General features: G+C 36.5%; 1 protein-coding gene and 1 long non-coding RNA gene across 2 annotated transcripts in view; both read left to right on the top strand.

Annotated features, from left to right (window-relative positions):
- The window catches only part of LOC122329540, a 24,251-nt gene extending 10,408 nt beyond the window's left edge, over positions 1-13,843 (top strand). The window contains exon 3 of the long non-coding RNA XR_006247920.1: positions 13,560-13,843. This is a non-coding gene — a long non-coding RNA (uncharacterized LOC122329540). The remainder of the gene's footprint in view (positions 1-13,559) is intronic.
- A 28,697-nt stretch (positions 13,844-42,540) lies between these two features.
- On the top strand, positions 42,541-125,176 carry ofcc1 (orofacial cleft 1 candidate 1). Its single transcript, XM_043226847.1, has 22 exons — positions 42,541-42,670; positions 47,457-47,515; positions 53,682-53,748; positions 54,102-54,242; positions 57,153-57,257; positions 57,967-58,053; positions 59,674-59,852; positions 61,349-61,435; positions 62,155-62,216; positions 63,277-63,403; positions 65,408-65,647; positions 69,863-70,126; positions 71,002-71,143; positions 77,335-77,429; positions 81,248-81,339; positions 94,550-94,777; positions 97,411-97,663; positions 98,361-98,524; positions 104,302-104,461; positions 118,632-118,805; positions 123,692-123,806; positions 123,928-125,176. The coding sequence occupies exons 2-22, from the start codon at positions 47,510-47,512 to the stop codon at positions 123,999-124,001; spliced, it is 2,862 nt and encodes a 953-aa protein (XP_043082782.1). The 5' UTR covers positions 42,541-42,670; positions 47,457-47,509; the 3' UTR covers positions 124,002-125,176.
- Positions 125,177-144,179: the final 19,003 nt, after the last annotated feature.

Below are 144,179 nucleotides of genomic sequence, written 5' to 3'. Positions count from 1 at the left end.
GACAGCGTGTGCTCAATATGACAGCGAGTTTGGCGCATGATTTATTCTGTCCCTGTCCGTGCGGGAAAATCTGCATCTGTCACGCATGCAGAGCACACGTGGGGATCCGATACTACAAGATCTCCCGAGTGAGGAGTTCAAATCAGTAATGCAGTTAAAATCATTAGAAACAATTTTGACATCTGGGTAACACTTTACTTAAAGGACCAGTTCTTACTTTTAACATATTGCTTATTGCTCATTCATATTGCTAACATATTGTCAGTTTATTAGTCTTTATTAAGCATATATTAATGTCTAGTACTGCATGATCGTATTCTGGATCCCTTATCACTACCCAAAATCTAAACTTCCAGTCTGATCTCTTGGAAATTCATACATATTTTACAAGGTGGCTAATTCAGCAAATCTGTATGACCTCAATTGTACAATTTCATACAAAAGTTGTATGTATTTTATGAGTTGCCAATTCATATGAATGTGCGCAAAGGATCTATACGTAACCCTGTCTCTAAATCAACCCGTTATTGCGTTTAGACAAATCATACAAAATCGAGGGAGGTCTTACAAATTTGTACAAATCAGCAGCCTCGAATAATACGTACAAATTGGTCGTGAGTCAGTGTTGAAACTTCACAACTAGATACTAATAATTAATAAGCATCAAATTATTGGTTGTAAATCTCTTAAAAGCAAATATGTTAATTGACGACTGTGTAATTTATAAATCAAAGGGGATTTATGGGAAATGTAGTTTGGTTTGTTAAAGTCTTTCTCTTGACAAATCAAATGAGTAGCGTTTTCAAGCAAGCATTGTCACTACTATTATGAAATACAAACAATATTTATTTATTTTGTAATGATAAATAGCTGTAAATCACCTAGTTATAGCACCAAATAAACATGAATGAACATCAGAAGGTATGCTGAAAGAAAAAGCACTTTCAGTGTTCATAAACATTAGTCATAATAGAAAGAAGCTTTTTGATAAGTATGTGCACCATTTTGCATGATTTTCTAAACCTAAACCTAAACATAACTCTTACAGAACACCTGTATTTTTACACTTTCAGCTAAATATGATTTACTACAGAATGGTTCCCATGTAGCACAAATAAACACACATGCACAAAAGAGCTATGAGAAACCTTTCACCTCCTTTTTTTCTTTTGTTTAATGAAAGATTGAAATCAATATACATGAGATAAAATTGTCTGAACATTTCTATTTTTTATATTGTCAAAACGGTCTTATTTTTCGTTCTTTTTTTCAGTGTGTTTGAGATCGATGGGTCTAGGAAAAAAATCAATTCTGGGTTTGGAGATTGCATTGATCCTATCCAAATTCAAAGTCCTGTGTGGGAAAACAGGTACAACTAAAAATAAAGAAAAGAAAACAAATCGAAACATATTTGAACATTGAATACAGATATGTTCAAAATAACTAGTACCTTCGGCATTTATAATTACAAAGGTCAAAACAATTTGCCTTTGCTCTAATTCCTTAATTTCTTAGAGCTGCAGGAATATTGTCACTGCAGTGATGACTGACTGATGGCACTACAAGAACACACACATATACAAGTCCTTCATTAAGGAACAACTTGCCATACACAGCAGATGAAATAGCACATAAAGAGTCACCGGCAAACATATCACAGCTGTATAACATGTTACTATTCACACACACACACACACACACACATTGGATGTATTTGTGGTTTATGAGGACTCTCCATAGGCTTAATGGTTTTTATACTGTATTCAATGAAAAAAAACAAATAGTTAAAAAACATATTTTTATAAAGATGGCTATATGCAGATTTACATCAACCTAAAAACACTGTTCACAATGTGATGTTTTATTAACAAGGTTCGGGAGTTATCTGAGTTCGGGTATATTCAGCTATATATATCCGTCCTTCAAGACAGCATGTCAAATATGATTTATGCCCTTCAAATCTGCACATTTTGTATGTCTCCCTTATCTGACACACCCATTTCAGATCCTGGGCTGTGTTCAACTCCACTTTTAGACACTCATGAACTTCCCAAAGCACTTCCCTTCGGGGGAATCCCCGCTGCCATTTTAAAGTGCATTCCACTTTGCAATGTGAACAAGAGAAGTTTATATGGACAGACCCTCGATCTCTCGATTTTGACAGAGGGAGCGAGTCTGCTTCATTTGAACACTTCACACCACTCCATAGACCACAATGCAACATGATTATGACGTCATCACAGATCGCATTTAATTTATTCCCTAAACAATTTATATATATTTTTACTTTTTAATAGCCTAATCATACCTATATACACATAGAATGCTACACCAAACAAATTTGTTAGGGGATAAATGTAAACAACAAACCAACTGTATAGCTCATTCTAAGTGATCAAGGGCTTAGGACATCCCATTGCATCCCATTCCATCCAGTTCAGCCCATTGCAAGGGTTCTGCAAGTAATGTGCATTCATGCAACATGATCAATGACGAACATCCGAGTGAACAAGACGGAGGGACGTTAGGGAGACAGACAAAATGTGCAGTACTTGGGGCGGATATCCCAGGACCAGGGTTGAGAAACACTGCTATAGCCCAACACCGCTCCACCGCATGCAACTGCAGGTAGCTTGGCCTGGGTCAAAGGTCAAAGATCAGATTGTAGGACACACCCAAAAATGTATGGGGGTGTGTCAGGGTAATTAGGTATGCAGCTAAATGTGCCTTTAGGGTGCTCTGGGTCTATGTGAGTATATGTAGCATGTAGTATATGCATATTGGTCCTTTAATGTGACTGTAAGTCCATGTGCAATGAAGTGTCATGCTTGACTTGATTTAAAATGCCACTAGTTTTGTAAAAATGACTTTGTGTACATTGAATGAGCATTCAGATTCAGCCACCTAAAGAATGTGTGTGTTGTAATGCACACACGCACACACAAATAAAATTAATAAGTAAACAGCCAAACAAACAAACAAACAAACAGTTCTGGCTATAAAATCTAAGCGGATAAGATAATTTGAAGTTACTGGACAAAAAACTGCAGTCATGACATCTAGACATGATTCAACAATGGCAGCCAGTTGCACACCAAGCACATTATTACTCTGATGTTGATAATACAATTAGTACATACCTGCGTACATACACTGCTTACATTTAAGTGCTATAATCGGGTTCCCGGTGCATCTACCAACCAAGGAAACATGAAAAAGACCCAGTAATTTTTTTGCTCTTAAAACACGCCAGCATTGAAAGTGAGGTCATTATGAAGCCCCTTATGCACCAGTTCCAGTTTCTTCTAATTGGGTTGTGACAATAGTCAAGGCATCATCGTGGTGTGGGTTCAGGTGTCACATACAGAGACAGGCTATCATATCGCTCAGGTGCAAAATCCCGGCATCCAGTTGTCAGTCTCTCTGGCATCAGCGCACTGCTGACTGCTCCATAAATATGACACCTTGTTTTGTCCTGCTGGTGTCTGGAGGTGCAGCGTGGCCTTTGAGGGGGAGACAAGTAAACTAATAGGCTCTCTCTGATGCATGGGAACACAGGCTCGCGGCTCAACGATTGCCCGGCGGCGACTCCTGACAGCCACATAATGACTGTATACCTGTCAACTGGAGGATATCTTTCGAGCCATAAATACAGAGTTGCCTTTTTGACATCATTTTTTTTTTTAACTCAGTGATCAACAGAACACAGGCCGCTTGTACCCAGCCTTTTTTCACAAACAAACTCACAAACTCAGACATGCACAGCCACACATGGAAAACAGCTTCTAAGAAAAAATGTGTGCTAGCATAATTGTGATTTTCTGCACTGCACTGCATTTGTTTGTGTATGAGTTGTCGGCAGAAAGCACAATGCAGTCACGATTTCTACCGTGGGGAGACCACCAGAACCCGATTTGTACAGCCTTGGTGAAAGGGGCCCAAGTGGACATGCTGTCCAGGGGCCCAGAAACCATAGCGGTGCCCCTTGGTATACTGCCTAAGGGTTACAGGGGAACACTATCATTCCATTTTCAGGCACAGCAATATCTCTTTCACATCAATTGTTTCTCTTATGCAGCACTGATGCTATTCCTATATTCTTAGAGGAAGATACAGAGAGAGAGAGAGAGAGAGAGAGAGAGAGAGAGAGAGCGTAAAAAAAAACCTTCTTAACCCTCCTGGTTAACAACCACTATTTTGGAGACTTCAAAATGACCTAAAATAAATAGCGAAATGTGCTATACAACATTTCTTGAGTTAATTCATCCTCTTAATTGTCATTTTGTAGAAATTACAAGTGAAGAAGTGAAAGGAGGGGGGTCTTGTGAACTTTTAAGATGGTCTTTACTCTGTATACAAACAACTGGGAAAATTATGCACACTTGTTGTTTAAAAAGAGTGGGATAACCGCAAAAACACATCTCGAATACTGAAATGTATAACTATATTAATATTTAATTATTACTATCTTAGTGAAATGCTGAAACAAAAAACTAGGAGTAACCATAAATAAAAATACCTAAAGACAAAACTAATCATATGGATCCTTTAAATATTTATTTATTGATTTATTATGATTATTGATTATTATTTTTGTGTACAGCGAAGGGTCTTGTGATCACAAAGGATGATGTGTAATAATGTGTAAATGTACAATATGATTATTTCTCATTAAATGCTACCAAAGCTAAATAATTAGATATATGCTAGTAAAATTCATAAGTGAAAATACTTTTTTTGTGTGTGTGTGTATACAGTGGGCCTTGGAATCCCAAAGGTTGAGAACAACAGTTACTTAATGTGTAATAATTTAATATGAAATTTTCTCATTAAATCTTTCCAGAGCTAAATAACTTGGTCTACGCTAGTCACATTCATTTTAGAACTCTATATACCAAAATATCTCATTTATGTCTGTAGAGATGTAAAGTTGCTGAAGCATAACTGAGAGTTTCATTAAGCTACCTGGCATATAAAAGAGCTACTTCTGAGCGATAAATTGTTAGGAAAGCATGTATATTGCACACTAGACCCTGGACACACTCTTTGGCAAACAATGCATCCTTTAAATAGAACAAACAGCATTGTTGTGCGGAAATTCAAAGCAAATGCAATTGCACATTAAAAATGCGAAGCACCGGGCAGCCCTCCATGAATGGAAATTATTTATTCTGAATGCACAATAAAGGTCCTTTTATTTATATGGAGGGTTATTTACAACTCACTAGCTGCTTACTGCCCCTGTAATGCCTGTGATATCCCAAAAGCAGCCACTAAATGAATGCATCTTTTCAAGATCAAGCTGGGTGTTTTTCTTCATGAGATATGTGTGGTCTGCTGCCAAGGTCGTGTTCAGTGTATTCTGCTTTAATATCTTGCAGTGCCTGTACACATTTCTATACTGAATATGTTCTCAATGCGATGTCTTATAATATTCACATAACTGGCGAGAGAGAGAGAGAGAGAGAGAGAGAGAGAGAGAGAGAAATCCGTATCTTTCCTCTACTCTGCACACACACATGAACACTTTCTCACATTTCAATATGGACTACATTTGTGTAAATTTGGAGAGAGAATTATTGAGCCCAATGAAATAAGTGTATGACAGGAAGAGGAAATGAGCAGCCGTGCAAATTAATCACTTCTTTATTAGCGGCTATGCTAATAATACCTACGTTCATGTGACACTCAAATTAATTGATTTAATTGTATAAAAATGGATGAAGCATGGTGAAAGACTCTCATCCTACATTCAACTATTTTGAATATTCTTGAAAAAGATCTAGAATGAATGCTAAATTAAAATAAACTGTTTAAATATACTGAAGCTTTTAGACAGCTCTCACACATCTGTTATTGTGTTGACACACTTTGCTTATACGCACGTTTTCATAATGACAGAGAAAGAGACTTAAGAAACCTACAGGGACACTCTCACACCTGCGTCCAAACTGGCATCTACTAAAGGAGTTAACTGAGCTAAAAACAGGAACAGATGCTACAAACACACCTAACACAGACAGGTGACATTATGTCACAGCAGTGTAATAGTGACAAACACTCACCATATGCATATGTTTATTTGTGCAACCATGAGAACTGTGGCAGAGGACAAATATATTATTAAACTGTTGGAGAGTTCAGAAGAGATGTTATATCACTTGTAAAATTGTGGGAGAATAAACAGACACAATTGAGCTCACTGGGGTAGCATATTAATTCGTCAGAAACATACCCAACACACATATGCAAATGTGAACGTGAATGCTTGGCCTGTTGTATACAATGAAGGCTTTTTCATTAATGTATCAATTAACTGTGCAATACAGTTGCCCTGAACAAACCTGGATGAGTAGCTATACATGCATCAACAGTTCTAGCTTTAAAACATACTTGATTCAGACTGCTGCTCTGCCATAAAATTAATAATTGAGGAGAAAAAAGACTGTCAAAAAAATTGTTTATACAAATACCTTTTATAGTTCACATTGTAGGCCATGCTAAGAATGGTCTCTTGCACTTTTTAATATAAAGTCACTCCTACATGTTCCTTTTAATAACTAAAATGTTTCTTGGGAAACGCAAAATGTTTATTCTATGGCATTATCTTTATTTTGTAGGAATGCATATGTTATTTTTAAAGAGTGTTTAAGTATCAGTAAAGTATGTTGGAGTTAGGGTATATTTAGTATACTGTGCACCTGTAGTAAATTGAGTGGAGTAGAATGATTAAGTGTTAAAATTAATTTTACATTGATATAAAGTATATTGAAATTCCAAAACAAGGCCATGTTATTGAATTAATCAAATGATGTATAAATTGAGTATTACAGCAAGTACATTTTTCCTCCCATAACTTCACCCAGTTTGAGATCATCCAGTCTGTGGATGGTCTCTGGCTTACATCCCCACTCTCTTTGCGTTCTGTTATCCAAACTGGGGCCTGGATGCGTTTGGCTGTGCTCTCACTCTCTGTGGCAGTGCATTGTGGGCCAATGCAAAGCTTGTAGCCCCAGGCATCCTCTGTTTCAGGTCCACGCGGCCCAGCGCTCACAGATGTTCTCCGTTTGATACCGCTCTCCCTGCGCTCTTGGAAGCGTGGGTGGCCAACCATCACGCCTGTTGCACCCATTGCTGACACACTATTGGCTGTGATAGGGTGACGAGTGTTGAGCAGAGGGGCGATAGGCGGTCGACTTTTAATCCTGAGAGCATGAATAATCCCGGTGAAGACCCCTGAAGAGCCAGAGGTGATCCTCCTCCAAAAAACTCAAAGAGAGTGACACAATTTTGCTTTTCATTTTTATAACTGCATCGTGTTTTTAAATATCGAACAATGAAATGCAAGGAGTCTTTTGCTTTCTAAGAATAATTAAAAAAACTAACATGACTGTCATTAGTATTTTGTTGAAAGATCTACAAAAAGTGAGGTGAATTTTGCTTTCATATCAAGTCTGTTCTGATAGGATTGTGGAGAACAAAGAAAATACAAATAATAAACTGCAACTAGCCATATAATTCAGTATAGCAGGGATAGAGAAATATAAAGGCTTACAGATATTGATACTGTTAATTGTTAATTGTTAATTGTAGCAGACTGGAAACAATGAAATAATGTTATACACACACACACACACACACACACACACACACATATATATCACTCTATCACGCTGGTTAAATTTTTTGCATTTGTACTTTGACTTTGAAAGTCCTATGATGTAACAACAGGAATGTTGCTGAGCTGCTTTCATTTGAATGCAGGTTGGATTAGCAGTGACAGGTTCTGTTTAGAGCTATTTCCTCATCCCTCTTCTCCCCCAATGGCCCGTTTACAATGTCTCTCACCTGATGAGAATGAAATCTAGTGACCCCTCATCAACTACTGCTGGAAATACCTCAGTTTCTCTCTCACACACCTTCTCTTTGAACTCTAATCATTCAGACATGATAAATGGAGCAGATACATCAGTTGATCCACTCTCAGGTCAACATATTACTTTTTATTTTTCTCTGACAGAAATAGCTGAGATCAGGCAGAAGAGCTGAGAAAACTACAGAGACAGACAGCAGTTGAGGAAGAATGGCAGAAAACAAACAGGCAGAAACAAACAAAGAGAGAGGGTGGCAGGAGTTTTAATAGAACAAAAGCAGTCAGGAAGAACATGAGAGTGTTAATGACAGATGAAGGGGTGTATATTAATAATGGAGAGTGGAGTGGAATAGAGTTTTACTAATTCAGTACTGCTCGCTCCCCTCTTTATCTCTCTCACACCTTCATACTAGAGTAACAGGGCCTGAACAAGTTATTCAGAACTGGATTTTTCAGATATTCTAAAGAATTTCTGCTTGCTGCTATTATTTGAAGATGATTTGAGTTTTTGGCAAACTGATGTCAAATCAAGCCGAAATGTATTCGTTTAGCACTTTTTACAAGTGGTATAGCATATCCAAGTATTGTCAGTAAGAAATAATATAATTTAGACCATACAAGCAATCAAGCAATAAATGAATCAAATGAATATATTTGGTCCCAAACTAATTCACAACGAATCATCTCCCACAGCCAGTTTCACTGATCAACCAATTACATTTTTTCAATTGGCTAAGGTTTGTGATTAACTGGTTTGGTGTAAAAAAAAAAATCATGCATATGTATGCATATTAGACCAAACTTTATTACATAAAGTACTTGATGATCTAAAAACAGTTAGCTAAATACTATATATCGCTTTGCATGAGTGTACTGTATTTATGTGAATTAAATTATGTGATATTTTGCTTAAATAAGTAACAGCACACATTTCGTCATGATTTTAGGTCTCCTTCATTTACCAAAGAAACAATTTTAAAGTTTAACTCAAGCATGAGTAACTGCGTTCCTGCAGCTTAACTTGTAGAGCATCAAGCCAAGGTCATGAGTTTGATTATGTGATAGTAATAGTGATGTTTGACTTCCATCTTGACCTCCAGTTGCTGCAGGTATTCTGTGTTAATTTAACAGCTAGTTAGTCCTTTGTTCTGTTTATTGTAATGTGCTCCACTGACCTGCAATGCTGTGTCTGGCTGTTGTTTAACTCTAGTGCGCTGGTTCATGAAACCACTGGTGCCCAAGCAATCATGTTATTCTCATAGTCTTGATTGGTGAAACAAATTGAATGCAAATGAAACTCAAAAAGAAAGAAAGGGTGTTTGAAATGGAATCAAAGGTGCAAAAGAGAGCCCATCTGTGAGTGATTGATAGCAAAGAGTTTAAGCGTGTTTCTACAGAGCCACGTTCTCATACAGCTGCCTTTGCTCATTACAGTCGAGCATAACTCACATTGTGATGTCGGCCGTATATGTCAGAGAGTCATCTCAACCCATCCACCGCCCGCTTTTTTTCTGCTGCTTTCTGTCAATCCATCACGGGTCCAGCCACACACACCTGCCACCCTCCGGCATGCTGTAGCTGCAGGCCACAACTGCCTCACCGGTGACTGCTAGTGCACTATGAAGGAGCCTCATTTCCCTGTCAGATGTTGAGTGGGTGCTGCAGCAGCATTTGCCATGTAGAGTCTCAGGCGGCATTGTTTGTGTGAACATAAGTTGGATCATTGCACTTAAAAGCAACGTCTGTGCGCAGTGTGCAAATTCTACTCTGCAGGTTCACAGCAACTATAAGAAGCAATTTGTCTCTATGGCTCCTCACACTTCCTGCTAATAAAAAAAAGAGCTCAGCAAGCCATTTTAGACACGTTGTCGTTATAATTAAAGGTTCAGACAGACGTCACAAATACAGCTGTCCGTTTGAAATGTCACGCTTTTCAGTAACTGGGTTAACGGCACATTTTCCTCAGAGGTGAGACATGTTTTTGTCCCAACGCTTCCAGGAAGACCCGACTAAAGTCTTCATGAATAAAAACAAGGGTTTTAACCCTGCCAGCTTAGCTCGCCTTTAGACAGAGATTCCTCCACCAAAATAAAAGAAGTGCACATTGTAGACGTCTCCAGTCTGTTCGAGGACTGAGTCTGGTCATGGTACTCATGCAGTCCTGGAAAACAGAATACACAGGCGTTACATAGGATTATTGAAGCCACCGTACAAAGACAATGGTGGGAGTTGATACATCGAGAGAGATATGCGTGGAGTGACAGCCATGGCAGGCGCATGGAGCGCAGAGATAGGAGGAATTAGCTCCGTTACAAGGCCGCAACAACAGCTATTGTCTGCGTAAACATCAACAAGAGCTCAGCGTTCCCCAACTTGTGGATTTGACGGCCGAGATTGAGATGATGCGCCGTGCTCATTGTTTGTTAAATGCTATTAACCGCCGCGCCACTGACGCATAAAAGTACGAGCTGATGTAAATGACAATTCCGCTGTCATAATCCACACGCTGATGGGAAACCTTACAGCAGCCTTGTGTCTTAACAACAGATTACTTCCTGAGCCTGGCTCTTCACCTCTTCCCAAAGACTGATGCCACAGGATTTCTGCTTCTTTATACATCTGCTGATGTTCATTCTCCCTCTTTCATTCTTCCATTGATCCTTCCACAGCATTCAGGTTCTGCCAACGGTTCATGCCTGCAGGGGTCCACAAAACCCATTATCAGGTAGAGCACCCACCTCCATGCTCTTTAACTCAAAGATATTTGATTTTTTTAGGGTGTGTATTAGTGAGCGCGTGTGTGCGTGCATACATGTGTCTTTCTTTAACCTTCGATGGGGATTTTAAACCTTTTTTTTAAATAATACAAATTGCTATAGCAATAATAACAATAAAAGTTTACATTTCACGTTGAGTAAGTTTGTATCACAGTCAAATTAATATGTGAAAAAAAAATATTTTAGACACATAATTGCTACATTAAATTATCGATCATTTACTATAACAGAGACCCCCGTAACAAAGCAGGTTAATCAGTACACCACTTTGGGAATTCACATTGCAGTCATTTGCAACTGGGGCTTTATTCAATCAAACAAACCTTAAGTAGTTCAGTCCAAATGAATCTGCTAGCTAAATGATAACCAAAGGAAAGACACTCTGAAATATGCACACATGCCAATTAAGTGAGTAAAACACAACAAGACAACATGCGTCCAGTGCATTGGACATGCTGTGGTTTTGGTAAGCTGTACATTCTGTTTGTTTGAGGGCATGTGTGTAGTGCGGTACCTTTCACCAGGCTGTGCAAGTACAGTGTGTGTATGTGGCTGGCGGCAAGGTTTGTGTTGGATATCTGCCACCCCAGATAATTCACTCTATTGGGCTTTTCAGCAGACACTGGATGGGCCATGGGGAATCAAGCCAGAACATCAAAACTGAGTTGCACTGGCTTACATTCCAGTATTTCAGGAACTCTCATTCATATTGAGATAAAGTAGTCCCCTGATTTAAAGTGACTATTTATACTTTATCAGACAAACGCATTATGGCTTATATTTCAATATATCAATAAAAAAGTAAGAACAGATTCCTTGTATAGGGAGGTGGAGCAGAAGTATATGATCATTACAATGTTTATGTGGCATGCTGGGTCTTGCCTCCTCTTTTGGCTTTGAAACCCAAAGTAGCAGTTCCTGTGACCCAGCCTGAGGGGCAGCAATGCATTGTGGGAGTCAGGTACTTATAATAGCATATCTGTTTTTCAGTAGAACAGACATAACATTGAAATATTTAATATTCAGAAATGTGCACCGTTCAAAATGGCCTTTAAATTTCTATTTATTTAATGAATTTGAAGTGTGGCAGAAGACTTAATGCAGAACTATCAATTTTAATTGAAATAGAATGACTTTTTTTTTTTAATTTAATTATCTGTGTTGTCATATAAACAGCATATGATGGATTTTCTTTTATAACAGCGATGAATCGTGTTTAAAATATTTTTAACTCACTTTCAAAAATTCAAACGTGTATATTAATTATATTACACTGTTTTTATAAGTTATTATTTTTATGCCCTGTGATAAAAAGAATGCTTAATTTCACACAATATTTTTGCCAAGAAAATTAAGTTATTAGAAGTCAAGAAAATTCATTATTATTTATTTTTGTCATGAGACATTTATGTTTTAACTTTAATTGAATACCCTGTGAAGCATGTGGCCAATTCAAGTTGATTTGAACTTATGAGCTGAAATTCTAAAGTTAATGCACATAAAATACCCATTATTATCAAAAACCAAAAAGAGAACTAAAACATCTCCAACTTAAGTGCAAATAAGAAAAAGAAAAAGATATTTTCTGTTAAAAAGATTACAAAAAAGAGGTGAATGTGCGCAAGCAAGCGTATACACGTTATGGTGCGGTTGTGTGTATGTGGATTTACTATGCATGAGCATGTGTCCCTCATGACATCAAAAGACAGAGACAGAGATGAAGAATGTGTCGCTATGTGTGTATGTGTGCGTTTGATGGCACTTGAAGTCGGGTTCTGTCCCCACGTTGCCGTTTCCTGAGGGCTCGGACTCAGAGTGTTGTCACCTTGGAGTATTCCGGGGCCTGTGAAGCGCTCCAGTCCTCTGTGAGAATGTCACGTCCCGCCCAGGGCAGTTTTGACAAACAGAGTATATATTGATACATGATAAAGTATGCTAGAAATCACCCCACTGCTAAAGGCTACTATAGTTTTAATATCATCATTTGAATTAACAAGCATTCTGTGCAGGAATAATGAGTCTTCATTATTCAAAACATCATCCTTAGCCGCAGAGCTCTCGGGCTATTACGGCATGAGAACTTAATGAAGAGAAGATAAAGAAGGGTTGAGATAAAAGTTTCAATGGCCTCACTCAGTAACCAGAATTAAATTTTAATGCAGGGTGGGAGGTGATGGATGGGCACACTAGAGCTAAAGCCTGCTGAGGTGGAGGCCATCTGATGACCAAGTACAGGAGCTGACATATAGATCCTGTCTATGCCAGCCTTTAGATTTGGGTTTTACAATGGAACGTTATCAATCTGCGATGAGATTAACAAAACATACTATGCTTAGCGATTCTACCCCAAATAAATAAATACAATTAATATAATAATAATTTGTATGTACTTTATTTGAAACGCATATAAAATGTCCATCTGTTTGGATTGCACAGTTTTACCATACACAAAGCAATAAACGGCAGCAAATGCGATAAGCATTCGTTTACAAATTTAACAAACATGATTTCTGTACTCCGAACAAAAAAAGGAATAGTGTGACTATTTGAATCTATTAGATTCTATTTCAGAAAATAATAAATCTTGAATTATACATGGGTGGAACACAGAAGCACACATTTTCAAGATTGTATTGGTTACTGTTTAATGGAAGTCAATTAGGGACTTGGTCTGTTAAGCTCCAAAATGACAAAAAGCGCCATACAAGTAGCCTATAATCTGAAATGTAAGTCATTATTCACAGATAATATTCCCCTGTGCCGTAGCTCTGAGAAGAAGTCACGCAGAGTACAAAATTGTCGAGCTGACATACTTTGCAATAACAGCATACAGGTCTGGAACAACATGACGTGACTGCATTTAAAAAAGCATTTGTGTGTGCATGTTTGAATGTGTTTTTTTTTCTCAGGGGTTTCAGACTTGAGTGTGTTTGCCCGTTCAAGCATTGTGAAGCCCGCTGGAGGACATCTTTGTGAATGGAGACATCTGATGAATGAACGGGTCTGGTGAACAATCTGCACTCTGCAAGCATAAAGCATTGGGTCTTGTTGAGAGAGATTCACAAATCTACACATCTCTGACTCTTAAGTCACCATAGAAACCCTCTAGCCTGCAGATGCAGACTTGGACGAGTGTGACACTTCCTGTGTGTGTTTCAATGCTTGAGGAGAACTGTGAGTTCAATGTATCCAACCGCAATCATGTGGAGTAGGCTGTTTACATGACTTTACTAGCCTCCAGGGATACAATCACTGTGTAAACTAACAAGAGAGAGTCTGTGGATAGTAAATTAAAGCAATAAGCCACGGGAGGTTGTGCGTTACAGTGGTTTTACCACGGTTAAGGGATGTTGTTAGGCACAACTTGAAGCGGAACCAACGCTCAATAAATAATTAGATTTGTTAATTTGTTAAACACCCACGATAAACAATTCTTTTGTCAAATTATTTACATCATTAACTGTAGGCTATTTACAAAAAAAAAAAAAAAAAAAGGCAAAAAACAAAACAAAAAAACCCCTCAACTGATCTGGAGACACAAGTGTGTATATTACCTATAGTTTCAGTGAACGAGGAATCATTTATTTTGGGCAGACTTAAGAGCAGGGGAAAAATAATGCTAATTGTCATATAACTTGTAAGTTTATATTGGGGATATAAGGAGATGTTTTTAGCGAATCAGTGTGCTGTATTCAGGTCACATGACAAAGCTGCTTTTATTTTGAAAGACATATTTTGAGGAGTTTGCTTGCTGACTAAAAGTGATCAAGTATGAATAATTGTGACAAACTTTATGAACCTGCGATATTTTTTATAGGACATACAAGGAAAATAAAAGCTGAATTGTTTTCACTTGCAAAAAGCAGCACGTCACAATGATGAGGGAAAAGCACTGTGTATTCCGTGTAATCACATGCATACAGTCTATGATCCCAACAACAAAACTTGTCAGGTCATTTGTCTTTTGAGGAGATTACAAAGATTAAATGAGGGTTTTTTTTTTTTTAACTCTAACATGAAATGTGGGATGATTTGCTTTTGCCAAAAAATTACCGTTGGAGTGATCTGCTTTTGCTATTAAACAAACTATTAATATGTAAAAAATACTTTTTTGTAAATTTAGTAAATTTTATGTATTTGTTATTATTAGTAATCATTACTTAATGAAAACAGCCCAAGTGTAGTTTTATTTATATTATTTATAAAAAAATTAAGTTTTAGCATTTTTTTAAATGAACTCTTGTCTGTGTGTGTATATATTATTATTATTATTATTATTATTATTATTATTATTATTAGCCTTTATACTGGCAATAAAACATTAACCAGACAACATTGTTTGACTTTCTTTTATGACTTCTTTCACACGAACACAGTCTGAGTTTTTTAAAAATGTAAGAATTTATTTTTCCAAGCAAAACTTCCGGCAATTAGATTATTATTTCAAAACTAGAAATACTTTTTTACAAAAACCCATCGATCTGCTTCAGAGGGCATGTGATAACCCCCTGGAGGCATATAGGTTAGTTAAACGACAAAGTACTAGCAGATATATACAATTTACGGAGTTTCAAAATCATGGCCACCATTCATCAGCATTACCAAGCTTGGAAAGATACATTTAAAAAAAAACAAAAAACGGACTGTGCTTGTCTGAAAGAAAAAAAGCATATACACATAGGATGGCTTGGGGGTGAGTAAAGTATGGCTCAAATGTCATTTTTGAATTAGTAAAGAAATACTTTACCCAAAAGTTCTGTCATCATGTAGTCACCCTCAAGTAGTTTTAAACCTGTATGATTTTTTTCTTTGTTCTGCCAAACACAAAGGAAGATATTTTGAAAATTTTTTTTCTTCTTCTATGGAAGTCAATGGTGACCCAAAATGGTGGCCTGGTTACAAACTTTTTCTCAAAAACCTTTTTCTTCCCTTGTGTTCGGCAGAACAAAGAAATTCATACAGGTTTGGAACTACTTTAGGGTGACTATATGATGATAGAATTTTCATTTTTGTTCCTTTAACATTTACACTCTTGCTAAAAAAACCCTTTCCATTCTTAAGTTGCCAGGTATACATTTCTAGTACAATGCACATTAGCAAAAGGTTCTATTTTAATTTTTATTTGTTTATACACACTTTGGGCAGCCACGGGACATTATAAAAATAACCCAAAAAGACGCAACCCATGCACTCTAATTTTTCCTGCGACTTCATTTTCAAAATACCCAAACTATGTGGGAAAACCGTGACCCTGGTAAATACTGGTATGACACAAATAACCTTCCGTTAGGGCATCCATACAATATATATGAATTTATCCTTGGTTAGTAGTAAATACCTGTTTTCAAAAGGAGCAGCAGTAAATACAAGAGCCGTAAATCAAGCTACTCAATATTGCATTCAGCTTCGCAAATGTATCGCCTGTGTTACTGAACACAATGTTGCGTAGCTTGTCAGTGATCTAAGGCTCTCTGTATTAACTGTCACTCCATTTGAAAACAGGTGATTTACCACTAATCAAGGAACTGGCTTTAATGACCAGACGTGCATGAATATATTGTAAAATTTGCTATATATATATATATATATATATATATAAGACAAGAGCCAGGAGCAGGATCAACCAAATACTCTAGGTAATGTCTGGTTTTCCTAATATGAAAGAACAAAATTCTGCAGAGCTAGGCTATGGAGATTTGCTCTGTGTACATGAGATGATTTGTTTATTGTTTTTTTTTTTGTGATAATTCTTGGTGTAATAAACAAGATGTTTGTTGACAGGAGAAAGCATCAGCGGTCTCAGGTTTTACAAGTGCTTCCCTGTTGTTCAGGTAATCGGCCCAGTAAAGCCACCGCGTCTGTGTTTGCTTTAGAAAATGACTTACACCTTGTCACCATACATCAAGCCGCCATACATGTGCTGCCAATGTGCATTTCAGTATATAAAATGCTTATGTTGGGCTGTATAATCTTTTTAAAATAACCAATTAATGCCTCTACTAGCACAATAAAGTTGGACATCAAACTCAGGTGCTCCATGGAAAAAGTAAATATCATTTGAGTGTGTTTAGCTCAGCGGTTTTATGGCTCTAAGCAGAGTGAATTTCACACTTCAAAGAGTGAGTTTGGTTTTCTACACTCCCATAAAGGATCTCCCTTCATAACACCAGTCTGTTTATGATGGTCATATAACCATAATTAAACAGAGACATGTGTTTCCTTGCGTTGCCTGGAACAGTGATGACTATGCAAACAGGAAAGGTGCTCTCTCTCTTGATTTCTTGCACTCTCTGACATTTTTAAAATGTTTTTTTCAGAGTGAGCTGTCTTCAGTAAAGAGCATATTTCACTTTTTTATTTTCACCAAAATTTTCACGTTCATTCATGATGGCCCGCAGAGAGATATAGAGAGATAAAGACAGGATGCCCCCTGTGATTCATGTGTATTCGCTGCTTGACCCTGTTAGTAAGACAAACTATACTTTAGATTATGAAAAGTTGCAGGGATTTTGATTCCTAAAATTTATGATAGTTGAAGAAACACCAATTCATAATGTAAAGCCAAAACATGTACCTAGTAACAAGCTTATTGAGTTATTACTGGTCAACATCAGCATATGGTAGCCTGGCACAGAAACATATACCATATTGGCAAAGTGTAATCTTAAGGAATTTACAGCATCATGAACGCCAACTTTACTGATTACTTCAGCTTCTATAATTCGCCCCATTGCATCATTTCAGTGGGATTTATAGTCTTGGTCCACATGGCTGAAGAGTGCCGCCCACTTCTGAATCTGAACGACCTCACAGTAAACATTCACAAGCCCCAACCAGAAGAAACGATAAAACAGCTCACTAATCATTTCAATCCACGGCATGGCTACAAACCTGACATAACCTGATTTGTTTTGTTTCTTGCTTGCTTTTTGTTTCACCTTTTCTCACCTGACCACTCATTTTGAATGACGTCCTACAACAGCTGGTGCCAATCAAACTTTTAACCTTCTCAAGGTCACTTTTTTTTTTTCAAACTCTTAACCAGATTTTCTCATTTCTGAAATGCAATGACAAGCTGTTATTGAGGTTCTGATACAATGAATGGTTGATTTGGTTAGTTTTGGAATCAGCTGACACCCACAGGCTTCTGTACAGGTATTTGATTTACGAAAAGGAGGAGTGCCTGGCACAGAGCAGTGTCTCCAGAGAGAATCTTTCCACTGATTTCCCTTGAAATCATAAACAGCTGTTGTTTAACTAGATCGGATCAGTGTCACACGGCTCCAGGCCAGAACAGGAGCCACAGCAGTCCTGATCATGCAGTCTGTCATCTCAATATATCTTGTACCTTCACTGTCCTTTTCTCTCTTGTGCAGTTTAATGTTCACTATATGACCCATAAAAGTAAATAAAAATGACACTTTTGGTAAAATTGTGTGTGTGTGTATTTGTTTATGGTACCTTGTGTGGAACGAGTGTCCCCGCAAGAGCAGATGTTATCCAAAAGTTTAACCATGCAAGCAGGTCTTCTTTAAGGGGAAGGTTTAGGGTTAGGGTTTGCTCAGTATAAAAGTAAAATAAATCTATGGAAACCACTAGATACACCCAAACTACACCCAACTAGATACACTCTTCTTGCAGTCCCTAAACTCAATATACTGCTTTAGATAGAAATGGAGTAGAACCAGGCCTTACAGCCAGGACCATTCTTGCCTTTGGATGGTAATTTATAGCTCTGAGAAGAACCCTACACTTGAGTGTGGTCCAAATCATTAAACCTTACCACAATAAATTCTTGTTTGGACCAACCACCTCCTGGGGGCAAATCCAAAAAAGGCAATCTGAAAAGTAGCTTCAGTTGAAAGAGCAGGTGTCCTATATTATCATTAAAGTCTTTTAGACATAACACTGGCAACAGAACACAGATGCACAAAATCTGATGAATCCTCCCAGTGTATTTTAGGTAACTATATGTGAAAGTTGTTAATAGTAACAAGTTATTTTACATGGATGCCATTGTACTGGAAACATTTTCTTAAATACTATGAGGTGGGACAGATGAAGTCCTATGGAAAAAAGAGTTTGGGTTCTTTTGTAGTGTATTATATAGTACAGTGAAATGTTCCTGTCCTTTAGTAAAAGAGATGGCAGAGAAAATTGTAGCACGCCAGTCCTCTAGTCTGGCCTTCAGCGTCAGTGGAGTCTGAACTTTAAATATCAAACAAAGCCGCTTTTACTGCAACTGTCTGTTACTGTCTGACAAAGACCACAGACCCAAGTACAGATCTACAGGGCTCAGACTGAACGCATGAATGCACAGGGATGAACATGGGGAACTAGGTGTTTTCTTGTGAGCGAGTGTGTGATGTAAGAATTCTGCGAGTTGTGTAATATATGTATGTTTGATCTGTTCATACACACATTACAAAAACTAAAACTACAAACAAAATTCCAAGTTTCTTTTGACATTATTTCAGAAAATAGCTACTATAGAAAATGGTGTAGATCTGGCCGTACAATGTGTTTCTGTTTCTTGTCAAATTGTGCTATATGTCACAAATGAGATTTGCCAAAGCAAATCAATGGCCATTTATTTCTTACTAGGGCTGGGATATATATATATATATATTTGCACATCGCATCAATAAAGCTGGTTCTTTGATTAGCAGTGAATCTCTATCAGTTGTTTTCAAATGAAGCACCAGTTAGCACACGGCGCCGTAGATCGCTGAAAAGCTACGCAATATCGTGTTCAGTTTCGCAAATAATTCATTGGCTTCACGTCTCTGGACTGTGTTATTATTGTTTTTGTCTCGTGCCACGTGCTCTGTGTGCCCTGCCTTCCCTACATGTTAATTGTATTATTGTCTTCAGCCGTGTCGTGTTAATTTAGTCAATTTCCTCGTGTATTTAGTCCTGTGTGTTTTGAGTTCACGTTGTCCGATCGTCGATGTCCCTACGCGATTTTTGTCCTGCCTGCCTGTCCTGCCTGCCTTTGTATATTTATTTTTGCCCGTTTGGATTAAATCCGTTTAAGTTTATTTCGAGTCTCGAGTGCTCTCTCGCCGCACACCTTCAAACGTGACAATTGGAGTAGTTTGTCAGTGATCTAAGGCTGTGCATATTAAAAGCATAAAAATACTACAATATGTTTGCAGATATTTAAGAAACATTCTAAGTTAATGTACTTGTTTATCTGAAAAACTATACTACAGTAAATTATTCTTCTTTGAAAAAAATGCACATTCCGGCCCGGTTTTTTGTGAAACCCACCCACTGCCAGTTTACCCCATCGTGTTTCAGAACCCCAGGTTCCAAATTGGCAGAAAAAACACTTTAACACTTGATAGCTATGCCTATTAGAAGCTAAAAAAATACTGATTTAAATTATATGAATAAGCAATGCTTCACAAAAACCATTTAGACACTATAAGGAATTTTGTAAACATAAAAAATCACACTTTTTTTACTACAAAATATTTTTTTTCCTGAGGGAATGGTAAAATATGCCTGATTAGATTGGTGCAGGGGCTAATTTAGCATGTGCAGTTTAAATATCTTAACTCTAGCTCATTCCTAATCGAAGAATCAGGTTGATGTTGCAACCGTCCCCAGTCTCCCATAACTTTCTGCCACTGTGTGTCTGTCTAATAGTAAAGAGAGCAAAAACAGACTACATCAAGATTTGATATTATGAAGTGTCTTGAGGCCAAAATTCTAGTCAAATTTACTTTAGTGCAGCAGGTCAGCTGGTTATAGAGATGAAGAAGCGATCAAGGTAGTTCTAGAGGCATGTCATGAAACCATCAGCACCGTGTGGAAGTTTTTGGCTTTGACAGTTGGCAGTGTTTTTGCCAAATACTTTGTTTAATTGTGTCTCTGTTAAAATACGGTCTTTAGCAGAGTGACAGTTTTTGTTCATGTCTCAACAGATCCAGGTCAGTTGCAGTCACACTGTAAGACACAAAAAAACAAACTGCACTTTTGCCATTTTTGACATAGAGTGTTAAACACCCTTAAATGTCAATATGTGGCACTGCTGGGGTGGGTTTTGTACAACATTGTACTTCCTGCTCGCATACCTTATACAGTTACAGTGAACGCCCAGTATTTTACTGCTTTCAAACTGGAATTCTACCTTTCTTTTTTTTCCAAAGCGAATTCTTTTAAAAATAAAAATAAAATTACATATATATATATATATATATATATATATATATATATATATATATATATATATATATATATATATATTTTTTTTTTTTTTTTTATTAAAGTGTGACTACATTATGCTTCTCTGTGCTCTTATTCATATTTATTAAAAATAATTAATGTAAATTAAAAGACTGACAGTAAGGCCGGTTCTTTGATTAGGAATCTTGTCATTATACATTACTATCATTCTTTTCTCCTATTGGATACTGTTCAGTGCTTTGACACAAACTGTACTGTTTAAAGCTCTATATACTGTAAATAAAAGTGATTGACTGATTGAAGCTATGCAATATCACATACCGTTTTGCAGGTGATTCATTTGCGATACTGAACCTGATACTGCATAGCTTTAAAATGATTTGAGATGAATGAAGACAATATTGCCTTTTGAAGAGATGCTAAATAATTATACTATTGTCTCGTAACAGCATATCGTAGAAGATATGACATGACAAATAATTATATGCAGCCAAAAAAAACGTACAGCCCACTTTTTTTCTAGCAGCATTGTGTTTGTCTCAAAAAGTCTAGCACTGATTCACAAAGCTTTATTTCACAGGAGGGAATTGGCCATCAGACACAGAAACGCTCATTTTCCATTATTTAGGGGGGCAGTGGGCGGTGTCAGAAAAAGACATTAGAGCTGAGCGCACTGTTCATTAGTAGACAAGAATGACGGCAGGTATGTTGTCCCATTAATTAAAATAATCACATCATAGGTGCTGGAATAATTCATTAACTCAGATTTAGTTAAGGCTTAATTTAATATGTCACTGTTGGTCAGGAGGACAGAAGAAATGAAGTGAGGAAAGACAATGAGGATATTATGCTACAGGATTGAAATTGTCAATTTGTGTTGGGCTGCTCCGCTGGGGACAGCTTTCCCTCTTACTGCAGATCTATCATTTCATGAAAAAGAAAAGAGGCAAATGTATGGGGGAGGGATATCAGTCGCTTACTATTTTTAACTGCCCCATAAATCTGTTTTTAAATTCCCTTCCATTTAAAATACCCTGGTGAAGCGTGCCTTCATACAGCCTGTTAAGTACCACAATCCATGCATGGCGCTACATTTATCCTAACAGTGTAATTGGTCCAGCTCCCTCGGCTGGTGGCTCAGTTACCGGTCCTCCCCCAGGCCTGCAACCAGGAGAAATCCCAAATCACCCAAGGATCCCACGCACAAAGACCCGGCACAGAGACAACGGCAGCGAGAGAGAGAGAAATAGACAGGTACCCCCTATGCAAACATCAACTCCAATGTTTTTCAGTATTTTTGTCTTAGCACAGAGCCAGGACACTCTACCATCACTCTTCACACTCTTCAGTGACACCAATATCAAAAACCAGTATAAGACAGAATTATGCAAAAATTCCTTTTTTAGGCTGATATGCAACTATCATTAATGAGTTGACAACAGCATAACTAAATGCAACAGTCCCATTATAGACACATTCCATTGGTGGACCTAGTTCTTGCGTGGTGCTGGTCATGTGCTTAAACAGAGCACTGTTTTTTAAAAATAATCTATCTCAAATAACTGATGACCAAATACCATTTTGTCATTTTTATTACACATAAATATATATATATATAACCAAGATTTTTCCAGAAACCTGTTTAAGCACCCCTTAGGGGATGCCTATTCATGTTTGGGAATCACTGAGCAACTCCATGCTGGCTAATAGTTCCACTAGAGGGAAATGTGTTTGTGTATGTGTGTTTGAGATATGGGCTGGTTCTACAGTCAACAGATGAGAAGCATCACACACACACACACACACACACACACCCAGAAACACACTATCACCCTGAGCACATTTGCTGTGCGGCACCATGCACGTTACAATTACGTGCAGGAGGACAAAAGCCTGAGAGAGGGGCGGCAGAAGGCCGACTGGCAGCGAGTTTCACCTGCAGCTAAACTCAGAGGAGGGGCCGGAGAGGGTGAACAGCGCATAATCAAGCCCAGCACTAATTTAGAGACTCCAGCTGCTCCTGCCAGAGGGGCCCAGGAACACCTACCACTAACCCCAGACGCTCTCTCTTGCTCGCTTTTCCTGTTAATCATCCAAACGACCTCCTCCTTTTCTCGCTTCACGGATGCCAAAACAAAGAGGCAGCAGTGTCAAACACCTTCAAATGTCAATATGTTTGGGGTGGAACTGCAGGGCGGGGCTTGTATATATGTTGTGCTTCCTGCTAACATACCTTTTCGTCAACAGTGAATGCCCAGTTTTCAGAAATGTATTTTTTGTCATTAATTTTTCTCCACGGCGAGTTGTCAAACGACAGCAAAGGCTACATTATTCTTTGCGTTTTAATCGCTTTATTCAAATCTCAGCAAATTTCTGACTTGTGGTAAAGACAGAGCGAGTCATTGTGCCAGATTGGGAAAAAAAATTTTTTTAATTTGAAAATATAACCAGACAACAAGTTAACAAGTTAAAATGAAAGTTAAAATATTGAAATATCTCCGTGAGAAAAAATCTGTAGAAATAGTTGCTTAAAATGTTATTTCAGCATACGTTCTGATCTTTAGTTATGTTTATTCACACAACAACTTGTAGGCATATTATGTAACTTTAAAATACTGTTCCGTAATAATCAATAACTACACATGAGTAATACAACTAGTGTGCTAGGACCTACTAACAAGAAACTCTGATTAATAAATTAGTGAGTAATATTAAATAAAGAAATTACTGATTATTTGGATCAGTATTCCTAAGTGAATAACATGATAGCTACCATTGTAAGCTTTTGAGGGTTTTGTTAAGTGCTGGATATTAATGATTCAAGTGTTATTACATTCATCAAAGGAATTACTAATTACATGGATCAGTATTCTAAAGTGAAGATCAAGATAACACCCTTGCAATGATGGAGGTCTTCATAAACTTTTGAGGTATTTGTGAGGTTCTGAATAGTTTTTTTCAATGGATTTGGTAGCACTTGGCTACTGGGTTACCATGATCTTCAGTGAACTGATCCAAATAATTGGTAACAATGACTACAAGCGATATTAGAGACTTATGATGCTTTACAGTTTAGAATACTTATCCAAATAATTAGTAACCCCTTCTTAAATACGTGAGCCATTGCTAGTGGATTGCCATGATATTCATTTTAATAATTTTTTCTTTAATTATACATTTTTTGTTATTTACATTAGTTAAGAACATGTATATAGTGGTTCCTAGCAGTGTTTCAGCAGGTATGAACAGTAGCATCAGTTTTTCTGTTAGCTAATAGTAGTTACTAGAATATTAAACACGTTTTAGTCATTTGTTCCTTTATAATCATCCCCTAATGACAGAACAGTATTCTAACGTGTAATTGGTCAAATAGAACTTTAAAGTGAGATTGCGCTGATGTATTATACCTTAACTTTACCAACACTAAATTCTAAAAACTAAATACATTTTCAAGATATAACCAAATATAATCTTTCTATATAATAGTGCAGACAATTGCTTTCATAAATTTGTTATTTAGTGTATTTGTAAGATAAATCTTTGTGAGATTGATCGTTTTGACGAGGTTGTCTGATTAAACATTTATATTTGGTGAAGTACCTGGCATGAAATACTTTTGTACCAGGCATGAAATTCATTGCCACCATAAAGTTTCATTAAAAGCATAGCTCAGTACCATTAAGTCTGAACAGAATTCTCTCAATGCTGATGAGACATTAAAGACCAGTGCCTGTAGATTTTAAACAACATAAATATGTCTATCCACAAACACTTCATAACATAATTATCAATTTACAGTACACATTTACATAAACCAATCACAAATTTACACAACAAGCAGATACTGTAAACATCACCTGATTGAGGATTAAAACCCTTTTCTATATTATGAATATTTTTATTCTAAGGAAACTTTGTGTAACAATATAATGTCTAAAATAGTATGCAGATAGTCCCATACACGCACTTACACACACACACACACACACGCACACAGACATGCACAGCTCTTCAGGTGGTAAAGCCGAAGATCACAGATGTCACAGATTTTCCTCCACAAACCCTTAATGTGTCACCGAGTGCTCCCTAAACACATGTGGCTGCAATTGTTTCCCCTTCAATCTCAATAGCCTCCTGAACTAGCTAGACACAAAATCACACACACACCTATTTTTAAAAACATGCGTTGGTTATTGTGTCACTAGCAGAGGTTTAAATAAACGATAACAAAAATTGTTAACAATAACAATAAAAAAATAATAAAATAAATAAAAACCAAATTCATGTTATGTGTGTACTGTATGTGTGTGTGAACGGTTACCAATTTCTTATAATGTGAAATAATTCTTAGAATGCCCTGCATAACCCTTCTTTGACATTTTGCATGCAGATATTTTTTTTATTGGTAAATATATATAACAAGATGTGTTTCATATTATTTAGTTAATGCATATTGTGTTATTGTGCTGTCAGAGGCCAAAGATAGATAGCATAACATTTTAAGGTCATGTTTACTGACCACAATAAGCTTTTGCCAGCTTTTGAAACATACGGATTCTTCTTCCTGTGACAATATTGTGAATTAACATAGATTTATGTTAATTGAAATGTGTTTGTAATATTTTAATAATTTATTATTTGTAATAATAAATGCGTACTGTCCCAAAATGTGTATATATATATATATATATATATATATATATATATATATATATAATTTTTTTTTTTAACAGTGAAATATATGCAACTTAATAAAGAAATCATTAAAAGAAAAGGGAAAAAAAAAAAAAACAGGAACAACAATCCCTGCATCCCCTATAGATCAAACACACAGAGATGCACACGTGTAAGAACAACAGAACAACAGTAAATGCAATAGTACTAGATGATTGTATGATGAAAGATTGTGTACTTTTCTCATCTCCCCTCCACAGTTCTGTAGCCCGCGCGATTAAATAAAACCTTGCCTGAGTTTCACTAAATGCATTAGAGCAATCACATTCCCTAGACAGAGATTAAGGGACTGGCCTCATCGGATTGGATTACTCAGGACAGTGTGCTTGCTCTAACACTGCTGTCTCACCGAGGAAGAGCGTTCGGACACTCACATGTCCTTTATTGCGTCTTGATTTTGTCTAATTTCACATGGCTTTCAATCATTTCTTGTGTGAGAGAGGAGAGGGGTGGTGGTGGGAGGAGTGTTTAAGGTTCAAGCCCCGCAGCAAAACGCTGTGATACTGTAATGATGACGGATCACAAGAATGATTGACATCACGCTGCATTCGACAAGAGCCACAGGTCGACAGCACAGATAAAAATATGGAGCAATCAAAAGAAAAAAGGAACAGAAATTCAATTAGAAATCAAACTTTGAAATGTTTAAGATCGGAGAGAAAAAAAAAAAAAAAAAAAAAGAAATATGTGTGGGTTTGCTAAGCTATATTTCGAGAAAAAAATATTTGAGGGGAAACCTTACTTTACAGATATTTAGTGACATTAATGAATAGTTTCTTTAATAAAATGTTTCCATTTAATAACCCTAAAATTAAAAAAAAATGTTTAATCTTAGAGGTAGGGGTTACTCCATTGTCATTATAATTAGGATAATACAAAAACAACAGAAGTAGAGACTATCTACTTATTTATTCAAAAGTGTGTGTGGGGAAGAGAGAGAGAGAGAGAGAGAGAAAGTGAGTGTGTGTGTGTGTGTGTCAGCGTGTCTGTGGGTGTTACACACTCTGTGGGAAGATTCCTTAGATGCCCAGTTTGATTAAAACTCAGGATTCCACCACACACACACACACACACACACACACACACATTTGACAGGCGCTGACAGGCAGTCAAATCTTCTCCACACCCTTTCCTGTGCTCCTGCACACTGAAATGTGTTCACTCTGCAGGGTGAATATCATGACTTGGCCACAGGTATGATTTTTAAACGTCTCTGAAGTTTTGTTATATCCGTTCCCACGGCGCTCTCGGTTAAAATAGACGTGTGGTGTCACTTTCAATACGCTATAGGATATCAGAATGGATATGAAACGTCCGTGATACTCTACGTTTGAAGAGCACTGGATAAATTCCAGAAACAGTTTGTGAATGTATGGGTTGTGTTATGAACTGTGAAGTTACAAATCTGCTATAAATACATATTAACGCAAATAAACGAAATGGGGTCAGTCTTAATTTTGTGAAGAGACACGTCTACTTATACATCTGCTCTGCCTTCACCTCGAGTCACTGTACACAAACAAACAGGCATGCTGAATAATAACAGAACAGATAACGTCACGTGTGGTGGCACTTCCTGCGAAAGAACCAGCATCCAGTCAGTGACTATGACTGCATTAACCGCAGAAACAGTAAACAACAACATTAACGATAGCGCGCACACACACACACACACACACAAACTATTTGAGAAGGCCATATTCATCACTGTATAACGTAGAAATGGCAGACCACTCCATCATGCAGCCATGTCACACTGTTCAACCCTCATTCACATTTTAAACATTCAATCATTCAGCTCTCAAAGCTTAAACACAGTCCACCCCGCACCCCACCACCCACTCCCCAACACACACACCCAAAAGAATATTTTTCGAATATGTAGAGTAATAACTTATTTTTCTTCATCTATTTTCACTAAGGTTTAGTATATGTATACATTATCTACATTTTAACAAAGTGTATGATGTTTAAAGAAACACACTGGGTTATATAATGGATATATAATAGATACTTAGAGATGCATACAGGGACAATCTATATAAAGCTATATACTTATTGTATCCTAAGCCGACAGAATAAAAGATAAAGACAAGAATTCTGAGAAACAGTAGTCTGAAAAGAGTTACAAAAAACAAAACAAGCGAGAATCTCCACAAATACAAGCAATCTCTTTTTCTGTACGGTATACGTAATGTATTATTGTACAATAATATAAGGTTACTGGTCCAAAAAACAAACAAACAACAGCAAACAAAAAAAAAACAAATACGTGATGAGATAAAACGAGCAATTACTTAAGAGAAGTCTGCAGCTGATGTCACTTCCTCACCCAAAGCTGATTGGTTGGCTGATGGAATAGAAGGTTACCTCATAGCCAATCAGATTAAATCTCTCTTTAGCTTCCAGCTACCACAATTTGAAAAGATTTGCATCATGACAAACATGTCAGGGCAAAAAAGCCTTGTGCAACAACTCAGAGAAATAATAAAATGGCCAATAAAACGAGTGGGTGTTGTTTGTGTGTGTCTGTGGCATACATGTGTTGTGTGTTATGCAGTGTTTGTCTCTTTCTCTCTGTGAAACAGAACTAACGCACGGCGGCCTGAGGTCACACACACACAGTCTCTCTCCCTCAGGGGTGTGTGTGTTAGGTGTCCCTACAGAAACTCTGCATGCAACCATGACACGCCGAAGGAGAACCACACACACACACACACACACACACACACACACACACACACACACCAGACTGGTTTGAGCTAGAGGGTTTTAGGAAAGCCCTGCATTTCTCAGGCTCATCTGTCTTCCTCTATAAAGCATATGTATATGGGTTTACTTAGCTATCGTTTAGTGACAAATCTGTCCATAATTTAAATAAATTTGATGAAACCTCACACATACAATACATGCAAAAAGAAAAAAAAATCCTTTCCTAAAACGCAAATAAATAAATAATACATGCAACTATTTACAAGTTTTAAACCATGTATTAACAATCTTTTATTGAGCTTTAAATAAGTATTTTGATAAATATACAGCACATGCAAATTTAAACACTCTTCATATGTCAGCTTAGCATTTAAAATAATGTAAATGGTCCCACTTTATTTTAATAAACTCCACAGTTAGCAGTTAGCAAGGAGGTTATAAGTTTACATATTGGGTAGGATTAGGAATGTAGAATATGGTCATGCTTCATAAGTACTAATAAATAGTGAATGTGTTAATAACAACTAGCTGCTTATTAGCTTGCCTAATAGTAAAAATTGCCCCCTATACTAAAGCGTTACTGCATAAACTATAACACTCTTTTTAAATGAATTCTACACATGTATGCCTTTTTTTTTACAAGAGGCTAGAATGTATCTATATTAATAATAATTAGGTCTATAGACATACATACATATATACGTTTGCTACAATTTAGAAAACTAACCTAAATGTGGATGGGCGGGCAGGCGGGCAGGCAAGCAGGTATGTATGTGTGTGTGTGTGTAGCTGAGTAACATGAAGCATCCTCATAACCCAGTGTGGGAGCTATCAAATAGCACTAGTCTCAGCTTGCATCACCATTTTTGAAAATCTAATCATGTATATGGACTTAAAAAAAAAAGTTATTTTGATGAATATCTGGGTCTAATCAACACTGTTACTTCAAATAATCATACAATTTGTCTGTAAAATAATACAATAAGAGGATCAAAATTTATTCAATGAAAATCATTCCTGTATACTTTCTATAAAAAAAACATACTGCCTATGAAACAGGTAGATCATATTTCGTCATGTTAATCCATATTGTTTTGTTTCATTCGAATACGCAGTCCTGTTGAAAAAAAACTACATATGCTGGTATGTTCTGAAGCATTGTTGTAGATTTAAGCTGGCCGTGCTGGTCAGTAACTTGCTACTGCTCAGGACCATTTTAGGACTAGCACATTACCAGCTTAAACCAGCTCAAACCACATTTCACCTACATACATACATACTGTAAACCAGTAATCATGTACCTTAGTGCACGTTTTGCAGCAATTTCAAAGTGAAACTTCCAGAGAGTGGCGCTAAAACAGACATTCAATACGTGACAGTAGCACGTTTTTATTACATTGGTACAGGTATGTATTGCAGCTAAATTCAATAATGAAATGCCTTTAACTGATAACTGTTCAATCTATAGTTTATCACTATGCATTACTAACACTCTATCAAATACACCAATTTGATACTGTTAAGTGCTTTGACACAATACGTGTTGTTTAAAGCGGTATATATATATAAATTACTTGACTTTCAGCTTTTGTATTATGCTTGAGGGCCGCTAAAAATGTATGCTCTATCACGTTGGAAATATCCCTACACCATATTCAAACCTAAACCTACTGTTTTGTTGAACCATATACAGTTTTCAAATCGTGTAGATCGTTAAAAACCTTTTTCCTTCAAGTAATTTTCTTTCACTAATCCAAAATGTACCTGTAAATCATACTTTTAACTAATGACACAATAAACAAAATACTATTACTTATTTGGAATGAAATAATATAGAATAAGTATATACTCTTAAAAGTATATAAGTGTGAGCTAAATGTATAAAGTGTGAACATAACTGCAAGTTATTTGGAGTTAAAAGAACATTAATTATATGCATTATAATTATAATTATAATTATATGATTAGCTAAAAGTACTAAACATACACAGTACTTTTTCCCAACCCACAAGTACCTATTTATATATAATTTCATAATTATTTCTATTGTATTTTAAATATGGTTAATATGGAAATATGCCATTTATGGTAACTAATCAATGTTACAAGCTCAATGTTACTTTCACTGAAAAAAATATAAAAAGGTGATAAAACATGATTTAGTGTACTTGTTTTTCAAAAGGGATAATTGTCCATTGCTTTTTAAATTGTACAATAACCTGATACATTTTTTCAAATGCATGCAAAATTCCAGTATAATGTAAATTGCAATGAACTCATAATGCTACGTTACACATTCAGCTGACTTGGGCCAGTAACACACACACAAGCATGAATAATTACATTAAAAACCTTTGCAACCGCATAGTAACATGCTAAAAATCTAGCCACAACACCCTAGCAATGGAAGTTGTGCACTTGAGATCTGCACGCACATTTTCTTCAGATAATATAAAAAATATTGTTTGTTTTTACAGCTCTACTGATAGAGGCACACATGGAGTGATAGAGCAGAGAGTGTGATGAGAAATGTATTGATCTGAATGTTGTGTTTCCTCTCATCAAAAAAGTGTATGTGGTGACAGACTACTATATTGACTGACCACACTAAGGTCCTTGGCTGGTGTGAGTGTGTGTGTGTGTGTGTGTGAGACAGATGGAACACAATAAGACTGTGCTTTTGTTTTTATTACCATTCACAACAACTAAACTGCAACAAACGATGGGCTGTCTCTGTACAAAAGAGCGTAATGAGATTTCTTTTGAGTTGACATTTTTTTTTTATCTTTGCATTATCATAAAATGCAGTGAGGTGTGGGAATCTAACAAATAACACATATGACTCTCATTAGGATTTCTCAGTTTTCTGTTCGTCAAGGCTGAGCAAAACCCTCTTTGACCCCTATGGAGGGTTACAAGCCCCCAAAACACCACCCATCCCCAGACTGGGAGTTTCTCCGTGACCCTCAGTAGCCTTTGACGCAAACCCTTAACGTGAGAACCCTCACAGCTGCTATGATGAGAACCACCGTTACTTTTCCAGCACGCTGATTCCACCTCCATTAACCTAAGCAGTGTTTAGATGGCTAATACTGAAGATACGTCAAACAAGCTTGAGCTTGCTAGCTAAATCCAAGGGTTCAACCACTCCTAAAGATGCAGCGTTCAGGTGAGTCCAGGCCTGGGCCTGCATGATAATCAGAGGTAATGTTAGAGGCTGTTCCTCTTTGTCTATGTCTATGTGTCCATTCTAATAGAGGCTGACAGTTAGCTTTGCTCTTTTATGATCTTTGCGTCACTTGGAATCAGTCATTGTGAAATCAGGCGGTAAGAGGAGGGCAGGGCAGGGCGTATGTGAACACCCTCCCTCCCTCACTGCATTCACACACACACACACACACACACACACACACATACGCTAGCCAGGGTGTGGGTTAAAGCCTGGCCGTTCTTGGGATGTGGGTCACTCTGCCCTGGCCTGTAAAGCCGTATTGATTTTTTCTCCAGTCAGAAAAAAACTAATATGCAGCCACTGTCACTCCAGTGCTTCGAATAATTCTCTTGCTGCTTTTCTCTTTTCCTTTCTGAAATAGACAGACAATGGATGCATTTGGCAGAGTGGAGCCTGATGATTTGACAGAAAGTCAGACAGACAAGAATTCTTCTTACCCCCACCTCCTGTTTAAAGAGTGTGGAGTTTCACCCATATGTTTGTCTGTCAATATTAAGAATGTGGTCAATTGGAAAGAAATCATTATATTTTCTGTGTTTGTGTTCTTAACAATACTTAGCAATTCTACAGACAAATATTGTCACCAAAAGGTAAATCTGTCCCCCAAAAGGTACATACACAATAATGTAAATTAATTTCATCCTAATTTAATATATTTTAGGGACAATACTAGACTACACATGAAATACATTTTTGGGATTGGACCTCAGTGAAAAAGTAATTAAGAAATGTATGTATTTGTGTGTTTGACTGATTTATTTAAGCTGAATGTTTATGTGCAATATGTATACATTAATTGAAGTAATTGTTTTGCTTTAATGAGGAGTCATCTAAGTGGGTGAACATTTTATCTGTGAACATTAAAACATTGTGTGGACATTAAAACATCTAATTTGATCTTGAAAAATAATGTCTAACACAATCTTACATCAATCTGTAAGTATTTTATGTTTTTGCTTATTGGTGGCTACTTCTCATGAATTCATACAAAATTTTTTATGTGTTTGTACGATCTGCTTATATCCCCTGACAGATAGGTATAATGGTTGGTGGACTTTCATGCTTAAGATTTATTTATTATTGTTTTTCCCCAAATAAATATGTTTTCGGTATGAATCACAAATTCATGCGAAATCATCGCTCCATGAAACTGTGTTGTTTTGTCATGAGATTGGGTTCGAAAGTCAAATGAGTTTGGAACAATATGAAGTAAATGATGGCAACTTTCATTTATGGGTGAACTATCACTTGTAAATGCTTACAAACATATGCTGAAAACTTAAAAAATTGATTTGTCAGTTTTCGGGAAAACTCAGACATGTAAACTGAATTTGGAATGACGGGCCACAACCATGAAAATGAACATGTCAAGAGTTCAGAGCCCTCCCCACATCATCGTGCCATGGCCTGAACTTTTCACCCTGCGCTGATCTCCAGTAATTCTGAACAGCCAATGCTGAATAAATAAAACTAGTCTATGCTAAGCAAAATCACTGCATTTCAACCCCAACTGTGTATGCGACAGCAAAGGAAGGTTTAAGTTAGGAGATGCTATAGCAGAAACACACCATATTCATTGCCCCACCAGTGCCCGTTTAGCTCTCTCATTAGCTTGCTATTCGTTATCAAGTATGCTGTAGGCCTTTTCTCAATTATACTCATTTAAGTTCTGCTTGGTAATTACATTCAACTCTGCTACCTGTAAGGTGGGCAACTGTAAATTAATTTTTTAAGTTTTTTGTCTTTTTCTCTAGGGAGGTCATGCTGATGGTGGGACATTATTCAACACAGCAAAGCAGCAGTACAAGAAAATCACTCCATGAATAGAGACATACAATAAAACAGATTCGGGGAACACTTTTGGAATACTGTTTCGGAATATTTATGATCAACTACACATGAACAACTGACTAATGCACTATTAACACTCATTCTAAAGTGAATAGCCCCTAATATCAAATGAAGTCATTGTAAGCTTATGAGATATTTGTAAGGGTATGAATGACTCAAGTGCATCCTTCTAAAGGAAGGAGTAGTATTCTAAAGTGAAGATTATGGCAACCCAATAGCATCGACCACCAAATCATTTGGAAAAATGTACTATCCAGAATCAATACTATCCAGAAAACCGTTGTTTTCAACAGCTTCGATCATTACTAGGGAGTTATCAGGATCTTTACTTTACAATATTGATCCAAATAATTTGTATTTTCTATAGTATTTATAGTTTCTTGTTAGTTAATAGTATCTTGCATTACTCGTGTTCCTATGTAGTTTTTAATTATTGACGGAAAGCTTTACCCAGACTTCTTTCATATGAAAATGTATATGAACCATTTTTATTTGACCACTTTGTGCATTTTGTTTTTTGGTCTTTCATTTAAGACTCATATCTGCATCCCAAACTTCTGCAGTACCGTTTTAATGCACAAATAACCTCCTAAGGCAAAATGCCAAACAATTGGCTTTGGTGAGTAAATAGAACTGGTTGACTGGTGACACAATATTACTTGATTATTTATAAAGCTTAGAACGATCTAAATCCTTAATAACTGAACTCTGCAGGAAGATGAATTTTCAGGAACTCGAATAAACACCCCTTATTTAAATTATTGTCAGTGGTAATCAACAGCATTTGGTACAAATTCATTGCTGAAAATGACAGACATAAAGTAGCTGTCAAAAAATTGAATGTTCTTTTAAAATATTTGTTGTATCAGTCTGTCATAATGCTACTATATTTAGCAATTTATCAACCAGCTTTCTAATACTCCTTTGACCCTTGTCCACTGAATGATTCTGAGAGCCTTTCTTTCTGCACATGGCATTTACAGCTTGTGTGTTTTGTATGTCAAGTGCACTTGGCGTATTTCGAGTGGTTCTCATTTCCTCCGCGGCTTTAACTGCTTGTTCAAGCGTCTTGCTGATTAGTGGTCAAATAAATCAAGCTTGTGAGGGCGACACACACACATCGACAAGCTGTAGTGCTTGTTTGTGACACTGGAAACACTCAACAGTTACTAATGACTAATTTGCTAATTGCCAAATTCCCATTTTCTGATGGGTTGCTCATGCTTTACACTTAGAGTCTCACCATCTGACTTAGATTCACCAGAACGCTGCCTTGATGACAAAGCTTGTTCTTTTAAAAACACTGACCATATTTTCATGCTTTAATACGAAAAACATTGTTAAAAACACACACAATATGATACAAATGCCCTTTGTGTTTCTGCTAGCACTAACAACGGTTTTCCTGTCACACATACCCACACACACAAAACACTTGCAGACATCAAGAGTGTTTGTGGTGGCGTACTGCTCTCAGGCATTCAGTGTCAAATGAGAGACTTTAATAAAGTGAACTGCCACTACTTTAATGTGCTGTGCATTCTAGGAGCAACTGCACAGTTCAAAGTACTGCAGGAAAAAATCATGACAGATGCCAAACGTTTAATATGTGCACAGGGCTGAACATTTGGGCATGCTGACAGAATGAGAGAAAGGGTTTATGATGACATTTCTGCATAGTGCTCATGAATCTGTGGACTGCTCGGCCTGAAATATACCCTATACTCAACAATTATACAATTACGACTATCAGTTGCTTTATTGTGCTCTTGAGTACAGAGGTGTGTTACATATGTGGCTGTTGTACTTAGGGATCATTTTTATTGCAACAAACAGAAACCTTTGTTTTTGATGTTATATGACATCATTAAAACGGTTTTGGAAACATTTCACCAAATTTACCAGATTTACTTCTGAAATGATTTTTTCCACTGTCATTTCTAATACATTCCATACAATACAAAACAATTTAAATATACTTAATATGAGATGCGGTGTAAACGACAGTTGCTAGCTTAAGAAAAATTACAGGTCAGAAAAAAAGGCCAAATATTTTCTCTTATAAACACATGCAATGATATTGTAAGATTTTAATAAGTTACAGTTTCAAAAGATTTTTGGTAGCTGATTTCTGGTCAGTGGTGCTAATTAGCTGAAACGGCACCAATTGATTTAAGTCTCCAATTGTATTCCTGTGTGATATGTTTCTGGCCTTCCTCCTCACTTAAACAAATGATGAGCATTAACTCATCCAAGCTTATTCTACCAAAAGATTAGATACTGTGCATGCACAATCCTAACATCATTCTATTTAGGTGGAAAAGAGAACTACTTCTGACTTCTTTTCTTTTTTACACATCATGGCCACTGTAGGATAATATGACCTTGCTTTGCTCAGTATTAAATGATTAACTAGTTCAGTCTGATGATTACAAGTTCAAAAGAATCTGGAGTTAATGGAGTTAACATGAGCTGAATGTGCTACTGGTTAACGGCACATCAACGGCTCACTCTCTTAGTGTGTACAGGTGCAGCGCTCAGATGATCAAGGGCTCTTTTAGACATGCTGGTTTCTAATTCACCCAAGACACACAATTATGCACACTATACATCATCTCATTTTGAGAAACTGTTACCCTCTGTAAACGTTTTCTGTTCATAGTTAATATTTTCCTCATGCCGGACTATTATCTAACAGGGAATCAGGTGTCCTTTAGCTCTGTGGTTCTCAGCTCTGGTCTTGGAGAACCTACATGACTTTTCAGATGTCTCTATTAATTAAACACACTTGTATCATTTCATCAGCTCCAAGACCTCAAACAGAAACAGGAGACATCCAGAATACGCTGAGGGGCTACTTCGGGACCAGGGTTAGAAACCTCTAAAGTCGAACTTTAACATTTGCTCTTCATTCAGGAAGTTTAGGAGAAATGCTTGGCTGACTTTTTTTTTCATTTGCTTTATTTTACAAACTTGCTACAGCAATTATTTTAAGAGTTTCTCAGAACACTTAGCATAAAGCCATAAACATAATGAGGCCTGGCACCAAAATGAAAGCATGTCAATAATTCTGAGTACTGTAGAAGGTTTCGCAAGCAGCAACAGTTTGTGCTAAACAAATATTAGCATGCAAGTGTATCACTCCATTTAAAGAAATATGATTCGCAGCATTTGGCTTCTAACAAAGACTGTACCATTACCACATCCCAACACACTTTTGCTGCTTTCACACTAGAACTTTTCATGTGTACATGAGCTTTTGTGATGTCAACCATTTTGCAGGTTTTTAGTGTGCATTTAAAATTTAATCATTTAAAAAACAAAATGTTGTTTCGGAACATTATGCTGTGCTAGTTATGAAGGAAGTGTGGGTTCAGTTCATGCTCTTGATCATTATGTTGTTTTAGGAGTTTAGCATTTTTGGACTTCAGATGTAGAGATGTTCTGTAGAAGAAAGCAAGCCATGCAGCTTTGGAACAACATAGGTGAGTAATGACTAGAATTAGAATTAGAATTAGTTTTTAAATCCACACTGAAGAAAAAGAGATTTATGGTCGGTCATCAGAATACTATGAACCCCCGTCAGGAAGTGACGCCAACAGCATCTTACCATGTTCTCTAAATGTTCCCTGTGGTCCTGATGTTCTAAAGATCAACTCCTAATGATGACCTTAGGCCAGTTTCTCCAATTATTTGTGGTGCCCTTTTGATGATCCTGTCAGTGTCATACACAATACGACCACTAAACTAGAGATGCTTTTCCATGCCAGGCTCGTTCACACGATCTTTCCTCTTTTCTTTATCACAGTGAGCAGGCATGCCGCATTCAAAGAAAGCAGAAAATTCTCTAATAGTCTTATTCCTCACTTTACCATGCATATTAAATATATCACGGCAGACACAGCCTCTGAGCAATCCAGTTTGTAAAACACTCTGTAAATATCACACACATCACAGCTGTAGTTTTCACTCAGATATCAGCTGTGCTCTAAAAACCACTCAATCTCTACTGTCTACTTCTAAGCATTCTAAGTAAAATGGAGCTTCAGATGTGATTTTTATGGACCACTCTAAAGACAGCAATTTTGTATTTCTCATCAATAGCATTTCTTATGTGAAAAGATTCAAAACCCCAACATAATTGATGCCCATTTAGCCTTAAAACTAAGCTACTTTAAAGTAGTAACAGTACAGATACACAATTTAACATGCAGGTAATATACATTACAGATTTGTTTTAATTTATTATTTTATTTGTATTTGTTCAATTTGTTTAACTGTTATCATGCTATACTTGTTGGCTTTAGTTTTTACGTACACATTTAAATTACAACTGAGCTTAAAGTGAATATAAAATAAACATTACATTATTTAATTTTACTTTTGTCAGGTTGAATTTTAATTTTAAATTCAAAACACAGCCATAACACTAATACAGTATTTCATATTTCAAAATATTAAATATTTCTAAAATATGAATGATTTTTCTCACCATGTGATAAGAAATTAATTCTGTGTCATAAAGCTCAAATGATATCTCAGGCCTGCAAACCCGCTGTTTTGTGTTAGTACCGATGTATTTATTTCCTACGATGCCCTGTTTACATCAGAAGTTGAACTGACATAGTTGAAATGCATACAAATACGAGATTTGATATATTTCAACATAGTGTAGTGCTGCGGCTTTCACGTTTGAGTAATCTAGACATGAATAATAAATTAGCCTTCAGGTTTATGTATTTTTTCCCTGATATGAGCTGTGTTATTTATAGCTTCATCTTTATTACAAGCTTAAATATATGACAAAATATTGTGACATTTTGATGGTGGAAGGGGCTGGTGCAGGCCAAACAAACATTTACTTAATCAATCACTGAAATTCAGCATCAGGCAATACCTCCTACAGCGCCACTGCACATGTAACTATACCAGACTCGTCCTGCCAAACTCTGAAACATGGTTTGATTATTTTTGCATTCATTTGCACTAATGCTTAATGGTGGATTATTGCAGATAGGGGAGGTTTTATTTTGCTGCATTGTTTTATTTGAGTGACCTTGAACGCACAAGCCAAAGGCACTGAAATAATAGTAATAATAAAAAAAAATCAATTAAACACAGTTTATAGTTGAAACAAAGAAGAAAAAAAAATGGCTAATTGAACAGCTGCAGTCTGATGAAATGCCACTCCATATGATGAAGTTAAAAAAAAGCAATTTCTGTGCATCTAACAGAGGAAGAGAGTGCGAAAAGCTCTCATTTAATCAACTAACATTGATATTACTTCTGGCAATTAGAGGCATGCTGATAATGATATGAGTTTTCAGCTGTAAATAATTATGCTGCCTCCAGGCCATGCTTTCCTTCCTCACTGTATCTATAAACAATAATCAAACCACCAGGCGAAAGTTGAGGGGCTTTTGTTTGTTGCTGTGCTGCAGTTTGGGGAAAAACATCGGTGCGGCCCCCTGGTGTTGCCCTTGGCAGCGCTGACCTTCAGGAGCCTGGTGCTGGCAGCATTGGGAGCTAATGCATCGGCCTATCGATCCCTACACTTTCACTTCAAACGGCCTGTGTGCGCGCACGCTTATTTAGCCTGAGAGCTGGGTGGGACGCGAAACGTTTCTGTGGCCTAATACTGCGAGAGTCACGCAGACGGTTTGAAGACTGCACTTTCAGTGGTGCAATGTGAGATTTAATAATGAGAAAGATACACACAGACCTCACGCAGCTCTGTTTTAATTGTTTAGCAGATTCAGTCTTGAACCTATTGCAGTCGCAGTCAGCATTTGGGTTTGGCTAATTATGGCACATAGATTAGCAGTTAATGCTTAACTCGGTTTTTTATTTGTTACATGAGTCAATTAAGAACTGGCAAAATTGATTAAAACAAATCAAATTGTATCAGAAGAAAATACACACATGCATATAGACATAGAGACCGTCTCTGCATTTAATAAGAAATTGGTCACTCTCGTCATTATACATCCCTTGTACTCTTCTACATTATACTGTACAGTGCTTTGATGCAACCTGTGTTGTTAAAAGCGCTATATAAATAAAAATGATTGATGCATATAGTGGTGAAAAGGAGCTAGTTGTTTGACTTTTTAGTCTGTAGCCTAGTGAATATTCCTTGGTGCAGAGAGATTTCTGAAAGTCAAATTCAACCATAACTGCCCACCCACCCACTAACACACACACACACACACACACAAACACACAAAGAAGAAAATTAAACAGCCTGTAACAATATGTTTTATATTCATTTTAGCAGTTAAGCAGTCATTATACATAAAAACATTGTTTTGACCGACAAAAAGTGTAATTAATAATTATATAATAACATATGACAACCTGCCCCAACCTGACACTCAGTGAAACTCTTAGTTAAACTCTTCATTATACATAATACACTCACAAAAACACACTTAATTAAACCAAAAGCTATTTTCATCAACATAAAAAAACAGCAAAATCATTGCATATAGTTCTCATTAAATTGGATCATAAATGATGTGCAATAAAGTTAAATACGCCCACTATCAGCTCAGACAGATTATACTAAAAAAAAAAAAAACTTAGAAAGTCTGGCAATTAATGAAGCTGTAAATGTACCACCTCAGGAAATTCACATCACTGAAAGACTGTAGCATTTCTATTCTTTTCTAACAGCAGCATATGAGGTGTTGTGAGGGCTGAGAGCAGTGGACAGTGAACTTTGCTTACTAACTTCATCTGGTGTGAGTTAGAGACTAAGATGAAGAACATAATTAAGAAAACACATGGAAGGCTACTCGAGGTCTGCGATTAATTAGCCTCTTGTCGATATTCTCATCAATACCCGATTAACAAATGACACATTGCCCTATGAATGCTATTGATCTGCCTGCATTTCACAGCATTAATAAGATGAAGCCTCTAACAAACTGAAAAGCTGACAAAGCGGAGGAAAGTCATTTATCTCCAACAGCTTGTTGATCCGCTTTGACAGAAAGGCCTGTCTAATGTCAGCTTACTTTACAAGTTCACACAAAATAACCAAACTAAAACTCAGTAACTCAGTTTAATTATCAGTTATGTGAGTTTTTTGACGTTGGATCTAATAATTATTTTTATTTACGTTAATATTGCACTTTATATTCATTGCAGACAATGGCTCCAATATCATTTTTATGGTTAGCATATTTTAATTTACAGCCAATTTTTTTATTTTGTTGTAACCAATTGAATGATTGATATTAGGTATATACTTAGATATAGTCAAAGGATAGGAAATATTTTATGACATTTTACTCGATCACTGTTTTGTCTGTAAGTTAAAAACTTTCTTTAAATGGTTGAATGGTTTACAAAAAGCATCATGTATAGCCACACAAATGCGTTTTATATTATACTATTTACTAGATCAGTCTGTTTTCTTTTCATTTCAGAATAATTAAATAAACAGCAGAATCTTCAGCCAGGTTTAGCTCCAGACATGGACTATATGGTCTCCTTTTTGAAAAACGACTGCAAAGTGAGGTAAAAAGGGACTCAATATAAATTAATGGTGCCCTAGCAGCCCAAGGTTTAGTCCCCTTACGCTAATGATAGTAATGAACACTTAGATGAGGGATGATCAGGCCTGTCCTCCAGTCAGAGCTTTACGCAGGTTAATTAGGTAAGATAACATCATCAACCTCTTTCATGCCTACACATGGAATTAATTGGATAAGCTGAAGCTGGATTCAGGTCTATATATAATCATGTGAACAATCAATGGGAGTAATGGAGAAGAGACGCCGGCCACGTCACAAGATGTCTTATTTAGATTCTCAAACAACCTGCCTAATAAGCACGTGGACACTAATGGCATACTTTACAATAATGAATTGGTAAAGTAGAACAATAGCACCGTGGCAGTTGCAGCATCTGTAAAAAAAGACATCACGGGCAGTTTGATGTGCTTATCTTAATATTAAGTAATTAGTCTAAGCATAAAGACGTGATGAAGTGTGGTTTAATAAAACCAAGTCAATGAAAACGTCTTTGAGGAAAACATCAATCAATCCACGATTCGAGTTAAGATATGAAGGCACTTCAATTATCCTTATTGATTTGTATATTGATATTATTAAAACTGTAATGATTTATGCTTATGATACTTCAATTAATGGAACTCTGTCCCCCAGGACTATTCAATGAAATTATAGGCTAGATTATGACACATTATAGCCACCCACCCAATCAGGCATAATCAGATATTTATCCTAAGACATGCAAACACATATTAAAATAGATGAAATATAGTTTCAATTTGCAAGTAGCATAGTCAAAAGTGCCCCGACTAAAGTGACATCCAATAATTAGATTTACACACAATTTGTCAATTCTAGAAACATCCATAACTTTGATAATAAGTATCTTGTGACTGGTCTTGTTATCATATGTGTGCATAATGGGTGCGTTCTCAGGCCAAACATTTACCATGCTGTGGTGTGTCAGGTACAGGAGAGCACTGTGCTCTGTTGTGTAGCACCTATGATCCATCACGGCAGATGTTTGGCTCCTCTTTTTGGCTTTGTGTGTTGCTAAATTATGTATGGGGAACTTTTGTGTAAATTGTCATACTACATAATGTATGTTTACAAAGCTCACCTTAGATGAGAACTCATTACAATAATTGATGCAGAGAGATAACAAAGGGCTCTTTTGCACATAAAGTCACTTTCTGATCTCCATCAATAATGAAAGATCGTTTAGAATAGACCGGATAGGCCATCTGCTACACGCACCTCTCAACTCATCAGCTGAACCGACAAACACAACATTTTCCTTCAAAAATCATTGTGTACAGACACATTATAAATGTATGTCATGAGGGAAAATTGGAAAAATTGTTATAAATTAACCAGCCCTACTACGGTGAAGGGTGGGCACATGAATATTAATTAGTTTACGTGACTGGACACTCAAAAAGTTACCAAGCGACGTCAGCAGCGATTAATATGCATGAGGCAAGCCTTTGTTGTGTGAGCGAACCGTAGTTCAGTGAACTCAGGGATACGTCACTGTCACCATAGTAATGGACGCCTCACATGACAACTCTGCTAGCATCAGTAATGCATGTCAGTTTGACCCGAAATGTTTTTCTTTAACTTTGCATTACTTTTCAACCACTGCAAGCAAAAACAACAAAAAAATAGCTTTACTTCAATTGTTTTTAGGTTTAAACTAAATGAATGGGCTATTTTGCTGACATAACCACACATTAAGATCCCAAAATGACACTCCAGTGTTTCATACCTAACTGAGGTAAGTGATGTGAGAAGTGTGTTTGTGTTATTGACCCTAGTCTAGCAATGTCTTAACATATACGTCCTATATTGAACTGCTGTTTTGTCTACACTGAAATGATAGAAATATGATTCTTTGATCCGTATTGTGCTCTGTTTGGTATTGAAAGAGCAGAAAACAACTAAGTATAATTGTGCAGCATTTTTGAGAACACTTTCTCCATGTTAAAAAAGAAAATCATGTTTTGGACATCTACTATGGTAGTAGACTGTAAAAACGAATTAATTGACTTAAAAATTTAAAAATGCTATTTACCTTCAATTCACTGAAGTCACAACACATTAAATTAAGTTAAAAAGAAGTCCCACAGACTGAAAAAGTCATGTATTTATTGTGAGTACTCCTTACTTATTCTTTTGCATTTATTTAGTTTTATTCTTTGCTATTACTCTATTGCTATTGTTGTTGTCGATACCAATATTAGCAATATATTTTCAAGTTTTTAAAGTCTTTCATTGTTGTGTGAACTGAGTGTTAATGCATATCATATCATTCTATAGTCTTTAACTGCATCTCAAATGATTCACTATACACTATGCACTTATACTCTATGTACTATGTAGGCCTATTCAGCCATGTAGTATGTAAGTTTTATAAGGTTATTTTGTCATTAATAATTAAAGTCTGATAGCCTGTTTCCCCTCCCCTTCACAATGTAACTAATGGTGCAACTGAGTGCATTTGATCTTAAAAGTCTTTTCATCAGGAGATGATTTTTTTATATCGTTTTCAAGAACAGTTCATTTTTGAAGCTACTGCCCCTTTAGAGTTTAAAAAGAATAAAGGCTTTTTAAAAATTTCTATGATTTTAAAAAAGCGTTCATGACTATGAAAGCAGACATCCCACCTCTCCTGCAAGTTCCAGGAGTCTCCTGCATATTCAGAGTGGCTCTCTAAAACCCAAAAATTAGATACAATAAAGAAAGAGCAAGAAAGAGCAAAAGCACTAGACAAGATCTCCACTTGAGTGAGAGACACATAGAGATAATATAGTAAGCAATGAATTAATGAATATTTTGCTGATTAAAACTCCTCATATGAGTGTCCCCCCTAACAAACACATATATAAAAAAAACATGAACAACAAAAAGTGCATGAAAGTGCATGTTAATTCTGCTATCATTATTTACTGTGTTGCAATTATTATTTTCTCAGTCTACAAGGCAGGAAATGTTTCTGTCTCAGAAACCTTTACCTATGTATGATACATATCAAACATCTTTTGATTACAGATTTTTAATTACAGATCACTGTATTGCTTCAGTTAAAGTGGCATGTGAACCTGACCCTTTCCTTTCTGATTTATGGTTGGGACACAACTGTAGAGCCTTGGCATTTGAATATTAGCACAGCATATTTTTGCCATGTTGTAAGGTAGTTCCAAACCTGTATAAATTGCTCTGTTCTGCCAAATACAAAGGTAAAATGTGTAAATACACTCTAAAATTAACAAAAAGGAATTTGAGGAAAATTGCCACGCCCTTTCACCAATTTACCTTTCACAAACACCCGCCCCCCCTTTGTTACTGTTGCTGTGACCAAGACAAAGTGCCTTCATGCTACACATTTTCTCAGTGAAAAATACATCGCGGAGCAAGAGGAAACGGATAACATGCTGACAGACAAGGCAGAGCAGGTTCAAAGCAGTCTCAGCTTTCAAATTTCAATTGTATATTAAGAAATAAAAACAATAAATATTATTTTGTGGCAATATGTGGTGACAGATCACTGTAGTGCCTCAGTTAAAGGGACATGTCAATCGATCATGTCTTCCTCTTAACTTGCTCTGCATGCAAATGACAATGCAAATAAAATTAATGAGCATCAGAAAATATCTTGTTTCAACCATCAATACACACCATGTAAATATGAGTATATGGACAAAACAATAGTTAAAGCAAATTTAATGAAGGAAGGTATCGCTACAACTTAATATAGCTATAGGTCTTATTAGTGATTTAGTACATTTACTGAGATCTTTTCATAAAGGGAAAACTAGTTAGGACAGACGCTCTGATGTGTAATCCAAGTGGATTTTGGAGTTAGCAACAACAAAAAGTGTTCAACTGAAATAGCCTTTTCTTATGTACAAAGCTAACTGTTTAAATGTATTTGTAATGCATTGAAAATGCAAGGTGTTCACTGGCTGTCAAGTTTAGTTAAAAACTATGTGAACCCCAGCCGACGGCGCACTAAACCAAAATGATACCACCAGATGTCTTTTTTTAATTTTTTTTGGTTTATATTGGCTATTGAAGTTGACATTGTAATGTATGCATTGCAAAATATGTAGAGTTTGCGTTTCATATTATAACAACATTATGCTATTGGATGCCATGTTACATACTCTACAGTACTGTGTGGCCTCTCACACCTGATTGCTTAAATTCACTCACTGATGACCATTTGATGTGTTGCAGTCTGTGACTTTATTGCTTTAAGGTCTGTTTTGGAGGTAAGCAGAGGTGAGTCAGCAGCCTTTGTGCTGTTAAATAGCTGCTGGCATGCACGTCATTTTCAGAACAACATTTGGCATATATAAACTAACAGCTTTTACTACCAATTGTCTGGACTTTTTGCTGTATTGCATTTTATGGCCCCTATAAAATATTCATCCTCCAAGTAACTTATTAGTTACTGAAAAAACAAATCAGCAAATGAGAAACACTGGTTTGAAAACCATCAGTAATCCAATAAGATGCACATGTGGAGAAACCGCAGAGACCAAGTGCTTTATCAGAGAGAATTATGGGTGCTCTGAGCACCGAGCTGACTTACAGAATGAATTGAAGCACAAAGACAGGGATTGGTGAAAGTAAGCGAGTGGAAGAACAGCCTTTTTCAGTTTCTGCCTATTTATCTTAGTGAGCTGGCGTGTCTAAGGGGTAAGACAGAGGGATATCCTGTGCTCTTTACATTGGAAAGGTGGCGGATAGCTTTTCCTCCGTTATTGCACACAGTGTAATTTGAAACAATTACCAAAACACCGGCTCACTTGTTACTACACACAGTTCTCCCCATATATACAAAGTGCAGATTCAATAGCTTAACATGTTTTACAATCGCACCCGGTGGAGTAGCGTTTAGTGTGAAAAAGTATAGTGTTTCACTGTAACCCGCATAGTATGGGATAATCTTTCACATTTTGCCTGGGGTTTGTTTTGCTATTTCTGCAGAAACTTGTGCAGGCCGTGTGAATTACAATGGGGGAACCGATAGAAATACTAAACAGGCTGCGTCTGATAGAAATGAATAAGCAGGACTTAAACAATAAGAGGAAATAAGTTGTTACCTTTTATAATAAAAACATTTTTCTTATGTTGTCATTCAGCTAGACACGTTCCAAAGAATTAACAGCATAAATATACCTCAACACAGCCTGAATTTGTGGAGTAGATTACGCATAATGGATTAAGTAGCATTCTAATAATTTTGGCCACCACTATACTATTCTAATAATCTTGCCACCGCTGTCTGTGTATAATGTATGTATGTATGAACAGTATCACACGAGTGGAATTATATTTGGCTGTAAGTAATCACAGAGTGCCGATATACAGCAAGTGTAAATACATAAGAAACAACAACGGAGCGTCTTTTAAAGCCCTCTTTCATGCAGAAAGCCTCATTTATATCAGTTGAGTACACACAAAACCAGCCCTGGAAGTGGGATTTATTAAAGCAAACTTAATGGGGACATTTGCTCACCTGCACGCAATCTCTAACCCATGGGTTTGAACTCTTTCCTGGAGTGATAAGAATGAATTCAGTTTTTAGGTCTGTTTTCATGTCTATATAGACCACAGAACACATTTACATTTACTTTTTGAATTAGCTTACTTGAAAGTGATGCAGTTTTACATTGCTACGAACATAGGCCTATCTGTTTACAAATAACTAAAAGATGTTCACCTTATCAGCAAAACTATGTAAATGTAGTTTGATGTAAACAACTAAATACTATTTGGCCAGTGAAAGAGATTAACTCTATTTTATTTTATTTTTTTAAATTATAGTACTTTAGGCGTCTGCTGTATTGTTCGGTCCGCTTTTAGATGGTGACACGAGTCAGCAGTAAAGACTTTTACATATATCATGTCAATTAGGAGACAACGCATCCCTGCCAAAGATGAATTTTTACTGCAAAACCCTATTTAGGTTTATTATGGGAAGGAAAGTCCTAGAGCAATTCCAGAATGAGTTACAGAACATCTTGGGTCAACCAGGATCGAAGGCAATACAGAAAATATTTGTAGGTCATATATGTAGATCTTGTTTTGAGCATTTTGAATCTGATCGGAATGAAGCAGTCAGTGATGGAAATGCCTTTACTGACACACACACACACGCGCGCACACACACACACACACAGGCTATATAGGCCTATATAGGCTGTATACACACAGCCTGAAATGTGTGTGTCTGTTTGTTAATTCTGTTTAAATATTTAATTATTCATATAATTATTTACAGGTGAAAGAATGCGATATCTGAATGTATTTTGCTTGAAAATGCAGTACTTTGATAAAAATGCACCGTATGCCATTTTCTCAGTTTTTTGTCCAAAATGTTGTATTTCTGATTAAACCTCTCTGCGTTCAAATGGTGATTAGCAGTATTTTTTTTAATTTTTTTTGCCCAAGGATTAAAATAATAAAACGTAAAACACACAGACATGCTTGTACATGCTTGATAAACACAGGTATCCAAATAGCTCTAATAACCTGTAATTCTCTATGTGCAGGTAAAGGTCAAAGGCCACCACACAAGGAACAGTTAAACGTACCCTCTGTGGCGATGGATGTGAGTATGCTTTCAATACGGGTCAGAGACTTTAGCTTACAGTTTTCTATTAAGTCAAAGGCAGACTTACCATTCACATTTAACATTTGCTGCAGTGGCCTGTGAGAGGTCAGCTGGGAATTGAGCGAAGGAAACAGCATAACAGAAAACTGAGAAATTCTCAAGTAGCTGAACAAAAAACCTATTTAAAATCCTGAAGAGTTCCCATGATCCCAACCCGGCTAGCCCCTCATTCAGCTGGGCTACTCTGCCACTTGGTTTTACACACAAAAGAGTATATATCGACATGTTTATAATACCTTGCCTTGTTCAGCATTATTGTATTGTTTGAACGTAACGTAAAGGCGCGAACTAGCAAAACACTCTCACTCTTTGTGCAATATATAGTGTGTACTGCGTTTTCGATTCACAGCATGAAGATTTGCTGCCTGGAATACACTGTCCAAGCATAATATATCCCACAATGCAGTTTGCTCAGCTTGACCTTCCAAGTCATAAGTGAACCAAAAATAATTGTAGATGAAGTGTTTTAAAAAGCAAATTTTAAAATAAATCACTTAACACCAAAAACTGGATGCAACAATGTTTTGTTTGAATTGCACTGTCTATATAAACTGAATTGCACTGTCTGAAGTAAGCTAGATATTCTGAATGAATCATATCTTATCAAATATGCTTAGCTTATGCAAGGATCAATTTTGTACCCTTAGTTTTTTTTTTTAGTGGCATTTTTTAAACGCCAAAGAAAGTTCTGTAATTTTTCAAGGTTCTGTTTTTCCCCTCTTAATCAGTTAGCATCAAAGGGGCACACATGCATAAATAATTGGCTAATTCACTTAAAGGGGCCAGCGTAGATTAATTAAGTCTGAATTCTAATTATGTTTTCCTGTTTTCACCAACTGACATGGTTGTTGTTCAACATAAAGCTATTAGTTTAATAACAATTAGTATTTTGTGAAAATGCAAGCTCTAAAAATACACGAAGATAGAGCTGCAGTGAGGGTTTCTACAAAGAGAGCTAGCGCTTTCATCAGTCTTGTTCTTTAAAGTATTTTCGGGCAAAATATGAATTTAAAATATCTAGATCTTGTGCAGTGTTTGTGAAAAAGACACACACACACACACACACACACACACACACACACACACATATATATATATATATATATATATATATATATATATATATATATATATATATATATGTGTGTGTGTGTGTGTGTGTGTGTGTGTGTGTGTGTGTGTGTGTGTGTGTGTGTGTGTGTGTGTGTGTGTCATTAATGGATGCAGGTCTGTGCTGCTGAAGAAATTCTAAATTGTTTTTGGATAAAGCAGCTTTAAATCTTGTAAAATCACTATAAACATATATGTGACTGCACATTATATATTAATGCTATTACTACACTACAACCATAAACAGCCTATGTTTAGTCTAATGAAAAATAGAACTTGGTAGAATAATGGCTTTTTTCCAGTAATTGATATTGGTGTATTAGACATCTGCGACTTTTTAGGATATTGCTGTTGCTGCCATTTAACAAAAACAATAACCTATTTGAGGCTATGTGTTACAGCGATTTTACCATGTTTAATGGTGCTAAGCTTTGCATTATGCACCACTTACACTGTACTGGTGTTAAAAATCACTGGAAAAGCCTCTCTTGGTTTATTACTTTATTATTCACAATTATAGATTCATGGGAAACTCATATAGGGAATTAGAGAGAAGTACCAGTCCAGATGTTTCACTGATTTCAGAAAATCACACGTTTTACCTCAAGATTATTATGGTCAACTCATTCTTTATTAGGTTTCAGAAATAAAAGGCAGAAACAAAATAGCTACTTTCTACAGAACTGACTTATTGGTTTATGAGACAGGTTTCGATGAGAGGGCACTACCTGTTAGTTTATGTGTATTTGTTTATTTATTTATAATAAACTAGTTATTATTGAGATAAGGGCAGTCGCAATACCTCGATTCAATTTGAGTATTAGATTAAAATAAATAAATCAATAAATAAATAAAAACTGCCTGCGCCATCAAACCGGCGAAATGCTTTAAGTAGTGCATTTCACATAAAAGAATCCATGCAACGCATTATTAAACCATTTTTCAAGGCTGCACGATATATTAAAACCATTTAAAAGTTATAATAAAGAATAGTGCTATTGTGAATTGACAATGCAATGATTAAATTAAATAAATGCATATATGCAATACCGGTTTAATATATGCACCGTAATTATTTATATGTATGTAGGTTATGTATGTGCGTGCCAAAATGGCTCAGTTTACAGTAAATACTGCCCCACAAAAACAGTTATCACTTAAACACAGGAAAATACGTCATTAGTTTTTTCAATATGTTAACTGTTCATTGCAATTTCATATTAAGGAAACTACGGTGTCTGTATTTCTGACATAAAGAAATGGCCAAATATTACAAATTAAGGGGATATTTACATTAAATGCAAAATGTAAAAACAATCATCAGGCCATCGACTATGTCTGCAGTCATTTGTTGTAATGCGTGTTATACCTTAGCTCTATTGTTTATAATACATTATATTTTAACAGTAATTTTAAAAACCATTGTTCTTATGTGTTAAAATGACAATAATCTCAGAATAATGAATAATCGATTAATAACTCAGTTACCAATATAAACATTAGTGACAGCCTCATTCAAAATTATTTTTTTTGGAACATGTATGTAGATTTAGTGTAGTCTTCAGATTTTGGGTCTTGTGCGCGTAAGTGTGTTTGTGTGTGTTTAAACTTAAGGTTAAAGCTGCAACATAGAGGACAGAGCCTGTCAGCACATCAACAGGGTGAGAGAGAGAGAGAGAGAGAGAGAGAGAGAGAGAGAGAGAGAGAGAGAGAGAGAGAGAGAGAGAGAGAGAGAGAGAGAGAGAGAGAGAGAGAGAGAGAGAGAGAGAGAGAGAGAGATTGTCGTAGGGCTTGTTTACTGCAGCCAGCAGAAGAAAACAGTCAGACGTAAATGAGGGTTGACGGTTTCATGAAGCACAATTGGTTGAAGGCAGATTCAATGTGACTGCTCTGAACTGGGCAATGATCCGTACAGTATGCAAAATTCACTCTGGAACTGGTCTATGCCCACCAGCCTTACGCCTAGCCGCTGCACTCTGAACGGATCCCAGGCTGAAGATGGCATCCGTGTTCCCAATTCTTTTCGACAACAATCACATTCTTTTATAAAGCTCATACATTTCTCTTGTCATCCATTAGAGAGGATTTCTTGCTCTTCTCTGTCCATGGTAAAGCACATAGTGGCATGTTGTTAGTGTTCATTGAGAGAAAAAGCTGCATTTTCATTTCTAACAGCAGACAGGGATGCCTCCGGATGTCAGCGGAATCATTTTTTAATACTTGTTTTATAGTGTGTTTAAGGCAGATATCAGCAGGATTACTTGGCACCTTACACCAGCCCTGACACTGAATTACTAACACACTGGCTATGTATATTTGTTCAGTTTTTAGCATATTAAAAGCAAGTAGCAATTGCTTAGAGTTTGGTAAGAGAGTTTGGCACAGGGCCCTGCTGTTGAATAATTATCATTACCTTATTGTACCATAGTAAGATTGATTAATTAATTTAGATGCTAAACAGATGATAGCTGACCCTAGAGCATGTTTCTTTTTTACATCCCAAAAAGATGAGAAAGCTAGAATTAATGACAGTGGGAAAAAAAAAGATCCCGTGGTACTTTTCAAATGAGATTCCTAGCAAGACTGACCAACAGTAAGATACATTATAATATTTGTTTCATGTCTTGCTTGCCAAAATTTGAATAAATAGCATGACATTTTGTTTGTGAATCTTAAAATTTTGTCCAAACAAGGCAATAGTTAAGATATTTCATATTTTTTATCTACTATATAAAACACAATATACAGCATATATTGTCACAAGACAAATATCTTTTAGCATAAAGTTATAGATGTTTATTTGGTGTGTTTTTTTGCCAAACAGCCAAACAGTACAGATGAAAACAAGATATTCCTGAAGAATCATTATAAATCAAGCTGTAGCACAATGTGGTTTGTAACACATATGCACTGATATTCATGTGTACATGTGCAAAAATTAATCTGGGAAAAATTGAGTAATATGACAATGCTGGTGTGACAACTTCAGAAAGTAATTAAAGAGATTTGTTACTGGGAGATAATTGAAATCCACCAGTGTAAGAGAGCGCTGGATGGATAATATGAAATGTTGAATTGGTGAGGATAATTATGTGTCATTCTGCTTTTGGCAAAATCATTATTTGCTTATTTCTCAAGTGGTGGCCCAATTATCACTCGTAAATTTGCATGTGGGACATGCACCAAAGTGTATATATATATATTAAAAATATATATATATATATATATATATATATATATATATATATATATGTGTGTGTGTGTGTGTGTGTGTAACCCATTCTAGAATGAATATACATTAAAAATAAATAAATACAAAAATATAATTGACACATTTGAAATTTCTGGTCAGTCTCACCATCTTCCTGTTGGAGAAATTGATTTGAAGACAGTAGGGGGAAAAGCAAATGGTTTTTAAATAAGTTACAATTAGATTAGCATTAATCTCAGCGGTGCAAATGAATGTGTGGCTTTAGGGCTTGTTGGATGTTAAAGCAGATTTCTAAACTCTGCTCCAGATTGGAGTGTGTCCTGCTCAACTTTAATTGCTCTGTCATGTAAGATGAAAAACATTTTCCACTTTAACTGCTGTCTTTAAGATGATGTTTTATGTTTTGTGCATCTGTACACCCTGTTCATATATATTGCAGTGTTTATCACTGTAATCTGTGCCATTCAGGACTCATTTACATGTGCAAGAATTACTGCAGTCACAGTTCTCATCACTGAGCACAAAAAAAGAAAGAAAATCATAGATTTAAATTATATTTATTGTCTTAACACATGTGGAGGCATAGTATATGTATCCACACTAAGTACTGTAAGTTTGCAATGACTTTTGCCTTTTTGGACATATTTTTTATGCTTTTCTGCAATATTTAACAGCAGAAGAAATATAAACCACAAAACTTTTACCTAAATGTATGTATGTATGTGAAATGGAGACCTGCCTGTATAAAAATATTATACAGATGTATTATACAAATGTATAGCTATTTTGTGTTTATTATTGTTATTATTTGATATTTTTAAGATTTACATTCATTCAGTTACAGTACATTTATAGTTTACTACATTCAAAAGTGTAAAATATCCACAAATCGTCCTTGTTAAGAATTTTCTTTTTAATTATAGTATATATACACACTCATACAAATTTAACTATGTGTTTGAACCAACAAACCACTGCAGGAAAGAACAAGCGTTGGTGTAATCATGACAACTACTCCCTGTTTCCCCCATTTAACTGACAGGTGATACTCCAAAAAAAAGTGTAGTTATTGATGTGTCAGATTTGATCTCACAGTGTTAAGAATAATGAATGTTTTTTTGACGTAAATCAAAATGTAAATTGACTCATACAAATATGTGACATTGCACATGTCAGAAACTTGTAGTCCTGAAAAGTAAAGGGATTAAAAATAATGTCTTGGGCTGCAACTTTCATTTTAAATGTTCAACCTTATTTTCATACTCTTTTATGGCATGTTAAAGTTTTAGTATGTGGTAATCAGTTTCAGGACCCTGGTTTATGTTTTTAATTTGGTGCGAGGTCTCTCGTCCTATTTTCTTCCTCGTATGTTTGAGCCTTCATGCTGCTCGCAATGTGTTTATAATGATTTGCATATTCATATGCACGGCAAACCTCCAACATTTTCACGTAGTGCTCATGAAAATGCATCTTTTTTTTTTTTTTTTGAGGAGAAAACGTTGTTTCTCTGGGTTGGAGGTTGGGGTGGGATTTGGGAAGGTGGGGGTTGGACATTGTAAGTATTTTAATGTGACCTTCATCAGGCATTCATGTCAACTTATCTATTTATGATTCCAGTTTCTTCCACTCTGTTGTTCAATTAGCGCTTGACCCCTTTAGCGGCATTGTAAATTAAATGACATTTCCGTGTCGTCCCATATTTAAAATACTGCGTTAGTTGCGGATCAGAAATGATGATCTTCATTCTGCAGCTAATTTATTCATTTAACAATTTCCCTCCAGAAGTTGCAGCAGAAGGCTGTGGAGCAACCTGAGCAGAAGAAATCCAAGTCGGCTGAATTTCTGATGGGTGAGTCCCGCGTGATGAGTTATTGCTCATAATTTGTGTAAGGATTAATTAACTAATTACAGACAAATGGCTCTGGGCTAAATTTTGCTCTTGCTTGTCAGGGCGCAATTTGTAATTATTTTAATCATTTCTTCTTCTTCGTCTCCTTCATCTTCTTCGTCTTCTCTCTTCCCCTCTTTTTCACACACCCTTCCTCTTCGTGCTTTGGGTTTAATTTTAACCTCGTTGTGTTTCTGTGTCATTTTAGGAGGGAGGAATTTTCGGTTGCTATTAAATGTGCTTTGGAATAATGCGCTACTCTGACCTTCTCTTTTTTTATTCTCATACATGCTTTGTCTTTCTGTCCTGGGCAGAAAGAGTCTTGATGGAGGGTGTTGTGAATCCTGCGTTCCAGGAAGACTCAGAGGAAGAAAGCGAGATGAGAAGTGGCGGGCACAATACCACCCTCGCAGCTCAGCAGTGTGCGGGGCTGCAGGCCACATTTACGGCACGAGGTGAAGCTTCATGTTGTCCCTCCTTCTGTAACACAGGCCCGGCCTCGCATTCCAGTGCAGCCTGTCCCAACAGGTATCCTGGTGTAGCACAGGTTCATCTGCAGATGTTGCAGGAGAGAATTTTACAAAAAAAAAAGCGTGTGTGCTGGATCTGCATGAGATTATATCATGCTGTGCTAAACGCGCTGCTCATCATCTAAAAGAAACCAGTTTAGACCTACACCTGGAGCATACACCCACTTGTCATAGCAGGTTATGAATCAGAAGTGTAGTTTGTGTGGAACTACTTTTTCATGTGTTTGGCAAGTTGACTTCATGAAAAGAGTCAGTGGCACTTTCAAAATATTAGTCTTGTTCAAGCAGATTGTAAAGTGTGAATTTTTTTATGCATGGTGGACTGTTTACTATATGTGACAGACAGGCTGTTTGGAAAATATGTGTTTAAAAATACTCAGTAGATTTGCAATTTTGTTTCATTGTTGAGGTATAAAGAGCAAAGAGACAGTTTGTGCATATAATCATTAGATCCACAATGAACTATCACAATGCATTAACATTATTATATTTAACAGAAACAGTGACAAAAAAGTAGTACTCGTTTTGCATCTTCTGCTCAGCTTGGAAGTAGAAATATCATTATGAATGAAAAGCATTATTACATTATTAAAGCATTATTGCATTATTAAATTGCAGGATTATATAAGCAATATACATCAGGAAAATTCTGTATTCATGTAATGGATATTTGTGGACTTTAAGTATTGCAACACACTAACCATCTGCTAATAATACTCATTTTCTAATAATAGTTGTGTAAAAAAACCAGATATTTGTAAATTTCTTTTCAGAGGTTTTGTACGCCAGCTCTGCAACGCGAGAACTTTTATTTATTTAGTTTATCTTATTTAATTGATTTTCTTAACCGATTACTTTAGAATTAAATGTAGAATATATACACAGAATAAAGTAAAGTTGCAAAATGTGCAACAAAGCAAGTGAAAAAAAAAGAAAAAAGAAAGTCGAACTGGAGTTTAAATTTCAGGCGGTTGCCGTCTTTGTGTGTGTTGTGAAAGCTTACAGAGCACTGGAACGAACATAGAGTGTGTTTTAGCTGGCAGGCATATTCCCGCATGTAAATAATTCAAATGATTATCAAATTCAAGCTGAGATCAAACCTTAGCTTTTGCCTATGCATAATTTCAAAAGTAAAACCGCTGTGTTCAATTCCTTTGATAAATACTACATCAACTTTCATTTCACACTGCAAAAGAAAAAAAAAAGGACAGATCATTTTGTCCTAAGAGAAGCTGTCTTTTGGGTGTTTTTGTAAATTTTGTCAGCATGTAGTTGAGAATGTATTTACTTATATGTACGAAAATTGCATGATTTCCCCATTCTACATCTATAAGCAGCCTCTCTGACAAATCAGTGTTATTCTAGCGAAGTCGGACCGCATTGCAGAGCTGCATTATTGATAGTCTTCATGGAGAACAGAGGAGAGTTTGATTAAGGATGAGAAACACTGGAAGATGGCCAGGCAGTGTAGTTAAATCAAAGATATAATTCAAAGACATCATTTCAAAGACCGCCAACGTTATGCAAATGCAAATGTGCAGCCCCTTCCAACAAAAACAGATATGGAAGCCAAACTGTGTTTACCGTGGAAAAAGAGCTTCACTTCAGGACTCAAGTCACTTCAATTTATTTGATGGGTGAATGTCAGTCAAAAGGGGCGTTCACACTGACAACAATTAAATCGCTTGAGGTCGAACTGTATCACGCGGGGGATCGCTGTGTGCACTCCCATTGGTAGTTGCAGCCTCGCATCGCTGCTCATTTGCATGAAGTCAACTCAACTTTGTTGCATCGCCAAAGGTCGCTTTTGCTCATGACGGCAGAAACAGAGACAGTATAAGTAGGAGGATATACTTTTAGATAAATGGATAAAAGAAATTGTAATTCTCACTATGGCTGTTGTAGGAATAAAAGTCTCCGTTTAGAGCTTAAGGACCCAGTTGCCTTTTTGGTAGTAGCATTGTGCAGAATGTTACTAATGTTTTTTTTTTTTTTTTCCTGTTTCATTTCTGGCCAGATTTATAATAAATGTCATGGTTAATTGAAATAGTTTTTTTTAAAACAATCTTTGGTTGATTTTGAAGATTCTGGCCCTTCCCCTTTAAAATTGGGTACACTACTTGATCACTTTCACTGAAACAGAGTGACTTGTTTTTTCTGCCATTAAGTTTAGCTAATTTGAAACAGAAATGCTCAGCTGTTTTGCAGATGAGGTTTGCTCAAATGCATCTTTTCAAACCATTTTCAAGATGTAAAACCAGACATGGACGTGTTGAGTAGTGAAGAGCAGAGAGCGGTGACTGTTTAACAGGAATAACCCCTCTAGCTGCTGGATTTCTATAAAACTCTGGCAAGACGCTTTGATGCCCAAAGGTCAGCGATTGCTAATAAGGAGTCAATGGGATACAGCGTTTGCTTTGTCGCCCCTCTCTCACTTTCTCTCCCTCTCTCTCTGACCAGTGACCCCGGAGCAGTGTTAGGGTATTGTCTTTGAAATCCAGGGCTCTTTGGCTTATACACATTTCTTATTAGTTCTTTTGAACACAGGTAACATATGGCAGGTTGTGTTTAAAAGATTGCCTGCTCTGACCTTTCCTAGCATGCTAATTAGGCCCCTGAGCAGCATTGGGCCCTCGTGAGTGCAGCTCAGGGAAACGTGACCGAGCGGGGCCTTATCAGGTAGCCTGTGCCAGCCGGCGAGACTGGTGTGGACTTTCAGAATTAACATTTTCACTTCATGTGCTTCTAATAATCACTAACCTCACCCGGCCCACCAACCATCAACCCCCCCTCACTTTCTCTTTTCTCTCTTTTGCCCGCCTGGACTTTCCACAGGAAATGAAGGTGCCCAAAATTACTTTGACCCCTCGTCGACAGCAGAGGGTGACCCAAGGCGGTGCAGGATGTCTGGGGTCGGAGGCAGAGATGAGCTGGAATTAAGTATGCCATTTTTTCTCATAATAGGCCGTCTCAGTTCATTAAAGCGGGGTGAGCGAGATCACTCGTAGCCAGTCAGAGCGCTGGGTGGGCTGGTCTATGTAAATACTTTTACCAGTGGGTCACGAGATAGGGCGGTGCTGCGACTGTCATTGCTGAAGGTCACCTATCATTGGTCAGTTTCATTTCCGATCCCTATGCTTCCCTTAACTTCCTTTAAATGAAGGGGGTTCCTTCCAATACCGCTATGTGCACCTCAGCGCGTCTATTAAAAGTGTGCTCTGGGGAGCGAAGTCATATGCATGTTATAATGAAACATGGCTATTAACAGAAAAGCCATTCTGACGGTATCTGTTGGACATCGCCATCCTGTAATATTCCACAATCCTCACAAACCCACAAACCTTTGATAATGATACTCCAGAGGTGGGGACACCTTCAAATGATATTTTGCATAAATTTCATTGCTGTAGAACGACTTACATTGGGCTTATTCGCGTGTTATTATTAGCTCTGAGCTATAATCATTTAATGTAAATGAAGGTCAGGAATTAGTGTCAGTTGTTGGAAATTCATGCCACATGTTCTTTTATGTTTGGTTTGGACTTTGCAATCCATGTGAAATCAGTCAGTGAGAGGTGTTTGGGAGTGCAGCAATAAAATGTATCATATGCCAGCTGTAATATTAATCAAGTCTCATTTTTTTTCCCAGAATTTATGAATGAAGATGAGCGAAATATTTATGAGAAACTTTCTGAAATGTTTCAAGAAGACGCCTCCACTGTCATAGATTTGCCAGGTAATGGTTATTGAACTTTTGTAAAGAAAAAAAACACAATTGCTTTAATATTGGAATTGTTTCTCCTAGACTTGAACAGGATCAAACAAAGTATTCGCTTATGTCTTCTGCTTAAGGTTAGAAAGAAGTTTCCACAGGGCTAAATCTGTATCAGTTTCTGTATCAAGCCCCGTTCTCTGAAGGCACCATGTGAATGTTGTTGAAAAGAATTCAGTCAGCCTGGTTTATGAAAATAATGATTCTCTGCTTTTTACCTTAATTATCAGATGCTTGTTTTTACCAAGCAGGTAAGTTATTATTCCACCGATCTAAAGCTTCTGTGCAAAGAGTGTAATTCCCCAACAAAGCATTGAGCTCTCAGGTAGGCATAGAGCTCGACTTCCTGTGTGAGAGCCATTGTTGTGCATGACTCCAGCGTTTGTCCCATTAGCAGAGGGTCGGATTAAGACTCTCTCCCAAGTAGAGTGTCAAGCTTATGCTGCTTTTGTCTTGGTGTAAAATACTCTCTGTGAATTGGTTGAGGAACCGCACAGCAGGTGTAATTAGTTTGCCAGACTTTCATTGGGTTTAGGCCTCATGGTACACGCGAATACGGTGTTAGCCGTCTAACACTCAACTGGATTGTTGTGGATTTAGCTGGAGTATATAGATTAGCCTCTTCACTATTGTCTTAGAATGCTCATAAAATCCTTCAAAGAAACAGAAGGAAAGAGGATACAGGATTAACACACACACACACAGTAGAAGGAGGAGGACGATCATGGGTAGCATCCATCCATGAGGCTTTAACACTGTCACAATAGACTTGAAACAATTGCCTGCAAGCCTTCTTCGCCGCCACCTCTTAGTGTAGGTCATAGTCTGGTAATTCTCTAAATATCTCCACACTTATAACACTTAAAGGGTTTGGAGCATCATTAGCAGAATGGACACAGTCCAGTATGCTGCGTGTAAAACTCTGAGGGAACCAATTGGTTTATTCAGATGTTCCAAAACCTAGTTGCCTAGCTTCCATAGAAGCTTCACGGCAGTCATATACATATACAGACAAACATTGGATTCTTTAAAAGTCCATAGGCTTTTTCGTTAATTTGATCGTTTGTTGTATTGAATATAATTTATTTATAGCCAGCATCTTGTTTGTTCTGTCATCTTTGATGAATGCTTTCACCCAGCCTGTCACAGTGCATTATGGGATTGCCCTTCTGTGTGAAGGCTTCATTAGGTGCAGCCTTAAAATTGGGCTAAAAGAGGGTTTCTATCATTTGGAACATCATCAGTTCATATGATATCTTAAAGTGCTGTCTAGGTAGGTAGCTCACAGGGTTTTTGGAACAGACTTAATATGTATCTTTGCACTTTGGCCTGTCTTGATCCAGGTGTTTCCCCATTGGTGCATTGTGCAACACTGTGAAACAAGCGTAATCACATTAGGGCTTCATTAGCACTACTTTGTTTGATTAACTCACTGGTTTAATTAAATCGCACTTCTGTGTAATTTGGTTCAGATGAGGAATGTGTCTAAACCTCTGAGCAGAGTTTAACATCCCTATCACTGACTTCTCAGATTTGTGCTTGTGTATTTGTATTTGATTTTTAATAATAATGCGTGTATTGCAGGTATGGTAACGTCTGAGCATGCAGAGTATGCAGAACCAGCAGCTGAGAATAGACGGAGGGATCGACTGAGGGCTGACCTGTTGGAGAGGAGAGTGGAGGTCATTCCTCAGTACATGGAACAGCTTGAAGAGTGTGTTCAGAGAGACATGATCCCAGTTAGCACACTCACATTAGAACAGGTCAGTTATATATAAGATCATTAATCTCTGATGACCAGAATCATCATTTTAGAAGCTTAAACAGGATGTTTGTAGTTTTGATCTAGTCATGTCACAACACTCATCTTTTGTGTAGGCACATTCCTCACTCTGATTTACAATTTATTTTCATACTTTTACTTGTTTTTCTCTTTTAATTTTTGGTTTATTGATAAAGAGGGGACATGGGACAAACCGTCTGCACGAGCAGTTCATAATATTGCCCAATTATTTATGTGATGCAGGAAATGTGTTCGAACTTGGAGAATCCAGTCATAAAAATTAAATGTACTGTACAATGCAGAATATCATGCGATTGAACATTTTATAGCAGAACACGCTTAATCAAACTGCAGTATAGACTAGTGTCTGTGAATCACAAAAAAATGCTTTTGTCACATATTGTCACAGTGTGAATGTTTTATCTATTACCTATACTGAAGCACAAGTGATGATCATGGTGTTTTTTAGTGTCTTTAATGACATGAACACCTGATCTTAATATAAATAAAAAGGTTTATTTCACTAGATTTTCACAATTTCATTAGAGAAAACTATTGGTATATCTCACAAATTAAAACTTCACATCTCTTCAAAAGAAACGTTTGGTTTAGCTTAAAGAAATGATGACCGAAATACATACTTATTGTACAACCGTATTCTGTTTGTAGAAGCAGCATCCCGACTAAAATAGAACACTGTAAACTGGTCATCAGAATATAATGGGTGCTGTAATTTTTTTTATTTTGGTAGATGTACATGTGCATGGCCTAGATTTATGGTAAAAAAAAAAAAAACCCTGTAAATGCTTGTCTTTGAAATGTACAAAAAGTTCACATTACGTCTTATTTAATTTATTTTTGCTTGTAATTTGTTACCAAAGAATAAAAATCTGGGATGTTGTCAGGTCATATCCAAACAAAATGCTTCGCTGTGCGATTCTATATACAGAGAAATTGTCAAAAACACAAAATAAAATTACACTGAACAAGATTAGAATTAGCCAGCATATTTAAGCAGTAATCAGTCTTGGCAACTTGTTATGACTGAAATGCGAATGAAATGTTGCACATTAAATAGAGAATCCGAAGTTGAAGTGAGAAATGAACGCATAAGGAGCGGATGAGATGTAATGGTTGTTTGAGTCATGGCATGTGTTGAATAATCACTCTTGGTTTGTGTGCAACTGCAGATGAGAGCTCTCCAACTGTTCGGAAAACACAACATTATCCCCACCACACTCCACAAGCATTTCACAATAATGTGTGTTTAAGCAGCACAGGATGTACCGCTGTCAGTCAGCGAGTATAAAGCCTCTTAAACGTGCTGACTGAATTCCGTGGTGTGTGTCTGTAGGGTTTGCCTGCAGATTGTATTAACACGTCTCTTTAGATGTTCTGAATTCAAGTTAGCCACATGCAGTGGCAGAATGCAGTCTGTTGGTCCTAAACAAGAACCTGGATTTTCCTTTTTGGCAGGAAGAGCGTTCAGAGCGAGGGAAGACGGAGGAAAAGGTGTGGGCGAGGAAGCAGAGAGTAATGTCGCTCTTAAGGGGAAATTCAAAGGTACTGATGTGTGTCCAGAAAAAGGAAAGATTACTGTAGGTATGTCAAATGAGATTTCCTGAGGTACAGGAGCTGCTGTTGAGACCTTCTGCTGTCTTTGCCTATCAATCACACTGCACTATCACTCAAACACGCAGTCACAGGCTAATGCGGACAATTCTATGGAATTCTATAGAATTCTAACACATCAAATGTGTATATATTTGTAACACACACACACACATTCTATAATTTGTGCAGATGATGAAAAGCAAGACACACATAGTGTTATAACAACAGCAAAGCAAACATATATACAGTAGTCAACATTTGAAGTGGATCAAAATCTTTCATAAAAATAAAACCATTCTTGTCTTAAGACAAGAATATATATATATATATATATATATATATATATATATTATATATATTATATATATATTTTCATATTAATCATAATATTGGAGAAAACTTAATGATGTATGTGAAAAAAGTAGACTTTTTGTATTTTTCTTTATTTCTTTTTTTCTTTCCGTTTTTGCTTTGGATTTATTTTGGTTTTGTGTACCCCTTGCATTATCGCAGCTCAATAATATTTTTATTGCAATGAACATGGCCTTAGATGGCAATAAAAATAAATAACTAAACTAAACTCTTCATATTGGTTATATATGACATTTACTGTATATGTACAACATTTGATATATGTATAACATTTGATTTATTATTTGCTTCTGCAGATTAGGCGCGCAGATGAAGAAGAAGCTGTTCTGCAGGACAGACTCTATGCTGTGTTCCAGCGGTGCGTGAATTTCTCTACATCCAATCTGATGTGAAATAATCATTAATCTGTGTTTCCAAAGCCATTTACATTTTGCTGACATTTGTGAGGAGATGTAATATACTCCACATTGTATTGTCTCTACCAGTGCATTCTGGGTAAGTTGCCAAAGGCGAGGAAATCTGTCCGTGTCATTGGACGCAAAGCAGCATCATTTTCATCCTGTTCACTTCAGTCTGCAGCCCTTTCTCTCTCGTGCTCTCTGTTTCTGAGTGTCAGGCCTGCAGGCTCGGCTGTGTTTAAGTTTTTAATAATTGTGCAGCACCACACAGACTGATCTAATGAAATCAGGGCTGTTAGTTGGACACTGGTGCAGAGGTTTGTTAGATGACCCTCTCTATGTCCTCTCATATCAACCTTGGATGGTTGTTACTCAGATGAGACGTCTGTATCAGATCAGGGCCACACCACCCACAATTACTCAAAAAAATACTGTGACTATGTCTATGTTTTAGCAGATTTCCAAAACGATGTCTTTGTTCAAGATAGAAACTTTCAGTGACAGTATTGCATAATATTATTTTATCTGGTGTGGTTTAAATGTCTGATAATATTGTATTGTATGTATTTATTAGTTTATTTTAAGTTAAGCTAAATGACTTATTTCTGTTGACATTCTCTATTAGAAAGATGCTTGTATTTATTTATTTATTTTGGTGCTGTCAAACTATTAATCACAATTATCTGCATCAAAATAGTTTTGTTTGCATAATATATGTGTGTACTCTGTGTATTTATTTACTCTGTGTATTTATACAAAAAAAAAAAAAAAAAAAAATATATATATATATATATATATATATATATATATATATATTTTTTTTTTTTTGTATATGTGTGTGTGTATTTAAATATACAGAATATACACAGTACACACACATATGTAAACAAAAACGATTGAGGATGTAAATAATGGCAATTAATCTTTTGACAGCACAAATTTATTTATTTATTCTTCAGATGGCATGGAATGTCCTCATTTAGATAAGCTAATTAAATATGTATCAATGTATATTTTCAGGGCGGAAAATCGCTTACTGAATTCTCTGCGTCAACGCCAGGCTGAGGTCATCAACCAATATGGTGAAATTTTTGAAGAGAAAGAAAACACAGAGCCACTGGGCATTGAATCCGATCTCCACTGGCAGGTACAAACTCTCTTTTTCTTACTGTCTCACTTTCTTACAGTGATCTCTCTGCCTCATGCAAAAATCAGAAAACCCCAAATGTGGACTGTATTTTATGTAAATGAAGGTTGAAGGCAATACTAATTGTGGAACAATTGCCAACTAGTAACAACTACTGTATCAAATATAGTTTTGCACTGTACTTATGTTTATCAAGAACACATTTTTTCCTTTCAAAATGTATCACTTTTATAAATAAAATATATACTGATGTATACAATTACTAATCATACAGACTGCGAGATTTTTTGCCTTGTTACCATGCCGTCTAAAAAGATGTCACTCCTTTAAAGCAAAATGCATTTAAAAAAGATCAAACCATTATTTTAAAGCCAGAAACATCGCAACATAAAAAAGTACAAATTATGCATTTAGGTGAAGCCCTGGTATTTTCATTTGAAATTTAGGAAGAACTTAATTCTGTTTTAGCCCATTAATACGTAATGACGATAAAGAGGAACGTGCAAATTGACTGATATTATAAAGAAAGAATAAAAGCTAAAAGAAATGTTTTAAATGTTGTTTTGCATTTTAGACTAAATAGAGCCGAATCAAATAACACGATTAGGTTAATGAAATCAGTCATGGGGCTACACATATTACACATTCCATGAGAATAAGCGAGAAATTAAAGGGTATGAGAAGAGGAAGCCACACCTAAATTTTCAGACTTGACCAAAACTAAAGGAAGAGGACAGCAGCCAATGCAGCTTGTTCGTTTGTGTGTGAGAGACGTTGTTGCAGCGAGGTTTTGCGTTGTAATGAGTCCTGTAAGAGGGACTCAACAGCAGCAGCAGCAGCAGCAGCAGCCTTGGTTTGCAGACAGAGCATCAGCTTTGAGGGAGGCAGTAAACGCAGTGAGATTGTAGTATAATTCCTCAGCCTGGCATCCGTGCCCCCCAGTCACTGTTCCATTATCTCTCAAATTGCTGTGTTTCAGAGAGATAAAGATATTTTATGGCTTGCTGACTTGAAACAACCCGCACAGCCAGAAAAGCAATGGCCGACCTGCCACGCATAGTAATTTCATTGGTAAATGACAAAATCTTTGTTTATATGACATTTCCAAAATTACAGTGGCAGATGAATCTCAAATATAAAATGTCACATTTGGCATGCAAAACTATGAAAATATATTTCTGTACAAAATTCATGGAGGCATTTAATTTAGAACGTGTTTAATAACTAAGCCTGCCTGCATCGGTAATCCTGCCTTCAGGACTCAAAAAGATTGTCATATTTATTCACTAGCTCCCCACCACCCTCCTTCGTTCTCACGCCAAAAATTTTAAGGGTAAATGTTCATTGTTAATTAAGATTTACTAATTAAAATGAAAATAATTAAGGAGAAAGCTTAATCTTGGAATATTAGGCTATACTTAGAAAGAAAATAAGTTTTTATGTGTGTATGCATGAGTGTCTGTGTATTTTTTTTTTTTTTTTTGGAGGGGGGTGTTTCCTGTTTGCGATGTGTTTTGTCGGATCTGTCAGTGAGGTTTCAGCGAAAGCCTGCCTGCGTGCCAGAAAGCGAGGGATGAGAAGTGTAAAGGATCTGGCGAGCTGCTTTGATGTCATCTAGGCGAGCGTTATGGCGTTACACCACTTACGCCACAGCTGCAGGAAATGCAGCGTCCTCCTCACCTTTATTTCTTGAAAGTCTGTCAGATTTGAATGACATGCTACTTTTGCTGTTTCTGTAGTGTATAGAATGTGTGCTGTGCACGGAATGCAAATGTTCTGTTCGGCGGCCGAGTACATTTTCCACAATGTGCAGTATAAATCAGAACACGCCGCATACCGTAATACCTTAGTGTATTGGTAACTTTAATAAATGCTGACAAATTCTGTGTAAATATTCAGCACGAATCTGTAAGAAAAGGTAGAAATGTATTTGCTGTAAAGGTTTTCCTCTTATTCTCCTCAGATCCTTCTTACATAGTGAAATATTTCTTTCTTTCTGTGTAGGTGGAATGGACTCGGACGCCGGAGCCCATAGAGGTGCTTGTTTTCTGTTTGAGGTCCGTGAGAGAGAAGCTGCCCAGAGGTCTGTACTCACTGAGCGTGTCTCTTCAGACTCGACTGTGCGGCCGCACGCTGCACTGGTCCCGTCTGAAGGAGCAGCAGTGGGTTGGAAGAACAGAACCCGTGGAACATCAGGGCCGATACTTTGACATAGAGCTCAACATTAACCAGAGCCTCTACATGGTAAGAAAACCCCAGCAAACTGCCCTCCTGAGACACCGAAAGCACTGCAGTTTATTTAACCCTAAATACAAAATGGCTCGTGTTCAAAGAACCGATTTGATGATTGTTGATGTGAGAGGATTTATGCTACATTAAAGAGCACAGCAATCAAACGTCATCACCTTTGCGTTAGAAATTATGGACTCTTTTACCACTATCAATCATGGGTGCTGCTCAGAGGGGCCGTCTGTCATTGAGGGCATTTGTCATAGTTTTATCAGAAGTAATGAGTTTTGAAAGCATATTTAATTTTTTTTCCAAATCTTAGTTTTTTTCTGTTATGTTTTTAAGATGTTTTGCATTTTTCGTAGTTTACCAGGAGATAATATTTTTATTTTTTATTATGTTTACAACTATCTGTTTTCTTATATATAATATAATCTATATTTATTATAGCTAAGCTACATTTTCAGCAGCCATTGTTAGAAAACATTCTTATTCACTGATTGGTCATTTTTTTCTTTACCTTGCAAACATCTGTTTTGATCAGTTTATAATGTCCTTTCCAAAGGAAATAAATCCTGTAATCAATCCATGAAAAAAATTAAATAAAATAAAAAAATAAACAAATAAAAATTTTTTTTACTTACGCCAAAATTTTAAAAAAGCATATTTTATTGCAATATTGTTATATATCACAAAGCATGCATTATATACCGAATAAAAAAAACTAACTCACATTCACTTTACCCAAAAATTTTAATTCAGTGAAATGAAAACTACTTTGACACTTATTACATTTTCAAAAAGATATTGTAAAACTAATCTTTTTTTTTATGGATTACTAATCCATAATCCATAAAAATCAATTGCTTTATATGATGAACAGATGTAATTTAAGCTTTTATTCACATGTAAACATTAATTACACACACACTCACACACATCAGTTGTCAAAAATATCTCAATGTAAATATGTGAATAAAAGCTACAATAAAACAGTTCATGATACTTTATGAAACAATCGACTGGCTTGACTAAACCAATCTCTTTATAAACCTTTTGGTAGAAATCTGGCTGATTATCAGACAGGACTGCATCCCAGAACAGAGCCACTCTAGTTTTTCTCTCTGCAGTTCCACTTCAGCTATTGAATATAGAGTTAGAATGAAGCTTATGAAATGTGATATTAAACAGCGAGTGTGTATAGAAGTGGAAAGAGACTGTATTAAAAACTGCTGCTGAAAGCTTAAGGTTTGACTTGAGGGACAGTCACTGCGAATAAAACAGCTGCTTTTCCAACATGACATTTAGTGTGTGAATGTAAATCAAATTTATAATTCATTATACAAGAGCTGACGGTTTATTGGGATAAAAATGACGTACAAATGCTGTAAAACCAGAACTCAGATCTACTGAGAAAATAAGAAAAAAATAAATAGCTGTGCTTTTAAATTATCGATGCTGTTCAAGAGCAATAAAGTTAACATTTTCAGTTTAGGGAGTGATTTTTAGCATTTAGAACAGATCTTGTTTTCTGTTGCCTGTGTATGAGAAAGGTTGAAAGAAGACCTATGAATTGTAAGATCAATGTGTCAGTGGGATACTTTATTCATTATTTTTAATGATTTTGATCAATGATTAATGAGTTGTAGTGCTATGCAAAAAAAAAAAATAAAATTATATATATATATATATATATATATATATATATATATATATATATATATATAGGGTTTTTACAAGAATAAAGTGATGTTTATGAGATTGAAAATATGAATATCTCTCTAAAATTTAATTCTTAAAAAAATACTTTAATCTAATAGCCTTGCTTTATTTTTGTAAATGGCCTATTATGAGTTAAAAAAAAAAAAACAATTTTATTCTTTATTCTCTAAGGTTATGGCATTAAAAAAAAAAATGCGGAAATGATCTGATGAAGTTTGAATGAAGTCTTTTTGTTAAGCAGAGTGAATTAATTCCAGAAGTTTAGACCGACTTCTCACCAGAATGTTTGTTCAGTAGAGCCTCCGAAACACTGTAAATAAAGAACCTAAAAATGTGATCACGATCGATAACTAAAGCACCAAATCTAGCATGCACTTGTGTAGTCAGGCCTATATCTGCAGACAGAAACGTCTGACACAAAGGAAATAAAGTGGGCCGCTTTAACTGAATACTCCTCCTCTCTCGTCCAAAACCGTGGGCTCTTATTTGGCAGGCAATCGTTTAGCGCTCCATTGAGATTGTCTAGTGTCAGTCTCCTCTATCCTCTACCAGCTCTTATTTATAGCCAATCCTGTTGCTGTTGATGTTTATGTTTCGAAGATTTCCATCAGATTTGTCTGTAATTGGCTCATTTGCTTTTCGCAGTTGCCCACATTACCGTGCGCTCTCGCCTCGTCTGTTTTTCTCAACAGCTTTCGCAGAGGAAACGAGGAATTAACGTTAGTAGGAGGATAGCTACAGCTCATCATGTTTTTCTTGAGTGTCTCTGGCTGGCGCAGAGATGCTCTGGTCTGATCCATCTTGGAGATTTGAGTTTTTCCTTCAAGTGGGATGTGAAAAATGTGATGGTCCAGGCAAGGAAGCAGAAGATAAGAAGAATCTTTCGATTCTTTGCCAGTCTCCTTTTCACATCTCTTCATTCTGTTGTTTCATAGCTCTTCCATCTAAAGCAAAAACAGTCATTTAATGTTAAAAAGCAGAATGACACCAGCAGTCCATGAGGTACTTTTTTTTTTTTTTTTTTTTTAATGTATGCCTTCACATGTTTGCATTTTCTCTTTTTCGCCTTTTTCTCCTGTGGAGTTTGCTCAGTAAGCACAGGTCTGTTTTGAATGAAATCTGATCTCTGTGATGCTTTAATAGATTCCCAGCATGTAGCAGTTCCACCTGAGAACTGACACAGGCCTAAAACACAATCTTTCAGTCATTTCATTGCGTTTTCACTCCTTCCTTTTTTTAATCTGTTTTTCTAAGCGAATTGATACAGTCAGCAGTGTTCTTGCTTATTTTTCAGTGAATGAAGCATCTGAAATATTTTTCAATATGTATAATCCAGGAGATTATGGCATAAATTTGAGGCCCAATGTGGGGAATCTGTGCCTTTTTTCTCTTTTTTTTAGGTGTGAGCACAAAGTGATTAGAAGAGAAACACATGATGAATGTGATAAAACAAGTCTTCTCCGTTTTCCATTACTCCTAATGGAAGGATAGAATATTCCTGGAGTGATTGATGAAGTCAAGCGCTTCTTTTTGTCAGTTCATTTTTTAAAGGTCTGTCTCTCGCTTGATGGGTAAATAAGGATCTCTGCGTGTTAAACGCTGGAATTCCTCATGCCACGTTTTTCTGATATATCACATTTTTTCTTAAATGTGCCCGGTTTGCATATGTTCTAGTGATGTCACGGCTGTCATGTTGGGATCGTCACATGCTGGCGCTCCTGCTGGGATGGCTTCCTGAAACCAGCCATAATCACATTCCGATGTTTCATCATCTAGGTTCAAACTTTAGATCGTATTAAACACATTTACATCTTAAGCTAGAGAGAGGAAATTAGATACAAAATATCTGTTTTGTAAGAGAAAACTTGCTCTCTTTACATTGCACCCTTTTTCTGTTCTACTATCTCTAACAAGGAAATATAGCATCACTGAAAGGTGCTTAACTTTACAAAAATGGTGTATGTCCACATAAAAAAGTAGAAATAATAAAAAAATTATATATTTTTTTAATTTACATCTGTTTTGTTTATTATTCAATTATTTTTTTACATGTTACACAGGAACATGTATTCCTAATTTATTTTTCTTTCCAGAATTCTATAATAATAATAATAATAATAATAATAATAAATACAAATTAAACTGTTAAATGAATGTTTTTTTTCAGGCATAAACGTTAAGAGGGCTGCAATATTTGAATAATTAGCTAATTTGGGACTACACTACATTAATCTTTATTCTTTTTTTTTTGCATCCACTCTGTTTATTATTATATTTAAAAATTGTCTATTAAAGCATTTGTTAGAATTTGCAAAACCACCATTTCATTTTGTGCTAAACTAACAAACTATTTTAATCACTTATTTTAATCGTCTTTGTATTAAACGTGTTAATACATAATTTTGACTTTGACCCTGAACTATTTTTGTCTCTTTTCCCGCCCTAGATTTGATTTAAATAACAGATTTAGATTTATTGTAGGTGTTGTTCCCACTCTGTCTCTTTCAGGTCTTGCCCGCATCATGTGATCTGTTGCCATCCAGTGTGTTAGTGTTCAAGCTGTTATCTCTGCCTGGTGATCACAGTCATGTGAGTTCTGTGGTGGGTTGGGGTGCATTTCCTGTCTGCAACTGCTCCCTCCATCTCTTCAATGGCAAGTTCAAGACCCCTCTCTTGCGCGGCAGTCCGAACCCCTCGCTTCACCAGTTCCGCAGAATTGAGCATCTGCTTTCCACTGACCTGGACAACTGGCTATGCAACCTCTACTTCCAGGTACCTATTTAAAATGTACTGAAGGTTTACTTTTACGAAGACACTGAACAGTCTAATCATTCATACCATAAATAATAATAATAGTTATAACAGTTTTGTTTACTTTATGATTCAATTGGTTTAAGCTAATAAACCACTGTAGTTGCCCTAACTGAACTCTGTAAAAGACAGTTTGGGGAGAATAGTGCCGGTTTTGTTTATATGTGTGTGAGAGAGAGTGTAAATGGCTCTAGCAAGAAAATTGGAAATTGGAGCCAGGTTGTAAACAAACCACATCTTTACTAAACAGATCCAGATATATTTGAGGAGAAGCATTGATCCCGTTACTCAACAGCTTAATGAAATTAAAAAACAGAGCAAAGGCTTCTCTCAATCTAATTCGAAAATACTGCGTGTAGTGAATGTAACCAATTAATATATTCTTTTAAAATTTGCACTCCACATAAAGTTTGACACATTTTACCATGTTTAAATTCAATCTAGATAAATTTAGCATCCAAATCGGTGCATAAAGTGCAAAAGGAAAAAAATAAAGCGATCTGTGATTTTGCGCTAGAAGAGTCCCAGACAGTAAAAGAAACGACAGCAAAATTTAAAAACATAAAATGTAAGCAAGCATATTTGTGCAAAGGAGCCATAGCAAAGGAATTCAGTTTATCTGTAGTTAAAAAAATTGAGGAGAAATGCTGTCGTTTTTTTGATATTGACGTCAAAGGCTGTGTCCAATCAAACTACGCTAAACCTGGTTTCCCAAGTTTTCTGGGTCCTAAATCAAACCAGTAGAGAACCACAGCTGTACAGCATCTATTTTCCAACCTTCTCATAATATCTTTCATAATCAGTCTTTGTCAATCAGCAGACATCCCTCTGTGCAGGTGAAGAGACTCCCGCGGGGCAGCACTGGGGTGCCGGAGCGCAGCTTCACCCTGCAGATCCCTTCTCACCCCCAGCTGAGCTCCAGCCAGGGGCTTCATCCCCATCCGGACACCTCCACCCGCTCTTCTGCTTCTCTGCCAGGTAGGACTTCTAAACACCCCCGATAGGAAGAAATGCCAGCGAATGTCACTGCCTGCCACAAACTCCCACAAAGAGGCAGAATGGCAGCTGCCAGTTAGAATCTGGTGGGGCATTCATGCAGAGAAAATGAACCTTCTTCATTCAGACTAAAGCACTTCCAATTTGTGCTGCACAATAGGTGCCATTTAGGCCAAAATCGTTTGCACTGTAAATGAAGCTCACTAACATAAAACGTTCAGCTTTACACCTGATTGACATTTGTCACTGAATGCTATCATCATCACCATCACCATCATCATCTATTGCTGTGTTAGCAAATGGCACAAAATTCCTCTAATCAAAACTCTCAGCTAGAAGCCGGCTCACATTGTTGTGTCGAATTGTGAGCAGTCAACATTAAGTGGGATGGGTTGATAGCAAGATCACTAATAGGACTCATTTGCTTGTGTGTGCCTCCATTAGCTTATTGATTTTTTTTTTTTCTACTGCGTTCATTGTTTTTCAGTTGTTTGGGAAATAGCATACGAGTCTGGAATGGTGCACGTAGAGATTAAAGCTTTCAGCACACATGTTTGGAACTGTATTGAAAATCTTCATAGTCATATTGAAACAAATGAAGCAAGTCAGGAATTGTTTTCACGTTATGTCACTTGGGCCCTTTTGCTTGTGTTGTTGTCTGTGTAATGTCTTTAAACAATGCCATCTTTATTGGCTTATTTTGTTTATAAATGATTTAGACAGCATGCATATGCCTCAGTCTTTTGATGTTTTAATACTTTGGTCATACGCTCCCATATTTTCAAACAACTTATTAAACTTAAATTTATTAAACGTATTAAACTTTTTCAGCCATAAGTTGTGCAATTACATTTACAAGCATTTCAACAGACAAAAATATCCCATTACGCTGAAGTTGATGTGTGAACCACGTTTAAAAATCTGTAGTTATCATTGTATGCATTTTATTATTATTTTTTAAGATTCATATTTTTTATTTTTATGTAACTTTTTTCTATCAGATTTCTTTAAACGGATATGAAAAAAACAGAACCTGATCCAAATATCTTTTTAATAGCGGAAGAACATTTTGGAATCAGTGTGCAATTACCATAACTCTCTTCAGTGGCCTAGCAACTACCCAGAATGCCCTAGCACTTAAAAAGGACAATTTAAAAACCACTCAGAACAAATAAACAACTCAAAAGCCAATCAGAATTTTTTGAGAATTTAGGAACATCCTGACAACCACCTACAACACTATGGAAACAGCATAGCTAAGAATAAAAAAAAAAACACATTTGCAACTAACCAGAACTGGCAAATGTTTACATTTGTACATTTGGCAGATTATGTAACATCTATAGTAATTTACAGTGCAAATTATTTTAATTATTACTTTTTTTTTTTTTAAGTTTTTATGCTACAACCTATCTACATAGAAATATGAAATATGAAAACACACTGCTCTGGCACCATCTTGCAAGGGTGAGTTTTTTACAGACAAGCATAATTTCTTATTTTCTTAAGGAGAAGAAAAAAAGGTCTAGTTTTCATAAGCAGTTGTGTAATTTATGCTCTTAAATATCCAGCACTCCCATTGCATAAAGATTAGTTTGGACAGGAAAGAGGCAAATAAGCAGTTTCCTTTCACTCAAGTCCATGTGTAGAGTAGCTTTTACTTCAATAAGTGTGTGTCTCCCAGGCAGACCTTCCTGTCTCCGAGCGTTCTGTCCTCACATGGGTCACAGAACATCTTGACGCCAATGCAGTTTCATTTGGTATTGATCTAGCGCAAAGACCATTGTTCTTTTTTTTTTGGCAGTACTCATCTTTATTTAACAGAGCAGAACCCTAAAAAAAAAAATTCTGGGGTGCTCAGCTTTAAACATCACATAGGCTTTTTAATTACAAATGAGTTGTGACAGGTCTGCTGGGTAGCAACCTGTCCCATTTTAAGCGTGATGCTAGCTGACAGCTCGGCGCTGTTCTCAGAGCGCCGCAACATGTGGAAGAAATTGGTCTTTTACATTTCACAGCTTGTCACTTCCTCTCTGCCGTGAACTTTGACCTCCCACTGTGCTCCTAACACCCCACATGGGAAGCGTCCCCATGCTATGGCACTCTGGGAGAGTTGTGTTCTGCTTACTATATATGCCAAAAAAAAGGGAGGAAGGAAAGAATATGATGAAAAAGAAGCAGGTATTGGACAAACAGAGGAAAACTCAACCTGACTCGAATAAGTGATCAAAAGGTGTCCCTCACCGGACATCACAGCGTCAAACCGCTGAGCAGAGATGACGTTAGCATAAGGATCAGTTCAGGTTGCATTACTGCTGCACACTCTTATGATATTCAGATGGAGAATTCCCATCAAGCGAGAGAGCAGGATTGGACTGACAACCTCACATTACTCTGAAATGAAAATCAAATTCAGTAAGGAAAAACCGCAAATAGAGAACATCCAACTTTGGCTCCACGGACTAACGTTTTTTTTTTTTATCACGTGTATTTTCTGCTAACTGTGATGGATATATCTGTAATATTGCTTGATAATTATATGATTGCTTTTTGAATTATTCAAACATGTATTATAATAATAATAACAACAACAACGCACTCTATAGCGGTGTCTGAGTTCATTCTGGTCTTTATCTCTTCAAAAATCAGCTGAGAATGTACAATGTACACGTACGATCCTTATCATTCTTAGGTATTATTGCAATGCTCAGACATGTCAAATAGGAGCAATGGCAGCTAATATTATTTTCCCTCATTTCTGTGTTCATTGCAACATATGACGTAGCTGTAGGCGTTATGAGTTAACTGACCTTTCACATTAAGTGAACGATCCAGTTACACTAGGTCTGTTTGAATTCAAATGACTAATTAAATTAGACCTTTCTGCTTTGATCACCCTTAGTGGATCTGTAACCGCATGCAGTGGGGCTTTTGGAAGCTGTGTTTGATTGCATCCCGCCCCTTAAGTAAATGCATCGTAGTACACTCGGCCCGTCAGCGCAATGACAATTTCCAAGATTTGCTCTTAGAGTGTTTCTGGAACACAGCCGCGCTCTTTTATATCATTGTCCCTGAGGGGCCTGTCCCGGTCACTGCAGATAACCTTAATACAGGATCATACTTACTAAATCACACTGCATTTTTACCCCAATTAATTTACCACTGCCCATCTTTAAATGGATAATTTAACCTTGCTTACATCAAGCTCGATTTTTAGTTGATGAGAAAACGTAGCCTCATGTTATGAGAGTGATAGAGTCAGACAGACGTTCCCAAAGGCTGCTTAGCTTATGTGAAGAAAAACAAACTGTTCTGAAGTGACAAGCCTTGCATAATGCAGATTTTTAAACATGATATCATTGCAAATGCTCAGATACTTGCTAAATTTCAAATATTTGCTAAAGCTCACGATTCCCACAGTCATGAAACCTGAGAATGACTGTAAAATAATGCCTCTGTAAATAGATGTAATGATTTAGGTATACTATAATGTTGTGATAAAAATGTTCTATAATAACTGAAAAAATTGTTTTTAAATAAATGATATGATGGTGATAAATTTATAGCTGTAAATGATTGGTTTTATATGTAAACACACACACTTTTGATAAAAAAAGATTTTTTAAAAATCCTTTTGTATTTAAAAAAGGTTGTTGTCCACAATTTATATAATGCTCTCTACTTTATTTCCCTTTGTTTTGGTTATTCCTATTACAACGGGTAATTATGAGAGTCGTGGATTATGCTCATGGGTAATCAATAATTCACTGACCTTTGATTTTCGGCAACTCTGGAACTGTCACCAGGGCAATTAGAAACCTAGGTGAGCGCACAGGTCCCCGTCGGTCACGCAACCCTTCAGGCCCGGTTCCTACTCTCTGTGCGTTCATGGTAAGCAGAGGATAACAAGCCTCTCTTGTTCACCCTGGGAGAACGTGGGTTGTGGCTGCAGCACTCCGAGTTCATGGACGTAGCCTACAGCTGTCAACGCTGCGCTAATTCAGACCCGACACCATCTGAGCATCAGGCTGGAGGAAGGATAATTAAAGGCAAAGTTGCAAAGTTGTGTTGGCTGGCCCATTAAAACATGCATGATCGTGGCGCAAAGGCAGGCAGAATGCTCTGCTGACAGGGATTACAGTCTCTGGACACAGAACAGAGGTGGAGGGCAGGCTTTTGCTCCACATCGCTTCAGGCCGTAGATTGGAACGGGCTAAACCTTAGATAAAAATTCATGCACTGCACATGGCAGAGACAGGGGTCTTCGGTTTATGTAAGGTTAATGTCTTTATTACTGTGTCAGTATATTTTTTAATTCTGATGATGCATGTCGATAATATCATTGTTGGGGGAAAAAAGGCAAATTGTTGCTTTTTTTTTATTTAAGTAATATTTAAGCTGAAAATTGCATTTCCGTTTTAGTGCTAAACTTTTGCTAAACTTCGCATTTATTACCTTTTACCTTGGAGATGTAACACCATTGTTGAAGCTAATTAATGCATTGTTGCCGTCCGGATTCTTTAATGAGCAACATGTTGGACAAAATAATAATATAGTGCAGGAAGTTTAAACACTCAGAAAGAAAATAGGCTATTAACTCCCCTGGTACAAAACTGGAACAAACTGTTGGAAGCAACCATGTGAAGAAATGATTACAAAACCATTATGAACCAAACACACCAGTATTGAATGGCAGAGAGCCATTGGGGCTGGTCTTATAACTTGAAGGTTTTGAATAAACCTTTTTTACATATAACTCCATATGGTTTCGTGGGTCATTAACTGTGTGTCTTCCAAGAGAAAACAGACTGACATATCTTCTGTAGAAGACAAATTTCCCCTCCAACACTTTTTGACTTTTTCAAGCTTCAGCAGTAGAAATTGTCTGTAATTTGTTTTCGTTGTCTATGGTTGTCTATTTCTTAAGGCTTGTCACTACAGCGAAAAGACAGTGCGTCAGAGGTAAGCCATGCAATTGAACGTGATTATTCATACATTATAATGAAATAACCACCCGTATTTATGTTAAGATAGGGCAGATGTAATGCTTTCACCTGTAGGCATCTCAAATGTTTGCTGGTGTAACTTGTAATTAAAACCTACATCTGCGTTCAGATTAAATGTAATATCAGTTCAAAAACAGCACTGAGGACATACCAGCCCTGAACGCTCCTGCTATTAAAACCTATTTGAGTCTTCTGAAGCCTTCCTGATACGTTGCCTATATTTAAAAGTTATTATTACTGATATATTTAATCCCGCAGCAAGAGAAAAATTATATCATCTGGGAAGTTTCCATATTTATTATATAGATGTGACTGGTTGAGGCGAAGAGAAAAACGCAATGAAAAAAGTTTCTCATGGTAAAATTTTTACATGTATCAAGCTAAGGTTTACTTAATTGGAAGCTCCAGGCAATGCAGGAACCCTCTTTTTAAATTCTGTGAATGTTAATATGCTAAATAATGCAAAGCTCCTGCACTTCAAGCATGAGACACACATCTGGCAGCTTACCATTTAAATTACAGACGGAGAGCGAGAGAAAACACTTCAAAAGTAATTTTCCAAAGGAAGGAAGAATGGCAAAATGTATTACAACTAAATTTAATTTTTTTTCGATTTTTCATCATGTCTAATTGTGTGCATTAGAGCAATGAAAAAAAAAGAGAGAGGTTGGGCTCAGAGATGTTGATGATGTGTGTGAGGGAGAGAAAGAACAGAATATATGTGAAGAGAAAGTTTCATCACTTTTTCTTTAGCTGTACACTTCATTGTTGTCAAAAGTCTACAGTCATTTACCATTCTCATTATTTGTGCTTCATATGTATAATATCTAATTTTTATAATTTTGCTTTCACTTATTCAAAAAAATAAAAAAAAATATATATATATATATATATATATATATATATATATATATATATATATATATATATATATATATATATATATATATATATATATATATATATATATATGTATAATTGAATTGAATTATTATTTTATTTTACCATACCTTGTAGGCGAACTATACCAAAGTTTCTGTTTTTGTGCTTCATCTTGTGATGTTAGAGATTATGTTATCCTCATTTAATTAATTAAACCATAAATCACTGACCAGAAGCTATTTTCTGCCTTACAAGAACAAAGGTTCATTTGTAATGTCATTGCAGGTAAGAGCCCCAGTGGAGCTGTGTCAACCTCTGAGCCAAGCAACCAGACAAACCGTCCCATCGCTGAAAAACCCAAGGCCGAAATCCATGGCAAGGTAACTTGAATGAGGAAACATTCTGACCTTGAACATGGGCCTTCTTTCTCGCTTCTCCTCAGAGGCACCATGCCCATTTAAACATTTGGAAGATTAAAAGCCTAAAAAAATAAATCAGGTTGTATTATTTCGCAATACCTTGGTAAAACGTGCTTGAATTATTACATTCTAGTGTACTGTCATATTATTTTTCGTCATGATATGCATAGCACAAAAAAAAATCTGTGCAAGGAAACTAATTTTTTTATTTCTTTGTCTTTTTTTTGACAAAAAAGACTAGCAAGTATACTATAGCATTTGTTTAAATTTAAATTTAACAAAAAAATTTAACCCCTTTACAAAAAAAAAAAAAAAAAAAAAAAAAAAAAAAAAAGGTCCATGACGCCCCTGCTGCTCCTCCCTTTTGCCTCCCTACTCCCCTTATTATCTGAGATTTGTCAAAATACATTTCACACTAACAGGTATTTTTCAGTCTTCAAAGCTAGTTTTGATGTGCTCGACAAGCCAAAACAGCTCAAATTCTGTGAAATCAGCAGTGCCAGCCCGGTGCTCGCTCTCTCTAACTGTTCTCAACATGCCTTTTCCTGCGCTCCGCAGGACTTAAGCTAAATGAATCAAAGCTGCGACGTTACCTGCCACACTTTGAAGTGGTAATTGCAAAATGACTTCACTGTGCTGAACTGGTGCTGCTGTCTTACGTTGCACAACTGTGCATTGTGAGTTATCTAATGCCCTTTTGTCTTTGTTGTTACTGTTGTCATGGCATGCCAGAATCATGCAAACTCGCAGCTGTTTAAATGCAACTGCAGATTAATCACGGAATCGAATTGTGCGCGATTTAAATTAAATTCATTATCACTGTCAAAATTAAATTAAATCTGTTTATTAGAATGCGTTTTAATTGCAGACGTCACGGGTTTGATGTTCAGGAAAAGCTAATTCTACCATGCTGGTTTTGTTATAAAATAAAATAATAATAATAATAATAATAATAAAATTCACTTGCATATTGCTTAAATACCTTTTCTGGAATATACCATATATGATGGTATATTTATATTCTTGCCCGTCTTTGACTTCTCCTGTTATTAGCTATCGTTCAGCAGTACTGAAAAGATACCTGCCTAAACCTGGAAGCCAGCCATAACATCTAAAATAATGGCATCTATATGTCCTATTTTTTTTTTCTCTCTTTAGCTATAATGTTCTCTTTTTTTTCGTCCTTCTCTGTAGTTTGCTGTACGTAGTCCAATGTGCTTTTCATTTCTGGATAGGTGACAGTGATCTTTCATACGGGGAAACTCATTGACATGTAGATGCAGGCTGTATCCGTGCCGCAGCAGCGCATCTCAGCCCACCCAAGGGCATAGTGCATCAGACTGAATGCCAGACTAACAAACAATATCAGCACCCAGTGTTTCTCTCTGCGACATCTCAAAATTACTTCTGAACTCTAATGGACTCCAATTACTGTACGGCAGGGACTGCTCTAATACACCACTGCCTCTAAAGGGCTATGGCATTTAAAGGAACTGTGAAGAATTATTATAATGCTAAAGTACTCCTGAGTTACTAGTACTAGAACTTAGGGGAAGGGGGTCTTCCACAAAAATTATTTCCAGCCCTGTGAAGTTAAGCAACTACCCTAAAAGAGGACAAAACACAGAATATGAGTATATATATATGAAATGCATTGCATAAATGATGTCAATCATGATGGCTATGTTCAATTCGAAAAGCAAAACAGGACAAAACAGGCTGAATACATTGCATCACTGGATTTAATTGTTGTCCTCTTAAAATATAATTCTGAAGCTTCACACTCAGTGTTTGACTTCTGAAAAGCTCTACTTTTTTTATTTGACTGGCCATCTGCCAATGTTAGACCTCTGGCAGACCACTGTAAAATTTAATAATAATAATACTACAAAAAAATGCCATACTAACATTAAACCGAGCGGTCAGTATTTGTCCATGTCTTAAATATTGGGAGAGTCCCTTAAAATGAAAATGATGTTTAATTCTAGTAACAAACTATTTGCTAATAATATTTGGACACATGCTCACTTTTATGCATATGCCTATGTTGAAAACAGAAAATGCTTCTAGTCTCATCACATTCAGTTAGGAATTACATGAATCCCACAGATGCTAGCTAAATTGCCATTTTTGAGAAAAAAAAATCATTTTCTCAGTCATTTTGGTCTATCATAAAGTAATTTGTCAAATGCTTTGCTCTTACCTGTCTGTCCTTCATTGATAAAACCGATGCTGGTATTTGTGCTCTGATTATGTGAACAGTTAACTCCACCTACTTTGATTTGATTGGCCATCTCAGTCATTTTGACATTGATAAGCACTGTTAGAACACCGAGGCAAGATAGCCAACTTTTAAATCATTTTGTCATCCTAACAACAGACAGAGCACTACATAATGAAGTGCAGCAGAGCATTTAAAATATTTATAATTGTTACATATTAAATATTTATATTTATAAATCAGTCTGGCCATTTCTTATTATTGTCGCCCTCGATGTCTGTGGTGGTTACAGCTGGAAGTTGGTGCTGGAAGTTTCTACTGAGAGTATTATGTGGTGTTGATTTTATTGTTGATTTAAAAGGCTTGAATGTGGTTAATTATGAGAGAACATCTGACTAATTCTGTAGATAACGTTTCTGATTGGTGTCCACAATGAATAGTGTTTTAATGCATAACTGGGTCCATAGCTGACTCATTCTATTAAAAGATTGGACTAGATTAAAACCATTATTTTAAATCACTGAATTTCCCTTTTATTGCATATGACTCTTCTGTGCTTTAAGTGATTTCAGACGTTTGGCTAACTTCTGCTATTTTTCTAATCCCAACCACATGTTCCTCAAAACACTCTTCAAAAGCATACAGTATGTGCAAAATGATTGACAGGCACAGAGTTTCTGATTGGCTCGTTCCCCTAACAGAAACACTTGACACCGATTTTGCTTGTATTTGTCAAATAGTGGGAAGACTTTACGTGGTTAAAGAAAGCTACAAGCAGCTTTCATATTGTTATCTTCAGGTTTCCAAAAGGGCAGTCTAAGAGGTTCTGTTGCAGAATATGTTGTCGGAGACAGTATTACAGTATATCGTTTTATTTATTTATTTTTTTTTACAGAATAAAATCTCAGTGTTTGTTGCTGGTTCATATTTCACATTTATTCTTTGAATATATTGCTTTGATTTCATTGTATGCAGTAATTCTTGTGACTGTAGGGCAGCCCTTCATAAATGACATATAAATGATATGAACTGACATAAGACATAAGTTGGTACAATTTACCATGTTTGACTAAATAATTTATTAACATGTTGCTAAGCTATCAGAATCTTAATGTAGCAAGCAAAAATACACAGATAAACACAGAAAAAAAGTAGTAGACTGTTTAATTGTACTGAACTGTTTTTACTTGCAATTTTAATCATTGAATGTAAGGATTTAGTTTTTTTTATGTACATTCTTGACTATGAATGTTGAATTCAGTAGTTTTATTATTCCAGGTGTGTTGATTTAAACATAGAATTTCTTGTTTTTGTCTCATTTTTTGTGACTGCCTTTCTTTCACTTCATCCCATCTCTGTCTTTCTGACAACTTTGATTAGATGTTGTCTGTAATGTGAATGTCATTCATTTCCTGTACTAGTTGTTGTTGTGCGTGTTTGTTTTTGAGAGATGAAGTTAGGGTGAAGTGTGCTGCTGTCATTGTATTCCCAAGATAAATCACTGCAACTGTTTCCTGCTATGATTACAAACGACATGCACATGTTTCTCTCCGTTTAGAGCGGCAGGCAGAAGAAGATAATCGAGAGAAACAGTGAGGGGCTCAAACCTCTCCCTAAAGATCAGCTAGACCAGTTCACCTTCTCTGTGAGGTAAGTATCATTTCTCAAGGCCAGTTTCATGTCTGTGGGTTTATATGGTTATGAATAAAAATCTACTTGCTGCATACTGCAAATGCGGAGCAGCAAGAGCTACGTTACAATGAACAATAGAAATATCTGACCTAATTGCGTTATGTGTTTAATTTTCTGGCATGACGTTACTATTAAAAAAAGACAAACAAAAACAAACTTGTCCATAAACATAATTTATGTATACTGACAACAGCATAGAGCCAAGTATGCTATTCTGAATATTGTGTGGCAGTTTGAGGATGAACACCGAAGGCCTTCATACCCCAAAAAAACCAAAAACAAAACACACACACAACCTGAATCTTTGAAAATCTTTTATATTTTCTACTAAGATTACATATAAATCACACAACCTATTTTTCCAATATTTTTAGAAAATTGTTATTATTGAGTTGCGACCCTATAATACTGCATCTTTTTCTCAGCGTATATATTAACGCACATCGACTTGCATGATTTATTTGAGGCTGAATATGAATGTCGCTGTCCGCCATATGAATGTTGCTTTATTGTCAGATTCAATGTGTGTTTTTATTGAAGGGATCAAGGTAACGTTAACATCGGCAACACATAAAACCTTGCGCTGTGGATAATTGCTTTTTCTCTAGTGATGCAAAGTGCACAAGCAGGCCTACGAATGAGTGTTTTCTGCGTTTTATTGTGGCTTACAGCATTTGATATTAATGAGAAAACAGGAGTGAAAACACACCGACACAAACAGCGGCACCGAACAAATCTTATAAACGGCCTAGTCAAATTGCATTTCACAAAACACTTACCTAAATTTCACTGCACGTGCCTGCGATGAAAGCCGCTCGCCTAAATCCACAGAGGGAAAAAATTGAGGTGTGTGTTTTTATTTTGATTTTGCCCGAATTATTGCCAACGCTGTATATTTCTCTGAGAAGAAAGAAAGAGCGACTCATTTTATAGGATTTAGAGCTGCCTACCTCTGCTCATTTCTGAAAATTGGTAATTTGTTGCCGCTGGACTAGTATTAAACAAGATCAGAAGCTGTGCTGCTGTAAGTATGGGAGGAAATCAAATGAAACTCAGGCCACACATCAGAGAAGAGAGGGCTGGAGCACAACTGCTAACCCAAAGCAGGATAAAGGACTTCAAAACGTAAAGGCAAACATCGACGGGCAGAGTTTAGCCCCACCGTCTTTCATGTAAGCCATCTGAAATACATTTCAATTGACTGTTTCTTTGTTTGTTAATATTGTTTTGAAATGCAAATCACATTTTATAATATTCTCATGGTTCTCACACAACCAGTCCTGCGGAGATCTTATTGATCTTACTGAAAACTCTTTGATTAATTTCACTGGATGCAAACTAAGTTACACCATCATAAGGGTGTGTAACATGTGTGTATATGGATGATCCTTCAGTGAAGTGAACTTTTCTGTCCCCCAGATTTGAAAATAGCCCACAGTTGTCAATTAATTGTTACTTTCATTCAAATAATGAGCATTATATTTTATGACTCAAAAAGTGCAATTAAGCTTTAAGCTTTTCTTCTCTAACAGCTTCTTTGCTCATTTTTATAAGGTTACATTTTCTATGATTTCTCCATTTTGGCCTTGATCAGGACAGCCCAAACTTTCATTCTACAGTAAAGCATTAAAAAAGGAAAACTGCTTTGATGATCTGGTATTTATGCGGAGATTTCATAACAAAGAATCACTGTTCCCAATACGGCTGTCCTTATGATGAGGAATCCACCAGAATGTTGATCAAACCTACCTTTTCTTTCCAGCACATGCTATAAATGTTCTAACATGAAACACATTGAAGAAGTTTGATTTTGCACGATTAGTCAAAACTGAATTATAAGAATTATCTCCGTTTACTTGAATGTGACGGATCAGACATAACCTCCCTTTCTCTCACGTGATGCTACGCTATCTTCATGCACGGATTGATATGTGAATGAGTGAGGCATATTACTGCCATCTAGAGAATCAGCAGAGACTCTGATGTTGCATTTGATTTTTTTTTCTGCTGTGAAATGTGTGCGGCTCAGTCAGAGGTGTTGACAGTTCACAGCCAAGAGTTTATTGATAACTGCTGTCCCATTTGTTTGCATGGAAAATCCGTATGAGTTGGTGCTCAGCCCACTTGTATGACCTCTGAAAGTACAATGTGTGCCGTCTAAACAAACTTCAAACAAGCAGGGCTGAGCCTGCTGTATTGCTAAGTAAACTGTACATAATTGAAAAGTTAGTCTTATTATATATGTAAAGTATTATTTGATTATATTTACCACTCTGGCGGAGACTTTCCCTGAAGGGTAATGCATGTGTAGTGCCTGTAGTGCAGTGGCACTTGTATATTTAGATTGTTGAAATTGCATAAATTGTGTATATGGATGAATTGTTTAGAAAAATTAGGTTGTATTAAAAGAAAATAAAAAAGAATAAGGGCAAGTGTCCACAAAGGGATTCCTTTACTACTATTTAAAGATAAAACAGGATGCACTTCATGATGTAATCTAATAAATGTGCTATGATAGCCAAAAAGGGTCTTTAATTTTAATATTTGAACTACTGATTTATTTTTTTTTCTGAAGAAAAATGTGATTTTTCTGAAGTTAAAACACATTTTAATTAATAAAAAATCAATCACTCATTGTTCATGCTAGCTCATGGCGCATTAACTAATGTTAACGAACACAGCTTGTGATTTTAATAATACATTAGTAAATGCTGAAATTAGCAGGTAGGTCAGATTAATAAATGCTGTAGAAGTATTGCCCATTCTTAGTTCATACTAAATAGTGTTGTTACTAATAAACCTTATTGTAAAGTGTCACTTTTTTTTTACATTGTTCCTCAACTTCCATTTTCATTTTACTATTAATGAAAAAAATTGAATTCTTACACATAAAGATTAAATGTGTAAACCAGCTGTAGAGTCGTAACATCATGAGCTGAATTCGATATGTGCATGAAATTCATAGCAGTCATAGCACATTTGTGGCATTTATAAATGCACTTTATTTAAATAAAAATAAAAAAGCTCCTCAGATCTGTATAAGCCTTCAGTGTAGACAGTGTTGTTTATTTTTAATGGGAAATTTTTGGGGGGGATCCACAGTATAACTCTCGCATGATGTAGAAACAGTGTAAAAGTAAAAAGCGCCTCAGACAAAAACACAGCTCAGACAAAAACACGTGTCTTAAGGCTTGTGGTATTCAGTGAACTGGGAGCAAGGGATGCTGGGTATTGCTCAGAGAGCTGTTTATCTGAATGGGCAGAGCTGCTCTTGTTCTTTCTCTTTGAGTTCTATTATCCTCCACTCATTTGATCCTCTCCCAGATTTACATATCAAACACCTTAGCCAGAGTAATAACCTTAAACCATGCATTACAATTTCAAAGAACAAACAAAATGCAGCAAAGCGCAAATATTGATAAGTGTGCACTCATTTCAAAACGAGGAAGTATGACAAAAAAGACCTTCCACCTTATTTGATCTGGATTGTTTGTTGTCTTTTTTTTTCAGATACAGCAGAAAAAAATTAAATGACAAATGCTAGTTGGACTCTAACCAAGAAATGCGCATAGGGTGTCTGACTAAAGTCATACTATAGTCATATTTTTCCTATATATATGACAATCCCAAAATGCATCATGTAAAAATGGTGGACAATTTTAAGATTTTTTTATCATAAATATACTTGTTTTACATTCAGACTATAATGTTCAGTCTTTTTAAACAATTTAGTATAGTATTAACAACTTTTTTTTCCTTTTCCTTTTTTACAGCTTATTAGCTTAGTATCATGCAGACAGTAAAGTCTACTGGAATTACTGGAATTACTTTTAAGGTCTCTTGCGAGGAGCACTATACATGTTGTGTGAAGTAACTATGTTGATCATATCAAATCGGTCACTTGCAATGTTTCATGTTGGTAGGGATGCTGTTTTAGAAGAGATCTGCCTACAGCGAGGCAGCTATTGTTAATGACTTATTTACACTGTGACAGAAGTTTCTGTCTTGTTTTTTCTTTTGAATATTTCCTTTGAATGTTGCCTTGAGATATAGTTCTGCAGTTTCTCTGCAGATAATTTTTGTCAAAGTTTTAGTGAATATTTCTATCTGCATGTGTGTGTTTCTTTGCAGTCATTTCAACTGCATGCAAGTGTTTTATTCATTAATTACTCTGCATATTTATGTTGCGCCAATGTCATTCTGTCAACTAAATATTTTCCCTTTTATCTCGTTTTGGGGAAACCTGTTTTAATCAAACTCAGTCTCACACAACAATTATATCTAATTAGCCCAATTATCAAGACTCTAATTACACTGAATATACCCCCCAAATCTCTTATCAATTATATCTGTGACTTTTCCTGTCCTAAAAAGAGAAAGATGAGGGGTCTGTGTTTCCTCCTGAGGATGAGCAATGCTTCCAAAATCTGTACAATCATTCCCATCTCCTTTGACAAAACTCCTTTCCACCATTTCACAATAGATCACTTCTTGATGTTTTTTTTTTTTGTCTTTACCTTGTTTGTAAGTTGTGTGGTTTCTCTCATTGACGTCATACACTCTGCAGCTGGTTAATGCTGTTTTTTTTCTGTTAAGCCATTTTAGCCATTTCCTGTGTTCTCTTCTGAAAAAAGGTCAATTTTATCATGTTTTAAAAAAGCTTATTACGAAATTAGGAAAAACTTATATACACACACACACACACACACACACACACACACACATATATATATATATATATATAGGTTGCACTTTAGACATAGTCCACTTTGGACATTCTACTAACTATTAGTAACTTCATGTTCATTAATTCTTATTCAATTTCAACTACATGTCTACTAACTGAGTAGATTGCTAGGGTTTAAGGTTAGCAGAGTTGTAGAAAAGTTGACATATACTTGCAAATTTGTTCATAGTCAGTATGTTGTATGTATGTTGATGACCCGTCAGGAGAAAGCGTTAGAAGATATTATGCAGACAGTATACTAATATTCTAATGACTGCTAGTTTACATGTAGTTGCAAAGTTACTTACTGTTAGAATGTCAAATGTGGACTTTCAAAATAAAGAGTTATCCAAAATTATAATCAAGTACTTTGCATGTGATATTAGACAACGCATCAAAATAATACAAATAAAAATTTTTAAATAAAAGTTTTAATTTGAAATTTTTACCAAGTGCACTTTTCAAACAAACATGAGCATGAGTGTAAATGTGATATGATGATTCGAGGGTTTTACAAAATTCAACCCAAAGACATTTTTTGTTATGTTAATTATAGATCTCAGTAATTTTCTTACAGCGTGTTGTGAGTGCAGAGGTAGCCATGTGCAAGCAGAGCATGCCCGGAGTTTCACATCCCACGTTCCTTGGTCTTCGAGTCACAGGTCAATCAATTCTGATGTAATACTGTGGGTAGTTTTGTCTGGAGGTGTGTGGAGTCACCTCAGGGGCTGATGGGCCCTTTCCTGTGCTAGGAGGCTCCTGGGAACCAAAACACTACACACACACACACACACACACACACATACATATATATATATATATATATATATATATATATATATATATATACTTCATGACCAGGTTTGTATAGATGCCCTCTGACTTCGCGAAAATCAGAACTGTCAAATCTGACAAGCTTTTGGCCTGAGAGCATCTGACCAGTCGTGGTATGGTGGGCGAATGAATCGTGGTGTATTTGTGTTGTGTATTTTCCCATAGCCCTAGTTCAAGTGCACTTAAATGAGGTGTCCATCTGAAGGCCCATGGACTGAATAGTCAGTGTTAATCTTCCAAAAACATTTTCTGGAAGTCTCAGGAGATTGCTGCACTAATAAACAACTAGACAACTCAGATTAATATATAATTGTTTTCCCTAAAATTGTAGGCTAAATAAACAGAAGTATCTGAATCACGTTTGCACAGCAGAACATTTAAAAAGAGGGACATTTTAGTAAATATGTATTTAGTGCCAGCAAAAACATGCAGTACAGTTTTAAAGTAGTATTTCTTGCCTATGTAAATAAATGAATATATCTGGGCCTATAAAAGTTAGCTTAAAGAAGATTTTATCACAGTTTGAATTACCCATGATGTAAGATGTGATAGAACTGTCAGTTCTGTGAGGGTTTTAATTGCAGACGACTTTCTGAAAATTATGAATTCATTAAATTAATAATAGCATTATAATCAATAATAGTAATAGAATAGAATAATAGAATAGTAATGAATTTGTCACATGTACTACAAGGCAGGCGATGGAGACAAAGATAATTCAATAATTAAAAATATTTATTTCCACTAAGGCACAGGGTTAACACAGCTACAATATTCAATACTGGACAAGGGAGAATGTCTCCAGGTTATGAATATAACCATGGTTCCTTGAGGGTACTAGACACTGTGTCCAAAACACTATGGGAACGCGTCCTGTATGACCATGTTCTATATCTATTATTGAATCTGTCCAATGGAAGGGCATGACATCACATCAGCCACCAGAAAAGCATAAAGACATGAGCGGTGAAGCCGGCATCAGCTTCAAAATCATGAAGATCCATGCTGGCAGGGATGCCAGAAGTATGGCAATGGGACGTAGTGTCTCATTCCCTCAAAGAATCATGGTTATATTCATAACCTGGAGACGTTCTTTTTCAGGAACTCGAACTGCATCCAAAATGCTATGGGAATGAGATGCCCACGTCGCAAGAGTTCCAAGTCCCTGTTTTTGTCTATGTCTCGACATAAACCACTAGGATGAGAGGACTGAAAACCCTTGGGTCATACCATCATACCAACGTCCTATCCACAGAAACTGACGAAGGTAGAGGAGGTTGACCAACCCGCAGAGTTGCAGATGTCCGTTGAGGCCACCATACTCCTTGTTGAGTGTCTTCCATTGACGAGGGGAGACTAGGGGACTCATGGCAAGTCGAGATTTCCTCAACAATGCAACAGCTGATGGTCTGCCTAGAAGCAGCCTGACCTCTCCTTGGAGGACTAACACACACCTGCTGCCTTGTGAATGTACATGTCCAGTGCTCCCACAGGACACACACAATTCAGCTTCTTCAAGTCAAGGTCCCAAAATAGAGGAGGATGAAATGCGTGTAGCACGACAGGGTGTGGTGCATTAGTAGGGACCTTTGCAGTGTAACCCGCTCGAGGGTACAAGAAAGCTTTTGCCAGATTGGGCTCGAAGTCTAGATAGGATGGGGCCACTGAAAGGGCCTAAAGGTCTCCTACTCTCCTCAGAAAAGTGATTGCAAGTAAGAACACAGTCTAATAAAGTGAGGCTGATCAGAAATCTTCTCTATGGGCCCAAAAGGGGGTCTGCCCATAGCCTCTAGCACCACTGCAAGTTTTCTCCACATATCTAAGGCTTGCAAACAAGACCTTGATAATGCAAAGCGGATTTCCTCTCGGCCACCACTGCAGGGGTCTCATGCACACTCTTCCTTGCATTTAGTCTCAACCCCAAATGTCTGATATGATTTAGACGACATCTCTATGTCAGATCACTTCGCACTCCGACTGAGCTAGTATTAGCCAGTTGTCAATGTAGGGACGTGAACACCCCTGAAGCTACAGCAGAGCTATGGCCGTGCCTACTACTTTCACAAACATTCGGGGCAAAAATGCTATGCCGAAGGGAAGGACATATACTGGTACGCTTTGCCCCCGAAAGCGAACCTCAGGAACCTCCTGTGAGAAGGATGGGTAGATATGTGGAAATACGCATCTGTTAGATGTATCATGACGAACTAGTCCTTGGACCTGATTTGTGACATGACTTGTTTCAGTGTAAGCATCTTGAACTTTAGCTGTCTGACTAAGTGGTTCAGTTTCTTGAGATCTAAAATGGGCCTCAGCCCTCCATCCTTCTTGGGAACAGATGACAGAAACTGAATAAAACATAACTGAAAAGTTCAGGGGTGTGACTGTTCACTGGAGGGAAGGAGAAGCCCTACAGAGCCGGAAGGAATGGAGCAGACAAGGTGTAGCTGGAAGAGTAGAGTCCTGAGACAGCACATGGTGGATGACAGACCAAGGTGGAGCCAGAGGGACAAGAGCTGGTGGACTGATGGGCCACAGTGGAGAGAGCTAGGAGCCATAGTGAAGCTTATGGGTTGAAGGGCCGAAGAGGAGTCTGGGACTCAGAGGCTAGAGTCACAAGGGATTCTCCAGCCACGATGCCGATGGAGACTGGTAGACTGGCATCAAATCCAGATGATGCACTGAGGGTGAGCAGTGGGGCTGATAAGAGCCAGCGGTAGCGGAGGTAGGAAAGGGTGGGAGGTCAAGTATTTGTGAGCCTCCTCTGGGCTGAAATCAGTAGGGTGCTCTTGAGGAGTGGGCACTGGAGGGCACTCCCAAGGAGCGCTTATGCCTCTTACATTTTCTTTTTTTCTTTTCTTTTATGGTCTAGTATTTTTATGTGTGCTACAAGGCAGAGGATGGAGACTAAGATAATCCAATATCTAAATATATTTATTTTCAATAAGGCAACACCACAAGGCACAGGGTTAATACAGGTACAACATTCAATACTGGACAAGGGAGAACTGAACAAGCTAGAACTTAAGTAGGGTGCAGACAGGTGCTGGGGTTTAACTGATCATAGACGAATGAGAACAGGAACAAAACCAAATATGGGCAAACAGAAACTAAACTAAGGCAGATGACAGAAACTGAATAAAACACAACTGAAGAGTTCAGGGGTGTGACAGTATTGTGTATCATTTCAAATCTAATAAATATGTGCTATATTCCTTTAAAATAAAATAAAAAAAAAAAACAGCTGGTAATTTTAGCATGATCTAAGCCTCCAAATGCATTTTGTGGACAGCATTATATGAATTGATCCTGTGCTGAAATTGTTCATGTTTTCTGATGTTCATGTGGGCCACACTGGGTTTGGATTTGGTAGTGTGGAGCAGGATTTGCAGCGACAGCAGTCTGTACAGATTTATTTAGAGAATAGTGGGTCAAAACCTGCAGCTTTTTTTTGTGGTATTCTGACATCCCTCTGAATGTCCTTCCTGTCCTGTCTTATGCATCTGTGTTGAGGCTTCGCTCTTGGGTGCGAGGGCACATGGTTCTATGTTTAAATAAGAGACCATTTACTTTAAGTGTTGAGTGGCGTTTTCTTGAAGTGGCTTTAGTTAACAGATTAGCATGACAGTTTAAAATGAATCAAAATGAATAAATAAATGTTTGCATTCTATAAACACTTCTTAACTAGATATAATACAGAAATATAGTGCATATTTGGAAAATGGTGATTTTAAGATAGCATCATAAATAACAATACATAATACAACTACTGGCAGGAGGGGAGATAAGGTTTTTTTTCATTCCTTCATTAACCCCAAAAAGATAAATCAGATAAGTCTTACAATTTCAAACAATATGTGATCCAAAAAAGCTGTACCATTATCAAACTTATAAGATCATAAGAGCAAATTTAATAAAATAAGTTACCATCTTCTGTGGTAAGTATAGGGCGTTCAAAAGTATACAAAATATTTAATCAGTAATGTAAATTTTTTAACACAATGTAAAAATATGTGCACTCCATATTTGTTGTTCTACGTTTTTGGGTCTGGGTTTATGGCCCAGTTGCAAGAAGCAACTGTTGCTAAATAGACAAATTTTAGTTTAAATAACTGAAATTGTCTGGTTCTGGGCATTGTTTAGTTTAATTCAGTGGTTTGGATGTTCAAGATCACATTAACTGATGACTCGTTTACTGCTAAAATTAACCAGGGCAGCAATAGGAAGCGCTGAACTTGTGCAATGAAAGAAAGAAACATTATGCCCATGTTCTGCTGAATAACCTGCTCATAATCGCTCTCAGTGGATCCCAGGTGCATTCACAGACTTCATGTTTCCACTGTGTTTATTAGACTCAGTGGGTCTGGGCATTACTATGTGAGAATCCCTACCGACAGACGCAACCGGCCTATAAACACACACATGTTGAGCTGGCTTGAACTCGGCTTACTTGCGTACATGGGGTGTGGAAGTGTGTTTGGACCTAAGAGCCAGAACACTGGAGGGGTGAATCAGTGAGTGAAACATTCACATACTCCATGTTTCAGTTTTTATAGAGATTCAAGCACTTTTCACATATGTAGGAACTTCACTGTGTTAAAAAAGAGAGTGGTTAGCTATTAGTCAAACGAGATCCGCTAATTAAGTGGAACACATTTTTTTTTCCTGCTTTCGATTAGGTTAAAGTACCCCACCGCCCATCTCCCCTCTGCTCTCAGCTGCAAATAATTCTGATAATTTGGCAGTGGCAAAATTCCTTTTCTAATTATGAGCCGTATTCTAATTCTGCGGCAGTAATTCTCTTTTACTGCACCCCGAATCTCCTCTTGCTGCCTTTTTCTCAATGAAACACATTTATGTGCATCTCGCCCTGCCAGAAATGGGGAAATGGGCTTTCTTATAAAAGCTTGAGATGTGAAGATAATTATGGAAAAACAAGGCAAGATATAAATCTGCATTGTATTGTAAAATATTTGTGGAAAACAGGATGCAAGCGGCCAAAGAGAATGATATCCAAATTGTGCTGAAATGATCTGTGGCTTTGTGGGAAAAGAGAGTGTTGCTTTTAACAGCATCTGGGGACTGTTGTTTTAAACAGCACAATGATTATTGATTATTAGGCTATTTATTATGTGCTTTGGGCATTTTAAGATTTAAATTTGGTTACATCACATCCAGTTGTTCACATGCTAAAGCATCAAGTTACAGTGAATCTTACTGATGCTGCTGAGGCCTGGGCTCATGTGACCAAATTAATAAAGCATGCATTAATTTTTCTTGCTGTTTTAGCAGTCCATATTTATTAATAACTGATTGTAGTGGCATACAACAAACAGCCTTCATCTGCGATTGGTACATAGTTTAGGCACATAGTTTTATATGAAAATGTGTAGCCATGTGAGATTTCGTTATGAGATACGAAAAGATATCAATGTTCTTATTACATGTCTGTAGTGCTGTTCTATTTTCTATGATAACCTCTAACATTCACAATAAAGGCGTGCTGTCTTTCAGCATTTTCACATTGCTTCAGATCATCTGACATCAAAGCTGTGCTCCTCACTGTAAAGTGAACGTTATCTGCTTGGCATCCGTTGTGTTAAACTCAACCTTGTGGGAAAGGTTATTAAGATATACACTTTGGCTATACTAAATCTTGCATTATGCTATCAATCACCATGCACAGCTATTTTCAACCTATCACACATACAGACACAAGCACTCCCTTGATACTTCAAGGTTCAAGTTCAACTGGGGTGAAATAAAGAGTCTCTGTTGGGCTGAAAGTTCATTTTAATTAATGTATTAATGTTTTAGAATACAGAGACATTAGACTAAAACAGAGCGATTTCAGGATAGGTCTTTATACGATCATGAATGAAAAGAATCAGCTCTTTGCTGTCATGCTAGCATTATTATTATTATTAAATATTATAACAATTTGTTATTATTATTACTGGAATTTCAAACTAAATAATGCAAATAATTATGATAAAATTAAGGCACTCCTAATTTTAAAAAAAGTAAAACAGTTATACATTTTTAAAAATTATACATTAAAGTCAACAGACCCTTTAGAAATATATATACTGAGAAAAAAGGTGACTTGTTCAATATTTATTTTACCAGCTGCATATTAATATATACTGTAATTCATTTTAGGATTTGCTTTATTTGTAAAGGATGCATGTAATGATGTTAGTCTTATGAAGTCAACATATGGTTCTTTCCTTCTTTCTTTCCTTCAAAAAATCATCTCTGGTTTCATTTTACTCCTTTTTTAACACTTTATGTGACTCAATGTGTTCACTGATGGAGGGGGTAAAAAGTGGCTCTGGCACATTTACAAAACAATGTCTTTAGCCCATATCAGAAAAAAAGTGACAGCAAATAACTTAATTCTGCAAATAAAAAAGACTTCCAGCTTTTAAGTGACTCCAGATTTTGAAAACATAACTGAAGGCACAGATAGTTCCCAGGGTTGCTGTGCTTTGCCTTACAGGCATCAGGCCATAAATCAATCCCACTCTACCTCCCATCCATCCTGCCAGCACACGTAATGACCTGCTCCTCTGTAAGCCACACTTAACACTGCTCTTAGTTTTTTTTTTTGTTTTTTTGGTGTTGTTTTTTTTTTTTTTTTTAGCTGCTCAAACATTTTAAAAGAGCTTAATCTTTTATTTATTTATTTATTTATTTCAAATCTTTAGACACAAATCCAAGAAGTGCACAGACAAAATGTAAAACAAAATAATCAAAATAATAATAGTAATACTATTTTCTGTTAGTCTGGTCTATAGATGACAAACCCTGACTGCCAACATATAGTACAAATTTTAAAAGTAACACCACAGACAACTGTGACACATTACCTTACTCTTTTTTGCTTCACATTTCAAGTACATGCTCTCATGTCACACTTTCTTTAAAACAAACCTCAAGAGACGGAGCTATGGCAATAAAAATCAGTTTTGTGGCAATAACAGATTTCACATTGCATTAGACATTCTCTCTAGAAAAGCCAGTCTGCGCAGGCGGCTAAAAATACATCTGTTCATATATCATTGATACGTTCATTAGAGAGGGGATGCAAGTCAAGATTTATTTGCCGCGGTGGCGTAATGCGGCTTGACAGGGATGCATCCCTGACACATTAACTCTGTCTAGTGTGTTGTGAATATACAGAAAGTCATTGTTGTATATGTGGATCTTTTAGTGATTTAGATGTTATATTTCATAATATATATATATATATATATATATATATATATATATATATATATATATATATATATATATATATATATATATATATGAAAAGTAATGTTTGCAGAAAATTCTTTATTTGCCAGAATAATTTACATTTTAAAATCTGTGTCTTTTTTCATGAGTCCATATATAATCTATGGTCAAGACTGTGAAAGAGAATTTAGTATGACCGTAAAAGAATTTTACATACACATTTTGTTTTTCATATTGATTTATCTAAATTTGTCCACATTAAATCCTCATGTGTGTAGAAATGGAGGAGGGCACGCGATGCATTTATTGTAATTATTTTTGCACTGATTGCATAATCACCCATATGTTTTTTTTTTCTGTCCCCAGGTCTCAGCATCACAAGTCTGCCTCTGTGTGCTGTGGGACGGGTGAGAGAACACGTCTGGCAGTGCGTCTTCTCCCGTCACTGCTCGATTTGTCCTGCCATCCACGTCCTCATCTGTCTCAGATCAGCCTGACCATTCTCCTGTTCGGCGTAATGTGGTTTCCCCGTCTCTACCTTCATTACTGCAGCCAGTGGCTCTTCCTGCAGACTCAACTTATCCCCATCAACAGGTGAGACATACGTGACCCTCCGCACACAGCAATCATGGGTAAACACACAGTGTCAAGCTCATCATTATTCCAAACACGCAAATACATGCAGAAATATTCCAGGAGAGGATATGCTGACCTTTACAAATGTCTACTTACAATAATTCACTGGAAACACACACTCATACGCACAAATATGCATACAGGTGATTCATGCTCTGTTGTCGTATGTCATGTGTGTACACTTATGTGCATGCAAACAAACGCACACACATGCACAGTCTTTTACAAGACTTGTCTAAACTTTAAGTACCTCATGAGGGGAAAGTCTGTTGATTTTAACATGGCATTTAAGTGAGCATTATTTGGAAAGAATTTATCTCCTCTTATTGTGTGGACAGCGTTTCATCATAAACCCTGTGTGATACCGCAGTGTGGTTCTATTTTGCATGTGGTGTTAATTTAATTTATCATCCAGGAGTCTTTCGGTGAATATTCTTACGCACCAGGTTGTGTTGTTGCCAAACAAATCCGATCATTAAATCGCAGAAAACAACTGACAGAAGATAAGAGGAATGCAGAGAAGGACAGATGAGGGAGAAACAAGTGGAAAACACAGAGCTGGGGTCATAGGCTCATGACATGTTCCACATGTCTGTCCATTTGTCCGCTGCAAGCGTTTCTCTACAGGGCTGGTGACCACAGTAGCGGTCAGAGATCAGCTGCAAACTGACAGCACACACACACACTTGCACACCCCGCAGTCATTAGCGTCTCTCTCTCACTCTACCCCACGCACATTTCATTACCCCCAGCATTCTCACAAATACCACCCCCCTCCACTCCTACACACACAAACACACTCCAGAATCAGCACACAACCTCACAGTGCCAAATGAGTCCCACCCGTCTACACAACAACATGTGTTCCGTGGATTTTATTGCACCATAAGCATGTGGAAAAACTCTTCATTACCAACACAGGTCCTGTTGTAAATGCTGGAGTGAGTTGTGTTAGGTGGCTAGATCTGTTGACGTAATTTACAGCATCCTAAAACAGAAAGAAAAAGTGTGTATCATATTTGACAGTGGAATACAGTTAGAGATCCGATTCTGTCAAATACGGAATACAAGTAAATCAAATAAAATGGAATATTGAGTGCATTGGAATCAAGCTGTGAATCTTGTGTCAAATCAAACTGAATCTCTGAATATAAAACGAGTCGAATTGAGCTTAATTGTGTCAAATTTAAATGTGACTATCAATTAAAAATATCGCTTAAAAATTAAACCTTGAAAAGAATATAAAGTACAGCAAGCGTTGGAAAGTTTCACATGATTTAAATGCTTGAGAGAATGCAAGAATAGCGGGAGTAGTGAACATGCGCAGCAGAAATGGGCCGAATAGGTGAAATGAAGAGTGAAAAAGATTCTCAGGTAACAGTAGAGAGGGATTAATGAGCAGAGAGATGATGGTAGATTAGGAAAGACATGAAGGTTTATGTAAAAAAAAAATCTGCGTAAATTCTTAGACATTTCGTATTGTTGCATTCTGTGCAGATGTTCAGTGACAGTTTCAGGATTTCATTCTCAAGCGGGCTTAGCTCTCAAGAATTTGTAGCAAGATGATGTCATTTCCTCTTTATAAATTGGCACCACTATATTACTATAATGTAAGTCAAAAGTAGCATACCACCAAAATCGGTACAAAGTCGATATAAACTCGATATAAAAGTCAGATACCATTCTGCAAATTGGTACACATGGGCAATTTTTTTTTCTGTTTGACTAACTAAAGTAAAAGGTTATCATATCGATGTTATTAACAAGTATTATTGTTAGCTAGCTAAAAACAAGAGTTTTTTCCACTGGCCTTGGTAGGGCCAGGAGATCAGATTTTTTACTTGCCCTGCAAAACATTTACTGCCCCTGCCTAAATAAATAAGTAAAGTTAAAGTTACTTTCATTATTTTTCGACCTATGCAACCTTACAATACCAACTGTTTGGATACCAGTGGAATTTCACAGTTCTCAACTCAAATTTAAGATAACAACGAATACCAGCCAACAAACACCAGCCTAACTAATGTAAAGTTCAAAGATTAAAGACAAGTAAGCAAGCATTAGATGACAAATTACAAGCAATAGCACAAATAACAGAAATATACGTACAACACAAATACAAATGAAATAAAGTAAATCAAATAAATACCTGTGCAGGGTGGTTGTTGTCACTTAAAGATGTAAATTACAGATTTGTTTATATTGACTCACATCCAACATTTTCAACTTTTTGGCACTTGCATGCTGTCTGAAATGTGGCTTTCTGTGCACACACAAACAATTTGTCACGCTGTGATTACTGCATTGAATTTTATATCTTGTCATATTGCGCTTGAATGCCTTAAGTCACTTCAGTGTTTAAACTGACAAAATATTTGTGAAAAATTTGTGAAAATGAACTTTTTTTTACAAAGCAGCACTGGCACATAACTCAGGTTTACTTTAAATCCTGCCTAACCACAGCACATACTGTAATTTGGAATCATTTAGTTCACAATAACTGTAATGAGATTTATACGAAATAAGATTTCTCATTTATTTTCTTATGTTGTGGGCTAAATCAACTTCTCGTCATGTCTCTCTCTGGGCAGATTTGGGTTGGGTGCGCACACGGTGGATCTGGTCTATCAGGGTTCGCTGCTGTCTACCCTGGAGGAGGTTCTGCTGGTGCTGCTGGGCCCCCTGACCTTGAATGCAGCTACGCTACTGCTGCTCCTGATCAGATGGGGCTGTCAGCTAGCGTTTGGCTCACCGCCCTCCTTCCTGTCAAAGTTTATCATGGCTGCGGCAGTGTGGACAGTGCTGGACCCTCTGGCGGTCTTTGCTGTGGATGCCGTCCTGGGGGTAAGTCACTTAAAATAACGTGGACACTTCTGCACTGTAAATAGAAGTTTCGCATTATCTTAGCAAAGTCACTTTACAAATAAAACTGAATGTGAGGGCAAGGATGGGACAGACTGTGGAAATAAAAGATTACTCAGGATTATAGGTGTATTTTTGGCATGCTACTACACCATACATTTAGAAGTGTAGGTCATCAGTCACATTGGAATAGATTTCAGACTATGTATCATATAATTATACAGACTGATGCTTAATAACAACATATGAATTAAAAACTAACATCAGACATCACAAAGGCTATTTTATAGATGCCACTAGGCATGAATGGAAAAACCTAGGATGATGGCTGGATGGATTGAAGGATGGAGGGATGGCTAGGTAGATAAGTTTGAATTAATTATGTAATTACATATAGAGATGTATTAAGTATGATGTGCCTCAAAAAGTTGAAAATTTGAAATTGAAAATAATGGAACAAACATGATAAATTAACTGCAGAATTAAAAAAAGCAAACTTTAGTTGTGAAATGTTTAGATCAGAAGGTTGGCTTTTAAAAATCCCAGATGAGCAGGGTGTATTTGTTTGCATTAACTGCAGAATATGTGGTTTAAATGGGAAAACCTGAACACAGCAAAGTTTTTTACAAATTATATGTTTTATACAGGTGATTTTGTGAAACATGCTTTCTTTGGTCAGCGTTTGTCCTACAGTGCAGAGGAACCATTAGCAGATGCTGCTAAGCTGTACTGGCATTTCTTTCGGATTGAACAGTCGGGCACAGCAGGCGTCATCATCACACTCTTCTTGTACAGTGTCCACTGCATCATCTCCTTCACCTTCCTTTATGTTTACTTCCTCAGGTACAAAATCTTAAAAACAATCCAACAAACACAAAAGCAGAGTTTGTCAGTTTGTCAGATTTATCCGGAGTAGCAGTAATGTTTCAACTGCAATTTGTAACATGCCTTTATGCCACAGCAAATGATTTTACAGTTTGCTTAACTTCGAGCACCCACTTTTACAGCAGTCTTTGGTTCTGGAACTACGTTTCCCAATTATTTTCACCAGATGCGTTTTTAAAACGTAAATCAGGAACTAAGTCAAGGTTTTAATCAAACTGCTCACAGAATTGTATGTGTTATACTAGTAGTAGTTGAAATTAAACACTTCATTTCAACATTTCATTAAATAATTTCTAGATACATTTTAGTTAGGAATGTAATTCTCTCTAGGAGTGCCATCCTGGATGAGCTCCAGATATTAGCAAACTGCAAGCAGGTGAGGACACATACATAGATGATGCAGCGCTTTAAAGATAAGCTAAGTTAAGTACAATAGAAAAAGCACCCGATTGCATGAGCGCAAGAATTGGCCGGCAGAAGATTTTTTCCTCTGAACAAACCTAATTCAGGACATTTATTTTATAGGGGAACTTACCTGACCTTGATGAGACATTCTTCATTTGCCAGTTTTAATTGTACAAGAGGGAGAGAGAAAACAGAAGGCTGCTTGCAGGGCAGCCAAGCATGTCAGCAGAGGGATATATTAACATACAACATATAACACACATTTATATTTAACAGAAAGCAACAACCATTGTGTTATAAATGTAAATGGTTGCGCGGTTAACACCAGTGTTTTGAGTTTGTACATGGTAGGGGAAAGATACCGATGTTTAGGGAAAAGATGTAAAGATAAAAAAAGATGGATGGAAGATGAGAGAATGAAATTATTTTGGCAAAATATATATTTTTTCCTGCATCCAAGCAAAAAATGATATCTTCAGAAATGTAATTTCACAATACGAACCCAAATGCAGTTTTCTCTTTGCCGTTATTTTTGCTGTCAACTTGAGAGTTTGTGTGTGACCTTCCTGGTGGAAGTGTCAAAAGTGTCACAACACTGCAGTCCACGCGATTCAGAGTCTGAGATTATGGCAGTGTATTTTTGGACAGGGAACCCCTGAGGGACATCCAGCACATGAAGTCCTGTCCACCAGCACATAAGCATCATAAACAGGCCCTATCAAGAGCTTTCTGCTCATTACCGTCATCTGACAGCCAAGTGTTGATGTAATGCAATTTGATTTAATACTCTCATGAAATTAAAGAATAAATAATCAGAGAAATGACATGAAGATGAGCTGAAATCACCTTCACATGGTTCGTTAATATGCATGACAGACGTAATGAACATTGGGGTTTAAGATTATATTACCAGAAACCAAATTGTGATGTGTTTTGAAGTAATGTCTACTAAGGATCATGCACAATAAAATGTTGTGATTTTTTTTTTCTTTGTTTAGATCACTGTTACTGAGCAAAAAAATTATGCACAAAATCATATTAACAAAAATGGAAAACCTTTGATTTTAAGACTAAATTTGGACCAAGAAGTCAAGAAATGCATGTGTCAGATATAGATATGGAATCAACTGTTTATGGATTTCTTTTCATGTACTGTCCCCGTATTAAATATGTAGGTCTTTAATCACACAGACTGCAGCTTTAAGGACTGGAATTAAAACAAAGGACCCAAAACTGTAACAACCTGATTTTTCACTAATCAGTGTAGAATGGTCTCAAAGAAAGAGCTTTCATCTTATTTCTCAATGGCTGAGCTTTTATCCCACACTGGATGGACGACATTAGGTGTCAACCGTAGAGGCGGATGAAGTTTCATGCCAGTGCACGGCTCTAGGATGGCAGGTTTGGCGCGTGTAACATGGGTTAAAGCTGAAGGGTGGCTGTGCTGTGTGAATGTAGGCCAGCAGTCTGATTGTGAGTAGGCTTGCGCGTTTTTATGGGTTATCTGCTTCTATTCACTGTGTGGAGAGAAGCACTGACACAGTGCCTGACCTATTTCTAAAATAACGCCTGAGGCTACACGTATAGATAGAATGAACTGTTATCCGTTTTTAATTACATTTTAGCAAGCTCTGATTCACTCCCTGCAAAGCAGGAAAAAAGCATGTTTTGCATTTTTTTCATTTTCATTTTTCAGAAAATATATAATCAGACATGTGATGTGGGACCACTGGTGAACTTGTTATTTTGAAATAAGACGAGAATAGTGACACAACTGAAGTGTCTGTTTTAAAGCAGTGAACAGTGAATGGAGAGTTCTCCTCTTCAACATCTTGTCCGCTCAGAGGCTTTCAAGCAGGCAGTCTCCTTGGTTGAGAGGAAGACTTGTGCTAGTTATACTGGTTCTTTGTTTGATTCCCGATCCTTACATTTTTTTGTGTTTATTTAAATTTTATTATATTTTTTATTAATTTTTTAATGAACCCCAGTCTTGTTCTGTGCTTTAAAAAAGAGTTGTAACTGAACCCTGATCTACGGGAGCAGGACTGAGCATCTGTGTTTTATTGGACAAAACAACTTATAAATCCACATTCTCAGGACATTATTGGACTGCTTTTACACTTTGCCATTAAGATTGATTTGGATGTCTCAAGTTATAATAGAAATGCACACATGAAATATACTTTACTGTTACTGTTATTCCTGTTATTGCTGCATGAGCATACTTTACTGATAATGGTCCAGTGTCATTAAGATCAAATTGACTACACACAATCACCATCACACAAATTCTATGTGTAGGATGTGCCTCCTTCTGGATATGCATTGTTGTCATCCTGGACCTAGGCTCACATTTTTAGCAGGTGGCTACAAGCAGAGCTGCAGAGTTCTGCTGAAAGTATATAATAAAGGAGGAACAGAAGCTTTCTTGATAAATAGAAATGGACATTTGTTACTTTAGTTTACTTAATTTATTTAATTCCAGATTTGGGCCTAGAATGGCAGTGTAGTGTTCAGAGTGGAGGTTTAGAACAGCCTTCCATACTCTTCAAAAAAAAAAAAGCACACGAGATACCATGACCTTTGGAATCTGTCTGGTTGAGGCCATCAAATTGTCCTTTTTCTGCAAGGCAATGGACATACTTATAGAATGATGATAGAGTTTATTGGAAGAACCTTTAAGGGAATGACAATGTTGAAGGCATCTCTGCTTCTGAAACTGAGGAGAAGGGTTATCATCATGGGTCTCCTATGACCGTCTTAGATTCCCGCTGTTAGCAAATCAAGAACTTTCAGTTGTTATTACACCAAGAAAATTGAGGCAACCAAGCCAACCTCCATTTAAATCTGAGTTTTGGGTGATTAAACCTGTTGAACAACAGTAAAGAAGCTAATAAGAGAGACGCGATGGTAGAGATGGTATAATATAAAAAATATAATGTTCAATTGATATAATGTTACTAAAACATACAAACATAAAGTCTGAATGCTAATGCAAGTGCAAATAGTGTTTTCCTCAGCCTGGAATTTGTGTAAACATGAAATGAAATGTGAATATACATTGGACTGTTTGCCTCCTCATCAGTATTGCCAACTTTAACTTTGCAAGTTTAACGGTAGATTTATTAATTTTTGGACACCTTTAGCAATGTTTTTCCTCCAAAGAAGCCAACTGTGTTGATTATATCAGACGGCTAGTCCAAAAAATTGTTCTTAAACACCCTGCAAAGGCTACAGCTAATGACCAACAAGCCACTGATGTGAGAGGAAATAACTGAAACAAGTTTTTTTTCCCTTTGTTTTGTTTTTTAGTTTTTTTCTCTGAGACTTGTCAAAACAGCCCCAGAAGCCCAAGGTCGGTTCATTGAGTAGCTGAGAGAAACAATGATTTCATTTAACAAATTCAAACAAATATAAAGTGCTGACAGCAGTCAGAATGTAAATGTGTTAATTAACCTATGACAGCTTTTAGTGACATTTGTTAACATTTTACACAGGCTTTAACTTCATTGAAAGTAGTTTGGCAAGTAGTTGGCCTATTTTCAGAAGACCTGGTGATTCTCCACTGGTGCCCAGTTCTCCTTGAAACATAACAGGGCTGCCACCAACACACTGATCATCTGATTTCACCTCTATGGACCCCAAATCTTGACCTTAGTCAGACAATGGCAGACTACATGCTTTTGTTTGTGCTGCAAGGCTACTGAGCCTATTAGTTTGACTATAATTTACTAGCTTTTCCTGTTGCTGTTTTGGGTTTGAATACAGCATGCAATGTTTATGTGCATGCTCCAAGTCTTCTTCTCTGTTTTTGGTATATCTCTGTGGCAGAATTACAGTGCCACATAATGTTCTGGCATATCATTTAAGTTGGTTTCAGTTGTTTCATATGCATTTATTTCTTTAGACAATGCCATGTTTACAGAAAAAAAAGAAGAAAAACAGATTACATAGGAAAAGTTCTGGCTTTGCGTGGAAGATCCCTTAGTCATCTTAAGCCAATTATTGATTTCTATTTTTATTTCAAAAATACTAAAGTTCATCATGATTCTACATTGCTTATTATAAATCCCTGACATACAATAAGAAATACGTTTTGAATAGAATATAGAATATGTGTACTCTAGCAATATTTTTCACTTTGATCATAAATGAATGGGTATCATCATTTATTAGGTCATGTCTACATGCCATATCAAAGCAATCAAAACATGATTTTTCCCTTGGTAGAATGATAAATCGTAACATTTTGCAAAGCCATACTACTTTTCATCCTTTAAACTTTGCATGGTAGATGTTTCATTTTCTTGAGTTCTCATTACCCTTTTGAGCAAGAAAAATGTATTTTCCGCAGTGAAGGGTCAAGGCATTTTGAAGAGAAGCCAAGCTGTATGTTTTCACGACTGCTGATTCATGCACTGACTATGAGTGATGTCTGAGTAGGTGCCACCTTGAGACTCAATATCAATAACCACACTGTAGTGGTCATATGACTCACAACGTCCTCACCAGACAGAGATTCAGATACCTCTATGAGCTCAGTTTCTTTGAAGAACATTATGATCTAGGTATGATCTGAAGAGACAGCCTTCCCACAAAAACACGAGCAAACAAGCCTCCTACACTGCCTTATGATTTTGGAATCCAACACAGAATGCACCTTCTCTGTGATGAGTGAAAGAGGAGGCTTTATTTGATATGCTTCAGAAGCTTAAGACCCACTAGAGGTCCAAGACGTCTGTTCATTCCAGCTTTTATTGGAGTAGAATGTAGGGGAGAAGTAAATACCAGAATTAGTTAACAAAGGTGTCAAACCTTTTCAGTTATGCGATTCTTCTGTCTTAGACTAGAGTCGCTTCTGTTTTGCCGGATGACATTGATGGGTCAGGCCTGCTTTTCTGCCGAGCTGAAGCTCATCAGAATTTCACTCTGTTGGAAAGGTCAGATGAGCTGTTCGTCAGACGTTAACAGCCTTGACAGCAAAATGACCAGGATGTGACAAGGTGGCATAAAACCCATTTGAACTCTGAACTTCTCTCCTGCAACTTTGTGACAACCCAAGAAATAGTTTACTGATCATCAGGTCATTTCTACATGCATTTCATATCATTGAAACTCTTCAGTAGTTGCTAAATGTTAATATTATCTCATAAAAAGGTAGAGAATTATGGTAATGTTCATTGGTGTCTCTTGCTTCATGTTACCTGACCAATTAGCATTTAAATGTTGTATTTTTGTCTTTTTTGGAGCTTGTTGCTATATATTACCAGTTCTGTCTAACGTTTCTTTTAACAGACCTTTTAACAGATTCTTTTAACACCTTTTAACAGATTTCACAATGATGGCAGACTATTAGATATCTACCAGCGGCTCCACAGCACTGAGGGAGCATTCTTCGTTCCACATGATATGGAGGTCTCCAACCAGGAGCTCAATTACATTGTAAAGAAGGCAGAGCAATGGAGAGGATTCAATGGAGAGAGACGTAAGGTGAGTCTGAGGAAGTTCTAACCTGGTAACAACCAGCACTGAACACTGGTCGAGAGAAAATATCTTTTTGCATCAAGGCGATCCAGCTGCCATGGGCTGCATTGCTATGCAACGTTTGACTGTTGCAAAGCTCTCCTCAAGTCTCAGGCGCTTAATTGGATTAATGGTTGTTTTAAAGGAGATGGGCAAAATGGTAGTTGATACTAATCCATCAGATTGCCTCTGCAAAAGATTTCTGTCTGTCTGATGGCTCATAGATGCCCGCTAGCATTTGTGAGTAAGAAAGCCTTTGTGATGGTTTTCAGAAATGGACTGTCACACTGAACTGTTCACTGAGCTTTCTAATATGCATTATAATTAACATAAAATGGAATCAAAGGATATAACATTATTATTTCAAATCATTCTGTTTTCTTTAGTTACATTTATGAATGCCAAAAATTTGTCACAGAGGTTTTTTCGCTAGTCTAATTAGTTGGGGCTAATTATCCAAAAAGGAATTCGGCTTGATTAATCCACGGAAATCAATTTCCAGCAATATTTCATTAAGAAAAAAGACCGCTCAATCAACAGTGGCACGCATGAGGACACACACTCAACACACACACACACACACACACTGAGTTCACAACTTGGGTGGCAACTCCTCTTTTCTTGCTCTTGATGAAGAAATGTTATTGGCTGTCAAACAAGTCATTAAAAAGGAATTCTGCAATTTCTAGCTCAAATCACAGACCTTTGCAAATCATGTTATTTTTGCAGTCCTTCGCAATGACCCTATTTATGTTTTAGATTCAAAAAGTACTGCTACAGCTGTGGAAATATTTGTAATGAAGGTGCTACTAATTGGATGCAGTTGTTTAGATTGTAATTAAGAAAACAGCATCATTTAGCAGCACACTTGCAGAATCTTTTTCAGCTAGAGCAGTCTCCATCCCAGAACTGCAGTCATAACCTCCTCTCTCATATTGGCCCTAATTTGCCGTTATTGAACTGATAAAATGCTAACACATTAAACACATTTGCCAGCATGATGAAAATTTAGGGTTATTGCATTTCACAATTTTTACATTATTCAGGCTGACGATTTTTCATTTAAATAAGACGGCCTAGGCCATTATTTCATAATTATTGTGGCAATTTCTCTATGCAAAAAGGGTCACTTTCCCAACTCAGCAAAGACATATCCCTATTAAACTAATTTGCCTACATGCAAATTTTTGTCATTTTTCCCTCATTAACTATTTATCAACATAGCAGAAAAAATATATGTTGGAGGGGAGGGAGCAGCCAGACAGTGCTGAAACTAATATTTTGCAACTCTAATGATTTTTTGCATCCTTAATTAGATAGAATATGCTTGATATGATTAGGTCAGGATGTAGTAGTTTTCATTAAAAATAGATTTCAGAAACTGTATTCCAAATGTTCCCTCACAATTAAATAATGAATCCGGTACATTCCTTATTATGGACCCAATTAATATCACAGAAAGAGGCGTGATTTTAATAACAAGAGGCCACGAGGCCTTCATTAGCAGAGAATGGGGGTGGAGAGAGCATAGAAAACATTTACAGGTACAGAGAGAGCCACAGGACGCTTGGAAACTTGAAAAGTTTTAGCATCTTGTATGAATGCCTGTGGCCAATACATGCGCTGATCATTGCAAATGAATATTAAACTGTTGCAAAAAACTAACATGCTTTGTCTTGGCCTCAGCAAATCAAATTCCAACTAAATATAATCATTACAAAAAAATATCATTTATAATTTAAAAAGGTTAAATCTGTTTTACGCATTGTGAGTATTCAATAGCAAAAAAAGTGTCAGCGGTGTCCTGCTATACTTTATCTAAAACTACTAGACTATATCTTTTTTTAAGGTTTGTACAATTGTTATACATGCAGTTTATAAGCTCACAATAATTCATATGGAAGATTTCTTTTCTTTTTTCTTTTTTTTTTCCAGACTACAGGATCATTTTAATCAAAAATAGCACAATATACTTTTTTTATTTTTAGAAATATTTTTTTCCCTAAATCGGTGCCCATGTAATTTGTCATTTAACCTACATAAGGTTATTAAAGCTAATAATTTGCTAATTTTAAGTAACTTGATTCCTGATATGAAGCACATTTTTCTTTATAGAGTGAAGAAACCATTCTGACACTAAAACAGTGATGGGTAATTCATCATTAATGTAAGTTTCTTCTTCCGAGCACTACAACAATAAAATAATCGACAATAAATAATTTTGCACGTGGCCTGGTTTTATTGCTATCAAATTCTGTAGGTTTCATGGGGCGATCATAAAAACTAATCAGATTTTTTACTCTTTAATTAACTTCGTATTACAGCTTATTTCCTTCCAGGCCATGTGATCAGCATTATTACGTTATTAACGCATTGTTACACTAGCATTCAGCGTCCACTGAATAAAAATAAGCCCTTGCATTTAACAAACACATAAACTATGGTTGTCAGCACTTTGGTTTGTCAGGGCCTTTTCTGATTGCAACCACATAGACTTTATGTTCTAAACTGCGCTCCTATAGCATGTAGCCTATGTCTAGCAAAGGGGCCTAAAGTCAAAGTGTGTGGATAATGAGCTCATTAATTATGTATAGGCACTGCTGCAGATGGACCTCATTAATTGCGTGCCGTCACCTTCTTGATTACTGTACCTGGAAGGGAGGTGCTAATGTCTGCCGTGCTTAAGCAGGTAACGCAAACTGTTTTGTCACCGGCTGTGTGACAGTGACAGAGGAGTCCGGCGTCGCCGTAATCTTCTCCGTAATTCACCAGAACGTTACGCTAATGGCTGCTGATAGCCCTGGAGATGTTTTCGCTACTGAATCGCATCGAGATTTGCGCTCTGTCGTGCTATTTGTCTCCACATGTCTCAGTAATGTCTTTCCACGGGCTGAATTTAGGGAACACCCTAGGTGCTTTGCAAAACAACTGACAGGGGGCCCAACCTGTCGCAGGAAGGCGAACACACGCATTGAAGATCTAATGACGAGCAGACTGTCGCTCTCTTCCTGTGCGCCCCCCCACCACTCATCTCTCTGTCTCTCCGTCTGTAATTATTAAGACGGAGTTACGTGGGACCTTTTCATGCTGTTGCTTTAGTCCAACTCTGTGACAGCAAATTCATCAAATAACTCGCTCCAAACTTACCCTCTACAGCCGCATTTGTTCGGATAATTAAATATCGTCACCTATATATAATATTTAAGATGTGGAAAATAAATATTGCTTTCACAATTACTGTCTTCTTACTTTTATGCTGTACCGTTGATATGTTTAGAGTAAGTATGCGTGAATTCTTTTTGTAATTATTTATTTAAACAAAAATGCAATTATGCTGCTTTGCATTAAATGAATACAATCAATTTTTTATTTAACTTTTAACTGTGATGCTGGTAAACTGTAATTTATTTTTGCTAAAGCAGCGTTATTTTAAAAAAGTGCTGTCAGTCGAATGAAAGATGAACTTATAAAACATACATTTTTTCTGAAAATTAATTGTGATTAATCCAACCTAATGTTACAAGTTAAATATAGTTTTATATTGCAATAATTTCATATGTGATCCTCAAATTAATGTAGAAACAACATAGAATATTTTTAATAGTTGTTTTAATTTTCATGATTTATAACAACTGATGTCTCTGATAGCTCTAATTTATAGTGTAATGTAAAAAAAAAACATCAATTTAACATTTATTACACTTTTTAAAAAAATAGCTTCTAATATAAGTTAACTTAAAAGAATCTTCACATAAACCTTACATTCTAAGTTAAATAGAGATAAAGCTTTAAACCACAGAAGTTATTGATTTAGTATTTTGTGTTTTCTTCCTTGATAAACAGACATCACAGTAGCAGGTTATTATTTTTATTATCTAATAAAATTCAAAATTTGATATGCATTACAGCAAGCACATTTTTAAGGTTTATTTTGAGTGCATCACGGTCACAGTTTAAAAATTCTAACCTTGGCATCAATAGTGCAATGCTTTATTGAATTAAAGAACAAATATTTTCTACTTTTTTTATAAAAAGTCAAAATTATCAGCTTTAATCCTCACTTACAAAAGCTGACTAGCAGCCCATGACCGGCAAGCTCCGGAGACACTGTCAGACAACAATGGCCCTGAAAAAGCTTTGGAAAAACACCCAAAACAGGAACATAAACATTGAAACGAAGGGGGAAGCTGCCCAGAATCTGCCCTGATATAGGAAGGGTCACAGGAAGGCACCTGCAGCCCTACCCCCTCCACTTCGCCGGCCTGTTTGCTTGCATTAGTTCTGAAAGCCGCTTCTTCAATTACAGGAGGCTATTAGTGGACAGTGCACAGAGGCTGCAGGGCCCCGGGCTACAGCGGCACAGCCACACAACAGAGCTCAATACGACATGACTGCAGAGGGGACACGCCTGCCATGCAGAAAAGGTCAACGGCTTTCGGTGGGCAGCAATGTGTGAAAGTGTTGCAGTCTCACAATGGTTTGGGAAAAGAGAGACATTGGTCTGGATTTGAGCGGAAGCCCCTCAGATTGTTCTTGGCTAATTTATTGCTTCGGTGTGTTTATAAAGCCTCTACGTCTTTCTGCATCTTCAGTTTGGTCACTTTTATGGCCACGATTAAGTCAGGATTCTACAATGGATGGGTAATCAGTAAAAAACTGAATCTTGGCAAGTGAGCAAGAGTTAGTATGCTCACACGCTCTGAAAACATGGCAGCACTATGATTGTTTTTATACAGCGCTTGTTTTCCACATACCAGGCTGGACGGTGGTTCTATCAGAGATGGACGTTTCTTTTAATTTTATCCGAACATATTGCACACGGTCAGCTGTCAAAACAATTGCAGCTGGGAGTTTGAAATTGAGTCCACATGTTTAAACTCATATAGATCCTGTAATCTCTCTCTCTCTCTCCCTTTCTCTTTCTCTCTCTCTCTTTCTCTCTCTCTTGCGCTCTCTCATAATGTCATAATGTAAAACAGAAGGAACAAATTGGATGGTCAGTAAGTCAGTGAACATTGTTTAAAGATGCAGCACAACAGGGATTTGTGAGAATATCAGGTTTTTAATATAATTTTTTCCCCCTCTGTGACCAAACAAAATGAAATTGTTTTTAGGCAACAACTTCAACTGATTGTATCTCCCGTGCAACAAGGCCTGAAAACAACCAAGGTTGTGTATTGCAAAAACGACAATCAGAAGTAGGAACATGGGATAATGCATTGCTAGCTGTGCATTAAACCATTTTGAGAACAACTTGACACAATGGGAGATTTAACAAGCTGGAATAAATACAGAAGAACCTTTATTTATTTATTTAGTCTAACACTTAAGTGCTTATGCTCTTTTAAAGTTATTTTTATGCAGCAAAGTAATGCAAGAAGCACTCATAGCACAAAGCACAATTGCAGCTATGATTCATTACCAAGAAAGAACTGATTCTCATTTCAGTTCAGCACTGTTTATATGAAACAATAATATCAAATATATGTTTTTGTACAGGTTTTATATGTCTATATAGATTTTATTATTTTTCATTTAAAATTGTTTAACTAGTTTTAATTATTTTTTAGCAACCACTTCAGTTATTACTTGACACTTTATTTAATAAATACAATTTAGTTTATTAATGTATTTAAATAAACTTTTATGTTTATTTGTTTGTTTTTTGATTTAGTTTTAGTTATAATTACCCTTCTTTAAAAACTGTACAGCATAATTGTTTATTTAAATTATTATATGTAATAAATTTACTTAATTAAATTACAAAAGTTAAGACTATGCGTGTAGGCTATAAAAACTTCAGTGCAAAAACTATTTAAACTGACTCCTACCTCTGTCATTCAGCACAAATCTAAATATTTACATATTGGCTGTATATCTGGGGCCTATACCATGATGGTGGCTGAACAAATTCAGGGTTACAAGATTAGTTTTAAGTTTAAAAAAAACCAAACCACTCCAGTCTGGGTTTGCTGATACCATAAACCTGATCACCAACTTTCTTTGTCAGCTTAGACTTTATCAGCTCGTGCACATGAACTTGTGACATCAGGAATGAGCATCCAATCACAAGCCTTGAAACTGCGATTCACTTTTCATGAGAGAATCAGTGCGATTCACTGTCACAGCTTAAAAAAATTAACAATATAAAAATATAAACACATTTACACAGCAAGATGAAACAATCTATCTGTGAAAATGGAAAGTTAAAGAAAGCACGTTGCCATATAAGTGCAAGTAAGTTGTAAAGTTTCTGTTTCTGTCAAAATTTCTAAATTGTCATTATCATTTCCAGTTTTGTGTTTTTGTTGCTTGAACCGTTTCAGAGCCCTGATGCTGTTCCCACTGGTTTAATAGGGTCTGCTTTGTGTCGATTCTAAAAACAGACCATAGCTATAGTAAAACCACTGTAATGCATAGCCATGAGTGCTTTAATAAAGTGCTCATGGATTTTCTTATGAATCTTATAAAATTTTTACTGGAGAATATTCAGCACACTTACACAATTCATAACTGTTTTAAGTTTTAGTGAATTGGTTGCAAATTCTCATTTTTATATTTTTATACGATCTAATAATGGCCCACTGGTGCTTAGGTATAAAAGCAGGGTTAGAGGTGGGCCTTGATGCTGGTATTTTTTTGAGAAATCACACTTTTCTCTATAAGTCATTTTTTAAACCTTCTGTATTTATGGCTATTTACAACGGCATACATTTCATACAAAATTGTTAGCTGTCAGGGTATGTTGTGGCAGTCAACAAGCACAACTGACAAACAGTCAAAACACAGAACTATATATCCTGGAAACAAACTAAAGTAAATAGATTAGAAAAAGGCTAAACTAATTAGCTACTATCAACTAACATGAGGAAATCAAGAACTAAACTGAAATGAAACATAGGAAACAGAATGAGATAAACATCGCCCTTACACCACTTATTATTTTCTCATGAGATCTTATGTTCTGTTCCAATCTGTAAATCCAAACCTAAAAGAATCACTTTGATGGGCCTAAGTTTTTAGCCAGTATCTTTGCTGATGCTCAAGTAAATCTATGAGAAGATTGGTGTATGCAAAACCTTTTTAATATGAATGTAAATATCCCTGATTCTCTCCCCTCCAAACAAACCTCGAAAAAGTTTCACTTCCAGGCATTAGTGCTTCAAGTCGCTGTTTCCTTTCCGGAGTTGTTTATGGATTAAATGGGCTTTTTAAGCATTTATAAAAGCAGATTAGTAACAGTGAATTATGCAGATGCATGAAGCAGATTATCCCGAGCTCAGATGCTATCTCCTCTTTATCTGTCTCTGCTTGGAGTCTGAAGTTAAATATTCATGCCTGTTTAGTTTATAAATCTCTCTACCAGCCCAGTTTCAGTCAAGCACACGTCACAGTAGATTGGCATTACATTAGCCTGGGTTCATTGAGGTAAATTAGTTGTGCTGTCAGAAGAGCGCTCATTCTGTCCACCACTAACAAGCAATAAATAAACAATACAAATGATTTTTAGATGACTCATTTTGTCCTTTCTGATGTTCGGCAGTTGTTTGTCAAGGCTGCGGGAGCAGTAAGGCAGATATAAAACCATTCCACAGCCAAATCATGCTTGAGCACATGCTCAATTCTTTTTGCCCTAATTGCACAAACAACATACTCCGCCATGTGTGTGGTAATAACGCACATCTATGAACATGCAGCCGGAGAAACCCATTCAGAGAAATCACAAGGAATCAATATTTCTGTTCTGCATCTGTGCAAATACACACAAACTAAAAGCGCTGTTATTTTGCTGTTATATACATATATAGGGAGCGAGATCTGCTTTATACTAGCAAAAGAGCTTTCTCTGATATCACTTTGTAATATTAGTAAGCACATTGCAAAACTAAAAATGTGATTGTTTAGCTAAAAACGTCATAACACATAAATTGGACAAATAATTAATTGTTAATTAGATATAGCTAGTTTAATATAATTGTAACCAATGTTGTACTATTTCGGTAATGACTAAGTAGTTGCAATAGTAATTTGTGGCATTTTTCACTGAACTCATTACAATGCTTTCTTGCATTTGCTTTCTCTCCAGTATATGCACTTTGTGAATTTTGTGCCAAAGCAAATATTTAATAAATTATTTAATAGAGCATAGCATCTACTGTACCACTCCAGGCTTCACACATATGCGTGTACCTAAAATAATAAAAATCCTGCCTAAGTAGGCAGCTCGCTAGTTTGTGTAAAAAAGCTATACAGCTCAATATTCACTTTTATGTTTATATATAGTTGTGTATTTTTGCACCGTAGTACAGCATATCAGTATCATGTCCTCTGGATGCTCTCACTGGCCCCACATTCACCCTAGTGTTTAGACCCCAGCTGCAGCTCCGCCTTACTCTCTACCATGATCTTCTGCTGTAATCTGCCCATCACATCATACTGTACCAGGCCTGCCATGTGCAACTGCCACATAAATAACCCAGGCTGTCCGCCACACACACACGCACGCACAGACTCATTCAAATGCACCTGTCAACTTGATGAAGCACTCGCCCGCAGGGAAGCATTGTTTACATTTTCACTCCACTCTTCGCAAAAGTGAGATTCTAATTATTTTCCCACTGTAAATTAAAGCCAAGTGGGACAGAACTGAGAAACTGCAGATTCCAGCGGTGGAGCGGCACTATATATAAACCGCTCTTAGGGAGAAGGGTGGGTAGAGCACGAGAGGAAGGTCAGTGGTGTTTTGTCTTGAAAATACGAGAAGAAAATAGCAGAGGTGATTGTGGTGAGGAAAGCTGAAAATCCGTGCTGGGGAAGTTACTTAGAACCTGTGTGTCTGCCAAGTTACAAGCTAGTTATAATAAAAAAAAAAAAACCCACTGTGTTTGTATTGAGAGAAGTATTTATAAAGCCCCAAAACAATGAGGTTCTCAATTGTGACAGCTTTAGAATTTGAACAAAATAAGTTATATAAAATACTGGTAAAGTACATTTATGCATTTAGTTTTTTTATTTAAAGCAACTCGTAAAAGAGGTATAGTAAAACAATTTGTCAAAGGGCCAATATTTGTTATAAACAATGACAAGTTTATTAGACAACTAGGTTGGGAGGCAAGCTATGAAGGAGGAGAAATTTCAGCAGTTTCAGAATTTGTTGTTTGTTGTTAGTTTCTCTCTCAACAGATAAGTGTGACCAGTAAAGTTAGAGCTGAAGATATTAAACATATTAAAATATATATTAACCTTGTACGTATTATGATGTGCCTGTGTGTATTATTTATCATCCAAATGCACTTAAACAAGAGGTGGAGAGAGACCGAAAACAAATTAGCACAAAAACCATCAGACAAGAGCAAAACTAAACATATGCTTCATCTTAAAGAAAGGAAGGAGGGAATAAATAAAGTACATAGCAACTCTGTATGCCATACAAATAGACTTGACTAAATCTTGATGAAATTAGACATAGGCATATTGCTAAGCTAACAAAGTCATATTCTAAAATAAATTCAAAACACACAGCACACCATAATTTTGGGTAAAATAATACTATTTATTGATTTGTTCATTGATTTGTTTTTTTTCAAAATCATGTTGCAACGCAATTCACACACAAAGGTGCTCCATCATGCTAAATAAATAAATGCTCAATCCATAAAATGCTCAGTCAGAGCTCAAAAGTGATGCAAAGTTGGGGATTTATCAGGTTTACAGTAAATACAGAAATTATCATTTGTTTTTAAATAGTTGCAATAATTGCTTACAGTGCTTAGTTGTTTAAAAATGAAAGAAATATATGGAAGACTGCAACACAGAGCATTTCCTTTGCATACTTAAACGTATAACCTGTAGGCTTTATCTTTTGCCTTTTATTTTATTCAGAGATGTTTTATTCACTTTCCTGTAGAAATGTATATTTAAAGTATATTTAAAAGTTGCATTTTGTTTTACACAAGAACAATGACAGTCTGTTTGAAATTGTTGAATAAATATGGCCTTTTTATGCAAGTATTTAAAAAGCTGCTCTCTTCTGACTGACTCTCTGCTGCAGTTATTACTCCATTAAACAGCAGCTTTCGAGTACGCTGGCCAGCATATTAGGATTGTCACAAGGAGGTACCCGCACTTAAATAATGCACTTATCAAATTTTGGATATCCATTTTTACAAATATGGAGATGTGTAATCTCATTTGCTTGGGCACAGGCACAGGCTCATTTGGAGTGGAATGGAGCACAAGTCCGTATTTCCACTTCCTGGACCCCCGCCTGTCTGTCCGTTTGCCGTAACGCCTGCAAAATCTGAATTTATGTTGCGGCTGGGAGACATGGTTTGATGTTTATAGTCCTCAAAGAAGCAATGGCTGTCTCTCCAGATTCAAATAAAGAGACTGATATGGACTCTATCAGATTTCTGAATACAGACGTCCACAATAAATCGAAGCTTGATTGGTTAGAATTAGGTTAGCTCACTTGAATGCTATCTGCTTAACCCACAGATGGGTTCCCTGAGAACAGCCAGGCATTGAGTCTGAGTCAAGCACTTACCGCCAGCGCGAAGACGGCGCTGGAGAGAAGCGTCCGCCAAGTATTCTCGCGTTTAAGAAAAGGTTCAAAGGAATAACCATGATGCAATGCGTGAAGCGCTCAGAATGCAGACTTTGTGATTTTTGACAGTGGAATTACACAGGCAGATTAACCACACTGAGTGTGAACAACCAAGATGAGATGTTGCTAAAGCAACAAAGAGCCATGGAGACACTTGAAACGTCATGGCATATACGAAGCGCTAAACAACAGAGTCTTCAGTATCTGTCCAGACCACACATGAATCGTTCAGAGAACAGGCTTTGAGTGTTTGCAATTTGCTCGCTCATGTCTTTCCAATGACGTTTGATGTGTCCTGTGACAATGCTTAGTACGGACCTTCTCTCCAGGCACTCTGTATTTAAGAAGCATCTAATTACGTGCAGTAATGACTCTCAATTTCCGACCTACCAGCACGACCTGTGTTTAGCCAACAGTCTTAAGTAGTTGGAAAATCAAGACGTGGGTACACAGTGAAATTAAACTTCTCCTTCGTTCTGACCCTGCCTGACAAGACCTATGTTTTTCCAGAGGAGTCGTAATTACAGAGCCAATTAAGAGGTCACCTTGAGTTTATAAACTCGGCTGTGGCCTGAAAAACTTCCTGCTAAAAGAGAGGAAAAGGGAAACAGAGAAAGTGAGTCATGTGGTAATCTGAATTCAGGCCTGTCTGAGCCTGCCGACTTCTTCCAAACTCCCCTCAAAGTGTTTCCAGTCTCAGGGGATGAGGTCCTGTTTTCTTCTCTGCATTCATTTTGTTGGTCATCCAGACCTGCTGGACTAAATTTTCGTTGCACTTTATTAGCCAGAAAAAGCTTGCTATAGAGTGCTGCACCCTGGTTTCCTCAACAAAAACCCAGAAGATTTATTTTTTATTTTGGATTACTGCAGAAAAAATCTCACATGGCCAAGAAAAGCTTATGATTCCTACACGTTTTATTCATCATGATAATCTAAAAAAAAACCCAACTTAAATTTTGGAGCCTCACGAGAAGAAAGCGAAATAGTTTACAATAGTTTGGAAAAGTGCAATTATAAACAGTAAGGCTATGAAAGGAGGAAAAGACATGATTGTTTAATGTACTTAGCAGCCTCTGTATAGTCTTAGTTATCCACTTATTAGCAATTGCAATTTTCGAGACAAGTAAAAACTTAAAAAATCACAAGGGGGTATTTTAAATAATAGAATAACATGTGAAAATATTTTTAGCTTATTTCAAGGCATTTAACCACAAACCCATTCAAGTGGAAATACAAAACTCTTCTCAAAATACCAATATGAAAGTCAAGTAACCATTATTTATTTAGCGCTTTTCAGTGCAAATTGTGTCTAAGCAGCTTTACAGTATTAAACAGGGAAATATTGTGCTGTTTCCTTCTGGGCAGATAAAACCAATAGTTTAGTTCTAAGTTGCAACAAAGTCAGATTTTGCAGAGGACTAATCTGCTTTCTGTGGTCTTGCCCTGATGCCTGTCTGGGTGATGAGGTCTTAGAAGTAGATCTGACTCTGGGGCTCATCTAGCTGACATGGTCTTCAAAATTGTCATCCCTCCCATATCACTATATGTATTTCCTCCCATAGTTACAGCTTACATGTGTATACACAATATATAAGATTGCATGTAAATAATTAATTTCAGGGTTATTCAAAACTCTTTTTTAGAAGGTGATACTGTGGCTCTTTGATCTATTATGTAGTTCTAAATTATATTCATGTACCACAGTATTTTCCAATATACATGTTCTCAGCAACATGGTAATACATTCAGACTTAAAATGAATGGTGAGTCTTTGCACATAACATGCTGTGACAGCGCATTCACACATATGTTTGAGAAATGATGAGTATATGTATAGTGTGCGTGTGTGTGTTTGAGGTCAGAGGGGGTGTGTGTAGCAGTGCTGACACTAGTGTGAAGCTGGCCCAGTTGGGTGAGAGGCGCTGTGATCTTCACACACCAATGCATCTGAGATCCATGACCTATATAGCATGTTACACGCTCTGCTTGTCTCCTGTGTTCCTCTAATAGAGCAGGGCAGTGCATTACAGGTACAACACACACAAGGGACCCGTATACTCGGATCAGAGCCATCCCTCATGACATCAGACCTGCTGAGACACTTAGGATATGATTTAATCACAACATCTGAGGTTTTTTTTTTTTTGCATCTTGCGTTTTCCTTTTTTTACATATTTACCTCTGTTGTAATCTGCCTTGAGCCTCTTAAGTTTTAAGCTCTGCCTATGCACTAGCATATTGTCTCCTATAGTGTGTAATATACATTGTCCACTGACTGTAATTTGTAACATATGTTGTATGCAACGATAAATAATATTAAGCACATATAAAATACACAGAAAGGAAAAGTCATTTTAGAGTCATTTTGATAATTATATCTTCTTTTGTGCACAATAAGACCCGAAGAATGAAAAAAGTGAGCAGAATGCATGTTGAGGTTGATACCATTTCTGTAAATGCAAGGTCAAGTTGAGCAGACTATAGTAAAGTAGCAGGTCTTCTGAGCATTCCATGCATAAAGAAAATTTACATACTGTGCAAAAACAGTACAAATAGCATGCTATTCCAAGCATAGCCCTTAACACTAGTATTAATGAGTGATACGGGCCACTGGATTCTTTGTTTTTCCTTTCCTTCGTTTAAGGATTAGGCTGAAGCAGGTTATTGTAGGCTGGTGTGTGTTAGTGTCGTGTCAGGGTCAGAGGCTGCGTGAGTCATGCAGAAACCTGACACGCTGCATTCCTGCGTCTCTCAGCCAGAGCTCATCACCTCACAAGCACAGCTGTAAATTACAGACCATTACTGTCAACTATCCCGGTTTGCATTCATCTCAGTGAGCACTGAACTGTGGCCGCAGGTAGGGCAGGTAATTGTGTTAGGGTAAGCATTCGTGCAAGCATGCAGTTGCACTCAGATACACCCTTGATCTGAACACACACATGCAAACACATGCAGCTACATGAATGCATGGTCATAGTGTCTATTTAAATCTCTTTGCAATAGCATACCAGTAAAATTTCTTGAATTACAAAACAGATTTTTGATAAAATTAGGTTCATTTAAATTAATAAATAAAAAATAGATTTCTACTTTCGTTTACAGACATGACCAAAAATAACGGCACCCTTATTCTTTTTTTTTTGTGCCACAATATCTTCTAGTTACTGAAATGAAAACGTTTTGAAATCCCCCAGAGTGTCATTAGCTATTGTTATTAAAAAAAAAAAAAAAAAAAAAAAAAAAAATATATATATATATATATATATATATATATATATATATATATATATATATATATATATATATATATATATAATATATAAAATAAAATAAAAAATAAATAATATTAAAAAAAAATGCTGAACTAAATATTTACTTACTTTTCTGGAATTACAATAATTTCATGTGTGAGTTCTCATTAACAGTCACTTGTGTAGTAAATTGTGTTAGTACTTAGTATTGCAATATTTAAATGCTTGAGTCGTCTCTAACAAGGTGTGTATATGTGGGGGGCTGTATGTGTCTCAATAGGTGTCAGTGTATGACTATATCTGGACGGAAGAGGAGCCTGTGGTAGGATTGGCACCATTGCCCAATACCGAATGTGAGACCAGCACCCATTTATCCATCTACACACTGCACTTGAGCGGCCTGCGCCAACATTACAGACACTTCCTGAGACAACCTGATGGAGCCATTATAGAGGTGGGCATCTTCTATGCAGAATCCTAAAAGTTAAAATAATAAAATTAAATAATTACTCAGAATACTGTGTATGCACACATCAAAAATCGGGCTCTTAAAGTGAAGTACACACAAAAATCCACTCACAATTGTGGATAACAATACAAAAATACATACATGCTGCCTTATGTTTTGGCCAAATTATCTTTAAAGGCAGCATGTTGCTTTTTACCTTGTGAAACAGCATGCCTAATGATGTCTAAAACTGCTGCCTAGGTTTTGGAACAGAGCTAAAGTGTGTAAAGAAGGAAGTATTGTCACCTTCACTGTAGGCAGTCAGTGTATTTCTCTCATTATTGTATCCCTCACACCTGGACTAGGTGCTAATGTTTTCTTCCTTTGGTTAATCTAGGAATCTATAGCAGGATATATTCGCTAACCTCCGCCCATGGCTTCACACTTTATTAAACGCAGAAGAACAGCAGGGCGCAGACTGCCGTCCAGATTGCTGTCTAATTAAATGTACCACTGATTCTGCTTGGTAACAACTGCAAGCACATGAATTAACTCCCATCCCCCCCGAGAACAACCTGGATCATCCTAACAAAATTAATATTTTAGAACTTCCGTGTCAAAAACAGCAGATTTATGCTGCGTGCACATCGACGGCTTGCTCGCAGGCAGTGCGGTCGGTTAATGGCGTCCTGAGTTGTTTTGTGACTGATGAGAGTACCATAGAATGCGGCGCATATTTATCAGTCTGAAGGGCGGCCCTGAAGAGCCATAAACACATCAGTGATGATACTAAACAACAAATGACTTGAGAAGCTGTCAAGCAATTTCTGAACTTTGTCCATGTTTGGTAGAAAAAAGCCACCATTCAGGTGCAGTAAATATCACACAACACACACACATATATATATATATATATATATATATATATATATATATATATATATATATATATATATATATATATATATATATATATATATATAAATACTTTATTTTATTTTATGTATTTAAATTATGGTAATTTATAAACACCTTAGTAGTAGTACAAGTAGTAGTAGTAGGATTGAATAACATGCACCAAAGCTTTTCTGTTTTTTTATTATGTTATGTGTACTGCAGCACTGAGTGACTATGATTATTTTAGCAGGGGGTTATGTGTTGTGTTTGTGGCTGGCTCAGCAGAGGGATGTGTCAGGCCATATCTGGAGTGTGTGATGGGTGTGGCGATGGGCAGGCTGACACACCAAAGACGCTGATAGCATCACTGCCCACCCACCCCCAGGGCACAGGCGACAGCCATGCCAGCTTCTAGACAGCACTGCAAACCTACAACACTACCCTAATTCTCAATCTGTATAATGTAACATCTAACAAATAAATATATTTTATAGCAAGCAAAGGTCAATAACAGAAAGTGACCGGAGGATTTACAATTACAGCTACAGAGAGAGAGATGCACACAAATGCATATAAAGAGTTTATTTGCTAATACGGATAAAAGACAACTCTCTTTGCTTTTAGTTTTTTTCAAAAAACATGCTTTTTATGTTTTATTGTGTTTTTTTAGTTAGCTGTATATTTGTAGTAATTTTTACTTCATGAAAATAACCCAACTGCGGTTGAAAAAAAACGCAGAAAAAAACAAGAATTTTGAAAATTGTTAACCGAGTTATCTGTTATTGCAATAAACTCTTCATATACACAGAAAATCACGCTGTAGGAAACTGGGATATCAAGTATACAAGCATAGGCTCAAATTTCACAAACTGTTGTTTTTATTTATGATATTTTATTTAAGTTAACCTAATATTTGTACAGAAATCATTTACAAGAAAAGTGTGTGTTTTTCATGTCACTATGGCCTGTCAGAAATGCTCAATATATCTAATACTTGTACCTTGCATCTAGATGAGCAGCTTAAAAGATAAAAGTTTCTTCTGAGGACTTTAATGACCTTTTGAAAAGGCAGTCATTTTATTTTTTTTTAATAATTCGATAAAACACACATTGTTGACTGAGTTCTCAACCTGTGTGTGAAGAACGTTGTATACTCAGCTGTCAACCAACAGCTGTATAAAAATATCTGCAGCTGAATTGAAATAAACAGCTTTTTCTACAACACTGGTATGACTGGAATCATCTTCTTTGCATTTATTTAGGAGTAAAACGCTTTTACAAATTTGTATTGCACCACCAAGTTGATTAGATCGAAATACATTTCTGCACACAAACCCATTACTACAGGGGATTTAGGTTTCACTGAAGAAAGCTTTGTCAGCATGCAACAGAAAAGAGTGGGGTTTAATCAGTTGCAATTCTGCGGCAACTTTATGACGCTCTCGTGATGCTTCTATTAAAGTTATAGATGCTTTAAAAGCAAACATTACTTAAGCAGATGTTTACCGCTCTCCGAGTAACTACAAATTGGGGCAGATAATAGCTCTGATTTGAATCCAGCATCAATAACTTTTTCATTTCCGATTGGACCAACATCCGCCTCATATGTGGAAACAAGATGGCGTTGGACATAAACGTGTGTGAATTCATTAGGGGCGTGCTAAAACGGCAGTAGGTTTATGTGCGTGAGCGCGTCTTTCCTCTCGGGCTAGCGTTTAAGTGTTTGCGGCCTAAGAAAGCAGCGTTCTGGCCAACTGTGCTGCATCATCTCTCGTTCCCATATGCCGTCTGCAGCATATGTGAAGCCTGCCGCCACTTCTGTAAAACTTCCATTAAAAATGCACAACTACAGCTCCAACAGCTTGAGTATTACCTCCACACAAATTATTAATGCTCGGCAAAACCGCTGATGAGCACCCAGCACGCATTAAACACACTCACTTACGCCAGCCTGTTTTTATCATGTGGCTTTTGAGGTTTCGGGAGCACGCGGAGCTGTTTGTGTTTCTGTGTGTCCTTTGTTTGTCCTTGAATGCAGCAAACTCTTTAAATAGACGTTGTGTGACAGTCATCTGGTATTGAAAGGTGCTAACAATCGACTGCTAGTGACTTTAGCCTAAAAACAAAGATACTAGTTTTAAGTGACACAATGCTTGCTGGTTTTTATCTACTGCATCATTAAAGAAGTCTTAAATAGTGGAGGCAAGGGCTAATTGCGACTCCCGTGAATACTTTTTGAGTACTTATTTACTCAGGGTTATTTTTGAGTAAACTTCTTAATTGCATACAGAAAATCAATTTGAAGATTTAGCTTTTTTTCACTCAATTAACATTTTATGTAACGTTAATAAACATCTAAAGTTCCATGTCATTTTGTATTTAAATTGCAGGCTGGCATTAGCTTCTCAGCAAACATTTTCATTCCTCAGTATACACTTCATGAAAATGGAAATATAAGTAATATACAACACATTGAAAAACTCAAAAAATGTCGTAATAGAAATCCAGAAATTTCTATTCTGACAAGACGCAATTGCCTTATATATGATGAGCACATTTAATTAAGGCTTTTAATCATACTGTACTTAAACACTGAACAAGCATATTATATATATCAAGCAATTGAGCTTCAATTTACCGTTTTTCATGTGCTCTATGTATGTGTGTTAATCAGTATTTATATGTTGAGAAAATCCTGAACTAAGTCATCCTCATTGAAAGCAGCTGTGTTGGTTTGGATTTTAAACTAATGAAACTAAAAGTCATAAGGGCTTGGAACAACTTGGTTGTTAATAAATGATGACAGCATTTCAATTTTTGCACTATCCCTTTAAATACCTGTGCCCTAAAGTTCAACATTTACTGCATAATGTCATACAGACTCTTTGAGTAATGATTGCTAGCGCAGTTTTATTGTTCACTTAATATTCTAGTTTTAAGTTTAGAGGTTGAATTTCAAAAATTCCTAATTTATTGTTAATGACTTTGAATAACTATTACTTTTACTGTTAGAGAAAACAGTCATCTTTATATAACTGAACTTTTGATTCACACGTTGAAATTTGTTTGTATGACATTTGTCACAGTCAATCCTTTATCATTATTTCTGTGTGTTATGCAACCAAAGTCTTTTCAAAGACCTCCTTTCTAACCTGCGGTGAGAATTTGCTTCCAGTCAGGTGAGGTACAAATTGTGACATTTTATGTATCATATCTTTATTTGGATAATAGTGTATTAGATCCTCTATTAAATTCTTTCTGTTCAGCTAACATTTATGAGTCAGAGCTCAGGACAGCTGACTGAGGCCACATTGACCCAGATTAGCATCTGGATATGAAATATTTAACCTTTAAAATAATCCTGCAGCTAGAATCATTGACAAACGACCTCAGTTCCTCTTCTTGTTTCTGCTTATAATCACTGTTCTGTATGTTTGATTGCCTATGTCTCATATGCCATGAGGTCAACTGAAAACATTAATAAATACAGTTGTAATTAACTTTTTTTTCTCATTTAACCGGGCTAGATCATTCAAATCTGTGGCATGCATATTAATGTTCTTTTGCCCATTTATCCATAGCAACCTCAATGATTTTCAATGAAGAATTTTACAGTTATCTTCCACTGTGTTCTAATCAGGTGACGTTCTTTCATATTAATTTACAATTTTGTTTTGACCAGCAAGAGGACTTTTTGCTATTCTCTACATTCCCACTGTATAATTCATGGGTCATAATTCTACATCACTTTATTTGCAAAATGTTCTTATTGATAGTTTTGATGTCACACCCTTATAGGAACACACACCCCCAAATTTCATGATTTTTTAATTATGATTTTTTTTTTCCCTGCAAATGTAAATGTTTACTTTTTTATGCAATTTGTAGCCCATAATTCACATGTTCAAGCTATAAATGGTACATTAAAAATAAGGTGGATTTGAAATTGTTTGAAATTATTTATTTTGAACATTTGTATGGTGTATTATTTACAGGTGATGCAGGATTCTGACATTAAGGAGTTTCGGAGATCAGAGGTGCATGAGGATCAGGGGAAGATGAAGAATGGGATGCATCTTAGAGAGAGGAAGAGGAGAAAACCCGCATGGCGTGAGTTGCAAATATATGCAGATTAACATTAACTGTTAAATGGTTGTGATATGTGTTATATAATAATAACGTCGTTGTTTGTTTGTAAAATTGTAATTGTTTATGTAAATGTGTGTTACAGGATCACACAGGGTTGAGCCTCTTGGAGAAAGTGCCTATGACTCAAGCAATGGGATAAAAAAGCCCAGCCCATAGCCACACAATTAAATAAAATAAAAATATATAAAATATAATAAAAAAATGTCTTTAGAAGCTACAGCAGTTTCAAAGTAATGGATAAAGCATTTGTTGCATTTGCAGCATTTGTTTTCAGATGCAACTTAGCTTTATATTTTAGGGCTTTTAAGTGTGACTTACGTGTCTAAATACATTTATCTACAAATGTATAGCTGTATACACCAATACTGTAGCAAAACCATGGTAGCAGAGCTCATAAAGGACTTCGGTCAAACTTCGCTATCACGGATTTAAATGAAAATTCGAATGCGGCTTTAACTACATTAATTAAAAGAAACATAAAATCATGTTATGACTGGTTTCCAGTTTTGAAAACCGATACCAAAATGTCAAAGAAAAGTAAGCAAGCCAGTTCATCACTCAGGAAACAATGTAAAGTAACAGTTCTATGAAGACATGAATGTGGGTCGTTTGGTCTTCACTGCTGCTCCAACACCATGAAAAATCACGATTCTAAAAGTCACTTATCAAGACACAGTGATAAAATATCAATATTGGGGCCACATTAAGCAGGATAATATTCTGTCTGCCTTGATTTGTATTGAGTATGTGTCTGCTGCCCGGTGCTTGACGTAATGAACTTGCCCACAAATCAGGCCTTAATGGGGCCCTACTTATATATACTGCTTAATTAAAGGTTGTGGGCTTATTAACATGTGTCAGCGGCGGCGGCCGGGCGAGATTGAATCTGTTCGTACAGTGCCAGGTTGTAAAGGTTTTATAGATAACCTATCATTATTAAACCCCATTGCTTAATATCAGATCTTAATAACCTGTCATTTTCATTGATGATGATTTTCTTTATGGGAGGCCATTATGGCCTGAAGTTGCGGCTGTTTGGGGAAAAGCTGTTTGGGACTCTCGGCACCTCAGCGCTTATGACTCTCGTGTGCTCATTGAACTTTCTGTCTTTTATGCGACGAGAGAGCATCAGTGAGTAGTGACCAGAGGGCTTTTAGCTCAGAACAGCCCAGCTGAGATGAGCCTTCATCTGTTTCTCTCTGTGTACAGTTCAAGAGAGCTTCTTCCCTGACCAGCATCAGAAAAACACATTCAGCCCATCAAACGCGTTCATATCCATAATGCATTTTTAGAGTTTATTAGAGCTGATAGTAGTAGATGGCATATTTACAATAAACTGAGCCACATGTTTGTATATAGTGCTTGAGTATATATATATATATATATATATATATATATATATATATACTCAAAAGTCTTATTCAGAACTATGTCTATCAATATGGGTTTTATGACCTTATTTCTTACATTTATGCATAAATGTATTTATTTATTTAGTTTGTTTTTTTAATTAAAAATGCAAACATGTACATTCATCACATGTTATTGCAGAACCATTTGTGCTGAATACAACATATCTAAATGTAGCCTTCTTTAGACATGTAGTTTCATTTATTATTTTTTTAACTATAGTACTTAATCTACTTAAAATATATATATATATTTTTTGCTTTTTAATAAAACCAAAAACATGCAGTATGCACATTGGGTATAATAATAATAGCTTCTATTAATAATATTGATAATATTAAATATATAATAGAATATAATATTCTCAATATATTCTTATAATCTGGCATCACATGAATGAATGAATTGCAATGTGATTTGTGACTGCATTTTTGATCAAAGAAATCCAGCCAATATATTGCTAACCGCTTCTATTCTTTAGTACTGAGCACTTCAAACTGAACATCATCCGTATTCAGCTGCTCATTGAAGGTGAAGCTAGATAGAAAATATACCAGCACTTCAAATATTTGATTTATAATGACAAATACTATTTCACATTGATTTAAAATTCAAATGGATCCCCGGCAGCAGTTATTTCTGTGAAGGATGCCAGCGGGTTCTTTCTGCTGTGTATTTGCTGATTTCAGTAAAAAAGAAAAGTCAAACTATGATATGGGAACTGCAACTTTTTGAAGTATCTGCGCAGTCCTGCTGCTAGTTAGAGAGAAACATGAAAAGAAAACACTTTGTATGATTTCTCATTTAAGTAGCCCTGCTGGTATTGAACATAGAGAGAGATGGTGATGGGTTCAGTATGTATGACAGAGGCCATTCTGCAGGCTAGCTCTGCTCAGTCAAATTAAACTACACAGAGGATTTTTTAAAAAAAGAGAGATTTGACTTTAGGAACTCTTTAGACCTTCTCTTTAAGATATGTCAGCTTAAGCTTAAAACAAGTGTAATGGGATTTATAGAAGTGTGTAGACAAGCATTTGCTCTGCTCATATTTTAAAGATATGTCCAAATAAAGTTCTTAGTAATGCATATTACTAATCCAGAATTAAGTTTTGATATATTTTGATTTTTATGATCTTAATATCATAATTTTTGGCCTAAAATAAAAATGTATTATTTTGACCCATGCAAAGTTTTTTTTTCAGCTATTGCTTTAAATATACCCCAGCAACTTAAGACTGGTTTTGTGGTTCAGGACAAATGCAGTAATGTTTGTCCAGTAAGGTGGCTGCATCGTGCTCTCAGAGAGGTCTGCTGCACAAACAAGAAAAAAAAAAACTCTTGTGTCACATCACACTCTGAGCATCTGGATGTATCATGTGGATTTTGCTCATTTATTTCCTGTTTTATTTATTTATTTCTGGAGTGGCAGAGGCAGATGTCCTGTTCACTGAGAAAGAAAAAATATTTGCAAGGAGAGGAAGGAAAAAAAAAAATATGAATATGCAAATCTTGTAGTGACGAGGAACGTTCTCTCGTATTCATTAAGCAGAGGTCAATGCCTAATATAGGCCACTCTCTTACAACTACTTTCCTGCCATTAAAAGCGAAGCGGAATAGTGCAGAGACCCACAACATACACGCACAAACACACACACACATACAGCTCAAGTAAGAGCAAATGCACCAGTGCATCAGAATAAACCTGATGGAGGTGCATCCATCGCTTGCAGGCTTTTCACAAAAAAAAAAAAACAATGCTTGTCCTACTGCTGTTTTACTTGTCCCTTCAAAACGCTCTCTCTCTGGCAGAAACGTGTCTTTGTGGCGCTGATCATTAGGTAAAACCGTCTTCTCTTCAAATAATCCTGTGCGTGAATGCTAAAAATGTAATGAACTTCACGCTCCATTGTATCTGACATTGCTTAATTAATGGGTGCATTTAAAGTACATAGGCTCTGGTAATTGATTTATATGCATGATTTGCACATACAGCTGTTGGTTCCTGTAGGAAAGTCATCACTCAAAGTGTGCACGCTTTACTGATGGACTAGAGGTGCTGTTAGCGCATCCTCTCCAGCGCACATTTATTATCATACTTTCATTAGTGCTAATACAAGCAATAAAAACAAAAGACACTACAGAGACATAACTATCTTTCAAAAGAAAGATAATTCAAAGGATATGTCTAAAATAAAGGATCTGAGGGCCTTTGCTTACACAAAAAAAATGTTGAAAAAGTATATAGCATATAAGTATATACATACAACATATACAAGTATATACATACAGGCTATAAGTATATACATATATAAAAGTACACACACACACATTGTGTCTGTATACCTTTGTCAGCACCATATTTACTTCAGTAGACGAAAACGTAAAAAAAATTGTTTTGAAAGTAACGAGTTGTCAAAGTTACATTATCTTAAATTTATACAGCATGTGCCAGTGTCTATCCCTTACAGCCTTGTTTTCATCCGCGTTAAATTCAATATGGCGTCTGACCAGATTAATATCCGTCACGCCAGGATAAATAGTTCAAAATGAGAATAAATGGAATAAAATACCAGGGCATGAAACTTGATTAATTATTAACAATTTCAAATTAATCTACATATTTAGTTAATTAAAAGTATTAAAAATAATACTTTGATTTGAACGTTAAATAAATATCACGTAATTAATGGAAATATATTATAAATGTATTACGTATACATATACTTTTGATGCACGCAGTTCAAACAAGATTTCAAAGATAGTTTATATATTTGATGTTCAAATATAGTTGGCATTTTAACATTGACTTTTTTTTTTTTTTTTTTTTTTTACAAAATTCAATTCCAATTAAAAACATAAAAAGACCCAAAACATTTCCATAATTGCTTTCCAGTGCATTTGTGTTGTCTAAATAAAGCATTGTTCAGTGATGTGATGCTATAATTATTGTAGTACTGGTAGTGTGTGTGTGTGTGTGTGTGTGTGTGTGTGTGTGTGTGTGTGTGTGTGTGTTTTCTTCTGAGATTTGGAGGTCGGTGGCCTCTAACCATTATTTGGAGCTTGGGCAGATCCTCAGCGGAGCTCCGATCAATCTTTTACCTGGGGAACGAGTGCTGCGTATTTCTATCACCATTCTATTGATTTTTCCATGTGCAGAGCCCTTATGTGAGAGAGAGAGAGAGGTGTTTTCATGTGGACACCACAGAGGAAACGCAGCCTGCAGCACACACTCATTTATTTATGCTTGCAGACACCCATCGGCGCAGACGCCTGCAAAATGCACACATCGGCATATTTAGCCGATTTTTAGATCTCACATGTACAGGTCCATGAGACCTAACATATGAACACATGCTTTTTTAATTCAGAAACAAGCTGAAAGCACTGAGCCCTTCTTTACATTTGCTTCACTTCCCACAGACTCACTTGTGCATAGAGATGATTTTTTTTTGTTGCTCCTGTGCTCTTTAGTGTTTATTACAGTGATCAATATGAGAGTCATGATCCAGTCAAGTGATGTACCATCATGGCACCTTCTCTTTGTGCGTGCCAAATTGATTCATGTGAGTAAAATCATTGTTTCTGCCAGAAAATTCAAATACTGTTATAGTTTACTTACGCGTGCATTGTCTCAAACCTGTATGGCAAAGTATGGGGGCAAGTTCTAAATTAACACAAGAAAACCCAATAAAAATAGTCCAAATAACTGATCTTTTTTAAAGGAATAATGCCTTTCACAGAAAATCCTCCTCCCCTTTCAATCTCTCAGACATCATTCACACCTGCACATATGGAATATTTGTGTGTTCATAAAAAAAAACAATGAAACTAAAAACAATGTCTGATATAAACTGGGACTGCATACTGTGAGCTGTTATTCTCCAATTATTCCATTGGGGGAAAAAATCTTTGCAACTTTTTTTTCTTAAAATGTTGCTCTTATGTTGTTCTGTCATACAGAGACAGTTTTCAGAATCCAGTCGATTGCCTATGGATAAAAAAACATGGCCCTATGGCTTTTTTTCCCCACTCAGAAATCAGTCATATAATGTAAAACAGGTTGTGAATTCTATTTTGTGCTGGCGTTGAACTTCATCTATAACTGTGAAAGGAAAAAAAAAAACACTTTTAAATTTAGGTTACAATACATTTACACTATAGATTAGTCAGTTGCGCAAAACTTCTTTCTTGCTTCATAGCTATCATTTAATAATTACTCTAGATCTTTAGACCTATTTGGTATAATTCCATCATTTTAGCACCGTAAAAATGCGTTCAGTGCACAGCAAGAGATTGTGTGTAAGCAGAAAGACGTACAGTACCAAAGCACAGTGGAATCCATCAACAGCCAATAATCAGTCTCTCTCTCTCTCTCTCTCTCTCTGTGACTAGTGTTACAGCTGCAGCTGCGATCAATACTGCATTACATAGAGCTGCCAGTATATACAATACTCATCAAACTGATTATTTTTGATGCTAAACTGGCAGTTTCATTTGCTGTGGAACAAAAAGCCACTGCAGTAACCGCTGTTCAATTAGCCAACCAAGACAGCGGGGTTGCAAATAAGACAAATGGCTATTTATTTGGCTGAAATAATATGTTGCCTTAAACAGACATAAGGAATGAAATGTCATAGTTGCACTCTGCTTAAAAGATGACTTGTTTCATTGAATATTGAAATTTCATGAATATATTTCCAAAGGCTTTGGGAAAAAAAACAAATTCATCATGGAGTTTACGGCCAGCAATGACACAGTAGGGATTAGTCACTTTGTAATGTGCATGTATTTTGCGATTTATTTTATTTTTTTATTTTTCTAACCAGACGCAACCTTTTAAGGCCAATGTACACTGTAAAAAAAAAAAGGTAATATTAAAATTAAAGGCTCTTATTAAATACAAAAATGTAATCAAATTAATCCAACAAATTATTATTATTATTTTTTTTTTTTAAACAAGTCAATTTTATAGAAGAAACTCAAAATGTGTTGAGCATGTGTGAGATTTCCTAAACTTAAAGACTAGCTATCCTTAATGGCCGCCAGTAGTCCCGGACTCATCAGATGAATCCAGCCATTCAAAAGATTAAAAAGTCATTTTCTTAACTGTCCTCCCAGGACCTTTTTCTGTTCTTCTTCTGTATCTCTTTTTTTTTTTAAGAAAACATTAAATTGCTTCAATCAAGCAAGGCTGTCTCCTGCGCGTAGCATAATTTGTAGCTCCGTTTGCATGCGGTGAGGTTATTTGTCATTGTTTTCCTGTAGCACATTTCCCAAATGGTACGATCAGCCTTTAATACTCTAAATTGCCGCTCTGTTACTAATGGTGATGTGGACAGATGTGGATTTGCACTATAGTACAGCATGTGTGTTTGCAGAGCTAAATTAATGACTAAAAACAGAGCAGAAGAAAGCATATGCCACGTGCAACACAGTACGATGAACAAAATTAATTAGGTAAACTGCGGTTCTCTCACTCGCGAAACCTACTGAATCACGGCTCAAGAAATACAGCCCGGTTCCCATGACATTGGCTTTCGATTACAGTAAAGCCAGAGAAAGACAATATACAGAGAGAGAGCTGTGTCTGGATGTTTTCTGATTCACAGCGTGCCGAGAATTATTCTCTTGTTGCAGGCTCACACAACACAATATCTGACAAAAATCTAATGAAAAGCCAGTGGAGTATATTTCTCCTGCACTATTACTCTCCCCCACCAAATGACCTTTCATGCTTTGTAGTCCAGGGTAGCAGGGTCGCTCCTTATATAATCAATATTCTATTATGATAGTGTGTTAAGCGTGTGGAGGTTTACAACTTCACTGTAATAGCGTCCTTATATCATCTCCTGGCAGTCTGTATTGTTGTGTTTATGCTGGGACTGAGGTGATAGACCCAGTCTTGACTGTTTGCTAAAGAAGATGCTTTTCTACCAGCAAACGTAACTGGGAATTCTGACTGGAATAGTTATGCACGGCGATCTCCTTCTTATTCATATGTCAAGTATACAAATCGACATATCGACTGCATCTAAAGCTTTAACTATATCTGTAGAGCTTTAGATACGTACAAGCCTTTATTTGCAGTTGACAGCACCAGAGGTCACTGAGTTCAACATTCACATAGCAGGTGTTTATTGTGATTAAGAGACCAGGAATCTTAGCGAGAAAAAAAGATGACACCAACGAAGGTCTTTGTATGGCTGAATATAATTATCATGAAAACTTGATAAATATGACATCTTTCAATGTCAGTGATTAGAAATCTCAAAAAAAGACAATCTAAAACATAATAAAATCAAATTAGGCAAACAACTTTTTTTTTTTTCTTTTTGCTAATCTGCAGCTGTAGCTGTTTCAGAGTGTTGCATGCTGGGTGATTTAACATTGCTAGTGAGGCAGAGAGCTCAGAAAAGGTTACAGCTACGCAGAGTCATTAAAGATTCATTTCATTATGCCTCTCCCTTTCTCCGATAATTAACTTCTGTGAGTATTTCACCCACGTAAACGTTGTTGGCTCTCTGTCACTGCAGCGTTTGAATGTCATTTCCACAGTTAGGTTGAAAGAAATGTTTTATTTATAACATAGAGAGGGTTAACACTAGACTTTGACACCAACAAATAAAATATAGAGAGGTTGCACATTGTTGTAATTATTCAACATTTTGGGCTTATTTCTGTTGTGGGATTTGCGGCATTATCTGTGACATTATGGCTTTATTCGGCTGGGTTAAAAATGTTCCTTTGCTCATTTTGTTTTGTTATGCCCCCTTGGGTCATCATAGTCTAGGAATATTTTTGTTGTAAATTTCTTTTGATAAAATGACCGAGTTGTCAATTAGTATTAATTCAAGCAGATGCAGTAGGGAATGATTGTGAGAGTTGCGTGTTGTGCTTGTTAGCTGCGTCTGTAGGTGCACAATCTCACGGTAAACATCCGTCATGATGTAACATAGAGCAACCGGGATCTGTATTCCTCCGCGCTGGCATCTCTCCAACACATCCTATAAATGAGGTAATCGTCCTTGACTATAAAATTTGCATTTTCAAGACTTAATTGCTATCATTACATTTTTTCGTAATTCTATTAATTTAACAGAATGGGGTACTGGGTTTTATGGTTATAATTTGCATTAAAACAATGCACTCCAAAAATAGAGCCATCGCTGATATTGGATTGAGCTGGAGCATTGAAGGGGCGACAGGGACAGACGGGGCTTCCGGGATTGAATATGTTGAAGTGTGTTGGCGTACAATGGGTGCACAAGACACACAAATACACAAAAACATCTAATCCGTCTACTTTGTGAATGTTGGAGCATGCAGCCGAATAAAAGCATCATGAAAATGGGCCAGGCCTCATCACATTGTGTAAACTAAGTCAAGCTTGTGTCTTAATGGAGGCTGTCTTGGTTTAATGCTGCAAATATGTTTGTGATGTCAGCGTCACTTTGTTCCTCTGCTCCTAAATAGACAGAATGAGAAGGACATGTCCATTCCTTCATCAAAATAACCTTTTTAGGACCTTTTATATACTTCCGAGCTTTAGATAAAGAGAATGAAAAGAGGGGCTCATAACTACGTTAAGTGCCTTAGTGCATCCTTTCAGGACAAGAAGCATTTTGCTGTGGCTAACATCTCCACATTGTGTGACAGAGTGGCTTTGTACTATAAGAGAAGAATCATACAAAAATGGAAAAAAAAATTTTTACCAGGACATTACCTATTAAGTGTACAGTCTTTTAACCCAAAAACATAACACTGCACTGTGTAATTTATTCAAATACATTTTTATTAAAAACTGCATTTGTGAAGACCAAACCAAAACTAATATCACACAATAGCTAACCGATCATCACAAATGTGTAATTGCATATATTCATCTAAATAGACAGCAAGCATGTTTTAATGTAACGATATTATGGAATATTTAGTTTATCATAAATGCTTTTCAGTGCAGTTTAGTGCAAGTAATTATGAAACTACATTAAGTTATATGATTAGATAACAAGTACTTAGATTCAATATGTATTTATACATTTATACATACGTTCACGTTGTTGTTTTCAAAAATTATTTATGTTTCAAAAGTATTATATACAGTTTGCACTTACAGTAAGCATATTCAAATATGTGTATTTTATGAGAATTGACATTTAAAAGTTTAATTTCAATGCACTTATTAAAATGCACCAAGCTATATAATACAGAGGATTAATTAATTGCTGTCACTTATTCGCAGTGTTAGCGTTATTTCCTTATTTCCTGTAATACAACTATTATATATGTCCTGTACAAAACAAATGAACAGAAGTTATGCCATACTTTCCAACACCCAAGGCTGTATGCAGTGAACCAATGTCTTTGTCTCTGTGCTTTGACTTCCTTTAGTTCAGCTCTTTCTAGTGACCTGACAGTCATGGACACACAGCAGGTTGTCCAGTCAAGAAGTGTTTTAGAGTTGAGTGTGTCCGCGTAGGTAGAACTGATGTGTCTGTGTACGTGTATTTTAGTACCTTGAGCAGGACCGATGGGCCACACTGTTAGCGTGTCAGAGAGCATCAGGTCAGCTTTACACGACCGCCGTGTGTGGAGGTGAATACGCGATCAGAACTCTAAAACGCGCTAAGTGAGCTGTCAGCTAGCTGCAGCCTGCGCCGTCCATCATAAAGCTCCCAACGGAGCTCAGGTTATGACAGACTCAAGACGCTGTCATGTTCAGAGATAAGACGCCACACACAGGGTTACTAGATAGTGGCCTGATTCATGCTGCTTTGTATAACTCAGATTTACACAAGCTTTAAGAAATGCCCTGTGGTCTGTTCAGAATTTAACACATTAGGGCCGCTACAGACATTCGGGCCATGTCCCACATAAAAAATGATTTTGCGTTTGGGTCCCCAAAATGTTTAACATTTATTTACATCCTTGCTATTAAATGATAGAGAGATATCAATGAAGTAGATCTAATAAACATGATTTTTGAGCGGCAGTGAGCTTTAATTTTGTCCTGGTAAAAGTCTGCTTTTATCAGAACTTCAGAAAAGCACAATCTTCTCAGAACTGCAGCTGAATATGACAACCTTTCTGTACCTCGCTGCTTATTCTGGAGCTAATGTTTGTTGCTGTATTCGATTTAATAATAAATACAGAACCGTAAAAGAAGCTGCAAGATAAGACGTCCGGTCTTGATCTTGTAATGCGCTTTCAAAGAACGGTTCTTTATGGAACCTTATAAAAAGGCTTCTATTTCATACCACAAAGAGCACTTATACTGGTACATGCCAAAAACCTAAATCTAGGGTTTTTCCTTTTTTATTCCCATAACAATGCACCTTTAGTGTTTATTAAGTACATACGCTTCACTTAAATATACTTGTTAGGAAAATGCTATCGTGACAGCAAATGTTTTATCACGTTTAACTACAAATTAAAATAAAAATAAAATGGATTAAAAATATATAACATTTATTTATTTTTATGTAAGTAATTCTCATACTCCCTTAAAAAAATATTATACACTAAAATCTCAATGACAAGCTTTTCAAGGAAAACATTTCACAGAATTTGATAGCTTAAAGTATTAGTGACAATATATGTTTTGCATTAGTGAATATCTGCGTTAATTAAAATTTTGTTCAGTTTTATTGTTTAGTATAATTTTTTGGATATTTTTTTTAATAACATAAAAAAATTGCTCATCCATTCATTCACCAAATCACCAACTTTAGGCATTACTGCAAAATTTAGCTGCATAGACAGGGTATGTGAACAGAATATAGTAGTAATAATAATAATTTCTTAAAGATGCTGGTCTCAGAGATGCAGCTGAGCATCACATCCTGCCAGTAATCATCATGGGTAGGAATCTTTGAGAGAAGACAGTGGCCAAGTCCAGGGATAAAACGTCTGTACACAGGAGAGTTTGTTACCATAACTGGCAAATGCAGCGTTGTGACTATCTCACCATCTGTTGCACATGCCTTGGCTGAGGAATGATCATGTGTAGTTGGTCCATTTCAGCAAGGAAGGAAGTCCCGAGGCATTCATGCTTTTAAGAGGAAGTGCACATGGAGCGTGCAGAGTCTTCAGCTTGGTCAAATGGGCACAAGTCTCTCCCAAAGAGCTGCTGTCTCTAAATGAACCCCAGACAGTCACTGTAAAAGAATTTCTGTCCCAGTGAGGGACACATGGGACATGTCCTCAGATGTTTTTCATCTGGGTTTTTGGGGTGGCAGCAAAGTCTTTCCTTTAGCTTTGAAAATTATAAAGGATGAAACAAGGTAGAAAATTCATTATTTAAGTTTGTTCACATTAAAGTTAAATGTATTACATAATAATTTTTGATATAATAATAAATATATGTATATATTATTATTATTATTATTATTATTATTATTATATATTTTAGGTAACACTATTCTAAGGTCTCTTAACTAGTTGCTTATTAACATGCATATTACTAGAATTTTAGTCATTTATTGGTAAAATATCAATGCCTTTTTTTACATTACTTTTTACTACATCTCTAATCCTACCCAATACCTATAAATAACAACTAATTTATTTATTTAATTCAACAGACACATAAATGTGTATTTCGGAGTGTTTCTTTCCACATATTATGGAAAAGAAATAGGCCAAAATCTCAAAATCGGCCAGTGCATTAAAAAAACAGTGCCCTAAGTATATTGCCTTAAGCAATGCCCCTAAGATATTTATTTACTTACTTACTTACTTACTGAGGCTGCATAACACAGACTGTGGCAAAGCTTAGAGCTGCCCAAGCTTGCAAAATCAAGCCTTTGTTGCTTAGAAGCCTCTGTGTTCCTTTAAGTTTTGAGCTGTAGAATCCCTTAATAACTCTGTGGTGTCAGCTGCAATTAAGAGAGAGAAAAGGCTTCATTGAAGACAAGCGACCATAACCAAGCTGACAAGATGTTCACAAATCTGAAGTCAAACCCTCCAGTGCCAGCGCTCAGTCCGGCCTCAGTCGGGATGCATGATGCTTGGAGGACATTTCATTGGATTTCACAAAAGTCTCTCAGATACGCAGGAAACATTCCGTTCAGTGCGCCGTCTCAAACACATGGAGTTCTCCTCCCCCAGAGGGGCGTCTGCCTGGTGCTGTGGCATCTTTCAGCCTGAGTGACCATACAGACTGATCAAAGTGGCATAATTGGCTAATTCAGAGTCCAGCGGGGTGGAAATGACCCCTGAGTCCTAGAGGCTTTCCAGACACATTAGCACACACAAACAGCCATCCAAACACACCCTACGTTTGTACATTCATTCCAGCCGCTCCAGGTTTCGCAGTACACACACATATGCAGTGTTCCCACAGGTGCAGCAGTATAGTGGCAGGTTTCAGTGAGCGATAATGTGTTCAGGGACTGCGTGTTAACACACTATTTGCATTAGGGCAGTATGGGTCCCCAGCCGGGTGCAGTGAGAGACTTTTACCTGTGCGTTTGGCATAATCCCAGATTTACCCTGGCAGGTGAGACTGGTTAATGCAGGCATATGTATGTGTGTGTGTATGTGTGTGCTCAGGCAGTGTAAAATCTATGCTGTTTTTGCACTGACACAGATCGGATCATTTATATATAAAGAATACAAGTAGGGCAGTTTATTCATATAGAATGAGGATAATGTAATTCACAGTGAAAAAGACGACAGTTTTGAAAATAAGATTATAGGCTAATTTACTCTACGCCCTGTGCCGCTAACAAGCTGTTACTTTGTTTATTAAGTGAAGGTAAGCAGTCCTCAAAAAATGAATAATAATAATAATAATAATAATAATAAATCGGGAAACTTTATTTTAAATGGAATAAACAAAAATGAAAAAGTGTAAATTTTATATTTTATAGTAAACATGATTCAAACATTTACAAGATTTTTTTTCTTAATCTTTATCTAAAATGTAATAATGCTTTGGTTTCTGAAATCACTTTTGTTTCTGCGGACATTGCAGAGGGATGGGGAAGATAATATTAACCAAGAACAAAGCGTGCTCTTCACGATCAAATCAAATCCTGAAGGATAAAATCGAATCCTGTCTTTTATTGTTTCCCACTGAATAGTTAAAGTTAAATGCATTTTAAATTCCGTTTCACATTATCTGTTGCATTAATGCATATATTTTAACATCCACTCTTCATTATACAACTGAAGCATTAAATAAAATATATGGAGCATAGCCCAGACTATTTTATATGTATATGGGTGTATTTGTGAGTGCATAGAAAGACATTTTTGTGGTGTTGTCTGGTTCACTTCTGGTTCCCCAGAGATATCATTCAAACCCAGTGTGTCCCATATTCTTAGTGTTCAGTACTACAAATGATAACAAAAAAAAAATGTCTTACACAAATACACATACACAAAATTGAGCTTGTGCAGCCAAACCTCAGTCACTCAAATGTTTATAAATGCCAATATTAGCCATCATGTTTAAGTTTGTTGTCATTTTCTGACAGTAATACGTGTTGGTTGTTATTTATGGAAGCACTCCACTTTGGCATAAACACATGCGACTATCATCCCTACAGTAATGCACTTAAAAATGAGTAATGCGCAGATTACTGCACAACACACACGCATCAGGAAGAGCCAAATGGCAAAACAGATGAATCATATGCATGAGAAAATATCTTCATTACTTGTTAAAATTCATAAAATGTTCCTCAAACTTGTTCCACGCTCTAAAGATGTTTAAATGTACAGCCTAGCTGATATAACCTATGAAGAAGTTGTCTTCAAAGGTGTCTTGTCACAATAAGTCTCCATGTGTATTAATTCATTATATCCTGCTGTAAATAATTTCAGGCATGTCTAATTACACTGCTTAGGTCAAAGAAATAGACACACAGACACACACGGACTCATTTGTCTAGGGTATTCACGTGTTGTCCAATTAAAAAAAGGTAGAAGAAAAAACAGGAATTATGAAGTAGACTTCCTCTGAGCTTCTGTGTGTGTGTGTGTGTGTGTGTGTGTGTGTGTGTGTGGGCCCTGCATTGCCCTCAGCCACTCAGTAAGGACTCCCGATAAGGAGAATTAGTCAAAACTTGGGAGCTGCCAGTGTGTGCCAATTAAACTTTAATCTGGGGCTGAAACAGGCACAAATAAATTAAAGCCTTGTGCGAGGCAATGTGCTCTCCCCTGATAATACCGGATTGAAGCGTCTGCCGGCTGCTCCGTGCTTAGTGCTGTCACCATCTTCAATACGGGAAAAAACCATGGCAAGCCAGTCGAAGAGCAGAGCAAAGCGACTTGCAAAGTTTGCCGTGTGCACAGCGCTCGCACAAACCCTAGACCCGCAGCGTGTGTCGACGTATGTTTGGCTGGCTGTTGACCTGCGCGAGCTGTAGGCTAGCTTTACCGCGCTGTGAATGCTGGACCACATTTTGCAATGGTAATCGTCTCTGAATGCTGTCATTTATCTGCATGCTTATTCACGGGTAGAGCAAAGCATTTTAAATATGAGAATTAAAAAAAATATGAATAGCTGCAATAATAAGATCTTTACACCTCAGTTAAAACACCACATAATAATGATAAAGTTAATGATGGTAACAACAGTAATGATAACGAAAGTAATAATAAAAAGATCTCCTTATGATAAAAAATGTTTTTACATTCCTAATGCATAATTAATGCAAATGTAAAATATGGGCATGTAATGTTTGACGTGACATGCTCTCATAAAATACAATGTTGTGTAAAAAATGTTGCTGTCACTATATAAGACACACTGATATGTCCAACACAGTCATCAGCTACCCATATATTTTAAAATGCAATTTAGTCTTGTCATAGAAAAGCAGAGTGTCACATGAACCTTAATTAAAAAAAAATAATAAAGATTTTTGATGGCTATTTGACAAACCCAGTAGTAGGTAGCATCGCACTGTATCAGTTGCATAGCCTCTGATTGCTGCATGTTTTGACCATAAAGTAAACAATACCATAAAATATCATTTTTAGTGCAGTCAGTGCAAGTGAGGTCGTTTTCAGAATATGAATTAGAGGCCACAAGTCTTATGGGAAAGCATTTTATGCTGATATGGCCTGCTGAGATTGAAACGTTTTCCATTAATATTTTTAAACAAATTAATTTTCTTATCTCCCACTGCCTGCATGACCTGTGGTCTGGTGTTTAATTTCAAAGTAATTTACCTCCAATATGAGAATACTTTTTCTATATGATATTAATGTCATGGTGTGTACTGATGAGATGAAGGTGTCTTTTTAAAACAGAGGTCATGCACTTTTCTACCAGTCCCTAAACTACAACAACTACTAAAATATTTTGAATTAGATACATATTGTAATCACCCATTGCAAAATAACACAGCTCGACTTGATCGTGTAATTATCGCGCATGTGCGTAAAATAATAGAATTAATTCTACGTCTGTGGCGCGAGGCCTCAGGCCGTGACACTTCATGAATAAAACACGTATCCCGGAAAAGAGTCTGAGCTAGTGATGCCTGTTTGTCTTTGGCCACTATCAAAGTGAACATGCAATATTGTGATAATCTATAGTTGATGAATTCAGGGCCGACTCGCCTTAGCTAAGTTCAGCTAATTTTCAGACATGGGTTGCCTCCATAATTGAGTTTCCAATAACATTATGATTATTCCAACCCACATGATAATTGAATTCGAGCTTTGCGTTTTTCACTCTGTACTATTGCAATATTGTAGATGGGTTTCATGAAGGCGCCAAAATCTCCATGCAAATGTATTGTAATCACACATCCCGGGCTGCTTAACTTGATTTCTTATGTTATTGCACGCATTTAGCTCATAACAAATGATGTGCAGCTCTATGGTTATGAGAATGAAGTAAATTATTTTAACTTCTTATTTTTGAGAGGAATTCAGACGCAGTCAAGGCAAGCGAGCCGGGCTTCAGCAAACTTTAAATGAATCTTTTCCAGCGTTGTTCTCAGAGACCTTATATTATAGAGATGATGAAATGTAAAGAGTACATTAAGCTGTTTTAAATGAATTGTATTGATAATCATCTCCAATTTCTCTGTGCCCTTCGATCTTGCGCTTTCTCATATCTGTGTATTTTACAGTTTGCTCGTGTCTCTGAGATGTTCTCTAATTCGGCGTGTTGGCCCCAATCCTCATCTGTTGCATTATGCAATGCATGCAGAATGCGTTGCTGGGAATGCCAATATAATTTTCATCTGAGCACCAGACCCCCAACCGAGGGAGAGAGCACATACTACAGAATATACAGGATTCTGTGATTCCATGGCTCCCTTCCCGTTTGGAATTCTCCACCATCTTCTCTCTGCATTCAACTGTTTAAATTTTTCAAGCAGCCAAAGAACAAAGCTACAGAGAGCAGGCAGTGAGGCCCCAAACGGAGCAGATTGCCTTGCTCTGGAAGCAGATACAGGCAGAATATTTGAATGAGAAGTGAAGCTTTTGTCTGTCGCGGGTCGCTGGGAGCTGAGGGCACACAGACAGAGAGACAGATACGCGTGTGTCTGCCAGTGGGGTGAGGGAAGACAGACACTCTGCTGTCAGAAATTTTATATTGGCATGGACTCCCTTTCTGGACGTGACTTTAAAGGCAGCCAGAGAGAACAGGCCTGCGTGCAAGGACTGCATGGTCACGCTATCACATATACTTACAGTTATTCTATTATGACCTTGAGCATATATACTCAGTGTCATAATATCAACCGGTATATTTTCTTTTTATATATAAAGTACATTTCTGATTACTGATACCAAATGAACACATCTGGTTTAAGCTCATTAATAAAGTTTGTCAAATAAGAAATAAGAAATTCATTCCGATCTCATGAAAAAGAGGCACATCCACACTTTTCATATCTACTGACTTTACTCTTTAACTATGTGGAAAACATAAGATTATGTGAATTCCAAAATGCAAATTTGGTGAACTCTTAAATAAAAGAAGGCAAACCTCAGTAAGTCTTCAGTCTATTTGTAGTTATATGTAGAATTATATATAGTTATATTTATTTTTAATTATTAAATTCTGAATGTAATATATTCTAAATTATTTGTTTAAAAAAAAAAAGACGAAGCAGTGTGGCACGTTTCACCTCTAAACATAACCTTTCAGTATGATGCAGTTTGTACAAAAATGCAGTATGCATAAATTCAGACAAATTGGCATTTTGCAATTGTTAATTTTCCAAAACATAAAATATTTACAGAACGCCATAGGAGTGTGTTGGAGAAATCTTATGCTTGCAGTTCTGGGGTGCTTCAGAACAATGCATATATATATATATATATATATATATATATATATATATATATATATATATATATATATATATATATATATATATACAACTCTTCCTTTTTTATAATGTTGATTCAGACTGCTTTGCTAGTTAATTAAGAATACAGGACAATTTATTCACAACATTATGAATTGTGAACCAGCAGAATAGCAGAAGATTTATTTTAGAGCCAGGAATGAGAGGAAAAATCTATATTCACAATACAAATTGCCTTGTCTTTTCCAGAAATGGAAAACACCATTTTAAAATCCCATGATATTTGCAGGTTTTCCATAACCGTATAAGATAATATTTGTTGTGTACATTAATTGATGGTCTTGGAATATATTGCAGCAGCATTAGATTAGGAGAAAGAAAGGTTGCCACAACTTTCAACAAAACATGACATAGGAATGAGAACTAAGCCTCATTTGCATACGCTGACATTTTGAAGAAAATATTTCAACGTTGGTGGAGATGTGTAATGAAATCCTGCCAGCAGCCCGTTATGGAATAATATTACCATAAAGGTAACCTATCCATATTCTCCACTCTCGTTTTGTCCTCTCCTGCCATGTTCACTCTCTCTCTCTAGGATTATTTTTCTTCCGTTTCCTCTGATTTGTCTTGCCCGTGCTGAGCTAGGCTTCTCTATCTGATTCTTTGCAGGCTAATTGTGTGCCGCAGTAGAGAATTTGTTAGTGGTGACACCTTGCAACCCAGTGGGAATGCATCTCATTATCGGCCAACGTCCAAGAACATCAGACATTATTAGCTGTCATTAATCTGCAATATATATGGAGGCAGAACGAAAGAAGGAGGGGGCGGGGCATGAAGGGCATCACAGGACACAAAAGAAGAGGAAGTACTGAGGGTCAGGAAGAGAGAACTCTTTGAGGTGAAAGGTTAATGTCTGTAAAGCTCCTGTTTAGGATAATGGTTCAGAACAAATATAATGGAAAAACAAAATAATAAAAAAAGGGGAAGCAAATAAAGTGTTAAAAAATGTACTCCCTTTGATCCCTCTGACCTGTAAACAAATGGTGTAATTTACCCTCCATTGCAAAGATTAAATCATAAGATACTATCTTTATATGCAAAGCCCTAGATGAAATGTAGACTGTATGTCAGTGAAAGACATATTTCAAGCATTACAAAATAGAACAAAATGTTCTAAATTCTAAAATGTTTTACTATTATTATTGTTGTTGTTATTAATTATCATTATTATTGAAATACGTAATATAAATATATGATTTATGGTAAATGAATTTAAATCTTAAATATTTAATTGACATCAAAACATAAACGTAATAATACAGCTACATAAAAAAAAATATATCAACATTTGCTATATATATATATATATTGCTATATATATATATATATATATATATATATATATATATATATATATATATATATATATATATATATTCATGTTCATTCTAGGTTTTTAAACTTATTTCACGATTGGAAACAATCCGAAGGAGGTTTTGTTGGATTGTATTTTGTTTTCTTTTGATTTTTTTTCCTCTATGTATGTATTTTGACTCAAAATCCAGTTGAAATAAACCATCTTTGACAAGCTTAAAGTAGATTTGGTGAACGTGCAGCCGTGGCGTGTTTGCGCGCGTCGCGGACCTCTCATATTTACCGCTACCAACAGTGTATTTAATTTGATTCAGCATCTTTTGGCTGTTTTTCCTGTACAGCCACGCCTGAAGATGGGTATATGCAAACGTGATGGGATTACAGCTTCTAAGCAGATTTTCATGGAGGAAGGGTTCAACATGGCCCACTTGCCTTGGCAAATAAAATACAGGCCGCTAAAACACAGAAGAACTTCTCCCCACCCCCCTCCTCAGTCTTTCTCTCTCGCACATTTGCTTTCATTAGAATAGTTTAGGTGAAAAGAAGCGTCCGTCTCCTGTGGATTTTCTCTGCTCTTTGAGCCAGGCCTGCTCTATGGCCCTAATGACTCAAAGTTCCCCTATAAAACGTCTACAGCGCAGCTCCCTGCAAATTGAGTTTCCTCTTTGAGCCAATTGAGTGTGGTTTATGTAAGCTGCGGGGAGCGCCTTTGAACCCTGCTTCCAACGCCGCCAGCTTGGGGTCACAGGAAAAGATGGAGGCCACTGTCGCAGACGCCCAAATTCATGCCACATTGAGGAAAACGGCTCCTCGGAGGGATGAAAAAAAGCATGCGGATTCCCATTCAGAGTTTAAGGAGCATGGAGCAGGTGTTTGCTTCCTTTATTGGTAGTAAATGAGTTTGTAAATGAGATTTCATGACATTAAACTCTCAAATGTTTAGATTATGCCAACTTTAAAGCCGCAGCTAGACAATCCTTCACTCTTTTTTGCTTGCTCTCTTAGAATCTAGTGAATCTTTATGGAACTCTGTTCACATTTCACAATGCCTTTACTGCACGTTTGATAAGCCCTTAAAAATAGTTTGGCTGTTAAAATGTGTGTAAAATACAAAACAGCATGTATCATTCATTGGTACTCTTTGATTCTGAATATGCATCTGGTACATCACATAATGTGTGTGAGCGACTTCACCCAATACAGAACCCAATGAAAGACAATCAAAAGTAAAAAAAAAAGAATTCCACAAAAAGTTCACAGT

Source organism: Puntigrus tetrazona, chromosome 24 (genome assembly GCF_018831695.1).
Source record: "Puntigrus tetrazona isolate hp1 chromosome 24, ASM1883169v1, whole genome shotgun sequence".
In the NCBI taxonomy this organism is placed as follows: domain Eukaryota; kingdom Metazoa; phylum Chordata; class Actinopteri; order Cypriniformes; family Cyprinidae; genus Puntigrus; species Puntigrus tetrazona.
Note: the sequence above shows the minus strand (reverse complement) of the source record. Positions and strands in the feature narration are given on the sequence as shown.

Excerpts from the sequence above, each read along its gene's own strand:
- ofcc1 (XM_043226847.1), top strand. Across the intron at positions 53,749-54,101 it reads GTCGGCTGAATTTCTGATGG|AAAGAGTCTTGATGGAGGGT; the intron begins GTGAGTCCCGCG and ends TGTCCTGGGCAG. Across the intron at positions 61,436-62,154 it reads TCTTAAGGGGAAATTCAAAG|ATTAGGCGCGCAGATGAAGA; the intron begins GTACTGATGTGT and ends TTGCTTCTGCAG.